A 144,179-nucleotide genomic window follows, 5' to 3' on the forward strand; every position below is an offset into this window, starting at 1 on the left:
TTGTAATAGGTGTATCGCAAAGTGGCTTGTAATAGGTATATTGCAAGTTAGTGAGGGATTAAGAGTTTAATTCCTAGATTGTAATAGGTTGTAATCTAAAAATTGCTCAGTAGTGAATTTGAAATCCTACCGGTGTAGGTCGTGATTTTTTTATCCCCTTGAGCAGGGATTTTTTCACGTAAAAATCTCTCGTGTCATTTACTTACTGGTTCATTAGCTATTTCTGTGGGAACTGGTATAGGACCAGGTCTCTATACAGTTTGGTGGACGCATACATTCTATCATTTGGTATCAGAGCGGGTTCTTTCTTAAAGGTTAACACCTAGAAAGGATCCTCATCATGGCTGCTCCACCAAACTTCGAGGAAGGACAATCAACCTATAGACCCCCGAATTCAACGGCCAATATTATGGCTTGTGGAAAACTAGAATGCACGAATTTATAATGGCAGAAGATTCCGAGTTGTGGGATGTTATTTGTGATGGTCCATATGTCCCAACAAAGAAGGTCGAAGACCCTGCTGTAACAATGCCAAAAAATAGGAAAGAATACAACGACGCAGACAGGAAAGCAGTGGAGAAAAACTTTCGCGCCAAGAAGATTTTGGTATGTGGCATAGGACCTGATGAATATAACAGGATCTCAGCCTGTCAATCCGCCAAGGAGATATGGGAAGCTTTACAAACAGCACATGAAGGAACCACTCAAGTAAAGCAGTCAAAGATTGACATGCTCACAACTGAGTATGAGCCTTTTAGAATGAAGGATGATGAATCTATTCAAGATATGCACACACGATTCACGTCTATCATAAATGAGTTACACTCACTTTGTGAAATCATCCCAAGGAACAAGCTTGTGAGGAAAATTCTTAGCGTTCTGCCCAGCTCCTGGGAGAGCAAAGTGAATGCCATTACTAAAGCCAAGGATCTGCAAACACTGACTATGGATGAGCTGGTTGGAAATCTGAAGACCTATGAGATGAAGAGAAAGAAGGACAGTGAAAGAAGATAACCAAAGAAGGAGAAGAACCTGGTACTCAAAGATGAAAACAATGATTCGAGTGAGGAGGATAGCGATATGGCATACCTTACCAGAAGATTTTAGAAAATGGTTTGATGGAATGGAGGCATACCAAAGAGAGGCAGTTCCAGCAAACCAAAGAATTATGACATTTGTCATAAGTGTGGAAAGCGAGGGCACTTTATCAAGGATTGTCCTCTTCTGAAGCAAGAACATTTCAAGCACAACTTTGATAAAGCAGCCAAGAGGAACCCGGTTCCTGACAAACGCTTCAAAAGAAAAAACGTAGCTGACAATATTGTAAAGCAAGCTCTTACAACATGGGGAGACTTCTCCAGTGAATCAGAAGAAGAAAATGATGGCAGTTGAAAATGAAGCAAATAAATATGACTCAATATTTGCTTTGATGGATCAGTCAGACGATGATGAAGATGATGACAATGATGAGGTAAACTTTAGGGATGTTCAGAGGAATCTGAAATCCTACTCTCCCAAGAAACTCATGTCATTAGCTAATGTCTTGATTGATGCATATCATAGCCTTGTGAGTGATAAGGATACCTTGACCATAGAATTAGGAGATGCTGAGCAGACTAGAGATGACTTGGTGGTTTGTGTAGTTGACCTGAAGGAAACTATAGAAAATTTACAAAATGAGAAGGAGGTTCTAACAGAAAAAATTGCTAGTGTAGAACATAAAAGGGATGATTTAATGGTAATTGTAGTTGACTTGAAAGAAACCATAGAGAACTTTAGTAGAGAAAAGAGTGCCTTAGTGGAGAAAGTTGTCATTACTGAGCAAGAAAGAGATGATCTCTTAGTGGTAATCGTAGACCTAGAGGAAACAATTGAGGGACTTAAAGCAGAATGTAGGCCTGAAAATTCTGAAAAGGGGAAGGAAGTAGCTAGTGAGGCACATATTAAACTTGAAAATGAGTTGAATAATGTGAAAACTAGTATGTGTGCTGAGCTTGAGAAAAATAGGCAGCTTCAAGCAGAATTGGAGAAAGTAAAAAATGATCTTGAGAAATCTCTTAAGTGGACCCGGTCCTCAAATGCTATTACTGCCATGTACTTTAATAATGGTGGAAACAGGCAGGGAATAGGGTTCCAAAGGGATAAAATTCCCTATAACCCTCATAGCAAGTACGTCACTGTACCTGCTTTGTACCCACTGTGGGAACAATGGGCATTTCAAGGAAAATTGCCAAGCCAGAGTCCAGTCTGTTTAGAAAAATAAAGTTTTTGCTGAAAAAGTAACTACTGGAAGAGGACCAGGTGCTACTCATAAAAATGTATGTTGCCTGCATGGACTAGAAAAGCTCTCATTCATCCTTTTTCTCATTACAAGGGACCCAAACTTGTTTGAGTTCCTAAATCTAACCCTTGATTTATTTGTGTAGGGAACAGTGAAAGGAAGCAGTCAATAATGGATTATGGACAGTGGATGCTCTAAGCATATGACTGAGATTACCATGGACTTCCTTTCACTAAAAACCCTGCAAGGAGGGAATGTATCCTTTGGAAATAGGAAAAGGGGTACATTCTTGGTGTTGGAAAAGTTGGAAAGTCTTTCTCACACTCAATTGAGAACGTGTTCTATGTAAATGGTCTGAAGTATAGTCTCTTGAGTGTTTTTCAAATCTGTGATAAAGGAAATAAGGTGGAGTTCTTGTCAGAGGTGTGCACAGTTACTAATTTGGTAACTGGTGAAGTGGTACTAGTAGCCAAAAGATACAAGAACATCTACGTTGCTGATTTCGAGTATCTACAAAGTGGTGATATGAGCTGCTTGAAAGCAGTTGATGATAATGCAGAGTTATGGCATAGAAGGCTGGGATATGCAAGCTTTTCTCTTCTGAACAATCTGATACAGAAGAACCTAGTTCGTGGATTTCCAAATTCAAAATTCAAGGAGCACAGAGTGTGTGATGCATGTGCTAGAGAAAAGCATGTGAAATACTCATTCAAGCCAAAGAAGGATGTCAGCACATCAAAGCCACTTGAACCCATTCATATGGATCTATGTGGCCCTATGAGAGTGCCAAGCAAAGGAGGAAAAAGATATATTTTTGTGATAGTAGATGACTACTCAAGATTCACTTGGACACTGTTTCTCAGAACCAAGGATGAGACCTTCGAAATGTTTGTAGCCTTTGTCAAGAAAATCCAAGTGAAGATGGAATCAAAAGTGGCTTGCATCAGATCCGATCATAGAACAGAATTTGACAATGCCAAGTTTGATGAATTTTGCAGTGAAAATGGCATCACCCACAACTTCTCAGCTCCAAGAACTCCACAGCAGAATGGAGTTGTATAAAGGAAGAACAGAACCCTTGAAGATATGGCTAGAACAATGCTTATTGATAGTGGGATAGCCAAAAACTTCTAGGCAGAAGCCATAAATACAGCCTGCTACTTGGTGAACAGGTGCATGATCAGATCCTTCCTGAACAAAACTCCCTATGAACTGCTCAATGGAAGGAAGCCCAAGCTGACTCACCTAAGAACGTTTGGGTGCAAATGCTATGTTCTCAACAATGGAAAGGATCAGCTTGGAAAATTTGACGCCAAAAGTGATGAAGGAATTTTTCTGGGGTTTTCCTCTCAAAGCAAAGCTTACAAGGTTTACAATAAAAGGACTCAGTGTGTGGAAGAAAGTGTTCATGTAATCTTCAACGAGACACTTCCATCTGGTGAGAAGAGCAACAAGGATGATCAAGACAATGAGCCACTACTGGTTCCAGGAGAGATCACTGACATGGCAAATGGAAAGACAGATATGATGAGTCAAATGAAGGAGACAAATGAAGACAATGCAACCTCTTCCTCTCAAACTCAAGAGGAACCAGGTACACACATCACAACCACTTAAGCTGAAGAAAGAGTAGCTGATGCAGTTCAAAGTACCCCACAGGAAGCAGAAAGAGGAATTCAAGGGAATCATTCAGGATACCTAGTTCCTTCACTAATGAGATTCAGGTTCCAAATTGAAAACACAAAAGCTCTCATCCTCTCGATAATATAGTAACCCCCCTTGATTCTGGAGTCCAAACTATATCAAAAGCCAGAAATTCACTTGCCTTCTCAGCCTTCTGCTCCCAAATAGAACCCAAAAATATTAAGGAAGTCTTGAAGGATGCAAACGAGATCACAGCTATGCAGGAGGAGCTGCATCAATTTGAAAGGAACAAAGTATGGCACCTGGTACCTAGACCCTCAGATAGAATCATCATAGGAACCAGGTGGGTATTCAGGAACAAGCTTGATAAGCATGGAAACACTACAAGGAACAAGGCAAGGCTGATTGTCCAAGGTTACAATCAGGAGGAAGGGATTGATTATGATAAGACTTTCGCTCCAGTTGCTCGTATGGAAGCCATCAGAATTCTTATTGCCTTTGCATCACATATGGAATTCACCTTGTTCCAAATGGATGTCAAAAGTGTATTTCTGAATGGTTTTCTAAAGGAAGAAGCCTATGTAAAGAAACCTCCAGGTTTTGAATGTCATAAACATCCTGAATATGTGTTCAAATTGGACAAGGCACTGTACGGTTTGAAACAGGTTCCTCGAGCTTGGTATGAAAGGTTGTCAAGGTTTCTCTTAAAAAATAGCTTTACAAGAGGAAAAATTGACAACACTCTGTTTCTGAAGAAATGAGGAAGGAACCTGCTCAATGTTCAGATATATGTTGATATTATCTTTGGGGCGACAGCTGACTCACTTTGTGAGGAATTTGCAAAACTTATGGGAAGTAAGTTTGAGATGAGCATGATGGGGGAGCTGAACTTTTTCTTGGGTCTTCAAGTAAAGCAGTCCACGAAGGGAACTTGTATTAGTCAGCAGAAATATATCAAGGAACTTTTGAAGAGGTTTGATATGAAAGCATAAAAGGTGATTGACACCCCCATTGCCACTGGCGCCAAGCTAGACATGGATGAATCTGGATCTCCTGTAAATCAAATAATGTATCGAGGCATTATTGGATCACTCCTCTACCTCACTGCCAGCAGGCCAGATATTGTATTCAGTGTGGGTTTATGTGCAAGGTTTCAATCAAATACCAAGGAATCTCATCTAAAAGCTGCTAAAAGGATTCTGAGATATCTTAAGGGAACACAGGACCTGGTTCTGTATTACCCTTCAGGTGACAACTTTACTCTTGTTGGTTATGCTAATGCTGACTATGCAGGTTACCTTGTGGACGGGAAGAGCACATCTGGAATAGATCATTTCCTAGGATCTTGTCTGATTTCATGGGGTACAAGGAAGCAAAATTCAGTAGCTCTCTCAACAGTTTAAGCAGAATATGTTGCTGCAGCGTCCTGCTGTGCTCAGCTCTTGTTGATCAAACAACAATTAGAGGATTTTGGGGTATACGCTGACTGTGTACCTCTGTTATATGACAACACCAGGGCACTCAACACAATAAACAACTCGGTCCAACACAAGAGAACCAAGCACATTGATGTGAGACATCATTTTCTCAGAGACAACGCAGAGAAGGGGCTTATTTGCATGAAGTTCTATAGTACAGAAGACCAAATTGCAGATATCTTCACCAAAGCTCTAAGCAGGGAACATTTTGAGAGAAATAGGATGGCACTGGGGTTAATCAAGCCAAATTGAGAACCTGATTCCCTTCCTTATGGCTATGAAAATTACGTTCATGTAAATCTAGCTAAAGTGTTTTCTGGCCAAGCTTAACTCACTTCTATATCGTTACAGGTAAACACGCATGATGATTATAGAAGCTAAAGGAACAATGTATGAGCAGCAAAAGAGAGTTGAAAATCTTTTTAAAAAGACCGTTCAAGAACCTAATTCTTGTACCACAGGTTAGTAGTCTTGTGTTTTTCTCATTCGTATCTCAAAAGAAACAAAATTAACTGCCACGTCATCCACCTTTTCAGACCTTGTATATCACGTCTTTTTTTTCAAATCTTTTCACTTCCCTCTACAACAGTGCATCTTCCCACAAACCTACCGTCGTTTCAGAACCCGTTTCTCTCTTCCCTCATAATTATCCTTTCCTTCCTTAAAACCCCTTCATTCCTAACCTTGAGCGATCATCCCTCTCTCTCTCTCTCTCCATCCTTCCAGAATCTTCAACCTAACTATCTACCATGGCTGAAGAGCAAGATACCCTACCCACCTTAGAAGGTAACATCTTTGACTCATCTGCCACATTCGAAACACCACAAAAAATCCCCTCTTCAACCATTACTGACACCGATATATCCAAACCTGATTCCCTTTCACCTCTTATCTCTCTCACCACACCATCTGACCCTATTCTTTCATTAACTGTTGAGGACTCAGAAGCCTCAAAAGTCGACACTGTTTCTTCTCTGTTGCCTGATATTCTCAAAAACCAGAACAAGGATGAAAAAGTGGGTGAAACTCAACAAGAAAAAGGGGGTTTTGAGGAAGATATTGATCAGTACATAAGTTCTCCAGTCTTGGACACTGTTGCTCCCATGGAGTCTCAGGAAAAAGAGGCCGCTGAAAACATATTGGCTATTGCTGCTGAGGGACTGGTGGATGAAGGACCTTCTACCATGTCTGAGTCTCAGGGGGAAGGGACTCCGCTCTTAGGAGAAAAAGGAACAATGGTGCTCTTTGAACCACCTGCACCTGAAGAAGCTATTGGGAACCCTGCTGATGAACCTAATCCCATCCCTGAGGAAACAGGTCAGGAATTATCTTCCCAGGTCAGCTTTGACCCTGCTCCTTCTCCTCACTTTGACGCTGAGCTGTTGGAGTCTATCCCTCATGTTGTGAGACCTAGTGATAAGAATGCTTAGGATGATGTGGTTCTCAGTGCTCGCTTCAAGATTAGAAAGCCCGTGGTCACTCATGAGCCCCCTTCTAAGCGACCTACCATAAGGTTGCAACAGAAGGAGGCTTTTAAGTCTGCCCTAAAGAAAAGCAGAAGGAGTAGCAAGAAGAAGAAGAAGAGGCTGATGAAAGAAGGGAAAATTGTGTGTGACAAAAATATTCCAGTAGTAGAGGTGGATGAGGATGCTCAAGAGGAACCAAGTTCCCTGGTTAAGAGATCTCAGAAAAAAAAAATAATCTGTTGAGAGTGCTTCAAAGAAAGTTGTTGAAAAACCAAGTAAAAAGTCTGTGAAAGGAAGTGTCAAGTCTAAGCAAGTTGGGGAGGAAGAATCTGTGTCTAATGATGATATTCTGGTAAAATCAAGTGATAAGGGCAAGTCCATTGGCAGGTCTGGCAAAAGGAAGTTGGAAGCTGTTGGGGAATCAAGTTCTGTAAAAAAGGTGAAAAGTGTAAGTGTACTAGGGCAAGAAAGGTTGAGACATCAAAAGGTACTGTGGGGTCGCACTTTTGACCCAGAGATTTCTAAAATAGAGGGTATGAAACAAATTCTTGAGATGGTGAAATTTCAGCAGTGGGGGCATCTGTTCAAAGAGGATGTGGCCAAAGTATATGAGGATGAGGTCAAAAGCTTCTATGCCGACCTCTTCACTATTGAAGATGACCACATCTATGTTTTAGTGAATGGAGTGGATATGGTATTGGACGCTACTGTATTGGGGGACATTCTCAAGGTTCCATCTGAAGGGTTGTCATCTGTGAGAGGTGCATGTGGCTCTAATTTTAGGCGCGTCATTGTGAAAGAAAAAGCTATTCAGCATGGGGAACGGGTACACGAGAAGGCTCTGCTTCCTGTGTACCAACTGTTGTTCGAGTTGGTTAACAAGGTTCTGCTCCCTCGTGCTGAAAGAAGGTCCATTACTTCCAGGTCTGATTTATACTTAATGGAAGCACTAGATGAGTTCTGTTCTATCAACTTGCCTGCCATTATGATTGAACATATACAAAAAGTGGCAGCTTTCAAATATGGGAACCATGGACTTCCGTATGGCTTTCTTCTCACGCGTGTCTTCAAGTTCTTTGATGTACCCTTAGGAAATCCCAAGATGGGGACCAGGAAACAAACCTTCTTAAAAACTACACTGGATGAATGTGAATGTATTGAAAAGGTTGGAGGAATGGGAAGCACTTCGACGATCTCACAGCTAATCAACGCCCAGAATAGTGCCACAAAGGAGATCAGGAAGCTGAAGGCAAGGAACGTCATTATTTAGACTCAGCTTAGTCAGGCTATAGCAGCACCAGGACCCTCCAGTTCATCAAGTGAAGAAGTTGCTCGTCTGTCTAAAAAAAAGTTGAGCTCAGGCAACAGGTGGAGAACCTGAGAGAGAAACTGCTCGCAGAGCAAATGTCCGCAAATGCTCGGATTGCCTTATTCTCAACACTCTTGTTGCCTCCTACAAGCCTTCCTTCTCTAGTTCCCCCTAAGAACTGATCCCTTGGAGCTTCCTGACAGCAGTACGAAGTCAACTCTACAACTGGAAAGTGACTGCCTACACTGTACATGCTACAGTGCAGAAACAGTGCAGCAGTCACTTCCTATTGGGAAGGGCTTTTTACCAACCAAGTGTTTACATCATCCAAGTGATGTCATTCAAAGGATATTAACAAGAAGCATTATAACAAAACATCACTTGAACACTTATTGAATTGATTCAAGCACTCCAGATCTGATAATCAAGTATTGAAGTCATAAGTGCATCAAGAACAAAGTACAACACTACTACGGACCAGTTCCTACAACAAGTCTTTTATATGTTCTTAGTTGAGTTGTAACTTTGTATTTGTTCTTTATTGTAATTCCTACTTTGCTTATTTAGAAGCTTTAATTAGGAACCTTGGAAAACCATAAACCCTTAGTGTTTGTGTCATGACTAGAGTTAGTCATGAGTTGAAGTCTTTGTAATAGGTGTAATGCAAATTATTGAGGGATTAAGAGTTTAATTCCTAGGTTGTAATCTAAAGATTGCTCAGTAGTGAAGTTAAAATCCTACCAGTGTAGGTCGTGGTTTTATTTTTATCCCCTTGAGCAGGGATTTTTCCACGTAAAAATCTCTCGTGTCATTTACTTACCGGTTCATTAGCTATTTCTGTGGGAACTGGTATAGGACCAGGTCTCTATACAGTTTGGTGGACTCATACATTCTATCAAGACCCAACCTCTACCCGACCAAGAATGATAGGAGAAATGACCAGGGTCCGAGCAATCGAAGTTTGGTGAATAGAAACGGTTTTGACAGATCAACCAGGGGCATAGATACCCCGAGACTATCAGAATATAACTTCAATGTGGATACAACGAGTATAGTGTCAGCCATCGGTCGCATCAAGGAGACCAAATGGCTAAGGCCGCTCCAGTCCGATCCCGCACAGAGGGATCGCAACTTGATATGTAAATATCACGGTACTCATGGTCACAGAACTGAGGATTGCAGACAATTAAAGGAAGAAGTGGCTCATCTATTCAACAATAGGCATATTCGGGAATTTCTAAGTGAGTGGGCCAAAAACCATTTCAAAAACAGGGATGCCAACAAACAAATCGAGCAGGAAGAACCTCAACATATGATTAACATGATCATTGGAGGAGTGGATATTCCACACAGGCTAATGATAAAATACACCAAAGTTTCTATCGCAAGAGAAAAACGAACTCGAGACTACGTTCCGGAGGGATCCATCTCATTCAGCGACGAGGACGCCGAGGGCGTTATTCAACCTTACAACGATGTACTGGTACTTATTAATAAATCCCGAGTTGAGCGTGTGTTAATTAATCCAAGTAGCTCGGCCAACATCATCCAATGGAGAGTCGTGGAACAACTGGGCTGTTCGATTAAATCATACCAGCAGTTCGAGTATTGAACGGGTTCCATATGGCGTGCGAGACAATGAAGGGTGAAATCACTCTACCGGTCAACACAGTCGGAACCGCCCAGGAGACAAATTTCTATGTAATTGAGAGGGATATGAGATACAACGCCTTGTTTGGGAGACCATGGGTACACAACATGAGGGCATCGCCTTCGACCTTGCATCAAGCGTTGAAGTTTCCAACCCCAAGTGGAATCAAAACGGTCTATGTGGAACAACCGGACGCAAATGAGATGTTCGTTGTCGAGGAAGTGAGCCTAGTGCCCGCAATCATGACATCAAAAAGTGAGGGACTAGTCGAAGAGAAAGGCACTGAATAGCAATCACTGGGCCCGACCCCGACCGAGCCGAAAAAATAGAAGGAATGCCCAACGGACGAGGAAGATGACTTCGGGGTCCCGAGATCCTTTATAGCACCTGATGATATTGATGCCTCCAAGTCCACAATCGAGGAACTGGAACAATTCATATTGATCGAGCTCCTGACGGATAGAAAGGTATACCTGGGCACGGAATTAACCCCTGAGCTGAGGAAAAAACTCATTGATTTCCTTAAAGCTAATGCCGATTGTTTTTCCTGGTCCCACTTAGATATGACAAGAATCCCGCCAGAGATAACAACTCACAAATTGAGCTTGGATTCAAAATTCCACCAGGTCAAACGAAAAAGGAGGCCACAGTCCGAAATCAAGCACACATTCATCAAAGACGAGGTATCTAAGCTCTTAAAAATAGGTTCCATTCGGGAGGTTAAAAGACTTAGATTGGCTAGCTACGTAGTCGTCGTACCTAGAAAAGGAAATAAGCTTAGAATGTGTGTAGATTATAAGGACTTGAATAAGGCATGGCCGAAGGATTTGTTTCCTTTGCCTAACATCGGCCGAATGATGGATGCAACGGCTGGGAACGAGATGCTGAGCTTTCTCGATGCCTATTCCGGGTACAACCAAATACGGATGGACTCGGGCGACCAAGAGAAGACTTCTTTCATAACTAAGTTCGGCACTTATTGTTATAACATGATTCCATTTGGGTTAAAAAATGCAGGTGCCACATATCAACGCCTAGTTAAACGAATGTTCGAGGAACAGATAGGGAAATCAACAGAGATTTATATTGACGATATGTTATTTAAGTCCCTGCGAGCAGAGGACCATTTGAAACATTTGCAGGAAACCTTCGACATACTATGGGAATACAACATGAAGTTGAACCCGGAGAAGTGTGTCTTCGGAGTCGGCTCAGGCAAGTTCCTCGATTTTATGGTATCTAACCAAGGAATAGAGATCAAACCGGATAAAATAAAGGCCATAGAAGATATCACCGAGGTTGACAACATCAAGGCGGTACAGAGGCTAACCAGGATAATAGCCGTATTGGGCCGATTTATTTCTAGGTCATCGGATAAGAGCCACCAATTTTTCTCACTACTAAAGAAAAATAACGGTTTCTATTGGATCCCGTAATTCCAAAAGGCTTTTGAAGAACTCAAACGATACTTATCAAGTACTCTTTTGCTGCGCACCCCGAAGGAGAACGAGCGGTTGTACCTTTACTTGGCAGTCTCCGAGGTAGCGGTAAGTGGTGTCCTAGTCAGGGAAGAAGAATATACGCAGCTTCCTATTTATTATGTTAGTAGAAACCTAGGTGCTGCCGAAACGAGGTACCCAAACCTAGAGAAATTAGCATTTGCCTTGTTAAGCGCATCTAGGAAACTAAAACCATATTTTCAATGTCACCTTATATGTGTCATGACCTCGTATCCGCTAAGGAATGTTATGCATAAACCCGAGCTTTCAGGTCGGTTAGCAAAATGGGCCATAGAGGTTAGCGTGTATGATATTGAGTATAAACTTCCAACAACTATAAAGTCTCAGATTTTGGCAGACTTCGTGGCCGATTTCACACCGGCCTTGATCCCCGAGGTCGAGAAAGAATTATTATTTGCCTCGGGGACTAGCTCGGGGGTATGGACCCTAATCATGGACGTTGCATCCAACGCGAAAGGGTCCGGGTTGGGAATCGTACTAAAAGCACCCACGGGTAATGTAATAAGGAAATCTATTAGAACTGTAAAATTGACTCACAATGAAGCCGATTATGAGGCTATGATTGCAGGTCTAGAACTGGCTAAGAGCCTGGGGGCTGAGGTGATCGAAGCCAAGTATGATTCCCTCCTCGTTGTTAACCAAGTTAACGGAACATTTGAAGTAAAAGAAGACCGGATGCGGAGATACTTGGATAAATTACAAGTGTCGTTACATCAGTTCAAGGAATGGACACTACAACATGTGTCCCGAGATCAGAATAACGAGGTCGATGTACTGTGTACAGGTAAAATCGGGGATAAAGTTACCCCCAATTTTCCGATGAAGAAACGAGGGACAGCGTGATTCGACGTTGGCTCGGGTAAGGCCGAGGGTGCCCACAAATCGGAGCCCGGGGGACGAATGATACGTTGAAAATCGGGCATTGCCAAACATGGGAAGAATCAAGCTCGAGAGAAACAAAGAATCAAGGTTAAAGGGAAGACGGTTAAAGAGGACGAACGAGGAGTCGAAATATCCGCCATCAATCGGATATTACGGCGCGAATCACGCCCGATATTAACTGCGGATCGTGTTTTACTGGGAAAAAAAGGAAGAAAAGGATTTTTACCTTATTTAGAGTTGTACTAGGGTTTAAACTCCCCTACTATATAAATGGGAGAACCTTTTCAATTTTTTACCACTGTTAGCACGCATATCAAAGCAGTAAAGTTTACTTTTATTTTTTAGCAATTATTCAAGTGTTCTTCAGCTATTATCTCATTCAACTTAAACCGAGGCCCCTCCCGAGGGCTCGATTGGAACCAGTTTCTACATTCGAACCTAACGCCAGGCTTAGTTATTTAATCACATTTGGTTTGATCGTTTTGCTTTCTTTTAATTCGATTATTTGCTATTTTTTGATCATTCGTGTTAAATTAAATCATGTATTCTTTAAACCGCGTACAAATTTAATTGTTACTCGGAAAACAATGTCACGTGCCAAGCACCCTGTACTCAAGCCTCTTTTATGTTACTATTTTAGCAAATACAGGTATAGGGGTGGAGAACGTGCAAGGTAGGACGTCAACTTCCTCTCAGTCATCTGATGAGCTTTACCTCTTGTTCGATAAAAGTCAATTATATTTGTCCTGCTTTGTTCATCTTATTCAAAGAGGCTCCCATAAACATAGTGGGTCATTTTATTTTGGCACGGCATTTACATGATGTAATCGCAGGAAATGGAATATGTATAAACTGTGTTATCTTATAAAGAGGCCAAGGACATTTAAATTCTACTAATCTTGCAATCAAAGCTTGTCAGATTCTGTTGGGAGAATTACAAATCCAATAATTCCTGCGTGAGTCATCTGCTAGCTAGGGTATAAATGTATCTTTTTCACCATTTTCAGATTATCAATGAATCAATTAGCCTAATCACTAGAATAGCGTAGGTTTCTCTTAGCTTAATTTCGTGTTGTTTTTCCTTTTTTGGTTTCCAATGTGAAATGAGGTCTGCAACATTTTGACATAAAAAACTAGACGTACCGACTTTGGAAATTTGCCATACGTAGAGGAAGATAAAGATATCTGGGAGCAGCGACATTAGCACACTAACAGACAGTCTCTGTAGGTCCCGCACAAGTCGGTACTCCTGTAATTATCAATCTGATATTTGTACAAGCATAAAGGCGGTACAGAGGCTGACGGGGATAATAGCCGCATTGGGCCGATTTATTTTTAGGTCATCAGATAAGAGCCACCAATTTTTCTCGCTACTAAAGAAAAAGAACGGCTTCTACTAGACCCCGTAATTCCAAAAGGCTTTTGAAGAACTCAAACGATACTTATCAAGTCCTCCTTTGCTGCACACCCCGAAGGCGAACGAGCGACTGTACCTTTACTTGGCAGTCTCCGAGGTAGCGGTAAGTGGTGTCCTGGTCCGGAAAGAAGAAGGTACGCAACTTCCTATCTATTATGTTAGTAGAAACCTAGGTGCTGCCGAAACGAGGCACCCAAACCTAGAGAAATTGGCATTTGCCTTGTTAAGCGCATCTAGGAAACTAAAATCATACTTTCAATGTCACCTTATATGTGTCGTGACCTTGTATCCGCTAAGAAATGTTATGCATAAACCCGAGCTTTCAGGTTAGCTAGCAAAATAGGCCATAGAGGTTAGCGTGTACGATATTGAGTACAAACCTCCAACAACTATAAAGTCTCAGATTTTGGCAGACTTCGTGACCGATTTCACACCGGCCTTGATCCCCGAGGTCGAGAAAGAATTATTATTTGCCTCGGGGACTAGCTCGGGAGTATGGACCCTATTCATGGACGGTGCGTCCAACGCGAAAGGGTCCGGGTTGGGAATTGTACTAAAAGCACCCACGGGTAATGTAATAAGGAAATCTATTAGAACTGTAAAATTGACTCACAATGAAGCCGAATATGAGGCTATGATTGCAGGTCTAAAACTGGCTAAGAGCCTGGGGGCTGAGGTGATCGAAGCCAAGTGCGATTCCCTCCTCGTTGTTAACCAAGTTAATGGAACATTTGAAGTAAAAGAAGACCGGATGCGGAGAAACTTGGATAAATTACAAGTGACGTTACATCAGTTCAAGGAATGGACACTACAACATGTGTCCCGAGATCAGAATTAAGAGGTCGATGCACTGTGTACGGGTAAAATCGGGGATAAAGCTACCCCTAATTTTCCGATGAAGAAAAGAGGAACAGCGTGATTCGACGTTGGCTCGGGTAAGGCCGAGGGTGCGCACAGATCGGATCCCGGGGGACGAATGATATGTCGGAAATCTGGCATTGCCAAACATGGGAAGAATCAAGCTCGAGCGAAACAAAGAATCGAGGTTAAAGGGAAGACGGTTAAAGAGGACAAACGAGGAGTCGAAATATCCGCCATCAACCGATATTACGGCGCAGATCATGCCTGATTTTAACTGTGGATCATGTTTTACTGGGAAAAAAGGAAGAAAATGATTTTTACCTTATTTAGACTTGTACTGAGGTTTAAACTCCCCTACTATATAAATGGGAGAACCTTTTTATTTTTTCACCATTGTTGGCGCGCATATCAAAACAATAAAGTTTACTTTTGTCTTTTAGCAATTGTTCAAGTGTTCTTCAACTATTATCTCATTCAACTGAAACCGAGCGCCCTCCCGAGAGCTCGATTGGAACCAGTTTCTAGCATTCGAACCTAACGCCACGCTTAGTTATTTTATCACATTTGGTTTGATCGTTTTGCTTTCTTTCAATTCGATTATTTGTTGTTTCTTTGATCATTCGTGTTAAATTAAATTATGTATCATTTAAACCCCGTATAAATTTAGTTGTTACTCATTTTAAGGGTAAACAATGCCACGTACCAAGCACACTGTACTCAAGCTTCTTTTATGTTACTATTTTAGCAAATACAGGTATAGGGGTGGCGAACGTGCAAGGTAGGACGTCAACTTCCTCTCAGTCATCTGATGAGCTTTACCTCTTGTTCGATAAAAGTCAATTATATTTGTCCTGCTTTGTTCATCTTAGGCTCCCATAAACATAGTGGGTCATTTTAATTTGGCACGGCATTTACATGATGTAATCGCAGGAAATGGAATATGTATAAACTGTGTTATCTTATAAAGAGGCCAAGGACATTTAAATTCTACTAATCTTGCAATCAAAGCTTGTCAGATTCTGTTGGGAGAATTATAAATCCAATAATTCCTGCGTGAGTCATCAGCTAGCTAGAGTATAAATGTATCTTTTTCACGATATTCAGATTATCAATGAATCAGTTAGCCTAATCACTAGAATAGCGTAGGTTTCTCTTAGCTTAATTTCGTGTTGCTTTTCCTTTTTTGGTTTCCAATGTGAAATGAGGTCTGCAACATTTTGACATAAAAAACTAGACGTACCGACTTTGGAAATTTGCTATACGCAGACGAAGATAAAGATATCTGGGAGCAGAGACATTAGCACACTAACAGACAGTCTCTGTAACAGACAGTCTCTGTAGGTCCCGCACAAGTCGGTATTCCTGTAATTATCAATCTGATATTTGTACAAGCATAAAGAACACTGCCCAACATACATATATGTATATATTTATGTATATCAAAATGAAGTGGACTTTAGTAGCATCGACCATCTGTTGGTAGCTTCAAGGTATTACATCTAATACAACGGGTCTGAACCTGGAATTTCTGGTGGAAACCGAATATTTCCAGGACAATGGCACCTAAATCTTAGTACTTGGCTTCAAGTTTAATTTGCTGGGCTCTGGCAGCTTGCAGTTCCTAACTTCAATCATGCATAGCAGTTACAGCAGAGAAGAAAAAAAAATACTTCATTGATGTATAGAGACTGATCGTACTGATCTCTCAGAACCATGTATCTCGATCACGGGATGCATGCCAAGAAAATTACTCCATTTAGATTTTCTTCCACTGTTAAACCCGTCAGAACAAAACCTGCTAAATCTCACGCCAAAGCTTGAATCATAACCCCTCTCAGTTTCACGGAGCAAAAAGAACTATGTTTGAACTTCAGCCAAACCAATCACTCAACTCTTCTGAAGTCCCTATTCTCTGCACATAAAAAGATGTCACATAAGCAAAGCTAGTACCAACGATGCCATGCTTTCTTACAATGGCTAAATGTATGGAAAGAGATCCAGGCATGAAAACAATATCCATATCAGGTTCTTCACAGCATGAAGACAACTTCTGAAAGGCCAAAATCACCAAAGAGAATTTAAATTTCTATTTACTATATACTAGTCTAACCTGACAGCATCCAGCAAGTGCTACCCTTTATGCAACTGATATACTTGAAACGATATAACATTTATAGCTTAGATCTAAACAGGTATATTAGCTTATTTACATTCAAATGGACAAAAAAAGAATAATTCATATTTCTGGGGATTAGCAAATGAAAGGACATTGATCATGAAGAATACAGGCACCTTTTATTTCCATCTGAGAGGACAGCAGACACCTGCGACATTTTCAAAAATGGTTCTGAATCACTCTCCCATCGTATAGGTTTATTATACAACTTTTGCCTCTCCATTGACTACTGCATTTCCACTTTTGCTGGAGATGTTGCCGCCACTTTTCTTCATTTGGGGCTTGTCTGGTCCATCCTTTTCTGGACTTACTAATCTCTTGGCTGCTTCTTTCCCTGGGCTTGATAACTTCATAGTAACTGTTTTGTCCTTGAGAGATTCCGCACTTTTTGATGCTGAACCATCATTTGATACGGTCACAGCTTTCTTAGGTTTACCCTTATCTGAAGCTTTTGGTGAAACTACATTGTCATTTGAAAGGCTAGCATTGCGTGGCTTTGTACTTTGCTTCTCTGGCTCTGGATCAGGGAGTAATGCACGCCGGCTCAAACGAAGTTGCCCCTTGTCATTGATCTGTAATGAGACAAGATCTCAAAATGTCAACTGCTTCTGATTTCCATTTTTTATTATAAGTAATCAATTGTTAAAGGTTTCATATGCACTCGCTAAAAGATGCTAAATACATGTGCTCTTACTTGCATTCTGGAAAGAAATACTAGCAAGAAACAACCTCACAACAAACTAATTTGAATATTAAGGTTGGCTGATTTAGTAAAACCACAACTTCAACCAGAAGAGAGATCGTTTAGTAGGCCAAATTCAAATTTCTAAAACTCAATCATAACTTAGAAGAATACAAATCTAAAGCCAGGAACAGAGGAAGAGATACAAATTCTCCTCCCCAGACACTTTCACTTTATCTTTTTCTGTCGAGCATTTAGAAACATCTATGAAAAACACATAAAACCTGAAACTACTGACTGCTTGCACCTTTAACAGATTAAATCCATTAATACCAAGTTAACAGGCTAAACAACTAATTCGAAAAATTCAGACTTCACAACAGTTTAAATTTTCACCACTATCTGCAAGAAAATAAAAGCATGACTTTGCAACATAAGAAGCCATAACATTTGATTGAACTTATTTAGGGAACTGTCAGTCTCAAAGTTAGTAACCGACCAACACCCCAGCAGATCGTAGTAATAGGGTCCATAAGAAACAAGTTCCATATCCATCTGTGTGGATTAATAATCATAATGCAAGGACATGTACTCTTCTGAATACTATAACAGAAATGACAAATGACACTGGAGCTAGTAAGTATTGAGCAAAGCTGAGAATCACAATGCAGTAGAGCCCCCCCCCCCCCCCCCAAGTTTTCAACAAAGTAGATAGATATATAGATAGATAGAGAGAATGGGGGACAAGCCACTAGGTCCTACAGAATATGGGGAGCAGACAACCACCCAAAGTTTCCATTCTTATGGTCTACCAAACTAGATACCTATGCTTTTGCGAACATCCTTGCACAGAAGCTTACCTTTCCTTATGCGAAGTACCAAAACTTGGTAAACAATAGATAATTCAGTCATTGGAGTAGTATATCAGTATCCAAAATAACTTAATGAATTAGCCTTGACTCCAGAAGAAGAATCCATAGATCTCGCTTTATCCAAGGGAAAATGTAAGAAAATGAGAAAAGTTCACTACAATTTCAAGACATAATGCACCAGTGAAGAAAAAATTAGCTCAGGCATCTGCATCTATATAAAGGTTTTTTATATCAAAGCTTTAGTAGACCGTGCCAGAATGTATACATAGATTCAGATGGGATCTTGTCCTTCTCAATCAAGGAGAACAAAGAAAATATGGTGAAGCTTGTGAGCGGAGGAGATGAGAAAAGAAAGGATTTCATCTCCTTGAGCTTTCCCGATTCTAAAGGTCTACAATTTAAATGAGAACTGTAGGCAGGGCGAAGAGAAAACTTCATCAATTTCTGGGCAACCAATTGCCAGGAAAAAAAATATAAGTATTAAATGAGGACATCTCCGAAACCCTAAGGGATAGAAAGATACATTTGGAAAATCGTGAAGCAAGTCACGTAACATATGAGGACAAGATGTCTTCCATCAGTTATATTTAAGCAAGAAGTTGGAAGTGCAAGCCATCAAATTTATTTTGTATCTTGAAGTGCCAAATGACTAAAAACCTTAGTTTTACGTGAAGGAAGCCAAGGAAACAACAAATGTCATTCATAAAGATTTGATACCATTACGTAATAATGGAAAACTTAACAGTCTTCGAAGACTCCTGAGCATTTCTGCAGCCCTCAAGTTTGCTATGTTAATCAACAGTCATAAGTATGACACAACATTCTTCAAAGACCATAAACGATTTGTAACACTACATTCTTATGAGCACAGTGCAACCATACGAGAATAAGTTTGAGCATGACTCCTACATGTTTAATTTAACCTATCTTAAACGGACAATTCAAATCATCATTGCAGGGGCTACCAACTAAAAGATGGAAAAGGACCAGCACAAGAAAGAAGCGAAGAAACCATCGAAGCTTTCTAAATCCAAAGTTTTACAACTGAAGAGGTTAATTAATATTTGACTCGGCATGGAGTTACAAAATATGAATGACTTTTGAAGCTTGTGGCCTTAAACATACCATAATATTTGTGTGGCTATAAGCCATTTGAAACTTGTGGTCTTAGACATTCTATAACATTTGTGTGGCTATAAAAGCTTCTCGTTAAGGGTAAAATGTGTAAAATGTAAAGTTTAAAGTTAAATTGTTTACAAATATAGAATGTGTCATTCTTTTTGGAACAGATTAATAAGGAAAATGTGTCACATAAGCTGAAACGGCGGGAATATATTTACCTTACCAGGTATCTCAAGGCTGAATACAGTGCTGTATTACCAAATATAAGGTACAGTAAAGATATTAAGGTAATACTTGCTTTGCAAGATTACATATGATTTGAAGAATCCACATCAAAAATCATTCTCCCACCCAAGACAGGTAAGAGACGCATTAGTTAGTGCAAAGCAAAAGTGACAAAAAAGCAGCATCACATAGACAGTTGTCAAAGGAAAACCATAATTAGCAGTGTTCTAGATGTAAAGGAAAGAGAGCTCAACCTCAATGAGCTTGACATCCAGGTGGTCTCCTACTTTGAAAGCCTGTAATTAGGAAACAGGTTATACTATTTTATCATGACCATTCGAATTGTTAAATGCAATAACATATAAGTGACTTGTGAGCTTACATCTTCAGCCTTGGCTAGCCAATTTGCACTCAGCTCACTGATATGGCATAATCCCTGAATTTAACATAATTGCAATAATTAGAAGAGCACCCTGATGCTGAAATTTTTGGACAGGAGAAACAATCATCTTTACAAATAAGCATGATAAATAACAGTGTCAAACGAATGAGTCAGCATGACAATTACTTCTAGTAGATGAAACATAAGAAAGAATAGCATCTTATTGTTTACATGTTTGAGTAGACAAAACATTATACCTCTCGTCCAGGCGCAATCTCCACAAAAACTCCATAAGGTGCAATAGATTTAATCTCACAATTCCTGATTAGGCAAAAACGGGAAATACAAAAGCGCAATTAATCAAAACCAGAAACAATTCAGCAGTTTTAAAGATTTGATAAATTAGAAATTTAGGCATCAATGGCACAAGAAATATGTGAAGTACGAGAATGATGCCCAGGAGTTGCACATGTTGAGTAACTGTAATGCAGATCTCAAAGCTACAAAAAAGATCTCTGGATAGTATAATGATAAAGTTCTCTTTAATAAGTAGGATTGAGAGGAGACCTATATATGTCACCAACAACTGGAACCATCGTTAGACTACTTATGATGGCTTTTGACTTTTCCAGGCTTGACAAGTCCTTTGCAGTTATTTTTACCTGCAATAACCTCATTAAGATTTTGAAAGTTATAATATTCAAATTGACATGCTAATCAAAAACTAGAAACTTAGTTTTTCTCCCTAACTGACCACGCCATCATCTTGTGTGTCAATAGCTTCAACACCAGTTTCTTCAATAATACTCTTCACCTTCTTCCCCCCAGAGCCAATGATGAGGTTTATTTTTTCTGGTTTAACCTATGAAATCATTGACAAACATGATTGAAATCTGTTCATTTAATCACCACTACAGATGAAGCGAGCATCAGATGGACAACAGACCTTCATAACATGGATTAGCGGAGCATGCTTAGAGAGCTTTCTTGAAGGGGGTGGCGAGCATTTTGACATCTCAGCTGAAGAGCACAAATTAAAAGAGCCAAAACAAGTTCATCAGGAGAAGAATGCAATTCGAGAAGTTGTATAGAAAGTCATCAACAGAAGAAAATTCTGAAAGAAAAAACTTTGAGATTCATTATTCTGATAAATGTCAAAATGCACAACATGCTAATACAACAGACATCAATATGTATGCTAAATGTTATACTTCCTCTGCCACAGTTGATAAAATCCACTTTTGAAGCATCTCTTGAAATTTACAGTGTAACAGCTTTCAAACTTTCATGAAATCTCACCTAACAATTCAAATTTCTATACCAAGACTTATATTTTCCAGATGAAGCAACTATTCAACTGCTCCAATATTTTATGTGCTATTACCATTATTATATATTATATACGTAGAATGTCGTTAACAAACGTACTGAACTAAAGCGCCGACATAGAAGGGGATGAAGGGAGTAATGCAGAATATGTAGAAACTTCAAGAGGGAAAGAAACTAAAGGAGAAACTATATATTGAAAAGAATTTTAGCTGTTGCAACTCTCTTTCATGGGGAGAATGTTGTCGCATACCGGAAGTGTTATCTACAAGCACTATCCTAACACGTCAGGAAAAGCCTAGAAGCTGAAATAAGTATCTTCTGAGACTAGGATTTTTCAAAACGAAAATCGCAAGCGACAAGGTTCTTTGAGCTTGAAGCAAAAAGCGAGAAGTGAAGCCCACGCTTCTTTGAAGTGAAACGCATAATTACAGATAATTAAAAATACAAAATATATATAAAGTTAGTACTAATAATCAAATTAAAATGCAAAACATATATAAAACGCTAGGATCTGGAAACCAAACCTGGAGTCTAATGGTTTTAGGTTGAGCAGAACTAAGACAGAATACCAGGAGTGTAAGTACAGTGGACGTAACTCATGAAGCGGACGTGAAAGTAAGGCTTGGGACACAAGTCATCCCCAAGAGAGGAAGTTTCAAGTATCTTGGGACAATAATCCAAGGTAATGGAGAGATTGACGATGATGTCATCCATCGTATTGGGGTGGGGTGGATGAAATGGAGGCTCGCATCCGGTGTCTTGTGTGATAAGAATGTGCCACCACGACTTAAAGGTAAGTTCTATAGAGTGGTTGTTAGGCCGACTATGCTGTATGGGACGGAGTGTTGGCCAGTCAAGAGCTCGAATGTCCAGAAGTTGAAAGTAGCGGAAATGAGGATGCTGAAATGGATGTGTGGGCCTACTAGAAGAGATAAGATTAAGAATGAAGACATTCATGACAAGGTAGGAATAGCCTCCGTGGTGGACAAGATGCGCGAACTAAGGCTGAGATGGTTCGGGCATATTAAGAGGAGAGGCCCATTTGTCCCAGTGAGAAGGTGTGAGAGGTTGGCCATGGTGGGTCTGAGGAGAGGTAGAGGAAGACCAAAAAAGTATTGGAGAGAGATGATAAGGCAAGACATGACACATCTGCAGCTTACCGAGGACATGGCACTTGATAGGAATGTGTGGAGGTCGAGAACTAGGGTAAAACACTAGCAGGTAGTCACGCGTTTATCCTTATCCTACCTGTAGCATCAATAGTATTCTCCTACTTTCTTATACTTGGATCCTTATTATTACCGGTTGTTTCTTTTGCTTCAGTATTCTTAGTATCTTGTTGCTTTTTGTAGTGCTTCGTGTTACTGCTTCCTTTTCATGGTTTCTCCACTTCTGTATTTCTTTTCAATAATGTTGTGACTATGCTTTTTCTGAGCGGAGTGTCTATCGGAAACAATCTTTCTGCCTACACAAGGTAGGGATAAGGCTGCAAAACAGACTACCCTCCCCAAACCCTACTTGTGGGATCACATTTATTGTTGCTTTGTTGTTGTTGTTGTTGTACTAATAATCAAATTGTAACAAAAATAACTAATTTCAACATCTTTTTACTATAATGTCGATATTAATCCAACCTCTAAAAGTTGAGATCAAAGAACCAACCGCTTTTCGTTTGGATCATTTATGTGAGTCATTATTTGAAGTGCACACTTCACCGAAGCGCATAGCTTCAACTGTGATGCAATAACCCCTTGCTTCGCATCGCTGCACTGAAGTGCATTGCTTCAACTGTGAAGCGATAACGCCTGCTTCGCATTGCTTCATCCTTTGGCTTTTAATAACAGTGATTTAAACTAATCAGATTACTAGTGTCAAACAACGGAGAGTTGCCTGATTCTGCTGCACAACATCATCTTTCAGATTAGGGATAGAAGTAGCCTGAACAGGGGTATAGTAGCTAGAGGAAGCTTTAGGACTTTGTATATGTAATATATCACTAATATGCTGATTATGGTGTTCTAGGGGACTAGTTATAGTGGAAATGCGGGTGCCCCTCCTGCAATGTAATGAAGTCTTTTCTCTTCAATAGAATGTAAAAGACAACATGTATATTCTTTTTAAATAAGTTATTATTTTTTTGGAGTAATTAAAAGGTAACAAACATATAAATCTAAAAAAAGAGCAAAGTTGCCTTTGAAGGATATTTTTCATTTTTTAGTTCATTGAGTTTAAACTGTTTTTTACATCCAAGAATTTCAACAGTATGGTTTTATTATTTATGAAAAATAGGAAGTTTTAGGGACCTTGATTATTGCCTAAGCTTCTTAGTGAACACATTAAGGAGCAGTATTGGGAGACTTCAGTGCTTCTGGGAAGGAATTTAAGGAATGTAGCCATACTTTACGTCCAAAAATTTCAACAGCACAAGGATCTTATTATTTATGATAAATAGGCCGTTTTCGGGTGACCTTGATTATCACCTTAGCTTCTTAACAAGCCCATCAGTAGCAGTATTAGGGGACTCCAGCGCTTCTGAGAAGGAATTTCGGGAACGTAGCCATAACTTACTTAATGGCACTAGACATGACAAATTTAGGATATATTTTAAGATTTTCCTTAATGGGTTCAATAATAGCTGCTAGCTATGAGCTATCTGTTGCAGAGTAGACTGAGCTTATTCCTAACAATTCATGCTTGATGATTTGGCTAACACACTGACTTCATTTCCCCGTTTAGTAGCTCTTCATATGTACCTCAAATAGTGTGCTGCACCACAATCACATGACGTGAAACAAACTGGTTGCTTGTCGAAACTATTTTTTAGGAGTGTGATACTACATGCAGTTTATCATTACCAAGAATGTGCTTTCGTCCATCTTTTGCTTGTAAGAGAGCTTGTTTCATGATTGGCAACGTAATTCCTCCTACCTGGCACGAAATAAGCAAAAAGTGTCATAAGCAAGTTTCGAACTGTAATTATGGCCAATATTTTGGCTAATGGAGTCTATCTCACATAAGCATAAGCATCTTTGCAAAGTGTAGACTTTGTTGGCAATATTCTTTGGGACCCAAAAATATTGCATTGTGTGTTGGACATCATTTGCACAAGTTGTATCTCTTCTTTTACACCTAAGAGGCCAAGACTTTTTTGCCTATAAAAGGGAAGGCTATTAGTTCATTTTAGACACACCAACAAGACTTGAGTCTTCATTTCTTGTTTCTTCTTTTCTTCCTTTATTAAGAGTATTTTGTATGAGAGTTAGTGTTGGGAAGCACTTGTGTGAACCCTTTCTTTGGAGTGATCTCGTGAGGTTATTCTCTTAGGGTATTTGGGATTAATTAGAGTGTTTACTCTAATTTTGTACTCTTATTGTTATAGTAAATTGCTCTCCGCTTGTGGACGTAGGTCACTTTGACCGAACCACGTTAAATTTGTGTCTTCTTTATCTACTTTAATTGTCGTTATTATCAACTTCCATTGTCTTTGTTATTGCCATTATACCGTTGTTTGACTATATTCCGCACCACCCGGGTTCCCGATCCTAACAAATTGGTATCAGAGCCGGATCTAACCGGGTTAGTTTCAATAGCCAAAATGACTCTAACAAAGACCTACGTTGAGAAATTTGACCGATGTGCAAACTTCGGAATGTGGCAATTAAAGATGGAAGCTATCCTAATTCAGGATGGCTTAGACTTGGCGTTGCAAGGAAAGGAGAAGAAACCGGATAAAATGACGGACGAGGAGTTTGCCATCATAGACAAAAAGGCAAAAGCAGGTATCATTTTAAATCTCTCAAATGAGGTTTTATGTGAAGTTTCTGTAGAAACCACAGCTAAAGGCATGTGGGAAAAATTGAAAACCTTATATATGAAGAGGACGGTAGAAAATAGACTTTACCTGAAGTAGAAGCTTTATACAATTCGTATGGGTGAAGGTACCTCTATTCTCTCTCATCTTGACACCTTTGATTCCATTCTTATGGATTTGAGTAATATAGATGCTGAAATTAAAGATGAGGATCAAGTCGTGTTACTGCTTTGTTCTCTATCCCATCTTTTAAGCATATAAGAGATACTATGCTTTATGCAAAGGATAATATCTCTTATAAGGATATTAAATCTATCTTAAAATCAAAAGAACAGATAGATAGTGATATTACTGGGGAAGCTAGTGGAACTCAAGCGGAAGTTGGCTTGTTTGTTAGGTGCAAATCCGACTCCATATCCAGATACAATAATTTAGAGTGTCGCTATTGTCATTAGAAAGGTCACAATATCTCCGAATGCTATAAGTTGAAAAATAAAGAAAAGCATAAGGAAAGGAAAAATGAGCACAAAAATACTGACACTGCCGAAACAAGTGTAGCTGCTGATGAAACTGAAGGAACTATTTTTTTAGCAACTAATAATAGTTTCAAATCTAACAATGAGTGGATTTTAGATTCGGGTTGTTCTTATCATATGTGTCACAATCGGTATTTATTTACCACATATGAATCTATTGGAGGTGGAGTTGTCTTGATGGGCAACAATGTTGCCTGCAAATTTTGTGGAAAAGGTACAGTTCGAATCAAAATGCACGATGGTGTGGTGAGAACTCTCACTGATGTTAGACATGTTCCTGACTTGAAGAAAAATCTCATCTCTTTGGGCACTCTAGAATCTCTTGGGTGCAAGTACACAGGTGAAGGTAGAGTTCTGAAAGTTTCTCATGGTGCTCTTGTGATCATGAAAGCACACAGATATGGTTCGTTGTATACTTTATTGGGATCCACTGTTATAGGCCTTACTACAATTTCGGTATCAGACAACTTGTCTGATTTTGATGGTATTAAATTTTGACATATGCCCATTGGAGCTTTTGCGGAGAAGGTGGAGAAAATTTACTATATCAGCCAAAATTAGGCCAAGGCAGAGATTTGTAATTATGGCCAATATTTTGGCTAATGGAGTCCATCTCACATAAGCATAAGCATCTTTGCAAAGTGTAGACTTTGTTGGCAATATTCTTTGGGACCCAAAAATATTACATTGTGTGTTGGACATCATTTGCACAAGTTGTATCTCTTTTTTTACACCTAAAAGGCCAAGACTTTTTTGCCTATAAAAGGGAAGGCTATTAGTTCATTTTAGACACACCAACAAGACTTGAGTCTTCATTTCTTGTTTCTTCTTTTCTTCCTTTATTAAGAGTATTTTGTATGAGAGTTAGTGTTGGGAAGCACTTGTGTGAACCCTTTCTTTGGAGTGATCTTGTGAGGTTATTCTCTTAGGGTATTTGGGATTAATTAGAGTGTTTACTCTAATTTTGTACTCTTATTGTTATAGTAAATTGCTCCTCTCCGCTTGTGGACGTAGGTCACTTTGACCGAACCACGTTAAATTTGTGTCTTCTTTATCTACTTTAATTGTCGTTGTTATCAACTTCCATTGTCTTTGTTATTGCCATTATACCGTTGTTTGGCTATATTCCGCACCACCCGGGTTCCCGATCCTAACAAGATCAAACAAAAAAAACCAAAATCATTTCTGCCGTTTGAACTAGTTTAACTACTTGCTGCTGATAAACATCCAATATGTTGTGTATACCTTTATGTCCATCTGAAATGCGGTAATACCAACATCACTTCCAGCAACCTGTGCAATCAAAATCATACACTTTAAGAGGCTTGCCTTCCAAATAACCCTCAAAAGCCACCATACACTACATATTGAATAATGAACTAGAACTCTTTGTATGTACATACACTCTTTATAAGCAAAGTAGTACTGGAATACAGAGTGGTTACAAAGGATTCATATAGTTGATCACAACTTTGTTTGGTATCAAACCACAAACATCTTAAATGTTTTGCACTTTTCATTGGCGTGTTTTTCTGTTAACTCGATCATCCAAAGTGTCTAAATTACAATCAGTACTAGCCCCTAGCACTCACTATCTGTGCAGATAGTATTTGAGACATTGAATTTCACCAGTATTCACCTGGGCATGAGGAATATATAATTTTAGAGAAACTCCTGTTGATACATAAGATCTCCCTACGCAGCTCCTTCATCAGGCAAAGGAACGTTCAGTTCTTACCAGCAACTGAGCTTTGGAATATCTTAAGAGATTGGAAACAAAATGATGCAACCAATAAACAACTCAAGGAAATGCAGGTTAAAGAAAGAAATAACTCTGCCACCTTGCTCAATTTAAGTGTGCTACATAGGAACTTTTTGTTATCAACTGTGTTCAAAACCAGAAAACCAAAGAAGCAACAAAATGTTAGTGCAATAAACAGAAACATAAAATAATTCCGAGCCCACAAGTTGTTTGCTTGTCCTTAAGGAATTTAATCCCCTCACAGTTGCCCAAGGTGTCAGATTAATTCCTCCCAGGATAGAACGGAATAACTATTATGTGATACCGGCACTACAATCCCAGAATTTCGACGAACTCAAATGGCGGAGTAAATCACACTTGATGCTTACTTTTTGCTTTGAAAAATAATGCAGAAATACAGAAGAGAGAAGGGAGAGTTTGCAGATTTCGGTGTCTGAAAAATGAGGCTAATCCTCTGCATTTATATCCAACGAAGTTGAGTTCCAACAATTGCAAAGATGCCTATTCGTTTGAGGAGTCTATTCGGCAGAAATTATTTAAATTTTTGTTAAATGGACTGTTTGGTCACGAATTTGACCGTTGGAAAAAATAATGCCGCAAAATTTTCAAGTTAAATTTTCACGAAAAAATATCGGGAAAATTAAATAACGGAAAAGGAAAATAAATTTGGTCCAAAAAATTTATCAATCAATCATATAATTGACTAAATCCAAATGCGAATCCGAAGCCGAGCGACGACGACACGAAGCTTGCTCTCTTCTCAACTCTTTAAGAGCTAGAAGTAAGTGCTTCTGTATAGAAGCACAAGAATTGTCCTCGTCCTATCCAATGAGGAACAAAGTTCCTTTGTAAAAGGAACCAATTCACAATTTCATTTTCCGTTCACACCTTTTTATTTAATTAAATAAAACCCAACAATCCCCCACATGAATGGGGGATGGCTATCTGAAAAAAATATCCATGCATGAAAGAATTGTGTGATTTACAAGCAAGGATTAATCGCATCTGAATAAGTAGGTTTCCCTTTGAACTTTCCGTAGTGAACTTATGTCGGATATACTCGGTCAATCAGTAGATTCGATATCTTTGAACCATCAAACTTTGGTGTATACCTAGGCAGCCATAAGTCACACAATCAACCATTTAACCGTCTTTGGTTCTCATTGTTGTATCGTTTCATCCATGAACACAGCTTGGTTCATAAGTGCGTACAGAACTGACCTCACAGAATTCTCCTTGAGGCGGCTTATACTTCACAGTTAAATAGGTGATTCCTAAACATGTTATCCCATAGATTACACTATTTGATATACCCCGTATGAAACTTAGAAACCATTAAAAAGTCTTATTGCTTTATCCTTGGTATGGAATATTATCTTCATCACGAGAATGGACTAAAGTTTTATTTGGCAATGTTGAACCGTTATTAATGACTTTGTTTGATCTCCTTGAACCTAGATCTTGGAATCTCCGGTCTTCTAGGTAGAGTTACCGCCACAATGACTTGTCTTCGGCTATAGTCTCATTCCCTTTGATGACTTCTCAATCGCCTCTAGTTAGGACTGTTATAAGCGGATCCGACATATTATCTTTTGACTTTATATAGTCAATTGTGATAATTCCACCGGAAAGTAATTGTCTAAGGGTATTATGTCTTCGTCGTATGTGACGAGATTTTCCGTTATACATAACGCCCCCAGCCTTTCCTATTGCCGCTTGACTATCGCAATGTATGCATATAGGTGCCAACAATTTGGGTCGAAATGGAATATCTTCCAAGAAATTACGGAGCTATTCAGCTTCTTCACTGGCCTTGTCTAAAGTTATGAACTCAGACTCCATTATAGAGCGGTGATACATGTCTGTTTGGACGACTTCCAAGATACTGCTCCTCCACCTATGGTAAAAACGTATCCACTTGTGAATTTTGTTCAGTTGATCTGGTGATCCAATTTGCATCACTATACCCCTCAATAACTGCCAAATAATTATTACAGTGCAATGCATAGTCTTGAGTATATTTCAAATACCCAAAAACTCGTTTCATCCCTATCCAAGGAGCTTGGTCGGGATTATTTGTGTATCGACTAAGCTTACTTATCGCACAAGCTATATCAGGTCATGTACAATTCATGATGTACATCAAACTTTCCAAAGCTCGAGCATATTCCAATTGATGCTTTGACCTTTATTCTTTACAAGAGTATGGTTTAAATCAATTGGCGTTCTTGCAACTTTAAAGTCCAAATATTTGAATTTTTCAAGTACCATTTTAATATAATGAGATTGAGACAGCGCTAGACCTTGAGTAGTTTTATGGATCTTAATTCCCAAAATTAAATCGACAACTCCTAAGTCTTACATAGTAAGCATGCGCTTAGTTTAGCAATGTCGTTATTCATTATCAACATATCATCCACGTATAAACAAACAATGACTATTTGATTCGGAGTGTTCTTAATGTAAACACATTTGTCGCACTCATTGATCTTGAAACCATTTGACAACATTGTTTGGTCAAATTTCACATGTCATTGTTTGAGTGCTTGTTTTAGTCAGTAGAGTGACTTTACAAGTCAGCATACCTTCTTTTCTTTTCCAAGAACTACAAACCCTTCAGGTTGTTTCATGTAAATTTCTTTCTCTAAATCCCCATTTAAGAAGGTTGTTTTAACATCTATACGATGGATTTGAAAACCGTACACAGCGGCCAATGCCATTGTGAATTACACGGGAAATATTATATTAACAATGAGCCCTATATATAATACATGTCCTACTCCTACTACATATGGTACTAGGATTATTTACATATAACTATTTAGCTAACACTCTCCCTCAAGCCGGTGCATACAAATCATATGTACCTAGCTTGTTACATATATAACTAATAGGAGGACCAATAAGGGACTTGGTAAAAATATCTGCAAGCTGATCATTCGACTTCACAAACTTTGTAGTAATTTTTTCTCTGACGAAGTGACAGTCAATCTCAATATTTTTAGTTCTCTCATGGAACACCAGATTCAATGCAATATGAAGGGCAGCTTGATTATCACACACTAGTTCCACTTGGCTGATCTCACCAAATTTCAACTCCTTGAGCAACTGTTTGATCCAAACTAGCTCACATGTTGCCATAGTCATTGCTCGATATTCTGCTTCTGCGCTGGACCGAGCAACGACATTCTGTTTCTTGTTCTTCCAAGACACCAAGTTACCTCATACTAAAACACAATACCCAAACGTAGAAAGTCTATCAGAAGGTGATCCTGCCCAATCAGCATCTGAGTATCCAACGATCTGCTCATGGCCTCGATCCTCAAACAATAACCCATTGCCTGGAGCCGATTTTATATATCGAAGAATGCGGACAACTGCATCCCAATGACTATCACATCTGACATTTCCTTTACTGTGAGTATTGTAAAGTCAGTTTATGGATTCTCCTTGTGATAGTCATTGGGATGCAGTTGTCCGCATTCTTCGGTATATAAAATCGGCTCCAGGCAATGGGTTATTGTTTGAGGATCGAGGCCATGAGCAGATCGTTGGATACTCAGATGCTGATTGAGCAGGATCACCTTCTGATAGACTTTCTACGTCTGGGTATTGTGTTTTAGTATGAGGTAACTTGGTGTCTTGGAAGAACAAGAAACAGAATGTCGTTGCTCGGTCTAGCGCAGAAGCAGAATATCGAGCAATGGCTATGGCAACAAGTGAGCTAGTTTGGATCAAACAGTTGCTCAAGGAGTTGAAATTTGGTGAGATCAGCCAAGTGGAACTAGTGTGTGATAATCAAGCTGCCCTTCATATTGCATTGAATCTGGTGTTCCATGAGAGAACTAAAAATATTGAGATTGACTGTCACTTCGTCAGAGAAAAAACTACTACAAAGTTTGTGAAGTCAAATGATCAGCTCGCAGATATTTTCACCAAGTCCCTCATTGGTCCTCCTATTAGTTATATATGTAACCAGCTAGAGGGGGAGTGTTAGAATAGCTATGTGAATATATATGTAATTAGTCTTAGTCCCGTATCTAATAGGAGTAGGTTAAATATTATGTGTACTTATAAATAGGGTTCATTGAATTACAATTAACATCAATAAAAGATTTTTCTCCCGTGCATTCTCACAACTTCTTTTAAGCAGCCTTGTCCTCTTCAATCTTTAGACGAAAAATAAGGCCTTCATGTGTCATCTCCTTGCCCTTATGTTTCAAGTAATTCTTAAAGTCCTTACACAGAAGAGGCAACTTTTCAATAAATGTTGCAACTCAAAACGCTTCATTTATGACCATACCTTCAATCATAAATTTATAATTAGTAGCATAATCAATATCTTTAATACAATTATTGATTCTAATTATACCATCAGCAAGGAGGTCATGAACGATGACTTGCAATTCTTGGACTTGAGTTATAACATACTTGTTGTCAACCATTTTAAAGTCCAAGAATTTCGCGGCAACAAACTTTTTAAGTGCAGCATCTTCAATCTTGTACTTCTTTTCAAGAGCGTTCCAGAACTCTTTCAAAGTTTTCATGACACTATAAACATTGTACCGGCCATCTTCCAAACAACTCAAGATATAATTTTTGCACAAGTCAAAATGCTTCCATGCCTCCGTGACCACAAATCTCTCATTGTCAGGAGTTCCTTCTACCAAGACCGAAATGTCCTCACTAACAAAGCGCTGCAAATTGAGCGTGGCCAGATAGAAGAACATTTTTTGTTGTCAGCGCTTAAAGCCCACGACGGAAAACATTTCGAGCTTTTCTGCCGGTTCCATCGCCGGTGCGGCGATGTGCGGCTTGACGATGCAGTAGCTATTGCAGCAGTAGTCATCGCAACAAAACCATTTTGTTGTTATGAGAATAGCCTTTCACTCTGTATTTCTTTTACCATCACTATATCCTCATATGTTAAGTAGGAACAACACTATATCTACCCATATGTCGATTCAAATCTATCCCAATAAAGTTTTGATGGTAATTTGGAATCTCTTGGATCAAGGTATTCATATCTTTGGAAGTAGTGTGCGTAAGTGTATTTGCAATTTTTTTTTTTTAAAAACCCTAGGCTGCCGTTGGACCTCGCTTAAGCGAGCTTTTCAGCGCTTTTTTCATCGCCTCGCTTCTCGCTTTTTAGGGTAAAGCGTGCGCTTATTTACCAGAGCCGCGCTTTAGGGCAGAAAGGCGCAGGTCCCTCGCCTCGCCTTGCTTCTACGCTTTAAGAGAGCGCGCTGTAGATGTTTTTGCCATGTGGATGTATGATGCGGGGCTCCCTTTTAAATGTGTAAATTACACTGATAGTTTTGGTGAATTCATTGAGGCTGTAGGCCAATATGGCCTAGGAATGAAGCCCCTTACCTATCACGAAGTAAGAGTTCCTTGTCTAAAAAAGGAGGTGGAGAAGACAAACAAGATTGTCGAGGAGCATAAGGTGCAATGGAGAACTTATGGTTGTTCCATTATGATGGATAAATGAACAGCAAAAAATGAAAAAATAGTCATTTTGTGAAGCCTAATTGATGAAGCCCCCGATGAAGAAGAAGAAGAAGATGACCAATATAATAACTCGAACATGATGATACTTCAAGAGTTTGGAGATCTTGTTAAAGAATAGGATGTTGCTCCTTTTGTGATTTTGTTTTGCATCTGCTTAATATGTTATGACTTTTGAGGATTATTGACTATCTAGTTTTAGTATCTATTATTTACTTCTTGATTTAAGAATTGAAACATTTGCTTAATATGTTATTTTTATTGAGTTCTTGGTCATTTATCTATGCCTATTTAATTTTTTTTATTTATGTGTTAAATTGCGCTTCACATGAAAAAAGCGCGCGCTTCGCTTCGCACTTCTCGCTTCGGTGAAGCGAGGCCTCCTCGCTTTTTTCCGCTTCGCGCTCTCCAAAACACTGCTTAGAGATTCCCTTAATTTTTTATTTATCTTTAGCTAACACATATCTAATTGCAGCCAAATAGACTTCATTCTTACCGGAAGAAGTATAGGACCATATGGAAAGACCAGACGGTTATGCTAGGAGAAGCTCTGATCACGCAACATGGCCGGGTGAAACTGAATGCGAAGCGAAAGAGTGGAACAAGAAAGGAGAACAGTTGCATGCAACCAAGAATTTGGTGGTGAGCACCAGACAACACAAACCAAATAGTATTTAAGGACAAGCTTTTGAAGGAGGACTACTGTGACTTGGAAGCAGATGTAGTGCAATGAAATGGCAACTTGCATTACGAAAGCAGGAAGTTTTAGGTGTGTCCAAAGACCTAGGACCTCAACCACGAGACTTAGGTGGTGGAATGAGAAGGTGCAAATAGCTACAAAAGTAAAAAGGAGTGTTTAATGAAGTTAACAAAAGTCGAAAACTGAGATGTCTTTGAAGAACACAAAAGAGTTAAGAGGGGCGCTACCAAGACTATTAGTAAAGCCCCGGTTGCTAGAGTGTTCCTAGATTGGTTGAAGCAATGAGTTGTAGTCACTTTATACGGTCTCCGACAATCCTTATCTCATGAGTTAGGTTTTGGGGTTGAGTTAAATCCAAGATATTTTTATAACATGAGCCAGACACATAGCTATTATTGTGTTACCCGATGGTTGGCACCCATGTTATATTATTGATCATCCATATGTACAGCCCTAGGCGTGCAGAGAGGTGTTAGAATCCCACATTAGTTAAGTCTATTGACTGCATAAGATAAAAGTTTTCCTCAGTTTGCTTTACGTGGTTACTTTTTCAATGTTTATCTTTTCCCAGATATCCAAAGATCCTCTAACTAACCAAACAGCCTTTACAGTAAAGGCAGAGTTGCAGGCACATGAAACCCGCTCCAATACTTCATCTGATTTGCTCACTGTACTAGTTTAGCTATAATCATTGAACTGCAAAAGTTCTAAAATCATTTTATTCAATCACAAATCATAAATTACAAGGACCTTCAAACACGGATGAATTGGCATAAATATGTAAAGATACCTTTTTTCAAGAAACACGTGATAGGAAGATGATAGAAACAATTTAAAAAGTAGTACCTTGAAATCCATATCTCCTGATGCATCTTCAGAACCCAATATGTCTGAAAGGATGAGTGGAGTTCCATCTCCACCAAATTCCTTCGTGTCCAGAACCATACCCATTGCAATACCAGCGATAGAACACTTAACAGGAACACCAGCATCTTGCAATGCTAAGCACCCACCACATACAGATGCCATACTGCCACATAGAGAAGATAGATGTCACAGAAAGGAAAATGGCGACCAACTCTGGAAAGACTAGAAAGGGACTATCCCCTCAAACTTTTTTCAGGTTATTGAAATAAAACCCTTTGAACATAGTTAAGATGGGCAAAAACAAAAGCTACAGATACATACATGACACATTCTAAACATATTTTAAGCGCTCTACCTCGATGAGCCATTGCTTTCAGTGATGGTACTCTCAACACGAACAGTGTAAGGGAAGTCATCTTCAGGAGGCAGTATTGGTCCAAGAGCTCTCTCTGCAAGCATTCCATGACCAATTTCTCTTCTTGATGGTGCCCCTACACGCCCAGCTTCACCAACGCATGAGGGTGGAAACGAATACTGCATAAGCAAGCCAGCAGGTAAAGAAAATATCAAGTATTTCCTTGAGATACCAAGTGGAAAATCAAGAATTCACAAATAAATCTGTGAAGTAACACAAAGCCAACAGAGGTTTGGAGATAAACATACTTCATTCAGGGGAAATCAGAAAACAAACAAACATTATCAGCTTAATGATCTCCAGTGATTTCTAGAGATTAGAAGAAACCAAAAGAAGGAAAAGAAAAACAAGAGACATCTAGAATAAACACATCAATAGTTACTTAGGCCTCATTTGTTTGCACTTAATGGAGGTCTGAATCTTAATTATTCAGATCTCAGACATTAAGTGTGTTTGTTTTTAAGTCTGTATCTCATTCAGATCTTAATCAATGATTAATATCTATAACAAAGACTTAATTTCATTAAGATGCTATCATCCACATTCATTACTAATTGCCGTCACCGCCTACCATTATTTTTTTTTGACAATGTAACATGTATATTTATATTAAACAATCTTCAGCTTTGTGCTGGAAGCCAAAAGAAAGAGTTTACAAAAGCCTACAAAGCTCCCTATTACAATCCTTGCGCTTCTTACAAGGAATCTAGGACTTGTAGAATTGACTCTAAGTCGTCACTATATTCTGCTTTACACCAAAAACAAAAACGAAGAATACAATTCATCTTAATTTTCTGAATAGAGCTAATTGTATCCTCAAAGCATCTTGAGTTACTCTCCTTCCATATTGTCCACCAAATAGTTGCAGGGACAATCTGTCTTTGTTTGAAGCAGTGCACTTCCCCCCTACATTCCAGCTTGACAAGAGTTTAGATGTTCTTCCTGGCATTGGCCATCTAATACCCCTGAGGTTGATGAATAAATCCCACAACTGACTAGTCACTCTACAATGTAGAAACACATGGTTGATTGTCTCTACCTCTTGGCCACATAAGTAACACCTCGAGCAGAATGGTATTCCCCTTCTTCTCAAGTTGTCATGTGTTAAAACAGCTTCTCTAACTACCAGCCAAGAAAAATATGCCACTTTGTATGGTGTTTTGACCCTCCAGATGTGTTTCCAAGGCTATAGATTGACTTGTCCACCATCTTGGTTTAGATACTTGTAGGTTGAACTGACTTTGTACATCCCACTGCTGTTTTGGCTCCAGGTAAGTGTATCTTCTCCCTCCTGCAGTCCGTTACATAGCTCCAGAGTGTTAAAGAAGTCTGTTATTCTGGGCAGCTCCCAATCATGTAAAGGTCTTCTGAAAGTGAGATTCCATGCCCGTGCCCCCAAAGTTCATATACTGTAGCTCTATGTTGTTGATTCAGGGCATAAATGTCTGGAAAAAGATTCATAAGACAATCAATTCCTAACCAGTTATCTTCTCAAAAAAGAGTTTTCCTACCATTCCTTACTTTGAATTGAAGTTTGTCAGCAAAATTTGGCCACAGGTTCCTTATAGTTCTCCACAAGCTGGTACCATAAGCATTGTTTACCTGCTTAGTCATCTAGAATCCTTCCTTTCCATATTTAGCCTTTATAACCTTGTTCCACAAAGCTTGTTCCTCCCTGGTAAACCTCCAAAGCCACTTCATCAAAAGACTTTTATTCTGCATTCTCAAGTTCCAGACCCCAGACCTCCCATCTTTTTGCTGAGGGTCAAAGTTTTCCATTTGACTAGATGAAAGCCCTTCTTCTCTTTGTTTCCATGCCAGAGGAAGTTTCTTCTCAAGGTGTCCAGTCTTTTCTCTACATTGGTAGGTATAGGAAATAGGGACAACATATATGTAGGGAGAGCATCTAGCACAGAGTTAATGAGGACCAATCTACCACCCAATGAAATGTAGTTTGATTTCCATCTTGCTAGCTGTTTCTCACATTTTTCTAGGACTCCATTCCAGATGTCCTTGGATTTGCTCTTAGCTCCCAAAGGCATCCCCAAATAAGTGGTTGGGATAGAACCAATTTCACCTCCCAGAATCCCTGCCAGCAGCTGAATATTAGATACCTCATTAACTGGAAAAATCTGACTTTTCCTCCGGTTGATATGAAGCCCAAAGATGGCTTCGAAAATTATAAGAATCACTCTTAAATACTTTACTTGGATCTCATCAGCATCACAGAAAATGGGGGTATCATCTGCATATTGAAGATGAGTAACCTCCAACCTGTCAGTTTGGTTCCTTGCCACATTGAAGCCCTTAATTCATCCATTACCCCGTGTTGTTCTTAACATATTGTTTAACCCTTCCATGGCAAGTATGAATAAGAAAGGGGATAAGGGATCGCCCTGTCTCAAGCCCTTTCCAAAGGAAAAAAACCTTCGGGAGCTCCATTGATCAGCTACCACTGCCACCATATTCAACCACCACCATCCTCAACCATAGCCGCCACCATTACCACCACCCCACCACCATCATCTTAAACCACAACCACACAGTTACCCACCTCAACTACCACAACCCCATTACCATCAACAACCATAGCCGGCACCGCACACCATTATAAACTACTACCATCCCCTTCCTCCATCACAACCACAACCACCACCCACCATTATTGACTATCACCACCCACCACCATAACCGCCATCGCTACCAATCACCACTAGTTGCTACCCAGAACCACCATCATCATCCAAAACCACCACAACCACCGCCTCTAGTCGGCATTCACAAGCACCTCTGTTAGCCGTCACCACCACCAACTACCATGTTTTAAAAAATATATATGTTATTGATAGAATATTAGATTAATTAGTATTTTATTTGAATTTTATGCTTATTAATTTTTAAATAAAGACAAATTTTATATATTCAGATGTTAAAAAAACAGTCTTAATCATTTAGTATTCATATCTTAATACAACAACAACGACGACGACGACGACGACCCAGTAAAATCCCACTAGTGGGGTCTGGGGAGGGTAGTGTGTACGCAGATCTTACCCCTACCCCGAGAAGTAGAGGGGTTGTTTCCGAAAGACCCTCGGCTCAAGAACACGAAAAGAAAAGAAAAGAAAAGAGACAATATCAGTACCGCCAACAGATACCATAAGAAAATATTCAGATCTTAATACACATCTTAAAATTCACATGTGTATTCAGATTCATATGTCTTAATCTTAATACGCATCTTGATATTCAGATATGGTATTCAGCATCAGATGTCTTACTCTTTAAAAACAAAATGAGGCCTTACTAACTTAGGATGTAATAAGCAATTCCCCAGTACACTGGACATTAAATTCAAGCACTACAGCAAAGCACTTGATCTTATTTCATTCTTTTGGGATGAACGTATTATCTTACAGTGACATGTTGAAGAATACAAGGGAGAAGGTAGCCCATTCCATCAGTTACATGCAGAGCAAACCAGTACAAAGGACTTTCCTTATCTGTTTAGCTGTCTATTGTAGTTAAATGTAGGAATCAATTCCCGACATAGTTTAAGAAGGTGAAGGTATAGGTTTCAATTATAACACCAAATAAGAGACGACAAACCATTAATCGGAAAAGTAAAGTCAACTTCTAGGCACCAATTTCAGTAGGGGAAAGGGAAACTGCCTGACATTGTATACCAAAAACAACAAGCCCGATTCACATAATTCTCTTCAATAAAAGGAATGAAGCAAGTTAAAATAATTAGTTTCAGAAAGAGATGAAAATTTGAAGATGAATATTTCTTATGCACTTTATATTACCGTGGCTAAACAAAAAACATGTCATATTTCAAACCATATTATAGTTTCCATGCATGGCAGAGCCAAAGAATTTTTCACTTTCCTAACAGAAGACGATCATCACTACTATTATGTCCACGTTTCCGAAAGAATATGAGTGCTAAAAATGATCCACCTTAAACATATTAAGCATCTTCTCCAGTCCCATGAAGAAAAAGATCCTATGCATGTCCATTCGGTTAAAAGAAGAGAAGAACATTATGTTTTAGAAGCTGCTCTTGAAGTTGAATATGCAAAGGAGAAAACAAAAATGGCACAAGACGAGCCATCTCTTCGTCCTAAAACTAATAGACTAGCTCCTTTGGGTGTAGGCAACATTTTCGATAAAGCAGGAGAAAACAAAAAAATGACAAAATATGACGATTGCTTCTTGGTCATGGAAGTTAATTTGGAGAACAAGGCTGCCTGCTAAAGTCATATGCTTTAGTTGGACAGCTCTATATGATGCATGTTTGACCCAGGATAATCTCAGAAAAAAGGAGCATTCAATTGGCTAATAGATGCTATATGTGCAAGTCCAATGCAGAAAGTGTCAGCCACCTACTCTTACATTGTACAGTAGCTTCAGAGTTATGGAATATGTTAATATCTAATTTTGGTGTAAGTTGGGCCATGCCACACAATATCAAGGAAGCATATATGAGCTGGAGCTCATACAAATTAATAAAGCCATCAAGAATATCTGGCTAATGGTGCCTGGAAGTATCTTTTGGTGCATCTGGATAAAAAGAAATCAGAGGTGTTTTGATGGAATCTCAACTTCGAGTCATTCCCGGCAGGAAAGATGTTTAATGTAATCTTTTTTCCTGGCTCAAGCTAACCCCTGTATCTAGCATTGACCATTTTTTGGATTTTGTCAGCTCCTTTGTAATAGCCTAGTATTTTGTCTCTACAACCGACACAATCAGTTTTCTATAATCTTAACTATGTATTCATATCCTTGTAACTTTTGCTACTTGATGCCAGTAATGGAACTACTACATAAAAATAAAAATAAAGCATTTTGTTGAAAAAGCTTGTCTAAAAGAATCTGAGCATTGATTCAAAAACTTTAAGGTAATGGGTGGAGTTGTTATGGACCATTACAAGTTTCTTAGGAAACCCTCATAGATCTGACACATGACACATATTCTCTAACACCTTTCGACATGCATAACCCAATTTTAGGGGTATATCTGGAATGAAGATTCTTTTTTTCTTCTTTGCTTGTTTTCTGGCCTTTTTTTTACTGCTAAAGTTTTTGTTTTAGAAATTGAAGTGCCATTACAAGCTAAAGAGTTGACATACTGAGAAAGTAGGCTCAACAGGCTAAAGAGTGGGCATGGAGTAGAGATAAGTTGGTCCAACAGGCTAAAGAGCTAGTTTGGAGCAGAATCAGTAGCTCAATGGTTTGAAATAAAAGAGAGAGGCCCAAATCGGCTCGATTGACCAATTGAGCAAGACAAACCTAGATCTATAAGATAGGTAGAGAAAAAACTGTTTTGAGAACCAGTTACCAAAGTTCTGCTCTGAAAATTTGAGAATCTAAACCCAAAATTTTAAGTAGTCTAGCTCCACTATAAACTCCTTTGAACACCCTTGCAGAATGGATGTGGGAAAGGTGTATTCTCTAACCATGGGAAATGCTCTTGTGATAGAATCCGTAGAAAATGAGGTTTTCAAAGCGGGTAAGTTATGGCAGCATAGGAAACTGTCTAATGACTTGGACATACTTATCACAGGTACTCATACCTGAAGATAAAATCTCTTGTATTCATCATCATCCACAAGGTTGTCTATCTTCTGTGCCATTTGCTTATCACCGAGTGTTACCACCGCCAATGACTGCAAAACCAAAAATCCAAGAAGCAATCAAGTACACAACAGAACTGCTATTGAATAGAATATATTTCTATCAAGCGTAAGCTACAATTAACAAATCAGAATTCAAACCAGCTTGATACTACATCTTCACACTTTCAGAAACAAGATCCACAAGGGAAAGGAAAAAATGGTTCCCCCTCTGCAAAATCTGGGATCTCAACTCTTTATATTTCTGATTTTAGTTTGAATTCCTCAACCATACTATTTAGCTAAAATTAAGTAGAACAAGTAGAGGAAAAAGTAAATCCGACAAAAAACAAATTAAAAACTTTAAAGCTTAAAAGAACATCAGTCATAAAAAAATCAGGTCAATGAACTTTCTTTCATCATATGAGCAAATTCTGAAGAAACTTTCAGAGGAAAGACAAATCTGATGCTTGCAAATAGGCTAATTCAGTTGTGCATTTTACAGAATATAGAGGGAACAAACCTGTGTTTCGCCTCGAGTGAAGAGAGCACTCCCATGTGCCCTGGGAAGCAGTCCACAGCGTGCGTCAATTACCCGTATCTCCTGAGGGGTCCTGCCATCACTTCTCTTACCTCTCTGAATACAGGGGAAAAAAATGAGAAGCATAACTATAAACTAACTTAACACCAAGTAGATATTCAGATGGAAAAAACTAATACTCAGGTGCAAAGACCAGGTCCTATAAATCCTAGACACATCCCTAGCTCCTGAAATTTTTTTTACAGCTTTGCTCCATCCCTCTGGTTAGAAACAATGACAAAGCATAACATCAACTAATTCAATGTAATATGCAAAATGCGTTTGATGAAAAACACTCAACTCCGAACATGGTATCGGAGTTCATAGAAAGGTGTTTGCTCCTGATTTCTTTCCTGTTTTTCCTTTTTACCCGCGGGGGGAGGGGGGGGGGGGTTGTGGAAATGCGGGTAGTAATCCCATCCTAGGCCTGTCAATGGGGCAGATGACAACACTAACCGCCACTCCCAACCCATTTAATAGGTTATGGCCTAAATATGCTGCTTAATAAGTGCCCATGTTCTGACCCGTCTAGGGGCTAACCCTACTATATTTATATAACTGTTTTATTTATAAATATAGTTCAGTAATACCTCATAATTAACAGAACATCATGGGACCAACACTATGCTCATATTCAATACTTAATAGTTTTATTGTTTAACAATTCAATACGTAATACTTCTATCATGTATTTGGTGGAAAATTTGGAAAGAAACGAACTCTAGATGTTTTGATGAAAATAGCAGTTCAAATCAGAAAATCAAGATGATTTGACAGATTCTGCAAAGCAATGATCTCCTTTGGCTACTAACAAAGCAATGCTGATCATACCCTCTTCATAAGACATCAAAAGGGTAAACTACTCTTCTCATAGTTTATGTTGATGACATAGTAATGACAGGAGACGACATAAAGAAGATGACCCGATTGAAGAAGCTATTGGCACAGGAATTTGAGATCAAGAACCTAGAAAAATTGCAATACTTCCTGGGAATTGAGGTTGCTAGATCAAAAAGAGGAATCTTTATTTTTCAAAAAAGTATATTCTGGATCTCTTGAAAGAAACTGGTATGACAGGTTGCAAACCAACAAAATCATCCATTGAAAGAGATCACAAATTACATACAGGAGTTGGAAAGCCAGTTGATAAGGAGAGTTAATAGAGGTAGGAAGACTTATTTATCTCTCTCATACCAGACTAGACATAGCCTATCCAGTCAACTTGGTGAGTTAGTTTATGCATGATCCCCGTGATCCTCATATGCAAGTTCTCTTTCACATTTTGCGGTATCTGAAATTTGCTCCGGAGAAAGGTCTGCTTTTCTCCAAACATGGTCACCTTCGGGTAGAAGCCTATAGAGACGCGGATTGGGCTGAATCTTTAAATGATAGAAGATCTACATCCGGTTATTATACACATGTAGGAGGGAACTTGGTTAATTGGAGAATACGAAGCAATGAGTAGTTGCTAGATCAAGTATAGAAGCAGAATATAGTGTTATGGCACCAGGGTATCTATGAACTTCTTTGGTTACTAAAGTTACTAGAGAAATTGAAACTGTCTAAAAAGGGAAAACTTTTCTTATTCTGTGACAACAAGGCTGTCATCAGTATAGCACATAATCCAATCCATCATCAAAGAAAAAGTTACGAGTGGTATCTTGAGTTTGTTTCATGTGTCATCAGAAAGCAGCTAGTTGATGTGTTTACCAAAAGTCTCAACAAACACTTCTTATACACTAGTTTGCAAGTTGGGCATGTGCGACATCTTTGCACCAACTTGAGGGGAAGTATTTACTGGCTTGATTATTCTGAAAGATTTGATTTTATTCTGATTGATTGTAATTGATTGTAAATTGATTGTTATTTATTTCCTTCCTAAAATAGTCATAGGACCTTTTGTATAAGTACCTTTGCTTAGGGATGTAGAAACATACTAATATATGAAAGAAGCCTTTCTTCTTCGCAAATCTGCAATACTACAAGTTACAAATATTGCATTGAATGATATAAAGGATAATATTTCACAATTTCTCAACTATGATGTTGTTCGACTCAAAAGGCAAAAATACAACTACCATTTTGTAAGGAGCACAAGTGTATTCTTAGTCCTCATCATAATGTATCTTACAGCTTATATCACCTGTCCAGGTCCATTCTAGATAGAAAATAGAGCAACAAAGAAATTATCCCGCCCCAAGATTAGTAACATGAAAATTGAATCAAATAATGCCATACAGAGCAGTATAAAGTCTATCTATAGAAGATCTTGTATAACATTGTCTCAAAGAATTCTTACCTCCACAATTCGTTTCCGCAAAAGTTTGGAAGTAACTTCCTTGAATACCAGCTTCACATCTACCTCAGAGAACAGCTGAAACAGAAGCAGAAAGCATGATTTTAAGATTAACAGCAAAAGTTAATACCAAATTACACTGTCCCACATTTACGAAGAAAGTATGCAGTTCCACTACCCCTCAGGTCTCAGTGCCAATGGAGACACATCAGAATTTATAACTTTCTAGGATTAGGCCATCAACTGAGGAATAATGATCAGAATGTCACTCTGAAAAGACTTGTATTCATCAAAAGGAGGAAAGTTTGTGCCAGCTAAATACATATCATCTAAACTCCTTACTTTTTGTTCTTATTTATCATCACAGTATCCATTACAACAAAAATCAATCCATCAAAACAAAAAAAATCATTTGGAAAAGTAGGAAGAGGAGAGAAAATCACTAGCAGATTGGAAAGTTGTAGCTTCACCTATCAAGGATGAACATTGGGATGAATTTCTCGGATAGGAACATTTTGGACACAATTACTCATCACGATATATCTTGTATAAAATGCAAGACCTAAACTGATACTTAGAGGCAAAATTACTTTTAGAATTTTTCTCTCCTTTTTCCCCCTTTTTTGGGAAAATTTGAGGAATGATATTAGTTGAGATCTTAATAATAAAAACTGAACATCCCAATAGAATTGAAATTAGAAATGGGCTTTAACTGTAGTGATTCTATTTCTTACTATATACATATGATTGCTATTAAAGTCTCGAATTTCCAAATTTCTTAGAATTAACTTGGCACAAGTAAAAGCTGAAACAAAGAGAGGACTTTTTAGTTTGCTTAAAAAGAAGAAAAAAAAAGAAAAAAATACTATGAACCCCAAAACATATAAGAAGCTTAACCATATAAATAATGTTATTCACTACTTTTCCTTTTCTTTGTTTTTCTCTTTACTGTGCCTCCATGAATTAATATTACTATCTTCATTTTAAATAGTACATAGACTGATTAGTACATCCTCTATCTCATTTTATGTGATAGTGTTTGACTTGGCACGAGTTTAAGAAAGAAAAAAAGTTCGGTCTAAAACAAGCCATAGACATTTTTGTGGCTATAAATCATCTCATCAAGGGTAAAATGGAAAGTTTAAAGTTAATTATTTCTAAATATAGATAGATGTCATCCTTTTTGAGATAGACTAAAAAAGAAAGAGGCGCCACATAAAATGGGAGAGAGGGAGTAATATTTATCAAAATGCAATTCCATACCAATGTCCAATACCAAGATCCTTGGTCAAGAACTTCATTTTTCAGCACCAAGTCGTATTATATTTTGTTTAAGATTAAAAAAAAACAAATCCCGATTATATGAAATTATTAATCATAACAAAGGTAATTTTTACATACTTTTCTGGGTGGGGATAACGAAGGTATAATATTCCACAATAAGACAATAACACCAATATAAAGAGAACAATATAAATATACTTTTTAAGAAAAAGCATGATGCCAAATTTTCAAATATGAGTAATACCCCAAACTCATTAGGCTTCCACGAAATCTTTTTTCATGGATGCTTTTAACTCCTAGCCTTCCTCTTTAAAGTGATATAGAATGAGCTACTGAGGAAACACGGAGGCCTTCATACAATGATAAATTTGTCTCTTACCAATTATTATGCAAATACATTCACAATAATCGTTAAGAGATCTCTCATGTACCCAGGCATTCCGGGGGGGGGGGGGGGGGGGATTTCCAAAACCTCATTTTAAAACTAGGGGGACTCCAAAGAGAACAAAATATTCATGACACCTTTTTGTGTGCCAAACATTTAAGAGAGAATCCGTAAGAGTTTGTCACTTCTCAACATTTAAGATAGAAATTAAAGAGATAGCTAAACTAAGAGTATTACTACTTATAATAAGAGGGAATAGCAGAGAGCTCTCCGTCAACACGCCTGCTTATGACGAGGACATTCTGGTCATTTGATGTGCTATTTGTTTTAAATTGTCTATTATGTCCTTATTTGTTGTTAACTATTCAGATCAGAAGTAGACTCAGTTGGTCATTTTCTACCTAGGCCGTGGCAATCACCGTTACCGAGTTTGAAGAACAATTTTCTCTCTCCTCAATTTTTGACGCATAGTTCTTCGCCGCTCAAGCTTCTTCTACCAAAGTAAATCCTTTTGATTTGCTTTGTTTCCTCTATGTTTTTCTTTGGGTTTTGCTACTTTCTTCTCTTTGATTTTCGCAAAAATTTAAATTTTGACTTCTACTGAGATTATCAAAAAAGATTAATCGAAGGTTACATCTGTTACTGGATTTCTTTGAAAAACTGAGCGATTTGGTCATCTCCTTGCAACACTGGTAACGCCATCATCCGTCAGCTGCACTTTTGCTCTGTCAAGGTATTTACATGGGTTTAAAAAGTTTTTCCCCAGCTATGTTGTGTCTGTTACTTTGATATTAGCTCAGGCTTACAAAATGGTAAGATATTACAGCACAATCGAAAAAATATGCTGCGCCGAGAGAATATTAGGCAAGAATAATAGTTTAAGAAATTATACTTTCATTATTTTGGCATTCAGATTGCGATTAAGTGTGATTCTGTACTTCTTTCAATGCTTTAGAGATGCCAATACAAAATTGTAATGAAGCAACATTATTTAAAAGTGTCAAAGGCATGTCCTAGATCATTCAGAAAGTGTTCTTAGTTGAAAAAGGTAATGTTCATTGTGTTAGCTTTAGAGATACTAATTATAAATTTACACACAATATTAATTTGCACATGCCAATACTCTTTGGATTTGTTACTTCTCGAAACTGAGAACCTGACAAAGTTTCGTCTTGGAATATGATTGAAGTTTGGGTTAAAGCTGGCTGCATGTGTCTAAGGATGTATTAATCCATGTAGTATAGAACTTTGTATCTTGGTAGCCCTCTGCAGGTTTCCTTCTTGAATGCCTTTCCACATCCTATAATGGAGACAAGAACATAAACTTAAATTTTTCTTACTTGACGAACGATAGCAACTGAGAGTAGAGTGGACCAATTGGACATGTCTGCTTACCCGCTTCAATGTCATCTTGTAATTTGTTTAATTGCAGCTATACATACTTATGGTTATAGGAACCTAATATGAATAAATCTTGTAGTTCTTATTTAGCTAAGTTTATTGTTTTTTTCATATATTCCAGAACCAGTTGGTCATGAAATAAGCACTCTATTTAATGGTTCATTTTTATCTTGACTAAAACTTATTCTTCTTGTTATTGGTTTGGGTTTAGTAGGTGCCAATAACGTATAATCCTTTGCATGGTATAAAACTCAAGCTCATTGGTTTCAAAAGTTCTTTTTACGTATTTTGTTGTGATTCTATAAGCTGGGTTTCTATGAAACACAGAGCATAAAGATCAAAACTGTCTGTTCATCTTCACGACTTTGATGATGTTCTTCACTGCTCCGTTTTGCTCTTTCAAGGTAAGCGCATAGTTAAAAAAGTTAGTTTGTTGATCTATCGTGTTGGATCTTTTACTACGGCTCTATTGTTTGAAGGTTTATAAGTTTGACTTCACTGAACTTCAATAAACTGATAATCAGACTGTAGTCTTTAATGTATAACCTGTAAATTATAGAGCTTTGATTTTTTTTCATTATTTGTCCCAAAGTGAAGATTTGGATAATCTGAGTTGTTTAGTTAGCCCTTCTGGTTGGGTATAAACAAGAGTGTCTATGAATTGATCAAATTAAAATAAACACTCAGGACCAAACTACTATTTCTAATTACTATCTTAAAGGTATGAAAGGTTGAGTACTTTAATATATGTCAGTTAGTAGCCATGTTGTTGAAACGGTAGAACTTTGCTCATATTTAACTTATGTCTCCTTCTTGTTCATTGATATATTTCATGTCTCACTTCTGCACTTTTATCATTGGAAGAGATAATGTTTTCTATTTTACACAATCAACACCTTTGAAAACAATTAATAGTTTTCATTTACTCTATCAGGACCTGCTATTCATCCATTGGTCGAGCAAGATTCTCAAAGCTTGCAGCAATTACTTCCTGAAATTACTGGTTGGGTTTACTGTCCGGATAATGACCGTGTATGTATTCAGTTACATGTTTAACCTGCATCTTTAGAGTTGCTTAGTTATGTATACATAATTATTATCTTTATATGTTGCTGAAGCTGGACTGACTCGATAAATTTCTTGAGCACATGTGGCCTTATCTGGACAACATACTCTCCATTTCTTAACAATGTTTTAAATTTCCTTCTCATAGTATCTTAGGTAACTAGCTTGTGTAAACTATTTTGTATAAATAGGTTATTTGCAGGACTGCAAAAAGTATCGTGGCAGCTATTATTGCAGAGCGAAATTTTGAAACATCGAATTTGGGTTCCTTACCTACTTTCCAAGCTTAGTGGTTCTTAGTGGCCATAACTAAAGTTAGTTGGTGTTTTTATTTTCAGATACTGTTGCGGTGGCATAAGATACAGAAGATGTTATTTCTTACCCGCATTCTTTCCATTTGTATTGTAAAAAAACATTAGACGACAATTGTTAAATGGCCTTGATGTTTTCATTTGGCAAGTAAATTTTCTGCGTAAGACATATCAGTTATGTAGGATACTTTATAGTTGCTCCATTTGTTAGCTGAAGTTCACACTCATATAAAACCGTCAAGGAGTTCACACTCAAACTAGTTGTTGCTGTTGTTTTGACACATAAGAAGAGTTTTTGATAAGTCACTTGATTAGTGCAAGTTATGGACGAATTTGACTGCATTGAAAAAGTTCAGTTAGTAAAGCTTATTCCTTTGACACAAAGATACAAACTCGCCAACTAAAAGGTCTTGTACAAATAAGAAGGAATGGTGAAAGGTGAAACAAAGGAGTTAAAAGTATAATTTTCCAGTAAACTAAGAGTCCTCTGATTGTAACTTGATTTAGGAAAAAAAAAAGTGTCTTTGAATATGTTGACTAACGTACTTATGGATAGTCTTCTCATATTGATAGAGTTTTCCTGTTAGTATGTGTTCTCTATACGACGAGTTCTTTGCGAGATACAATTACATACTTTTTCTGAGAAGAAATGGCTTACATCTGCAAATATTAATAGAGGTGGCATGTACTTAATCTTGGGCAGCCTTCTTGAGATATAGTTTTACCAAGTTCACTAAAGTTATCAAATGTAAATTGGTATGCTCCTTCGCTCATTATCAATACTTGTATTTACATAAGTTATGCTATTCATCTACTAATATTTTAATAAAGTTTCACTTGATTCTGCTTCAGCAATACTGTTATCAACCCATTTTTGAAATAAAAATGATCATAAATATTTTCATGGATACTCCTTTTAACTCCGTGCGGATCAACTAGGCTCGCACTTTCTGGACACAGGGTCTTTCCTTTCTGATGATTTAGTTCACAACACGCTCAGCTCGATCTACTTTTTGACGAACTTATATGATATTGAAAACTGAAATTTAAAAGTCAAAGGATAAAACACTTTGTGCGATTTGCTTTTGGGTCCTTGCAGATATTGTCACTGTACATTTGTTTATAATAGTAGTATTTTTTATATTTCTATTTGGTACTTACAAAAAATCATGACAAAGAATTTGAAAAATTAGTGAGACCTCTCACAAGAGAAAGTCGAAATGTTACGGTGAGAATCAGAAGTAACAGAATGTATAAGGAAACAATATAGGTTGGGAGAAATTCAAAAATAGCCAGATTTACAAGTGATAATTGAAAAATAGCCACAATTTCAAAAGTAATCGAAATTTACCCACTTTTCATGTAAAGATAAATCTGAACGAAAACACTGTTCAAAATCCGAAAAATATTCCAGCATAATATACTGGAGTTTCAGTATAATATACAGGAACTCCAGCATAATATACTGGAGTTCCAGTATAATATACCGGTCCAGCATAATATGCTGGAAGTTCATACACAGGTGCTCCAATCTCCAGTATATTATGCTGCAACTTTCCGCGTGTTGGAGTTCCAGCATAATATGCTGGAAGTTCATACACAGGTGCACCAATCTCCAGTATATTATGCTGGACCGGTCCGTGTTGCAGCAAAATAATGGCTATTTTTCAATGACTTTGCAAACGCTGACTATTTTTCAATTATCAGCCCGAAAACTGGCTAGCCCGTGCTATTTTTACATATAGGTTGTTTAAGTTGGGCCCGGGCTTTCTACTAGTCTTGTCAAAAGAGTGAATCTGTAAAAAGTTTGTCACTTCTCAACATTTTAACTTATATGATATCTTATATACTGTTAAAATGGTCTGTCCAAATATTTATTACTAACTTAATAAAAAAAAAGGGTCGAAAGAAGTAGATTCCACCATCTAACTGACAGTTGAGTAGAATTACCAAAGTTCATTAATAGGGCAAACATCCTATAAGGATTCATGCCTCCATGAAGCAAAATGAAGGCAAATCCAAAGGAAGTTCAAATTTAGATGTGGTTCCTTTATTTGTAGCCAGGAAATTCAATTGTTTTACACCTTTAAGTCATAATCCGATCAATATCGTCTATTTCTCTTTCCAGATTTACAATTTTCTGGAATATTTGGAATTAGGGGTACTACTTAAATCCTCCTGATTTATAGTATGTCCGCCATAAATCCAATAGAGTTAACTTAATGTTCCTTTATTGACTCTATTGTGAAGGAAGCTGGTGGTTTTTTTAGGCGCGAGTGGAGATGAGACTTAGACTAATGAGCTGCTCAGGGCATAAAGAAAACAGTATTTTCGTTTTTGTTTCTTCCTTCCCAAAAGCCAAAATAATAATTTTTCACACAACCACAAAATTCCATCCAGGCTGCAGCTCCTTTCCGCCTTTTCTTTTTTGTCCTACAAGCCACTATTAAACCTTTGCCTACGTTGATAAATTGTTCTTGTCCTCCTTACACTGAAAACCATGAAGCATCAAAAAAAGAGCAGCTCCAAACCCCCAACTCAGTCATGTGTGATTATGTTACTTTATTAGAAGAAACATAAGAGACTCGGAACACTTTCCGGTTATGATGGGGTTGCACCAGGGATCAGCTCTTAGTCCATTCCTATTTTCCTTGGCGATGGACGCTTTGACGAGACACATTCAAGGTGAGGCAGTGTTATCAAAGGCGAAAAGCGCAAAAAAGCTCTAAGGTCCGTTGGGGCTTTAAGCGCAAAGCGTATATAAAGCGTGGGCTTTAATGAAGAAAGGTGCAACGGGAGAAAAAGTAAAAATATGCATGTAGTCCAAGACTAATCATTATAAGCATGAATAACAAATATATGGACAAAGAAATTGAAAATAAAAATCACGATAAAGTGAAATATCAATTGTTTAAGGTCGCCTTTTCATGATTACACTCATTGGCAAGGAAAAGTGTGCCTTAGAGCTTTGATGCGACACTAAAGCGCACACAAAGTGAGGAGAAGCGCTAAACGTGTTTTGAGCCTCACTTCAGGGCTTAAGCGCGCTTTAAGCGCGCCTTTGACAACACTGAGGTAAGGTGCCATGGTGTAGGTTATTTGCGGATGACATAGTTTTAATTGACGAGACACGGGGTGGTGTTAACGAGAGGCTGGAAGTTTGGAGGCACACCCTAGAGTCTAAGGGTTTTAAGTTGAGCAGGACCAAGACAGAATACGTGGAGTGCAAGTTCAGCAACGGTACCCAGGAAGGGGATATGGAGGTGAGGCTTGATACGCAAGTCGTCCCCAAGAGAGCTAATTTCAAGTATCTTGAATCTATAATACAAGGTAACGGGGAGATTGATAAAGATGTCACGCATCGTATTGGAGCAGGATGGATGAAGTGGAGGTTCGCTTCCTGTGTCTTGTGTGATAAGAATGTGCCGCTGAGACTTAAAGGCAAGTTCTACAAGGTTGTAGTTAGACCGACTTTGTTGTATGGAGCAGAGTGTTGGCCGGTCAAGAACTCTCATACCCAGAAGCTAAAAGTAGCTGAGATGAGGATGTTGAGGTGGATGTGTGGGCAAACCCAGTTGGATAAGATTAGGAATGAAGTTATTCAGGAAAAGGTGAGAGTGGCCCCTGTAGAGGATAAGATGCGGGAGGCGAGGCTGAGATGGTTCGGGCATGTTAAGAAGAGAAGTATAGAAGCCCCAGTTAGAAGGTGCGAGCGATTAGCCTCGGTGGGCAGCAGGAGGGGTAGAGGTAGGCCTAAGAAGTCTTGGGGAGAAGTTATTAGGCGGAATATGGCGCGGTTGGAGCTGACTGGGGACATGGCCCTAGACAGGAGGGTGTGGAGGCCAAAGATTAGGGTAGAAGGTTCGTAGGTAGTCGAGCGTTTCTCTTTGTCTTACTCAATTCGCTAGCATTAGTGTTAGTATGATATCTTTTATTCATAGATGGCTATTACTACCTAGAGTTTGACTGCATTCTTGGATTCGATCTTACCTGTTCTTTTTCAGTCGTTCTCGTCTATTGGAAACAGCCTCTCTGCCCTTCCAGGGGTAGGGGTAGGGGTAAGGCTGCGTACACCTTACCCTCCCCAGACCCCACTTGTGGGAAACTACTGGGTTTGTTGTTGTTGTTGTATTGAAGGAAACATAGAGCGCTTCAATTTAAACTTCAGTATCAGTGTTAAAACTGTTATGGAGGTCTATGAGCTATCAAGTCACCCAATGTATATGTGACGGTACATCTTTGCATATGCATAAAACTACTTTAGAGCAGTGATACACATCCATCCAATCAAAAGTTGTGGTGGCTGATATGACTGGATGGAGTGACTCATCAACAAAAAAAGTGTTTTTGAAAAGGATGAAGGTCAGAAATTAATAAAGATTAAGTCGAGACAATACCAATGGGACAGTCTTCCTTGCAACTGGCTTTATGTGAACATCACCCTCATCAACTTCACCATCAACAACCACTTCTTCATCCTCGTCCTCCTCTAGCAAATCTGGTAATGTTTCAGTAGACCCAAAAGCTTCCATTGTACTGATATAACCCTTCTCAGACAATATGCTTATAACATTTTCTTCCAATGATGATAATGCCTTTCTTCTTGGAATCTTGTTTTTAATTTGTAGCACTTCCACCAACTCATTGCCAGAAATTTCCTGGAAATGAATTTAGCACACATATATAACTGTAATCACAATGACTTGAGTGTTCAAATAACCGAATAACAAATCGTTTATAAATAAATAAACTAGTGGAAATATATTAGCAAGCGTAGCTAATCTGAAGAATGGAAAGAGCAAGTCAGACATACTGCGAGAACTACATCCAAATAGATTAGTGAACAAATATTTTGCCAATGCAGATATTCACGTTTATCAAAACTGAGACATGACATTAGATGAAATGGAATTGTGAGCGTAATGGATTAAATCTCCTATGCAAAAAATGCATAAAGCAGTGTTGTGAAGAGTGTGAAGCGAGGAAAAGCGACGAGCCCCTTTTCGCTTAAAGCGAGAAACGAGAAACAAAACGCTCGCTTTTTTGAAGTGAAGCGGAATTTTAAAAAAAATATTAAAATAAATACTGCATAGACAACACATGTAACTGTAAGCAAATGTTCAATACTTCAACGTAAAAACTAAAGAGTAGCATCAATTAAAGCACAAAATGAGCATCCTATTCTTCTACAAGATTGTCAAATTCTTGTATTCCACTATCATTATTATATTGCTCTCATCTTCTTCAACTTCTTCTTCATCAACTACGAAAAAGAGCAGTATAACTGAAACGAAGAAATGGGCAGCATTTCAGCATTTTTATCACTGAAACAGTGCAAGAAAATGAAGAAGAAGAAGAGAAGAATGAGAAAGAAGAACTGAAGGGGAAATTTCGCCAGCATTTCGCTGCTATTTGGACACTGAAACAGTGAAAGAAAAAGAAAAAGGAGCAAGAAAAAATCACATACCTGGGACCAAACTTGATGATCTTGGCTCGATGGCCTTTTAAAAAAAGACAGCCTCTTTAATTAAATACGTTGACAGCCTAATTATAAAGAGAAGCGCTCGCTTCGCATCGCTTCATCGCTTCTCTAGGAGAAGCGAACGCTTTTGTAAATCTGCTACGCTTCAGTTAAGAGAAGCGCCAGATGCCTCGCCTCGCTTCGCTTCTCGCTTTAAGCGAGGAAGCGCTCGCTTTTTACAACACTGGCATAAAGTGACTCACTTTTTACAAATTAAATTAGGAGAACAAAAAAGATGAACTTATAAAAAAGCTCACAACCGGGCATTTGTCAAGCTTAAGATTGACTAGTTTATTAAAAGAATCGAGTCGAGCTTTAGAAAAATTAATGTGAACGCGAACTAGTGCTTCCAGTATGGCTCCAATGATATTCAAGCTTAAAGTACAATAACCAAGCCGAGTGCGAACACTGGGAACTTGGCCCGGCTCTGCAATATGCCCCTACATCATCTCCACTATCACCGGAGGCACTTCTCTTGAAATAAGGAACGTCCTTAGAAAAGCTCACAGTAAGCCTCTTTCTCTAACAGTTGTGTGGATAATTTCCTTTTCTTTGGAGACCTTTCAAAAAGCAAATGATCCGTCCATGGAGAGTGGAACCTGGATTTTCACATCAAGGCAGAGAGAGCATTTGGACAAGAGTTTACTTGGTGTGTGTTTTCAAATTTTCTGTGTGAATAATTATGGTACTTTTATAAACAAGAGACATCAAGGTTATGGACCTCCGACCACCGCTTTTTTTATCGAGGCATCACATTGATGTTTTGTAGGATAACTCACTGATTGCTATCTAAAGGTGGGTAGAGAAACTATCAAGTATCAACAAGCTACTCATACTGTATACTGACAATTTTGCAATTCTTATGAAAAGCTGTCAGACTTGTTGTACACAGTAAGATCTCTGAAGAAGACAAATAAGGAATAGTCGTCATAATCCATGAATCCTGTTCCATTTTGTTGGACAGTGTAGTGAAGCTGCCAGAATGTTAGTATGAAGTTAGTCTCTCATTGGGTTAAATATAAGACTAGTTTAGTACGAAGTTAGTCAGACACTGGTTAGATATTAAACAGGGATAGCATCTCACATCTTTAAGTAGGTGTCTCGTATTCCATTATCATCAAGTAATCAATATCTCTTTGCTTCTCTTATCTCACACAGTATGAAAGCACGCAACTGTCCTCAGTTTGAGTTCGATTGCCATCCATCACCAACAAATATTTTCACGTGCTTAGCCAGCGAAAAAAATCAGGCCCACTCGTGAGAAGACCTGTAGACCTAATAAATAAATAAATGATTCTAATAGTTTAAACTTTTAGGTGAGAAAATCACACAATTCAGCATGATATCAGAGCTTGTATGATCTTAGTAGAGGTAGAGAATTAAGTAGCTTTGGCATGCTGGAGGGCATGCCTTATGTCGTTTGCCCGTGTAATATTTTTCTTTATTTTCTCTGCTCTTTTGGCGAAAGATGCCCCTCTTGTCTTTCAGGCGATTGGCACCTTCCTTTCTTCAGTGACATCGCACTTCACCCAATGCCTCTCTTCAACGACCTTTTGGACAGTATCGTGTCTCTTTGCGATCCATTCCAATGGATCAGCACCTTTTTCACATCACTGTTCCAGTCACACCACGCCTATTTTTGGTGACTGTTCGGGCAGCGACACGGCTCTTTCCCACCATTTTCCAATAGCAAACTTTTCTGACAAGATTCTGATGACCAGGGTTTATTCAGCCAAATTTTCAACCTTAAGCAGGTTTCCTCACTTTGGGTTTGACAGGGCACGTTAGAATGCAAAGAATTAATGTCAGAATAGTGGTAAGTTTTGGTTTGAAATAAGTCCTCATCGGTTAGAATAGTGTTAAGTCTTAGTATGAAGTAAGTCATCATGCCAGTATGAAGTAAGTCCCTCATTGTATCTCATGCCTTCAAATAGGAGTGCCTTGTATTCCATTATCATCATACGACTAATATATTTATTCCTTCTCCTATTTTCTGGCAGAAGAATTGACAAAGATAATGGAGAAGACACGTTAGGCACTCTCTCGAGTGTGCTTAATGCAGAGGACCCCAACCCATCAGTTTGGACAAGAATGTTGATGAGATGCATAACTGTCCTATTTATATACTTTAGATGTTGTAGGACAGAAATAAACAACACTTAGTAGGTGGTATGTTTCATTATTAAAGAGATCATACATACTTCGACTAGCTTATACAGCTCTTTAGGAGGTAATTTGATTGCATCAAGCATTTTTGGCTTTCCACATTTTTGCACTAAAGCTTCCACCTCCTTGCAGATACCCCGCACAGCATCCTGATAAGACAAAGTTGAAAAGAAAATGGCTTACTTGCTGCAACTTCTTCAGTTACATTTTGTTAACTGGTATTTATCATATAAATGTAAAAAAATCACTGTTTACTGCTAAATCATCTATACTAGAAGCAAAGCAAAATTTCAACTGTAAGAGAGAGAAGTAAAAGGATAATTTACAAATGAACTGATGAAAATGGGTCCATGGCATGATTTGCAGAACATCACTTGAAAAACAGATTAGCCTTCCTCTCTCGTTGTAGACCAGTGATATTACTGCATAGCATCTTAAAGGGCTGATAACAGGCAATTCGGAGACTAAAAGCAAAAGATGTTACTGAAGGATTTAGTGTAGGCTAGGCAATGACTAGTCACTATGAGGCATGAAAAGGCTTGGGATGATTGAGTTTCAGAAAGCCGTTTCCAAGTGAATATTTCAGCCAAGGTTAAGTCCCACCCACTACACCTCCTGAATTACAAAGTTTGGCAATGATAACATATCTGTATCACTGGGAATATGCTGGCCAGAAAAGAAATGTGGCCTTGGAAAGCCTAAAATGGAGTTAAAAACCATGTTGCTCAAGTAATATGGGTAGTTTGTGAGTTTTTAGAGTTGTCCTAACAGTTGTCCATTATTTGGATTGTTTCTTTATTTCAAGCAGCAGGGATGGTCACCTGAAAATCTTGCATTCAAGTTTGTTCATTACTGCATCAAGATAATGTCAAAATAAATGTAATCTTGAAATTACTCACAAATCGACAAAGAGCTCCTAAGATTACCAATTTAGATATGGTTTTGTTTCAACTTTTCCCTATATAGGCACTAATCTTTATACTTGGGACCAAGCTGAATTTATAAAACGTATGTTCAAGTGATCCCTAGGCCCCCTTATTTCCTCTCCTTCCATTCTTGTTCCCTAGTTAGTTCTCTTAATCTCTGATCATTCCTTGCTGTTTCTACATTTTCCCACATTCTGTCAAGCCAGTGAACAGCCATAAAACACCCATCATTTCAGTAAATGAGTAAAAATAGATAGAAGTCTATTTTATTCTCTGTTCAAACTGTTTAATTTTCTCCCATACAAGCAAGAAACAACTACAATTTATTCTCTGTTTACTTAGTAGTTGCACTAAGTGTTAAAACATCCTGAATCAATAAATCTTGTACATATGGCATCACAGACAATGGGTCTTGTAACATGTAGAACTGGCAGGATGAATAATACTTCTCAAATACTGCCAAAATAATAAGTGTTTTCAAGCAGATTTAGCAGCAGCAATTCTGGAATCTGAAGAGTATAGTGTGTACGCAGACCTTACCCTCATCCTGAGGGCAAAAAGGTTATTTCCGATAGAGCATCGGCTAAAGATTTTTCAGATTTCAAGCAGATTTAGCAGCAGCAATTCTGGAATCTGAGGAGGATAGTGTGTACGCAGACCTTACCTTCATCCTGGGAGGGCAAAGAGGTTATTTCCGATAGAGCATCGGCTAAAGATTTTTCAGATTACAAGGATGATTATAACTACAATAACATACTAAAAGATCATAGGCCCGAATCATAGCCATGCTTCCATTAGTCCAAACAGGGATGATTGAAAATGATTTCAGGAGCAAAAAAGGAAAAGAGGACCCTCACAGTAATGTGAAATTACAGCATGCTGTAAGGCGTGACAAATAATTAAGGGCATAGACACGAATAAACATTTTATTCCAAGCAACTACTACTTGAGCGCCTCTTACTAGAAACTGAGTAGATTAAAAATAACTTTGATTGGACCAAACTAGGATAACAATAAATTGGACTTAGAAGAGTAACATAAATTTAAGATAAAAACCTGCCCAACTTCTACAGCTTCAAGCAACTTGTCCTCCGGAAGAAAATCACAATACCCCTGTAACAACAAGATTAATTAGTACTGAATTTGATGACACTAACTACTATGGGCAAGTGGCATCTATATCATAAAAAGAAAAACAACTGATCATAGTGTTAGTAGAATATTTCATGCACACAGCAACTGCCTGACAATTTCATAGTATGCTATTTGTTAACCATTCAAATATTTTTGGATTTTATGCATTACATTTTGAAAGTGCATTTATGACCTACGGAAAGCAGGTTGCTCATCTCCTGTACCACTGTCTAGGCTCGCATCATACTGAACACTTAGATAGAATGGATCGTAACTGGTACCACTCTACGCTCCTTGGGTAGAAGAATATTCAATTTTTATGCTCTCTCATTTATCATGAAGCTTTTACTAGATAGAAAATCTACCTCAATCATCAATATTGCATTGTTTGTGCCTGCTAGTAACAAATCCAACTTCGAGTTTTCCATTTCCTGAATGGTTGGATTCACAATGAACTTATCACCAATAAGACCAATTCGAACTCCTGCTATAACTTCTGAACTTGGTACTTCTGACAAAGCCCTGTTGCACAACTTGAAAGAAATTGCCTCAAATTACCATCAGTAAACCAGCCTTTACTAGCGTAGGAATGGAAGAGCATCAAGGGAATTTTCTTACATAGCAATTCCAGCAGCCGTAACTGCCAAGGCATCTGGTGGATGCAAACCGTCATAACTTAATACCTTCAAAGTTACAATGATAGTGCAACTTAAAAGGCCACATCAAGACATTCGAGCAGATACACTATCAAAGGAACATCAACAAATATTAAGAGGATGGTTGCAAGAAAGCATATGAGCTTACCCAAGAAAGTACTTGGGTTTCATGGTAGAATCCCTTAAGCATGGTTGGACGTAAAGGCCTATCAATCAATCTACAAATGAGAACCTGCAAGAAGCAAGACATTTCAATACAGACAACAGTATTGAGACCTCGTATAACATAAAATATTAGCTGTGGTTTAGCAATGGCATCCAAGAAAAAAGCATTCAGTTCCTATGGATAGAAATGTCGTCTTTCAGGTTATCACAATCTTAGAAAGATTGACAGGATTACCAACTCCAAAGGCTCTTGCACACACATTAATATTCTCTTCAGCAAGGATATAGTACATACCCTCCACCATCTCTCCTCCTTTTTCACAAAATGACAAAGTTTTCTCAAAATCCATCCTATAGCAGTCAGCATTGCAACTGAAATCAGATGTGTTGTAAATCACGGTCTAGTTTGTAAGACATGATATATGATTTTGTCACGGACCTTTCAGATACTCTGACCTTCTCAGTAAGATCCAATACTTTATAGATATAAGGGTATCTTTTACTAATAAATTGGAAGAGGCCAGAGGAGAAACCAGTCAAAAGACATCTAAAAATTTTTGCAGCCCAACTTTTAAATATTATATTGTTATTGGTAAGAATATTGTGATATTATTAGAAAATATGTTATATATCAATTGGAATCAGTAGGAATTAATACTTAATAAATAAAAAAAAGCATCACTAGAAATTAATTTGGGAGATTATTGTTTGTATAATTATGTGACCTTGATATTCTTTCCTACTTAAGAATAGGTTACATCACTGATGTTGGGCATATTTATGTATGGTTTGATAGTAATTTACTTGCATTGTTACAGCTCTTTGGTTATATTTCCTGTCGAATATGCCCAACTTAGCTTAATTATTGGTTTCACACTGATTTTGGGTGTTAATGAGTTGCATAAGTACAATGGAGATGAATTTGGAGAAAACCCCATTGTTGTCGGGAAGCACCTGAAGTAGCCTAGTAGCTCACATCGTCAACATATAGCCGAGCTGGCTAACGAGAGAAGCACCCGAATCCTGACTGCAGAGAGTGCAGGCTTACAAGGCTGTATCTCTATCCTTCTGATTTCCAACAAGATTTTGAGTGCTTTCAGTACGTCAACTTTCTAGCGACTTTTTTTTATAGCTCCTAATGGTTAACATACTCTAACCAGCTTATTATGCCTCTTTACTAAAGACATCTCTCAAGCTCATCTAATGTCACTCGTAGTTGATGTTTTCGGTTCCAAAATGGGGACCTAGTAATTCGAGTCTTATGATTACCACAGAACCTTGATAGGTAGCACAAACTAATTATCATAGTTTTCTTCTGTTCAGTTATGGTATAAACGACAAGGTGTTTGTTTTTGAGAAACCCATATTGGTGGATGGATGCGTTCTTAACCTCGGACTTTTTCTTCCCGCCTTTCCCCCAACTAAAATCACTCTAAGCACTCGGTATCGTCTTGAGAAATTATCACCCCATGAGCTAGCTTTTGAGTTGACTTAGGCAGCTAAGGTCCATTTTTTAACATGGTACCAGAGTGAGGCTCATCCTTGTTATTGTTTTTTCTCTATGTTGGGCCCCCATATTATATTGTCCATGCTCCAGTTGGCAAGCCTGGGCGTAAGGGGGTGTTTAGGATCCCACATTGGTAGAGGATGGGTTGTTTGTCTCCTTATATGTTCCTGAGCAATCCTCACATCATGAACTAGCTTTCAGGTTGAGTTAGATCCAAGGTTATGTGAAGCACCCCACAGTAGTAGATGAATGATTGTGGTCTCTTTATATGGTATTGAACAATGATGGAGCAATTTAATGAGTTGATGCCCATCTCCACAGACAAGTGGAGTAATGATAGAAGATGTTTTTAGTCCTTACACTTGTTGAGCTTCAATTGGATTTTGACTCCATGCATGACTAAGTCTTGGCTAAATTTATTATACCAACAGTGGATGACTTGTTCCCTCGCTTACCATGACTTGTTGCACCTCCTGCTACACCACCTTATCACATGGTGATCTCATCGTCAACAAGAGACTCGTTTGTCGTAGCATCTCAGGCTATTGATTGGGTGGTTGTTTTGGAAAATCCCGACCAAAGTAGTACTTATTGCCATCTGATGTGTCACTCTTTCTTTTTCCTTGACAGCGGCTGTCTTTATATACCATCCTTTGCTGTTCAAATTCTATCACTTGAGTATTCATACGCCTGGTGTACTACCATTTCCTGCAAATCTCTCCTACACCTTCTAAAGCATATCTCATCACCTGGCATATGCACATCAGAATATTTTGACTAATATGGATGATTGTCATGAAGTTTTTCTGCCTCCAATCCATCTCTATCAATTTGATGGCCCATCTTTGTTTACATCGAAAGTTTTCTTTCTGACTATGAATAAAATTTCCCACCCATAGTCAAAAGGGAATCAGTGAAATGCAGCTAAGTTTTTTATTCAATTACCTTTCTCATCGCCGCATACTAAGCTTAAATTACTCAGTGATTATTTCAAGACCCAACTAAGTTGAAAGAAAAGGTTTTGAACTGTAATGTAACTGAGATGTGATCGATAGGGAACTACTACTATGCCTAAATTCCAAGCAAGTTAGGAATGGCTATATGAGTCCTCACTGATCATGTTGCTCCATTTCAGCTCATCTCAGACCGATATGCCAATCAAAGCTTAGAATCATCCGAAATTCATAAGACACAAGGTAACTACAACAGAAAGTTGTGCAACAAGCAATATAGCTTTGCGCAAAAGAAAACTAAGAGAACTAACCCATCCCACAGAACATATACCTTGGTCTTGAAAATGCCTAGAATAACACTCACTCTATCTGGCACAACTGACCATTTCAGAACAATCTGGACCGTCATAGTGTAGTTAAGCCTATTGCTTTATCTCAAAATGCTATAGAGTATCAAGAACCAAGATTCTTAACACACAAAATGTCTGACAGACCATCATGATATCATAGCACAAGGACGAGATAAAAGAAAATGAATTGTAGCTTACTTGGTTATAAATAACTAGTCAATCCACATGTATAATCATTTGGAAGGACCAAATGCAGCAGAAACAAGAGAAATGTCTGAAGACAAAGAATGAACATCTACACAGGATACTCACATCTGTCCATTTCAGAACAGGCTAAGATAAAAGAAAATGAATTGTAGCTTACTTGGTTATAAATAACTAGTCAATCCACATGTATAATCATTTGGAAGGACCAAATGCAGCAGAAACAAGAGAAATGTCTGTAAGACAAAGAATGAACATCTACACAGGATACTCACATCTGTCCATTTCAGAACAGGCTAAAAGTGGAAATTTAGATGACCTAAAGTACCAGATTCACAGGAGACCCTTTTAAACTGTAACCAGTTTATTTGCTAAACCCAAATCCCTGAGAGAAGAAGCATGTGATTTACTCTATTAAAAGATTTGCGAAGTAAACCTAAGAATCTCACAAGACTTGCCATTTAGCAACCTCAAAAAACTTACTATCCTTATTTGTTGACTACGTAAGCGTGTGATTGGAAAGACAGGGGACGTTTGCAGGATGGCCTGTTTATCAGACGAACTAGAATTAAAGTATCAAATGTCTTCATTCTAAGTTGCATGACGCAGCTGTGGTTGTTTCAATGGAAGTGACCATTTATAAAGGCTAATCTAAGTTTAATGAGGTCCCACAGTTATCGAGGTTGGGACCTCATTATAGGTTTTTATAAAGGAGCTGACAGCTGCAAATTATGTAAATTTGGCAGTCTCCCAGTATCCAAAAATATGAGATTTGATGTTCCCTTGCATTTGCCTTTTGTTGCAATTTTAACAAGTGATATTATCACATTTTCTAAAGGAGCCCTCAAACATAAGATCAACTTGTTCTAAACGACATTCAATCATTGGTATTCATGCAAAACAATGATAAAATTTCTGCATTCGAAAAGATGTTCTCATAAATATCCAAAAATCTGAAACATATGAGAGTTTGGACCTGGAGGACAAGAAACTGTGTATATTTCTTTGATCCCTGAAAGTGAATTCAGCATCAAAGCCAACTTAATTATATGTAATTAAGGTAATCATTACTCAGTTAAACTTACACAATATCTATTTTGGTAACCAAAAGGTATGCAATATCTATTAAATTGAATATCAGAAACCAGGTGCTAGTCTTTGCATATTCCAGACTTATTTTAGCCCATAATCATATTATTCACAAACAACATCTCATGTACTTTGACGAGAAAAGTAACTCTCTCTTGGTGGAAATTAACACTAATAAAGCATTTTTGCCATAACAAAACAGCCAACTACCAGAGAGCATCTATTCGAGATTCTTCATTTCCTTTTACATACATGGCATGGTTGGATAATTTTGTATAGATCATTGGTGTGAGAAGCCACGGGAGAAAATATGTTATTGATATTGGATGATAAATACAATACAAGAGGTCCCTATTTATAGCTATACACTACAAGGAGATATTACTCCTCTTCCAATGTGGGACAAGACTACACTATATTAAACTAACACTCCCCCTCAAGCCGGTGCATACACATCATATGTACCGAGCTTGTTACACATGTAACTAATACGAGAACCAGTAAGAGACTTAGTGAAAATATTTGCTAGTTGATCATTCGACTTTACAAACTTTGTAACAATATCTCCTGAAAGTATTTTTTCTCTGACAAAGTGACAGTCGATCTCAATGTGTTTAGTCCTCTCATGGAACACCAGATTTGACGCAATATGAAGAGCAGCTTGACTATCACACACTAGCTCCATCTTGCTGAATTCTCTGAACTTTAACTCATTGAGCAACTGCTTGACCCAAACTAACTCACACGTCGCCATAGCCATGGCCCGATATTCGGCTTCGGCGCTAGATCGAGCAACTACATTTTGTTTCTTGCTCTTCCACGAGACCAAATTACCTCCTACTAGAACACAATATCCAGACGTAGAACGTCTATCAAAAGGTGATCCTGCCCAAGCATCTGTGTACCCAACAATCTGATCGTGGCCTCGATCCTCGAATAGTAATCATTTGCCTTGAGCTGACTTTATATGCCGAAGAATGCGAACTGCATCCCAGTGACTATCACAGGGAGAATCCATAAACTGACTTACAACACTCACCGGAAAAGAAATGTCAGGTCTAGTCACTGTGAGGTAATTCAATTTGCCAACCAACCTCCTATATCTCGTTGGGTCTCTAAGAGGCTCCCCTGTCCAGGCAGAAGCTTAGCATTCGGATCCATAGGAGAGTCAATAGGTCTGCAACCCATCATTCCAGTCTCCTCAAGAATGTCTAAGGCATACTTCCGTTGTGAAATAACAATACCTGAGCTAGACTGAACGACCTCAATACCTAGAAAATGCTTCAATCTTCCCAGATCCTTAGTCTGGAAGTGCTGAAAGAGATGTTGCTTCAGATTAGTAATACCATCCTGATCATTACCAGTAATAACAATATCATCAACATAAACCATTAGATAAATACACAGATTAGGAGCAGAATGCCGATAAAACACAGAGTGATCAGCCTCACTACGAGTCATGCCGAACTCCTGAATAATTGTGCTGAACTTACCAAACCAAGCTCGAGGGGACTGTTTCAAACCATATAGTGACTTGCGCAATCTGCACACACAACCATTAAACTCCCCCTGAGCAATAAAACCAGATGGTTGCTCCACATAAACTTCTTCCTCAAGATCACCGTGGAGAAAAGTATTCTTAATGTCTAACTGATAAAGAGGCCAATGACGTACAGCAGTCATGGACAAAAAGAGACGAACAGATGCTACTTTAGCTACGGGAGAGAAAGTATCACTATAATCAAGCCCAAAAATCTGAGTATATCCTTTTGCAACAAGACGAGCCTTAAGCCGATCAACCTGGCCATCTGGGCCGACTTTGACTGCATAAACCCAACGACAACCAACAGTAGACTTACCTGCAGGAAGAGGAACAAGCTCCCAAGTGTCACTCGCATGTAAAGCAGACATCTCGTCAATCATAGCATGTCGCCATCCTGGATGAGATAGTGCCTCACCTGTAGACTTAGGGATAGAAACAGTGGACAAAGAAGATATAAAGGCATAATGAGGTGACGACAGACGATGATAACTTAAACCGACATAGTGAGGATTAGGATTAAGTGTGGATCGTACACCTTTGCGGAGTGCAATTGGTTGACTAAGAGGAGACAAGTCTGCAGTAGGTGCAGAATCTGATGCGGGGCGTGAATTACCTGGGCCTGATGCTGGATGTGGACGACGATGATAAGTCAAGAGTGGTGAAGCTGCAGAAGGTTGAACTGGATTATGTGGAGGAACCGGAGCTACAACCGGAGATGTAGGTGGTACAACCGGAGCTATAGGTGGTGGAGCTACAACTGGAGCTATAGGTGGTGGAGCTACAACTGGAGCTGTAGGTGGTGGAGCTGGAGTGACTAAATCTCCAAAAGATGAAACTGGTAGTACCTCAGAAATATCTAAGTGATGACCTGAACCTGTGAAGTATGATTGGGTTTTAAAGAATGTAACATCAGCGGACATAAGGTAACGCTGGAGGTCAGGAGAGTAGCATCGATACCCCTTTTGTGTTCTCGAGAAACCCAGAAATACGCACTTAAGAGCACGAAGAGCTAACTTATCTGTTCCTGGAGTAAAGTTATGGACAAAACAAGTGCTTCCAAAGATACGGGGTGGAAGAGAGAACAAAGATAAGTGGGGAAACATGACAGAGAATGGAACTTGGTTCTGGATAGCTAAAGATGGCATACGATTAATAAGATAGCAAGATGTAAGAACTGCATCCCCCAAAAACGCAACGGAGCATGAGATTGTATGCGTAGGGTACGAGCAGTTTCAATAAGATGTCTATTCTTTCTTTCAGCTACCCCATTTTGTTGAGATGTGTACGGACAAGACGTTTGATGAATAATCCCATGAAATTTCATAAATTGCTGAAATGGGGAAGACAAATACTCTCGGGCATTATCACTACGAAATGTGTGAATAGAAACCCCAAATTGATTTTGAATTTCAGCGTGGAAGGTCTGGAAAATAGTAAACAGCGCAGATCGATTTTTTATCAAAAATATCCAAGTGCACCTGGAATAATCATCAATGAAACTGATAAAGTAGCGGAATCCCAAGGTAAAACTGACCCGACTAGGACCCCAAACATCTGAATGGATTAAATTAAAAGGTGACTCTGCTCGATTATCAAGACGTCGAGGGAAATGGGAGCGGGTATGCTTACCGAGCTGACATGAATCACACTCTAGAGCTGACAAGTGAGATAAACCAGATACCATTTTCTGAAGTTTTGACAAACTGGGATGTCCCAACCGTTTGTGTAATAAATCTGGTGAATCAGTAACAGGATAAGTTGTAGAAGGAAGACAAGATGTAAGTCCATGTGATTTAGCAAGGATAAGGTAAAAAAGTCTGTTTGATTCACGCCTGGTACCAATGATCTGCCCCGTATTGCGTTCCTGTATAAAAACATGGTCATCAAGAAATAAAACAACGCATTTAAGTGATTTGGCTAAGCGACTAACAGCTATGAGATTAAAAGGACTATTGGGAACATAAAGGACCGAATCTAAAGGTAAGGAAGGAAGTGGGCTTGCTTGACCTATTGCAGTTGCCATGGTTTGAGACCCATTGGCCATTGTGACTTTTGGAAGAGATTGAGAATACGAAATAGTAGTGAAAAGAGATTTGTTACCAGAAATATGATCTGATGCACCTGAATCAATGACCCAAGACTCCGAGGATGAAGATTGGGAGAAACAAGTCACGCTATTACCTGTTTGAACAACAGAAGTTATCTCAGAAGATGTCTGCTTACATGCTTTATACTGAAGAAACTCAATATACTCTGCTAAAGAAACCATCCGACTATTCAAAGCATCGGTTCCCATGTTGCTACAATTTGTAGTAGTAGGGTTAACTTTAAATAGTGAAAATAAGTAACTCCTGTGAGAAAACTGAAGAAATAGCTTGAAAAACACTATTTACATCAGGAAAACAGAATACTGTTTTGTGCCGGAAACACTGTAGCTCGCCGGAAAATTTCAAAGTTGCCGGAATTTGTCGTAACCAGGATGGATAGACACGGAATTCCTTTGCGAGCAAGCTGTCTAGAAGAAATGTTTTCAAAAAATGGCCGGAAAGGTCACTGTTCACGCCGGAAAAATATAAAAGTGGTCGGAATTTGATTTGAATTAGACGGGTAGGCTCGGAATTTTGAGGAGAGCACACTGTCCTGAAGAAGCTTCGCGAAAAAATGGCCGGAAAGTGGCCAGAACCCTCGCCGGAAAAGTTGTTGCCGGCGCGTGGAGGAGCGTGGCGGCTTTTCTGCCGGATAAAATTTCAGGGGTTGGTCGTCGGAGGGTGATCTACCTCGTGGTGGTGTTGGTTTTAGCACAACACCGACAGAAAGTGACTTTCACTTAGACAAGCCTTAGGTCAACGGAAAAATTGCACGATGACTAAGTTCTTTCTTCCCGGTTAACGCTGGAATGACGCACAGCTATCTTTTCTCACTAATGCTCTGATACCATGTGAGAAGGCACGGGAGAAAATATGTTATTGATATTGGATGATAAATACAATACAAGAGATCCCTATTTATAGCTATACACTACAAGGAGATATTACTCCTCTTCCAATGTGGGACAAGACTACACTATACATATCTGTAAACTAACAATTGGTAACACAACTTCCTAGAGATTCATAACCACCTGTTTCAAAAACGTATATGCAACTGTGAATTCAAGTGCAATTACTCTAGAAGTTAATCCCAAGCAGCAGTATATGTGCAAAAGCACATCTTTTATCAATTAAAAATTGTACTTCTATCTGGAATCTAGGCAGAAGCTTACGAGCAAATACAAAATTTCAAGACCAGAATCACATAGTACCTCATGATCTTTTGTCCTCCCTTCTCGTTTAAAAAATCCCCCACTGGAAAATGCAAAATTAGTAAGAACAAGTACATGGTATAGACTAAAAAGGAAAAGGCAAAGGAGTGGTGCTAAGCGGAAGTGAATGAATAGAAGCAAGTTTTACTAGACCCACCTCGTCCGACCAGCTGCTGAAAAACGTTCTTGATAATGAACAGAAAGAGGGAAAAAATCAGAAGGCTCGCTTGGGACATCAGCTAAACAAACAGTTGTATAGATAATCTACAAAACAAAAACAAAAAAACATCTCAATATAAGCATACTGATCCAGGATATTGCCAAGGATAGATCTTACAAGCAACATTTCCACCATCTAAGTTAAATACTAAAAGGACAACCTTTTTTTTTTTGATAGGTAATACTGAAAGGACAACTTGATGCTGATTGAAACAAAATTACCACCCATTAAATAAGCTGTTAAGGGATGAAACATGATCACGTCAATGTTTGAATGGATCCTCAACAGGTGGAGAACTATAAAAACTTCCATTCTTCAAGTGAAGCATATAAGAAGTTAAGAAACTCTATGGCCCATCAACATAGTTCATGGTGCAATTGCATAAAAGCAGAGAAAGAACGGGTGAACAATGTGCAGAGAAAACCGAGAGTTAAATCAATCAACTACACCTCATTTGGATGCAAGTTGGGTTCCTCTGTAGCTATTATGCTTTATACGGCTGTCTCATTCCACCACTACTTTGCTACTCCCTCCATTCCAATTTATGTGGCCCTCTTTCCTTTTTAGTTAGTCCCAAAAAGAATGTCACCTTTCCTTATTTAGAAATAATTTATCTTTAGGATTTATACTTTACCCTTAATGAATTGATTTACAGCCACACAAATATCTATGGTTTCTTTTAGACAACAAGTTTCAAAAGTCTTCTTTTCTTTCTTATACTCCGTGCCGAGTCAACCATTGCCTCATAAAGTGGGACGGAGGGAGTAATAGACAATTTGACTTAAGATTAGGGGTTCTCTAAATATCACACTTATCCCTACACCGACAAGTCTCTAATCATAGTAAAAAGACTTGGCAAATGCCGGACCTAATCTTAGTGTAAAAACAACAAGTAAGCTTAATTCCATTGTTATCACATCTATGGATCTTTAACTTACGTTGTTTTCTATTGTTACCTGAACTCATAATAATTTTGAGAATTGTAAGTCTTTTGAGACAATTATCTTCCATAGGATTTTTACATATACCTCATCCCAATTAGCATATTTGATCATCATAATGTCACAACTAGAAGAGTGCACGTGGAGATCTACGTAATACAAGGCCAAACTATATAAAGAAACCCTCTCTCATTTATCCTTTAAGTGTGTTACTTGCACCCTTTTGTCAAATATAATCCTTCTAATCTTGTCCAATCTTACATAAAGGTACACCCATCCATCTTGTGGATACAAGAACTCAAAGGCCCACTTTTGCTCCTATATAACTTTTGTTTCTCTCACTACCATTTTATAAAAATTATCTTTCACCTTGTTAGTTATCTTTCTATCACATAGTACACATGTCGCACTCCTCCTCTTCAACCATTATGTTCTAGTTCTCTCAGTTACATTTTCATCTACTTTATCATGACTGCGTCTAGATATCTTAGTTGTCCGCATATAGGCACCACAATCTCGTCTAATTTCAATTTACCTACATTCTTCTCAATAGATCCAGTTGTTGGTTGACTCCATTATTCGTTTCAACAATTAGCACAATATCATCTGTAATAGTATCAATTTGTAGAGCCCCATATGTGTAATACCTAGGGAGGGTAAACAAGTATGGGTTAAAGATAAATCCATGGTGTACAGCCACGATTATGAAAAACTCCTATATATTTCCTTCCTACTGTTCTCACACTTATGACCACTCCATTAGCAAAACTTTAGCCCTAAAATTGCTATGAATAAATAGTCATCCAAACACAAAATTATATTTTATAAGTCTTAAATAAGTATTTCAGAATACCTATCAAAACAGCACCTAAATAGCTCACCATTTTCATGGAAAATCAGTCAAATGAACACCAGAAAGAGGTCTATAGCCTTCCACCAAATAGACAAGAAAATAGTGTTATCCCATATAATGGTATTTTGAAATAAACTGAAATTGTACCACTGCAGTCTAACCAAATATACTAGCGCAACAACCCAAATCCCATACGTATTACCACAAAGACCCAATCATTTGATAGTTAAAGCTTCTCGGAATCATGATGCATGCACTATAGAATTGGTAAAACCAAACGTCCTTCATGTAGGTCCTGTTTAGTGTTTACTTTCTCGTCTAAAGTTTTGACACCATGCTTACTAGTTCCTCCGACAAGAGTGGGTTGCTCTAGTGGTAAGCACCCTCCACTTCCAACCAAGAGGTTTTGAGTTCGAGTCACTCCAAGAGTAAGGTGGGGAGTTCTTGGAAGGAGGGAGCCGAGGGTCTATCGGAAACAGCCTCTCTACCCCAAGGTAGGGGTAAGGTCTGCGTACACACTACCCTCCCCAGACCCACTAGTGGGATTATACTGGGTTGTTGTTGTTGTTGTTGTTGTTGCTGCTTACTAGTTCCTCCATTAGACATGAACACAATAACAGGAAGCTTTGTATATAATACTTTTTTAGCAAAGATTTCATATAATATTTATAACAAGTAAGAAAAAAAATTATATAAGATTTATTACAAAAATAATGTTCTTTTCTTTATTAGACATACTAAAAGGAAAAGATTTTGTCTTAATCAGCACAAATTGTCATTACTATTAAAGTCCCATCTATGCTCAGAGGCAGACCAAGAATTTGAAGATGGCGTCTATAACCGGACTTGTTATTAGACACTGGTGCAAATGGAAGTGTGCATTCGGTTGGTTTGATCGCTTTTCATTAATTAGACTAGTGTATTTAGTTCTTGGTTCAATAATAAAAAACTTGATGACATAAGCGTGAATCCACCAACACCATCAAGGATATTGTATTCCTAAATCTGTTCCAAATAATTAAAAGAAAACTAGTGTTCTTTCTGGCAAGAAGAATATTAAATTAGATAAGTATCATATTTAGTTCATGACAAGTTCAATGGAGCACGTACTCAATTCTCAGCTAGAAGCATATGAAACTACGGATCATAGACCAGTCGCCGAAGTGGAGAAAAAGTTAGAAGCTTGATATTTAACAGACATGATATTTCACCGTAACCTTTAGTACGTATATAATTGAAACGAATTAAGAATAACTTTTACCATCACCAAGAGTTGAAGGGCCAAATGTTACTTAGAAAGAGTTCCTACATTTTCAAAACCTTGATACATATGCTCATAAGTTATTGAATCTTGAAATAGTCAAAGCAACAAGGGTCTTCCAAAATATTGAAAGCAAGACCACAGCTATTTTTATCTTCAAATAAATGTTTTAAAAGTATGACGACATATTTTCCTTTTCTTTCTAAAAGAAAAACCCATTTTTTGTTTTAAAAGTTATCATCAAAAAGCAAACTGATAAGTAGTTTTGATTTCACCGTTGATGATTTTAGAAAGACAAAAAATGGGTTTTTCTTTTAGAAAGAAAAGGAAAATATGTCGTCATCTGAGAAGGGACTTATGTAATTAATTAAGTTGTATATTCAAATTAAGTTTTAACCTTAGACAAGAAAGTAAACAAAGAATTGGATTTTCAAATCAAGGGCAGATTCACCTCTTCCGATACTTTTAAATCAATAATTTGGGATCAAAGGCTCTTGGTAATGGATTTAGAGATCATGAGGAAGAGGAAAAAGAGGGCGGTATATGGTCAACCTACGATCAAGTGGGGAACTTTCATTACGGACAAAGCTCAAGAGCTGGGGGAGAAGTTGTTGGCTATGGGGACTTTGAGGAGTAGTGGGGACACGAGCGGTATGTGGACCACGACAGCGAATTACATTAGGAAAGCTGCTAGAAGGATATTAGGGGTCTCGAAGGGTTTACCCTAGTGGTCACAAAGGGGACTGATAGTGGAATGGAAAGGTCCAAGGAAAAGTGGAAGCTAAAAAAGTGGCGTATCTGAAGCCAGTGGAGAGCATAGACGAGGAGGAGAAAAGGACTAATAGGGAGTGGTATAAGAAGTCTAAGAAGGAGGCGAAGTTAGCGGTAACGGTAGCTAAGCCTGCAGCACTCAGACGTCTGTATGAAGAACTTGGGGACAAGAGGTTGTTCAGGCTAGCCAAGGTAAGAGAAAGGAAGGCATGTGATCTGGACCAAGTGAAGTGCATCAAAGACGAGAATGACAGAGTTTTGATGGAAGAGGCACATATTAGACGTAGATGGCAAACATACTTCCATAAACTTTTGAACGAAGAGGGGACAGGAACATTATATTTGGCGATTTGGAACACTCCGAGAGACGTTGTGATTTTGGGTATTGTAGGCGTATTAAAGTTGCGGATGTCGAGGGAATTATTCGTAAGATAAACAAGGGTAGAGCAACCAAGCCAGATGAAATTCCGGTGGAATTTTGGAAGAACGCAGGGAATGGAGGTGGGGTATGATGATCCCATTGTACAAGAACAAGGGGGATATCCAAAATTGCAATAACCATAGGGGGCATCAAACTATTAAGCCATATTATGAAAGTTTGGGAGGGTGGTGGAAGTGAACGTGAGGAGGAGTGTGTCTATTTCCGAGTTCTGATTCATGCCGTGGCGTTCTAACTACGGAAGCCATTCACCCTGTTAGGAGAATGGTGGAGCAGTATAGGGAGAGAAAGAGGAACTTGCATATGGTGTCCGTTGACCTAGAAAAAAGCATACGGCAAAGTCCCAATGGAGGTCCTGTGGAAATGTTTGGAGGCTAGAGGTGTGCTTGTGGCTTACATTAGAGTGATTAAGGACATGTATGATGGAGCTAAGACAGGGTGAGGACAGTGGGAGGGTCGTGATGGGGTTGCATCAGGGATCAGCCCTTAGTCCATTTTTACTTGCCTTGGCAATGGATGCATTGTCGCGTCACATTCAAGTAGAGGTGTCATGGTGCATGTTATTTGCGGATGATGTTGTACTGATTGACGAGACGCGAGGCGGTGTTAACACAAGGTTAGAGGCTTGGAGACAGACCGTGGAGTCTAAAGGTTTCAAGTTGAGCAAGACCAAAACAGAATACTTGGAGTGCAAGTTCAGTGACGTGACTCGTGAAGCGGATGTGGACGTGAGGCTTGATATACAGGTTATCCCCAAGAGAGGAAGTTTCAAGTCTCTTGGGCCGGTAATCCAAGGAAATGGAAAGATCGACAAAGATGTTGCACATCGTATTGGAGTGAGATGGATGAAATGGAGGCTCGCATCCAGTGTTTTATGTGATAAGAATGTGCCACCAAACTTAAGAATAAGTTCTACAGAGAGATGGTTAGACCAACTATATTGTATGGGGCAGAGTGTTGGCCAGTCAAGAATTCTCATGTATAGAAGATGAAGGTGGCAGAAATAAGGATGTTGAGATGGATGTGCGGGCATACCAGGATAGATAAGATTAGGAATGAAGATACTCGGGACAAGGTAGGTGTGACCTCAGTGAAGGACAAGATGTAGGAAGCGAGGCTTAGATGGTTCAGGCATGTGAAGAGGAGAGACATTGATGCCCCAGTAAGGAGATGTAAGAGATTGGCCTTGGTGGGTGTGAGAAAAGGTAGAGGTCGGCCAAAGAAGTATTAGGGAAAGGTGATTAGGCAGGATATGGCGCTGCTTCATCTTACCAAGGGCATGACCCTTGATAGGAGGGTGTCGAAGTCGAGAATTAGGGTAGGAGGTTAATCGGTAGCCATGAGTTTTCCTTGTCCATGCCAGTAGTATTAGTGTTAGTCTTGTATTTTCTTATTTTTAGATTTCTATTACTACTTGTGTCTTTCGCTTCGGCTTTCTTGCTATTTTGCTATTATTACTCCCTGTTGCTACTGCTTCTTTTTTCATCTCACCTTGAGCCGAGGGTCTATCGAAAAGAGTCACTCTGCCTGCTCAGGGTAGGAGTAAGGTCTGCGTACACATTACCTTACCCAAACCCCACTTGTGGGATTACACTGGTTTGTTGTTCTTGTTGTTGGGATCAAAGTTAACCTATGTCTCTTAGTTGGATTTGCACTAAACAAGATAAGTCTATTACATTACCAACTCGAGTATGGCTCTTGTTTTGATGAATCTGACTTGACTACATATCTCTTGCTACTGGCTTCTTCTAAGGGTCCTAATCTAAACTGCAAAATCAAATTGACTAGAGCAACGATCCGAGGCATGGTTTACCCTGCAGCATATATCTGTTAATCAAGTCCGCTAATCTTCAAGTCGTAAACTTAGCTGATTCAGAGGTTTATGATAGCAGTCAATTTTCGCGATTCCACAATACATACGTCCTCAAGGTCATAGACTAAAGCAAAACCTTTAGTTTTTCCTTCCAAACATGACTCTCAGTTAAGTTGAGCGTTGGTCTGGTTCTAAGCCCGTTTACCCTCCAAAAACACCACACACTTGAACCAAAATAATCCTCTTTCATTTAGAATATGACCAAGACAAAATAAGGTTGAAAACGGTAAATATTGAAAGAAATATAAGTTATTATTGGCTGGGAAGAACAAGAAGAGAAGAATTGAAAGGAAGGTAAAAATGGAAAGTGAAAGAGGAGAATCAAAATAAATACATGACAGCAAGCTCTGTTAGTTGGAAGGAAAAACTAACCACTGACTCTAGCCTATACCCTTGAGAAGATTTGCATATAGGGTCACCACTGCGCTTTAGTCTAAAACCTTTAGAAGGTTTGCGTAAATTTTCAATGGCCAAGGGATATTTGTGCCATTAGCACAAAATAGTGCCATAAAATGAAACTCGCCCTATATTGTAATGTTCAAAATCCATAGAATTCGATTGAATATTCTTTTCCTAATATGTTTCTAATACTCGGAAGAAATGTAGCTTAAACAGTTCTAGGTTACGTACAAACAATTGCATGTATAATGTATTAAGAAAAGCCTGGCGCCTTTCCATCTCTGCTTCTTTTTTACTTATTTTCAATATCTTGTGTCTTCATCCAAAATTCATCTAACAATACATGTCAGGAAAATGGATAGTGAAGATTCATATAACCGAGCCAACTAGCTTGTGATTGAGACATAGTTGTTTTTGTTGTTTATAATGAAGTAAGATGTGTTTACAAAGTGCCTTTCATTAAGTTTCATGGTATTGCAGTGACAGAGAATTTTGAGGTGTTCTGCTCATTTGGGTAAATTTAAGAGAGAGAAATACAAGAATCTTCTCCAATTACATTTTGAGAGGTGGATCTGCAAAAAAGTTGTCTACTTACCAAAAACACAAATGTGTTCACAAAAAAATTACACCATCAATTGGATAGGAAGCTGGATGCAACAATCCTCCATCAGACACAAGGTTGTGAATAGAAGAAAACAACTTACAGTTTCTCCATCTGTAACTGTAACTGCCCCACTAGCCTGCCTCCCTATAAGACCTGTCTCAACCGTTATCTGTAAATATGCAATAAACTGATTCAGAAGATAGATAGCTCAGGAAGCTTATTGTATTAGTTTCAAGTTGGATGGATCAAGAAAATAGATAACTCAATAGATTAATTTGGAAAATGGATGAATTAAGATTTAAGAACATAGACAGCATAATAGCTCAAGTTAACTATAGAAATTATTGTATATGTTTCCCCATTCCAGCATTTCGTTAACTTAGATTGTGGAAACTAAAATGGAAAAATGATATCTGTCACTTGTCATTTTCCTTCACAACTATCCGAAATCTTACTCCTGCCACTTGCTTCAACCAACACTTGGACATTGTTTTGAGTATTTAATATTCAAAAGATATCACCAAAATAGTATCATGAAACCATATCCTCCATCTTATACAATTATCACATGTCACTTATTTTTATACTCAACCAAACACTAGAAAATCATCAAAAATTAATTTCTCTAGGTGAAGCACTTTTCACGAAAAATAATTTTCCTGCATGCCAAACACGTCATGCAATAGTATATTTATCCTACTCTAGTAAGATTAAACCCCTCCTTACAATATTTAGTAATGCTAGGTTCAATAGAGACTATCCATTTATTTTAACACTTGGTCAATTGCCCACCAAGTCAACCTACAAATGGAACAGAAGAAACATTACTTATTATTGTCATATTTAGCTACAGGAGAACCAAACTAGGAAGTAAAATTTAACTATCTTCCTCCAGAGCCAAACGAATTTGGACGGAGGAATATTACATAGACTTCGTTAAAAAAAACAAGTAAAATAATGCACATGGAAAACAGTAGTGACGCATTTAGAGAAGACGAGCATTACATGTCTATCCCCAACGGGTATTCGAACAGAGAATGGGGAGGCTTGAACTCCAGCACTACCCACAGCCAAAACCGACAAGTCCTGAGGCTCCGCTGAAGCTCTTACGGAGAATTGAGTTTTAAAAATTCGGCTAATGCTTCTTCTTCTTATTCTCTTCCTCTTGTCTCCCAATGAGGAAGCAAGGAACTGATAGCTTCTGCTGTGAAGCTGTAGAGGGCAAGCGTAGGGCCTGCACAGTTCGTTACGAACTGTTGGTACATATTGCAGAGGTCGTCCATGGAAGCTAGGGTTGGCAAGCATTTCTACTTCAGCACAAACTTTGAGTGCTAGAGAGACAGAGATGAGAGAAACTTTATCCGTTTTCTGTTTTTGTTAGAAAAGCGGCGGGTAAGGGTTTTATTTTTGGGAATTTTGCACAAATTACAGCACACAACATATTACAATTTACACCTACAGTCACATTTTTCGTTTACAAACCACATAGCCAACATTATTTTTATTTTATTTTTTGAAGTTGTATGTATACAGTATTATATAGTACTTATATACATATATAACCAATCTTCTACCTTGTATAAATGTATATATAGTAATATACAATGTATGTAAACCTAATATAAAAGTGTATAACAATGTATAAAAGTATATACACGTCGCTAGCCATACTTACGAACGCTTTTTACGATTTTCAGTTACAATACTTGTTCAAAACCAATCCAAATCTCCACCAAATAGTTTTAAATTTAGTAGACAACCTCCTTTAACTATTTCAACAAATTAAACAACACCGACTCTAAAGTTCTCATAAAAATGAGATTTGAAATTTAAACTCACTTCTTTATGTTTGTTCAACAATGGTAGGTTACTTTCCTAATCTAATTTTCACCATATAAATCTTACAAAACCTGTAACTTAATCACGATTTGAGCTTCAAATACAATAATAAATCGAATTTACGAACTATCAACCAATAGAAACCATAAACACCCAAAAAAATTTATCTTTCCACATTCAAGCTTCTCCAAAATTCATCAATTGTGGGTTTCAAAATAGGGCAACTTTTATTACTAGACAAGATTTAAGAAATGATTATAAATTTATAGCAGCAAATCCATAATTATATGGATAGCAGATTCTATAGCAAAAAACGGATCCACGCACATTAATATTAATTAATTACCCATTAATCATCACCATTTTCCATTCATTTTGCACATTTTTAGGGATACTATACTACTAAACATAAGCAAATGCTATTCAAATTTGTTCAGTCCCCCTTTCACATGTGAATAGCTCCATTTTTTCTTTCAGTTTTTTTTTTTCCTTCCAAAAATATGCCTCTTGCTTAGTGTTACAATTTTTTTTTTATAATAATCTTATACTATCACAAGCAAAAGCGATATTCTGATGGTTATACACTATATGATTATGGTATGTGTATTTAAGTGTGAACCAAGATAAATATAAATTAAAAATACCAAATCCTATAATTCACAAAAAAAAATACATGGTATATATATATATGAGCTATAATTATGATTTATACATCAAACGAGATCTAAAAAATATTATTAATTATACTAGAAATATATATAGTATATAATATATTCATTATATATTTATGAAATAATTTCTGGTATATAGCATATCTAATTAGAATATTTAATTATATAAATAATACAACAATGATATAATCTATATATGTTTGCGCATATTTATTTTAGCTAGAGCATGTTATGGTATATTTATGGAATATATAAAAATACATAACATATTATTCATAATATATTTATAAAATAATGAATGAGCCATTATGGTCAAGTTGAAAAACGTATATGGAAGAGGAGAAGTGAGAGAGTGAATGAAGTCGTCTGTATGAAGGGGAAGAGAAAACGAGATTAGGTTTTGAGGGGGATAAAGGAGAATAAGTTAATGATCCATCCCTTAATTAGTGATTCTTTAATTAATGAATCTTTTAAAATACGTAGGCAATAAAAGGTATGAGATTTTAAAATATACCACAATTGTAAATGATTTTGCTATTTTTGGAATAAAGTAAAATTAATACCATTTATATTAATAACTCTTTAAAAAATATTTATCATGTAAAAACCTCTTCAAAATAACTGTAACTTTTTGAAATGCTCAAGATGTTTTAAAGTATTTTTGTGATTCTTTTGATCGTTTAAAGGGAAGCTCAAGTTGGTGTAGACGTGACCTTATATTATCCAACAATAATGGCAAGTAAAATTAAAGTGTACCATGGAACTGAAAGCGATAGACAAATAGAGGGATAAATAGTAGAGCATGCCTACCACACTTTCACACTGTTTAAGGGGCACGGGATCGCGACCCTTTGTCCCGGCCATTGTAGCACGTGTGTTGCCCAAGGCCCCGTCTCAGTGTAGGAAGCATACCCACTACCGATATTTGATGGACTGGCAGGTCAGCCATGTAATTTATCCCTCAAGCTAAACAAAATGTACCTGCTCCTTTAGTTTAGGGCAAGGCGGTAACAGAACTACGGCAACTCCGGAACGCACTCGATCAATTACCATGCCGTGTCATAAGACAACACCTTGAACTGTACTATTAGAGCTGTGCTATAAAGATTGATTTAAAGTAACCCAATCAGATGTCGGTTGAATTATACCTACCCGGTAAAACCCGCCGGAATTAGAAGAAATTTTGAGGTTTTTATTTACTTGAAAGGGTAATCTAGAAATAAAAGAATCATTTTTATTTTCATAATTAATCGATTTATATGCTAAAAGATCATATCTATAACATTTTTTAAAATTATCTTTTTGGTTTGCTAATGATGTCCGTGGAATTGGGTGCACATCAATTCCACTTTGAAGCTATACTATCAACTAAATTTCCAGTAGACCAGAAATCAAAATGAGGTAATATAATTTTTCATCTGAATCAATAAGTATTGTTTTACCCACTCCAGCTCCCCCGAATAGTCCGATTTTTCCTCCACGACGATAATGGGCTAAAAGATCTACTACTTTAATTCTTGTTTCAAAAATAGATAATTTTGTATCCAACTGTATAAAGGCGGGTGCAGATCTATGAATAGGAGACGTTGTACTAGTATCTACATGCCCTAAATTATCAACAAGCTCTCAGAGCAGATAAGCAGGTAAAGAGTACATGTGTTGAGCTACCAAAAAAGTAATAACCCCTAAAGAAGCTAGAGCAAGGCATAATTGAAAATGAAGCGAATTATTGATTGTGTCTATGTCCACGCCCCAATCGTCCCCCCTCAGAGAGAGTAGAAGCACTTTCCTTCACGCTGAGTGTGAACTTCTACTATGCTCGGTTCCACAATCAATCCCAGATCCATCTATTTGAGGAAGGTCCAGGAAGACAACCCACCACTAGAACTTGCTTAGAGTGATAGCAAAAAAAAATACGATGATATTAAAGAGTAAGGGGGAAAAGAGCTAAAAAAAGATCCTTTTCCTAAAATTCATCTCACGACGTTCTAAACCCAATTCACATACCACTTGAATCAACGAACAACCAAACCCTTGGGACAGATCCGGATCCTAGTGCTTTCGAGATAGTTCGATCGATAGCATTGTCAGTCAACTAAGTAGGGCCTTCTTTGTTCGAAAAAATGCACAGTGCAAAGGGATGCTAGTTGGCTCGGCGAAGTTGCTCTATGTGTTAAGTATATAGCTTTTCCTTCTGAGCCAGGATCGCACTTCACACTAACCGAATCTCGCATAGAATCCATAAATAAATAAAGCATCTCTATCCGCCCTTAAGTGGTATTACCAGCCATTCTGGATCATTCGATTGGCAGGTCCAATCGATTTATAGCCTCTCGAGCACAACCCATATTCATGCAAGCTTCAGGCTTGGAAAAGCTTCCTTTTTGAATTCCAGAAGTTACAAAGCCTATGCAGAATAAGCTGTAGAAGAGCACAAAAAAAATTTCGATACAAGATAAGGTCGTTCATTTAAGGGGCAGCATCTATTGAGAGTGAATTTTAGGTGTTTAGATATTTCAAGCATAAGCAATAGTTGAACCAGCATAATGAAAAAGTAGCAAAAGGGTAGGCCCAGAGTCGGATTCGGCCAAATAAACAGAATGGCAAGCTTCATTACCATTCGAAAAATCCTAGAATTATCGTCCTCGCTTTGCTTACCACCTTCGTCTTACTTACTGCTTGCAGGCTCGAAAATCTCTCTTTCGCCTCTCCTCCCTGGCTCAGCTCCCTGTCCCCCTTTTCACAAAAAATGGAGAGATGAGTTTTGTTAATAGAGTATATCACAGCTAACAAAGCGAAGTCATTAATTCAACCATTCGAATGCCCCCATACCTGAATGAAGGAAAGTAATAGTGAGGGTGAGGTACTTTCCCTAGCATACTGAAAGAAAATCCAGAACGACACAAAGCACGTGCATCCGAATACTCTGAGGTTTGAATAGTCATCTCTTTGAAAGAGAGTAAAACGCCCAAAGATAACAAGCGAAAGACCCCCTAACATAATTAGAATGGAGACTGACCGCTGAGCCCACTTTGGCTTGGCAGGGCGGGCCCTTGTGGTTAAAATAAGTCTCCTTTCTTTATGTTATTTGGCCCCATTCCTTTTTCATAATCATAAAGGATGGAAATGCTTAGCTTACTAAACCAACAATTTACTTGTGCTGGTGGCGGAGAGGTCGGCGCTTGTGTTCTGGCTCTGGGGGGTAGGTCTTCCCTTTCTCAATTATGACGTACTCGGTTAGGTTGCCATCTAGGTATCGGTCGGGGGTGACTTCCAAATTATGGTCTCATTCTTCCCTTCCCTTAATTCACGATCCTTGTAGCTGTTGAATGTCAAAGAGGGGTACCTCAACCACAAACCAAGTTTTACACCCAAATACCCTAACTCAATCACTTTCACTCTTCCTCAAAGGTTCATACACAAATAAAGTGTCAACTTAGTAACCAGTATGCAGACAGTAAATACAGGAGGCTATTTATAAGCTTTTCAGAGGCTCAAGCACATAGCAATTTAACAACTTGAATCAAACAGATACAGAGGATATTTCACTATTATTAGAGTACATGACATGATCATTGCAGAATCAATCACAATATAGACCTTAGGACCCCCTTATAAGAACACTGAGCACAAAGATGAATCACTGTAGATAGATTTATAGGGTTCCAATAACATCAAAGACCTTAAGGTTGATCTTAGCATGCATTAGAACACATGTATGATCATTACTAAGATACAGTTATAAACTAAGAGGACTAGTGGCATATTATCAGTAGGTAAGTGTTGTCTTTAACTAATTCATATTCGGAGGTGCCTGATTAAATGATCTAAGTATTAGTATGTGACAAAGAAAGACATATGCATTAGTTTCATTAATTCTACTGAGGGTTCAACATTTTAGGATTCTTAACTAGATTCATAGTACTTCCACAGTCATTTTATTAATCTTCAGAACAATCCAAGGCAAACATATACATGGCTGAGACCTTACTTCACTAAACACCTGTACTAACAGCCTTGTTCAGGCTTCCCAAAGATAACAACAACCAGTAGATATATCAATATAAGTAGAAAGGTCAGTTTTAGTCTAGTTCAAACTTAATAGCATGATATCTAGTTGTAGTCTATCAAGTTTCCAAACAACTCTAGATTTATAATTAAGTGTTTTATAGACAAGAATATCAACCAGATATGAGACAGTAGGTAGGGATGTTCATTCTTAGTGGGTGAGAACATGGCAAACATGTCTTAGTGAGTTTACTTAAAATGTGAGTGATCTTACTAACTAGGTTACACGAGTAAACTTCCCATTTCTAGATCTTATGTTCAACATTATTCACTCAAGTTGCTAAGTTATTAAGGCAAACAAGATTCAATCTGTCAAGAAAAGTTTCCAGCAAAGAACATAGTAATTTAAACATGAAACTTTCTCAACTAAAGAGCATGTAAAGGTTCATGGGCATTACTGGACTAACAGAAGTATGATGAATATAAGCACATGCATAAAGGTCATTAGGAGTCAATCAACCAACATACAATAAGGTTCTAGATGGCCACTACTACAGAGTTCATCATCATAAAACAAAAGAGACATGACAGTTTTGGACACAACAAGTGAGCAGGTTGTGTGATAGCTATATTGATAGGTCCTTCACATGAGTTCAAACTACAATGATAGACTTGCATGAATCCTTATATGTATATAACAAGCATGGTTCTAACAACAAACTATTCAGTTAAGATCATCAAAGCAAACAGATCAAATGTAAGGCATGATCTTTGATGAGAATCATTTTTATTGAACCAAAACAATGTGGTATAACATCACAAGTGTGAGGATCAGTATAACACAGTGCATCAGATGTGAAATCTTAACAGGACATTAGGAGAAGTTTAAGAGTATAGCTCAATTAAGTCAACTAAATATAGTAGTGTAGCTATCATTTAACCGGTAGAGATAGAGCATACGTAGAATTAACTTAAGGCTTAGTTCAACTAATCATAAAAGGTTCAACAGGATTTGTTCAGAAGAGTATCAACATCATGAAAATATTTTATCTAGCTAAGTTATGGGAAATGAAACATAGATCAGATAACAACACAATTTATCAGGAATTATCAACTCAACAGAAAAAATGGCATACAACAAACAGAATATAACAAATATAGTCATGTACAACTGATATATATCATAGGCGAAAGGTGATTAACAAGAAAAATATCACAAAATTGCATAATTAAAAGATAGAGACAGGGTCAGTATACACTGACCTTCTACAGAGCAGCAAACCAAATAAGAGTCGATTGTTAGTCATTTAGGAGTCCAAACCAAAAACGATCCACTCACAGAGATTGAACTCGAGCAGAAATGAAAAGAGGAAAAGAGAAATTAGTGAGAAACTACTGGAACATAATACTTATTAGAAAAACTTGAACTTTTTAATTCTTTAAATATATTTGCCGGTGATGTTAAATGTATTGATGTCTGTTAGGTAGAGACATTGAATGTCCTATTTATAGTGGCATTCAAGCCACTTAGGATTTCGATTGAGTTCGAACAGATAGTGAAGAGTGAAGATATGGTAGATGACGATAGTAAGCAAGTTAAATTAGAGAACTACATAGGGGAAAATCAATGGAGAATTTACCTGAGCTCGAGGAGGTCAACCGTTGAAACCTTTGGACCAGCGGTCAAAACCTAATATCCAGAGGTCACTGCGTTTGACCTCTGGACATCAAATAATGATGATGAAGTTGAAGATTATGGCCATGCATGCTTCGATTCGACGGAACAGAGGAAGGACATATGAAATCTTAGGTTTCACCTATAAGTTTAGGGCTTCTGGGTTGGAGATTCAAATTAGGGTAACGAAGGGGGAAAGTTCAGGTGGGATTCGCGGTTAAGCAAGGATAGAAAAGATTATTTGAGGTCGGATTTGTGACCTTGCACAAATTTATGCATTGTTTTAAGAATAATATGGCTGACGAGGATGAAAGAAAAGAGAGAGAATTGGGAAATGAGGGCGGCCATAGGGGGAAAGTGATTACGGTTTAGGGGGTCGTATATCGGTTATAAATGGGAGACGGGATATGGGCTGTTGGATCATTTGATCAACGGCCCCGATAATTCAAGGCATAAGGATTTAATGAAACATTTTTATTATAAAAAGAGACGGTCGTTGGATCCCTATAATCCAATGGCGGAGATGAGGTTTCAGCAAAATTAAATAAAGGAGGAAAATGGAGATTAAACATGGAGCGTTGATGAGTTAAATCAACGGTCCAGATCTATTTGTGTTTTCTCCGTGAGTGAGGAAGACGGGTGACGTGGTACCTTTTGATTGGGCTTGTATTTTAGGCTTAATCAACTGAAACAAAATTTAATTCATAGCCACATCGAGTTTAGTTAATTAATTATAATTTTAGCCTTTTGATCTTTTAACCCATTTAAAGATTAACTTAATTAAACTTAATTAATTCTAATTAAATATAATAAAATATAATCATCAAATATATTATAAATTACCATGACTAATTATTTAAACACTTCATTTATTAAATTCTGAAACTAATTTCGGATTAATTAAAATAATAAAGCGATATAGTTAAAAATCAAAGGTTAATTTATTAATTTAATTGTAAAACTCGATTATTAAAATAGAAAGGTCATTTTAATAATTCCAAAATAGTATGAGTAATATAATACATAAATATTTAATACAAATTATTAATTCAATAATTGTTAATTATTATTTCCTATTATATTTTAATAAAAATATTATTATTTCCTATTATATTTTAATAAAAATAGGTATTATTGGTTAAAAATATTTTACCACATTTACTGCAAATTGTTAAGCATAAATAATTTAATTTTAAAAGGGAGGGTAAATATTGGTCGTCAATAGCTGTCCCTCTTTGACCGGAGACGATGAAAGAGTTTGCGGGCAAAGAAATTGATTCAAGACCAATTTTGTCCCTACTCTAGGCATGTATTGCATGAATGGTATATGGATTTGGAAAAGATAGTTGTGAGATTAGAGGCCGAATTCTAGTTTTGAATCGCCTACATAGCTCGAGATTAACGAAGACCAGACCTCATGTAGTTATGGAATGACAATTTGGAGAGGGGGTGCTTGCATGAGTTGCCCCAGTATCGTGTTATAACTATACTATAAGACGGGAAGATCTTAGAACCAAGAGTGACTCCACAGATCGTAGCTTGATTATGAGACTTGAAGGACTTGACGATTTTGGAGTTCTACTGATCATACTAAGTTGGAGTTTGGATCCTTGGCTCGCTTATGAGTTTCTCATAGCGGTGTAACTTGGTTTGTTGCTTAGAAGAAGTTCCACGTCGCAGTGTTTGAACCTGCAAAAGAAGATACACACATACCCATATATCAAAATATAAATGGTAATATATGATGTAAATAATGCAGGAATGATGATTCATGGCTGCCGGCAAACCGTTATTTGTGATCTCAGGGCGACGGGATGTTTAAATCTGAAGTCTCCCAGCTCTAGATCATTATTTGGGATGCCGAGGATAGGCCTTTGAATTTGATGTGATTGTTAGTCAGGCTGTGTACCATTCCGCAGCTGTTGGACCATTTAAATCTCCACGCGATGAGAGTACCTTCACGCGATGGGAGCAGTTGAATTTAAATGTAAAATCTCCTCACGATGGGAGTATCTCCACGCGATGGGAGTAGATGACTTTGAGTGTAAAATTGCATGTAAGCTGCATAAATAAAACGTCAAAATATTCAAGATAAAGCAGAGAAATAAATGAGCATGCCCAAGAGATACTCTCGACTGCAGAACTAATTTGTGGTCGTCGATTGGCGGAAAATATGGTGGATTTGGACGGTCCATCCTTCGATTGGTGGGGTCGACGATGAAGTTTGCAACTATCTACTTGGAATCTCTAATATGGCATAGTGACAGTGTGATCTGTGCGAAATGCCCTAGGTGGCGAAGCGAACAATTTGCTATATATAGGGCTCCAATTGGCGAAGCGAATAGTTTGCTATATACTGGGCTTCGATTGGCGAAGCCGGAGGTGCGATATGTACAAGGCGCTCCGATTGGTTGAGCAAACATATTGATATATGCAAGGTACTTCGAATGCATCTAAGACTTGGTTCCGAAATACCTGCAAAGAATATGAAGTTAGTCCTTAACTATATGAGAAAATGAATTGACTATTAAGGGAGAGATATGTGTTCATAAGATGGTAGTGGGTCTGTCATTGTTCCTAGTGCGCTCTGGTATCCTGTCAATCTTGCGCTCAAAGAAAATTATTTATAGGGGGTGTTGATTTGTGTTGATCATAGACTTGGACTTGCCCCAGATCTGGTGGGTTATGCCACGAAGTTCGGTAGGAGGAAAGGTAGAATTTTTTGAAAACATTTTGAAAATCGTTTATCTTTAATGGCGAATGCCATTGTTTCGGATTATGACATGTTTAGAAATTCCTTCCGACGCGAGTATCATTTCTGGATGATTTTGTCCCGTTGATGACAATTTTTGGAGATGCCCCTGATGACATAGCTTCTTGCCATCGCGATCACGTCCTGATCTAAACAAATGTATTATAAATGATTTCCTAAGGTTATGACCAAACCTTTTTAGGTTGCCTACGTATTTGAACAGAATTAGGTCTGAACGTAGTTCGAGGATGATAAAATGATAAATGAATTATGATGGAATGACCGAGCCTGACTCAGGCAGCCTACGTATCCAAATAGAATCGAGTTAAAATGTAGTTCGATTACACTAGATGCAAAATGGTAAGAAAATGAAATGAAGTGGCCGAGTCTGACTCAGACTGCCTATGTATCCAAATGGAATTAGGCCAAAATGTAGTTCAATTACAATAGATGACTGAGTCCAATATGGATTCCCTACGTATTCCCGCCAAAGGAAATCAAGTTGTGGCATAGTTATAAATACATACAAAATGACATTTGGATTTTCTATTACAAAAGGGGGAGGGAGACCGAACCCTATGTGGGTTGCCTACGTATCCCACTGCGAGAAGTCAGGTGAGGCGTAGTTCTGTTACAATAAAACTAATTATATTATCTTTAGATGTAATATCTCTTGACTGCATCTTGATGGGCTTCGTGCTGACTTTGCCATCCATTCCTGTTAGGGTCAATTCTCCTCCTGACAATACTCGATAAACCACATAAAGACCTGTCCAGTTTGGCACGAATTTTCTTTTGTCCTCTTCTTGATGAGGGAATATCTTTTTCAAAACCAGCTGCCCCGGTGTGAACTGCCGAGATTTCACCTTTCTGTTGAATGCGTTGGTTATCCTATTTTGATACAGCTAACAATGACACAATGCGTCCATTCTCGTTTCATCGATGATCATGAGTTGTTTTTGCCTGAAACGTATCCATTCTGCATCATCTAACTTGGCTTCCTGGATGACTCTCAAAGATGGTATCTCAACCTCTGCAGGTATCACAGCTTCTGTGCCATATACCAACATGTATGGTGTTGCCCAAGTAGATGTCCTCATGGTAGTGTGGTAACCAAGTAGGGCAAATGATAGCTTCTCGTGGTCTGTAGGATATGGAATTATAGTGGACGATTCTGAACTTTTCGCAAATTTCCCTCATGAGGTCGCTGTTGAGATTGGCTGCATTGTTAGTCATAATTGACTCCAGGATCCTGATTCTGCAGACTATGTTGTTACGGACGAAATATGCCACCACCTTCTTTGTGACAGCCTTGTATGAGAGGCTTCATCCCATTTGGTGAAATAGTCAATGGCTACCAGAATGAAACAATATCTGTTTGATGCGGCAGGTTCTATAGGTCCAATCACATCCATGCCCCAAGCGGCAAACGACCAAGGAGAACCCATTACGTTCAACTCATTAGGTGGAACCAGGATGAAATCCCTGTGAATCTGGCACTGATGACACTTTTGCACGTAGCGATACTATCACTTTTCGTGGTCATCCAAAAGTATCCGATCTTAAAATCTTTTTGTCTAAAGTGAAACCGTTCATGTGAGGCCCGCACGTTCCTACATATATCTCTTCAAGTAATCTCGTTGCTTCAACAACATCTACACGGCTTAACAGACCTAAGTCTGGGGTCCTCCTATGCTGGACTTCCCTATTAAAAAAAGTGATTCGCTAGTCTTCTTAGTGCTCGCTTCTGACCATTGGTGGTATTCTCTGGGTATCCTCTTACTTTGAGGAACCTTTTGATGTCGTAGTACCAAGGCTTACCATATAGGTCTTCATCTACATGAAAACAGTATGCATGCTGATCTCGAACCTCTATCTAGATGGAGTCGATGTAATTCTTGTCTGGATGCTAGATCATAGATGACAAAGTTGGACGAGCGTCGGTGAACTCATTTTGGATTCTAGGAACATGCTTAAACTCGATCTTTGTGAACTTCTTACACAACTCTTTTACGCAATGCAAGTATGGAAGGATCTTGACATTTTTGGTGGTGCATTCACCCTGAACTTGGTGTACCAGGCTGCTTTGGACCACTATATATGAGGAAGATGGTAAGGCGAGCCGACAAGGCTGCTTTGGACCACTATATATCCAAAATAGAAGCCGACAAGGCCACACACTATCCAACTATACACGACTGTCTACAGACCTCTAATAGAGTGTACAACTTTATAAAGGACGGGATTGGCCCCCGTCATACCCATATATGTATACAAAAATATCGTACCAAAACCCAAAAGTAGCTCCGGATCAAATGGAGCACACCAACTCTCACTGTGCAAGGATCCTAAGAAGGGGGACCGTCATCCTGTCTACCTGCACCTACAGGCATGAAACGCAGGCCCCTAGGCAATATGGGCATCAGTACGAATAATGTACCAAGTATGTAAGGCATGAAAATCAGTATATAAAAGACATAAAAGAAACACGGAGTAATTGACTCAACCTGTATGTCTGAATAGCTCTGTGAATTATGAAACATTTATAATGTCATGCATATGCGTATAAATGTCATATCATGCATAGTTATATGCGTACTCAATATTATCAAGACTATGAGGGAATCCCATCATATCATCTCGGCCTTCGTGGGAGAAATTATCAACATATACCAACTAATCAGGTGGTGGTGCATATATAACACCATAACCTTTTCCCATACCCTATATGCATATAATATACGTGTATATAACGCCATCTGGTCATGGGTCAATGTACATATTTGAATGCAATGCATAATAAAGTAAGTCAATAAGATCTCTCGGAATGTTATAAGATCAATATGCCTTCGGATAAACTTTATCAACTTACGTATTTTTCTGAGACCCATGAACAAATGATATAATAATAGGACACGTGGGGAATCAAGAACATAGGCACCCCTAGTACTTCTATGAATAGAGGCATTTATGAAAGTTGTGTGTTTGCTCATTTCGTTTGTATCATATGCACCCCTTAATATACCTTTGTTGCTTGACTAGCGATATATCACGAGTTCCAGTACACTCTACGAATGATAATCTATATTGTATAAATGGATTGGATCACAATCGAATCAATAAACCAAGAATTGGATTCACTACGATATTTTATCGAACACTAGGGTGCATAAGCTTCATATCATCCTACAATGGCAATTCAACACTACTAGCTCTTCTCCTCTACTCACAACACAACCACCATCACAAACAACTATACTTCATAATTTTCATCCATAGGATACCTTAATAAATCACTCAAAACCGTTCAACAACTACAACACTTCATCAACAAACAAACTATGATCCAAATGACCTCAAATACATGGAGAAGAGTATGATATCACCTTGAACGGAAAGGATAACAACACATATACATATTTATAACTATATTTCCATCCCTTCAACACAATCAAATCCTCCTCAAATACACTACAAGAACCTTTATTTCTACATTAATAAGAATTTAAAGTAAATTTCTCCAAGTTGAAGATGAACTTATCTAGAAGGATTGTTGAATTCTTACCCTTAATTATTTGAAGAAAAGGGATAGGATGAGTTGGATATAATCCTTCCCAACACCTTTACAAACAAAACCTCCAAACCAAGTGGAAAATTACAAAATAATTGCCTTAAAGAGAGCTGTCTGTATGTGCAATTGTAAAGAGCTTCTAATTGATTGAGATGGTGCTTAAAGGAATTGTATACTTATAGCATCTCCTAAAATGACTTCCTTCCCTTTTAAGACTTGATATATATCAATTTGTAATGGCAAAAGTGCCTTGGACGGTGGAAGAGGCAATGTTTGTCTCTACTTGGCAACATATCTTTTACAAGGAATACATATATACACATAAGCACCTCAACATTTCTCTACTAATTATAGGACCTACATTATGCTAATCATATGTATTATGCATATTTATATTCTAGCATATGTTATTTTAACATCATAACTAATCCTCATTTTACTATAGGGTATAACATCGACGTAATACTGCGGGGGATAACATCTGCGTAATACTGCGGGGTGTAACATCGACGTAATACAACGGGGTTTAATATCGACGTAATATTGCGGGGTGCAACATCGATGTAATACCGCAGGGTGTATCATATACCCTGCGGGCATGTCAACAACGAGATGTATACACAAGTCCTCATAATCTAGGCTCTCGCTCCCTCGAGCAACCTAGAGATTCTTCATCTGTTTTCTCAACACTTGCAGCTGTTCTGACACTGATTCCTCTTCCTTATATTTTGCTTCTTTTTTCATCTCAGCATATTGGTCGATCTCATAGGGCACTATGACCGTGACGGGTGCGATAAAGGTAGGCTCAGAGGTGGCATATACTGGTGGAATATAAAACTCATGTGTGGTGGTGTGTGCCGCGGGTATGTGCTGAATCTGGTTGTTGGCAAAAGTGACATTATCACGAGGAGGGCTGTGAACAATATTGGTGGTGGCTGATGGATTTATTCGTATTTGGACATAATTACATAGGGTGTGTGTATAGGGGGATTTGGTGGATTTGCGGGGGTTACTGGTTGTATAACTTGGGTTGTGGGATTTGTAGTGATAGCGGTTGGTGTACTGGTTGTTTGACGGGTTATTGAAGGAATATGATCAGGGATTGAATCCAAGGAATATAAGCAGGGTGGTTGCGAAAGCGTCGTCATGGCCAAGTGTGCCAGCTCCTGGATTTGCTGTACTTTTTCTCTCATTGACTCCATTTCCTGCGCCATTATGGCAACGTGTTTATCATTTCGGGTATCGTCCTTTTGCCCCGATTGCCTTGGCTTATAGGCTATTACTCAATCATTTTCGGCCGGGTCGTTGGTTGAAGACATCTTTCCCTTAGATCTCAGATTGTAAGGTGGCTCATCTAGTTTTACGTATCAACACAAACCAACCTCTATTTTTTAGGATAAAATAAAGCAATAAGGAGAGAAAATAAGGGAAAGTAGAATTTAGTTTCAAAGATTATACAAATATGAGCACATAGAGCAATTATTTCACATATTCAGATAAGCGCGTCTCCTAAGATACGAAGGACCTCTCTTTGCCAGAGGTAGGCCTATGTCGCGAATATTTGACGAACAATCAGATTTTGACACATTTCTCCGGAGCAAACTTTTGTTTTCATTGATAGGCTATTGATTATAATAAGATGGGAACGATGGTTACAACATTTTTTTCAAAGTTCACAAAAGATTACATGGGATCATAGGCTCGCTCTTAGGGAAATGAAAAGGGGGTACAAGATAAAGGGAAATCAACCAGCCACTTAATAATCATCCCCGAGATTTCTTTTTTAGGGTCCTCTTCAACTTCCTCCTCATCGTTGTTGTACTCTGGTTCCTCCTCGGGATCCTCCTACGACTCTGTTTCTAACTTAATCTGTATGTACTTAATCACCTGGTTGTCGTTTTCTAGCGGCGACAACATGTGGTCGACCGACCTGGCAACCACCTGTTGATGCATGGCAATGGTGACGAGATAGTGGGGCAAAATCTCGTGATATATCTACAGAGCTGATGCTGAATCCTCTAGTCCGGTCAATCCTTCGTTGCTAGGTCTGGCCAACTCGTCCTCCTCGTTGATCCACACAAAGTATTCAGGCAAGCACCAAGGATTTTGCCCCATTGGCATCATGATCAAGTCCTTCCATTCATTTTGGAGCCTCCTCACCCTCGGGATTGGAATTTTTCCGTCGTATAAAGCTTTCCTTGACTAGAGGGGCACGTCTTGAATCAGGCCAAATTGCCTTAGAACCCTTAGAGGTGCGTACGACTGAATTCCTTCCAGTCCCACTAACTCGATGAAGTACTTTCCCAAGCTTCTCAAAATTTCCCCGCTACTTAACCATGGAAGTTTCCAGTTCCCAAATTCCCCACTCAGATAGGTTAACATGTCTCACCACTCCTCTTGCCCATGCGGCGTAACCCAATATTTCATCCTTTCATTATGGGTTTTGATCATGTTATTGATGCCCACAAAATAGTCAATAATTTCCTACCTCTGAAAGAAATATTTTGTGGCACATATCTGGAGTAGTAAGTTATAGCCTTTGAAAAAATCATATCCTCTAGAGCATGGTGACAGTGCCCAAAATATCTCTGCTAATATCATGGGAACACATGAGACTTGCAGATTCCCTCGAAATGTTGCCAAGACCAGGGGCAGCAAGTTAATGTTGATTTGTCCCTTTCTTTAGGGGAAAAATAATAATCCCAACAATGCTAGAAAAAAGGTTAGGGGGTGGAGACTCTCCCATACTGTATGATCGCATTGGAATTCGTCAAGATGCCACTCATAACTTTCCTAGTGTCCGAATCTGTCGACAGCTGGTCCAAACTCACTCATCCAACTTTGATGTTTCTCAAATTTCTGTTGCTTGTCAGACCCAATGCACGAAGGAACATATGGCAGGCATGACAACTGGCAGTATTGGTTTCCGCCCGGCAAATGGTAACTTCGTGAAGTAAGTGATTTCTTCAAGTGTTGGTGCCAATTCACAATCGACAAACTTGAAGACCACCTTAGCTGGGTCCCAAAACTCTATCAGCAGCCAGTAAGAAATTTTTCGGCTCGAATCTTCATCGAGGAGGTTAGTGATCCCAGGTGTGTTCCGATATTATTCCCATGCTCCCGACAAATGTTTCTCCACTACTGCTTCAGCTTGTGTGGTGCACCCATGACCATGTTAATATCGGGGACGTTGCAGTTGATTTCCATCTAAAGAGGTGAAAAGGTTTGGTAAGGGTTTTGCTCCGGATATTTAGCGTCTTTTCTGGATTGGTTCGTCGTTCCACGAAAGGCACGTCGTTGGGTGCATGACCCATTGACATTGGGGTGATTTTCCTAATCGTGGGTCAATACCAAGGACCGATTCACCTAAGGTTTGTGTAGTATAACCTATGTTTTCTAGAGTAGAGTGTTTCCTATTTTTAGAGTTGGACTGAATAATTGCGAGATGTTATGTCAGTTATCCTGACTAAGTCATTCTCTGAAACTAGAGAATTTTGAAAGAGGGTTCAGAGGGGTGTAAAAGACAACCCTCACGTGTCATTTGTGTGTAATGTTGTACGGCCAAGACTTGATAGGAAAATGTGATGACAATGTATAAAGCAATAGCAGATAATTGTGACAGCAGTAACAATATTAAAAGTAGGCAAATAAGTACATGTTTGACATGTTATAGAAATGTAAACAAGTAAGACAAGTAAACACATATTGCAAAATTAAGCATAATTAAAGCAGAATATAAACAAACATCCCCAATTTCAGGTCTAGCTTAAGTTTTCTAAGGTGAGAACCTAAGTGTAAAATCCCCAGCAGAGCTGCCAAGTTGTTGCACCCTATTTTGCACAGGTCAAAACAAAATACAACTAGTGATTCTTCTGATATTGATAAAAGAGAGTCGCCGCCTAATATTTAAGGTATATTAGGGTACCAATGTGTTTGTAAGATTGTTATCCTAATGGTCCGCTAACCGGTGAGATTCAGGTAAAGGTTCTAGTTATTCTAAGGGGAAGGTATTAGGAATCCCTTAAAATCTACCTAAGGTAGCTCCTTAAACTTAGACTAGGTTTGGGGAAAGAAATGTCTATATTCTAGTTATTTAGTGGCTAAAGTTTCTAAGTAACATCTATAAAAAACGTCTAATTCTTGTTTGAAAGCTCATTGTTTTGGAAAAGGTTGTGTATTTCTTCTGAAAAAGAATGATATTTATTTGTGAGATTTTATAACTTAATGAATAAGATATTACTAAAATATACCTTAATTGAAAACGATTATACCTTATTTGTTGAAAGGCCTTATGTTTCAAGCTCATTTGTAAGAACGGTTGTGCGTGGTTGCTTTTATTATTTTTTGAAAGTAATGCTTGTGTTTTATGTGACCCGTTTGATAATTTTCCAAAGAGAATTGGTTTTCGTTTTTGAATCTGCCAAGAAGCTTGAAATTACTGAAGTTGTTAATGGAAAACACAGGTAAGCTATTTATTTATTGAAAGATTAGTTTAAACTATTAAGGCTCAAATGTATTAGAGTAACGAAAAGTAAGCAATCTTATAATCCCATTTGACCTTTTTACCTACAACCAAAACATCAAACAATATCCAATAGTAACGTTAGAGTCAAAACATATTAGAATAACTAACGACAAGATTTAACGTCTGAAGAAAAAATGAGAGGGAAGAAAGGGGCTGGACTCTTGATATTGGACCAGTGGTTAGTTAGACCCAACAGATTTCACACAAGCACCAGACTCCAACGAGCGGAAACGTAGTCCAGGTTGAAGCTTGGGCTTGAGTTTAAGGAACTTCACAAGCCTAGTTCAAACATGCACATGAAAAAATAAAGAAGATAATTAGTGAAAATCAATATCAAGTATAACAAAATAAAATCATAACAAAGTAATAATAAAGCTAGAGAGTACAGTGAATCTAATCTCATTTGTATTAATCCTATGAAGATTAATAAAAGTGAGTGACCAAAGGCTTAGAGTACAACTCTATTCATGGATAAAATTCCCTTTTAGACCCCTAGCACTTCAGAGTTCCCAAGGGTCTCATGGACCCCGAGCAGTGCTTGTGTCAGGGAGGGGAACCTCAACCACAAACCAAGTTTCATTCCCAAATACCCTTAGTCAATCACTTTCACTCTTCCTCAAAGGTTTATACACAAATAAAGTGTCATCTTAGTAACCAATATGCAGACAGTAAATACAAGAGGCTCCTGATAAGCTTTTGAGAGACTCAAGCACATAGCAATTTAACGACTTGACTCAAACAGTTACAGAGGACATTTCAATATTATTGGAGTACATGACATGATCATTTCACAACCAATCACAATATTTACCTTAGGACCCCCTTATAAGAACATTAAGCACAAAGATGAATCGTTATATGTAGATTAATAGGGTTCCAATAACATCAAAGAACTTAAGGTTGATCCTAGCATGCATCAGAACACCCAGGGGGATCATTACTATGATACACTTATAAACTAAGAGGGCTAGTGGCATATTATCAATAGATAAGTGTTGTTCTTTAACCAATTCATGTTCAGAGGCGCCTGATTAAATGATCTAAGCATTAGTAGGCGACAAAGAGAGACATATGCATTAGTTTCATTAATTCTACTAAGGGTTCAACATTTTAGGATTCTTAACTAGATTCATATTACTTCCACAGTCATTTTAGTAATCTTTAGAACAGTCCAAGGTAAGCATATATATGGTTGAGACCTTACTTCACTAAATACTTGTACTAACACCCCTTGTTCAGGCTTTCCAATGATAACAATAACGAGCAGAGATATCAATATAAGTAGAAAGGTCAGTTTTCGTCTAGTTCAAACCTAATAGAATGATATCTAGTTATAGTCTATCAGGTTTCCAAACAACTCCAAATTTATAAGTAAGTGTCTTATAGACAAGGATATCAACCCAATATGAGACAGTGGGTAGGGATGTTCATTCTTAGTGGGTGAGACAGGGTAAACAAATCTTAGCGGGTTTACTTAAAAATGTGAGTGATCTTTCTAACCAAGTTACACCAGTAAACTTCCCATTTCTAGATATTATGTTCAACATTATTCACTCAAGTTGCTAAGTTATCAAGGCAAACATGATTCAATCTATCAAGAGAAGTTTTCAGCAAAGAACATAGTAATTTAAACATGAAACTTTCTCAACTAAAGAGCATGTAAAGGTTCATGGGCATTACTGGACTAACAGAAGTATGATGAACAAAAGAACAAGCATAGAGGTAAATAAGTGTCACTCAACCAACATATAGTAAGGTTTCAGATGGCCATTACTACAGAGTTCATGGTCATAAAGCAAAAGAGACATGACAGATCTGGACACAACAAGTGAGTAGGTTGTGTTATCGCTATGCTAATAGGTCCTTCACATGAGTTCAAACTACAATGATAGACTTGCATAAATCCTTACATGTATATAACAAGCATAGTTTCAACAGCAAACTATTCAATTAAGATCATCAAAGCAAACAAGTCAAATGCAAGACATGAACTGTGATAAGAATCATTTTATTGAACCAAAAAAATATGGTATAACATCACAAATGTGAGGATCAGTACAACACAATGCAGCAGATGTGAAATTTTAACAAGACATTAGGAGAAGTTTAAGAGTATAGCTCGATTAAGTTAACTAAATATAGTAGTATAGCTATCATTTAACCGACAGAGATAGAGCACACATAACATTAACTTAAGGCTTAGTTCAACTAATAAAAGGTTTAACAAGATTTGTTTTGAAGAGTATCAACATCATGAAAACATTTTATCTAGCTAAGTTTTGGGAAATGAAACTTAGATTAGATAGCAACACAATTTATCAAGAAGTTATCAACTCAACAGTGAAGAAGGCATTCAACAAATAGAATGTAACAAATATAGTCATGTACAACTGATATATAGCATAGGCTAAAGGTGATTAACAGGAAAAATATCACAAAATTGCATAATTAAAAGATAGACAGGGTCAGTATACACGAACCTTCTATAGAGCAGCAAACCAAATAAGAGTTGATTGTTTGCCGTTTAGGAGTTCAAACCAAAAACGATCCACTCACAAAGATCGAACTCGAGCAGAAATAAAAAGTGGAAAAGATAAATTAAGTGGAAACTACTGGAACTTAATTCTTAGTCGAAAAACTTGAACCTTTTAATTCTTTCAATGTATTTGCCGGTGATGTTAAGTGTGTATTGGTGTATGTTAGGTAGAGACATTGAATGTCTTATTTGTAGTGGCATTTAAGCCACTTAGGATTTCGATTGAGTTTGAACAGATAGTGGAGAGTGACGATAGGGTGGATTATGATAGTAAGCAGGTAAAATCAGAGACCTAGAGAGGGGAAAAGTAGTGTAGAATTTACCTGAGTCGAGGAGGTCGACCGTTGAAGCCTTTGGACCAGTGGTCAAATCCTAATGTCCAGAGGTCACTGCGTTTGACCTTTGGACATTGAATAATGATGATGAAGCTGAAGATGATGGCTATGCATGCTTCGATTCGACGAAACAGAGGAGGGACATATGAAATCTTAGGTTTCACCTTTAGGTCTAGGGCTTTTGGGTTGGAGATTCAAATTAGGGTAACAAAAAGGGAAAGTTCAGGTGGGATTTGCTGTTAAGCAGGGACAGAAAAGATGATTTGAAGTTTGATTTTTGACCTTGCACAAATTTGTGCAAGGTTTTAGGACTGATGGGGCTAATGAGGATGTGAGAAAAGAGAGAGAGAATTGGGAAATGGGGGCGCCCGTTGGGGGAAAGTGATTAGGGTTTAGGTGGTCATCTCTGGGTTACAAATGGTTGACGGGATCTAGGCTGTTGGATCATTTGATAAACGGCCGTGATAATTCAAGGCATAAGGATTTAATGAAACATTTTTATTACAAAAAGAGACGGCCATTGGGTCCCTATAATCCAACGGAGGAGATGAGGTCTGAGCAAAATTAAAGAAAGTAGGAAATTGGAGATTAAACGGAGGAGATGAGTTCAACTATGCGGATCTATTTGTGTTTTCTCTGTGAGTGAGGAAGATGGGTGACGTGACACCTTTTGATTGGCTTAGAGTGGAAGGCATGAATCACCAGCTTGGATAGAGAGGGTTGGTTCCGAACCGGGTCAGGCTATATTAGGCTTGTGTTTTGGGCTAAATCAGCTGAAATGAAATTTAATTCATAGCCACATTGAGTTCAGTTAATTAATTGCAATTGTAGCCTTTTCAGATTTTAAGCCCTTTAAAGATTAACTTAATTAAACTTAGTTAATTCTAATTAAATGTGATACAATATAATCATCAAAAATATTTTAAATTACTGTGACTAATTATTTAAACACTTCATTTATTAAATTATGAAACTAATTTTGGATTAATTAAAATAATAAAACAATATAATTAAAAATCAAAGGTTAATTTATTAAATTAATTGTAAAATATAAAGGTTATTTTAATAATTCAAAAATAGTAGGAGTAATATAATTCATAAATATTTAATACCAAATTGTTAATTCAACATTGTTAATTATTATTTCCTATTATATTTTAATAATAATAGGTATTAATGGTTAGAAAATATTTTACCACATTTACTGCAAACTGTTAAGCATAAATGATTTAATTTTAAAAGGAAGGGTCAAAATTGGTCGTCAACAGTCACTATTTCATCGAGGTTAGTCTAAATACTTATTGAGTAAACGTTGTCTTTGTACTCATATTGTAATTTTGCATATTTTTGTGCAAATTCTAATGTTGGCCCTAGTGGTACTTATGAGAGAGCCTAGGGGATTATTTGGAGACTTTCTAATAAGTTGTTGCTCTTGGATTTGCAGCTTATGCAATCCACTTCTACCTTATTTACTATTTTCTTGTTCCAAACTGTAATTTTGTACTTGAGACTATGTTATACTCTATTTAGTAGCTCATGACTTCGTACTACCGGGTATTGGGAGATTGTTGTAGTATTCTTCACTTTTGGTTGATGTTGTGAGACTTATTATGCTTTATCTGTATCGCGACAGTAGTTTATACTGTATTTGACTTATTTTGGTTGATCTTGGATGTTAGCTTACCTAAAGGGTTGGGGTTAGGTTCCATCACAACTATTGGTGGGACTCTGGGTTATGACAAAGTTGGTATTAGAGCTCTAAGTTCATGGGTTCTACGGGTCCTGAGCATTTTAATAGAATCTGGATCGGTATGGAGACGTCTATACTTATCTTTGAGAGGCAATGTGACGTTTAGGAAACTTTTACTTCCTTTATTTCTCTATCATGCTACTTTGTTTTATCTTGAAGTTTGAACCTTTACTCTTCCATTCTCTCACAAATGGTGAAGACACGTGCGTCAGCAACAGTCAAGTAGGAGCCAGTACCCCAGGCCGAATTCGGGAGAGGCAGGTGTCAGAGCAGGGCTAGAGCTCAGGCTAGAGCATGTACGGTAGAACTCGTGAGGGGTGGAGTACACATAGCTACTCATGCTCGTTCTAGAGTAGTTTATGAGGAGCCTCTAGTGGAACAACCTGATCTGGAACCTAGTTTTGATTCTGAGTTACTTCAAGGCTTTGGCATAAGAAGGGATGATTCATGCGGTTCCAGGTATTTTTCAGGCTGGAGGGGGTTCCAGCTATTCCACTAGTTGGGGTAGTTCAGTCGATTGCTGCAGTTAGGCCTGAGGTTAGGGCTACTATGTCTTTTATGAGAAGAAAAGGATGGATCGGTTCTAGAAGTTAGAGCCTCCATGTTTTGCTAGTGACCTCACAGCTGATGCTCGAGATCTCTTGGATACGTACTTAGAGATTTGCACAATTTGGGTCTTATGGAATCCAATGGAGTTGATTTCACTATTTTTCGGTATGAGAGCTAGCAAAGAGATGGTGGCAGACTTATGAGTAAATCATGACAACATGGTCACTTCCTCTCACTTAGACTCGATTTTTGACTCTCTTTCTAAGAAGTTCATTCCACTCACTAGGAGAGACGAGTTGCATAACCAGTATGAGCACTTGCAATAGGATGATATAACAATTGTTGAGTATGAGATAAGGTTGATAGTGTTGTCTCACTATGCATATTTCCTGATTCCTTCCGAGAATAAGAAGGTACGGAGGTTTGTCGAGGGTCTCAATTATAGTATCAGGAATGGGATGGCACAAGAGGTTGAGACTAAGACCACCTTCCACTAGGCTGTGGAGATTGATAGGATTAGATTGTATCTGTTGGCTAGAGAGAGAGAGAGAGAGAGGCCAAGAGGCCTCGTGGTACTAGTGAATTTAGTGGTGCCTACTATAGAGTAAAGGGCCATTATCTTAAAGGCCATTTTAGTTAGCACTCCATACTTCTTGCGCTGCTCCAGTTAGCCATGGGTTTTAGAGTGCTCGTTCATGACAATCGTTATATGGCACACCTCCAACACATGGTTCTTATAGTGCATCTCTAGGACATGGTTGTTTCAACAATTATTCTGGGCGTTAGGTCAGAATCAGTCCTAGCTGCAAGCTAGTAGAGAAGTTGTTTTGAGTGTGGAAATTTGAGGCACATGAGAAGGGATTGTCCCAGGCTTCAAAGTGGTATATCTTAGTAAGGTACACCCCACATGCTATGCTTCCAGCCCCAGTTTCTACAACATACATGCCCAGCCAGCTTGAGATAGAGTTTATGCAGTTAAAGGTCTTCCTAGTGGTTGAGGCTAGACAGGTGAAGGTGAGGCTCATTGCTGTTCTTTTCCTAGCAGGCCAGAGTTGGTTGATTCTGATGCAGTCATTACAATTGTTATTTCAGCCTATCATAGGGATCTTTCAATATTGTTTTATCTGGGTTCTACTTATTTGTATGTGTCATCTCACTTTGTATCATTTTTTGGTATGTCCCGTGATTCTTTGTATATGTATGTTTATGTGTCCATACATTTTGGAGATTCTATAGCGGTTAATCGAGTATATCGGTCTTGTATAGTTACTATTAATGGATATGATATAATGGTTAATAGTTTGTTGTTGTACATGATGGATTCGAGGTGATTCTTGGCATGGATTGGTTATCTCTGTATCATGTTATCTTGGATTATCACGCCAAGACTGTAACTTTAGCTATGTCTGGGTTGCCTAGATTAGAGTGGAGAGAGTCACTTGGTCATTCTACAGGCAGGGTAATTTCAGTTTTGAAAGCTTCATGTATGGTTGAGAAGGGGTGCCTAGTGTATTTTGCTTTTATTCGGGATTCTCATGCGGAATTTCCTCCTATGATTCAGTATCGATTATGAGAGAGTTCCTAGAAGTTTTATTGATTTTGGTATTGACTTAGGTCTGGGACACAACCCATATCTATTCCACCATAATGCATGGCTCTAGCCGAGTTGAAGGAGTAGTTGTAAGATTTTCTTTAGAAAGGGGTTCACTAGACCGGGTGTTTCTCCTTGGGGTGCACTAGTGTTGTTTATGAAGAAGAAGGATAGTACTATGAGGATGTGCATTGATTATAGGTAGTTGAACAATGTTACTATCAAGAACAAGTATCTATTACCTCGTATTAATAATTTGTTTTACCAGCCTCAAGGTGCTAAGGTGTTCTCTAAGATTGGCTTGAGATCATGCTATCATCAAGTGGAGATTAGGGCAATAGATATCCCTATATAGCTTTTAGGAATCACTATGGTCATTATGAGTTCTTGGTAATGTTATTTGGTTTGACTAATGGTCCAGTGGCATTCATGGATTTGATGAACCGGGTGTTCAAGTCGTATTCAAACTCTTCTATGATAGTGTTCATTGATGAAATCTTAGTTTACTCTCGTAGTAAGAAGGAACATGAGCATCACTTGAGGATTGTGCTTCTGACCTTGAATGAGAATAAGCTTTATACTAAGTTTTTAAGTGCGAGTTTTGGTTGGACTCAATTGCTTTCCTGGGTCATGTAGTGTCTGGTGATTGTATTAAGGTTAATCCCAAGAAGATTGAGGCGGTTCAGAGTTGGCCTAATCCTACTATAGCTATGAAGATCAGGAGGTTTTTCGGTATGGTAGGGTACTATTATCGTTTTACAGATGGGAGTTCATCTATTACATCTATATTGATTTAGTTGATTCCCAAAGGTGTTCACATTAGATGGTCTAATGAGTGTGAGGAGATCTATCAGAAGTTCAAGACTCCTTTGACTACAACCCTAGTGTTGGTGTTGCCCACAGGCTTAGAGACATACACGAAGTTTTGTCATGCTTCACATATTGATCTTGGTACGGTATTGATGCAGGATGGTTGGGTTATTGCTTACGCATCACTACAGTTGATGCCCTATCACTACAAAAAAAAATGGATTTAGCTACGAAGTTCGTCATGAATCCATCGCTAAAATGCTCGTCTTTAACACAATTTTCTAATAATTTATCGCTAATTCATCCCTAAATAAGATTAGCAGTGGATTTTGAAGTTTAGCTACATAATATTTTCATTGCTAATTCCAATGTTTTAGTAGCGTATTAGAATTATCCAGTTCATAATTTGAGTAGGCAGCTATAGAGCATGCGCTCAAGATTTGGAGGCATTACTTGTACAATGTGTCATGTGAGGTTTAGACTGATCATTGGAGTCTTCACCAGTTGTTCAAGCAGAATGATCTAAATTTGAGGCAACAAAGGTGGCTTGAGTTGTTTTAGGATTATGATATCACTATCTTGTATTATTCAGATAAGGTGGACGTGGTAATGGATGCCTTAGTAGAAAGCGGAGAGTATGGGTAGTTTGGCAGTTATTCCACCTGAGGAGAGGCCTTTGGATATGGATGTTCAGGCCTTAGACAATAGACTTGTGAGGTTGGATATTCCTGAGCCTAGTAGAGTTCTTGCTTATATTGTTGTGCAGTCGTCCTTGTTTGAATGTTTTAAGGCTCACCAATATGATGATCCCCATTTGTTGGTGCTTAAGAACACAGTTCATCGAGGTGGTGATAAGAAAAGTATTATTGGAAAAGATGATGTTATACAAATTGAGGGTCGACTTTGTGTTCCTAATGTTGATGGTTTGAGTAAGTTGATACTTCAAGAGGCTCACTGTTCATGGTATTCTATTCATCCAGGTGCTACGAAAATTTCTCATGATTTGAAGCAGCACTACTGGTGGCAAAGGATGAAGAAGGACATTGTTGGTCATGTATTCGTGATGTTTGAATTGGCAATAAGTTAAGTATGAACACCAAAAGGTGGTTTGATCCAGACGAAGGTTATACAAGAGTGGAAGTGGTAGCGTATCACTATGGACTTTGTGATAGGCTTATCTCGTACCTTGAGGAAGTTTGATGCTATTTGGGCTAATGTGGATAGGTTGACCAAGTCCGTGTACTTTATACCGGTATTGACTACTTATACTTCAGAGAAGTTAGCCCATATTTACACCCGGTAGGTGGTTTGTTTGCATGGAGTGCCTATTTCTATCATTTAAGACCGTGGCAGTCAGTTCACATCTCACTTTTGAAGTGTTGTTCAATGGGAGTTGGGTACACAGGTGGAGCTTATCACAACTTTTCACCCACATACAAATGGTTAGTCCGAGAGGACTATTCAGATTTTTGAGGACATGTTGTGAGCTTATGTGATTGAATTTTGAGGGCATTGAGATTAGTCATTACCTTTGGTAGAGTTTTCTTACAACAACAGTTATTAGTCAAGCATTCAGATAGCTCGCTATGAGGCTTTGAATGGTAGACGATGTAGTTCTCCTGTTGGATGGTTTGAGCCTTGTAACGACCCAACCGATCATTTTGTGTTCTAGCACCTCATATTCCTATTTGAGACTTTCTCTAGGTGCATTTAGTGGTTTATGACTTGCGTGCATGGTTGGAACAAATTCGCAAAGATTCAGAAGTAAATTGGAACACTTAGTTCCTAATTGGAAGGTTTAAGTTGCAAGAATTGGCCAAGGTTTGACTTTTGTGTAAATGGACTCAGAATCAGGTATGGATGGTTCCGGTAGGTTTGTATGATGATTTTTGACTTGTATGTATGTTCGAATTGAGTTTTGGATGTGCTTGAGCCCTGAAACACACCTGAGGCCTCCAGGACCCCGGCCAATCACATCAACCAATCCCAGAACATAACACGTACCTGCTCGAGGCCTCAAATCATACCAAACAACATCAAAACTATAAATCGCACCACAATTCAAGCCTAGTGAACTTTCAACTTCCAAAACTCATGTCGAATCATATCAAATCAACTCAGAATGACCTCAAATTTTGCAGACAAATCCCAAATGACACGACAGACTTATTACAACTCACCACAATACGAAACTGATATCAACAAAGTCAACTCCCGGTCAAACCTATGAACCTTCCAAACCTTCAACTTTCCAACTTTCACTAAAAAATACCAACCTACAGACCTCCAAATTCACATCCAAACATACGCCTAAATCTAAAATCACCATACAAAGCTATTGGAATTATCAAAATACCATTCTAGAGTGTTCTACACAAAAGTCAAACTCCGGTTAACTCTTACAACTAAAACTTCCAAACTTGGGACTAAATATCCCAATTTACTCCAAAACCTCCCCGAAACCAAACCAACCACCTGAAAAGTCATGTAATCATAATTACACTTATGTAAAGCATCAAATAAGTGAAATGGGGCTAAAGTACTTAAAATGACTGGCCAAGTCATTACATTCTCCTTCTCTTAAACAAATGTTCGCCCTCAAACGAGTCTAGAATCATCCCTAGAGTCTCAAAAAGGTAAGGATATCTTCTCCGCATCTCTTGCTCGGTCTCCCAAGTAGCCTCATAGACCAGCTGACCTTTCCAATGAACCTTCAATGATGCTATATTCTTTGACCTCAACTTTCGAGCCTGCCAATCCAAAATGACCACCGGCTCCGCGGAATAAGTCAAATCCTCGTCCAACTGCACCGTGCTGAAGTCCAAAACATGTGACGGATCCCCATAATACTTCCAAAGCATAGAAATATGAAACATTGGGTAAACCCCCGATAGCCTAGGTGGCATGGCAAGTCTGTTTGCCACCTCTCCCACTCTCTTAATGTTACACTCCCTGTTTTCGTACGCAAAAGTACTTCGTAAGTCAATTGATGTAAGCTCGGAAATGAGATCCTATTTGAAAGTATATAAACATCCCATATTTCCATTCAACATACAAATGATTAGGTTGAGGACAAATGCACTTAAATGTGAGAAAAGATATTTTGGACAAATAAAAATGAGTTGTTTGCTTACCCGATGTGCCTGCTTCACCAGCTTACTTTCTGTCCTACTTGCTTGAGCTACTCGACACATGTCTAAATTATTTAACGAGGATTAGACATATGTTTCAAAATGGAAAAAACCCAACATGTATCACCTACTTGATTAAATAGGTGACAAGTAGGTACATCACCTACTTAGAGTTTGTGGACCAAATTAAAAAGGGAAAGGAAAATGGTAGAGATGGGCAGACCAACCCATCTGCCCAAGCCCATTAGTAGGGCCATATATACATAGATATATCATTTAGAAAATAATTTAGAATCCCTCTCACTCTATTGCTACCTTGGTGCACAAAATATCATCCCAAGACACGTTATCCTAGGGTTCAAGACCAAATCCACAAGTTGGTAAGGTGATTTCTCTATTTTAAGATCAAGATCACCTAGTTATCACTCTACTTTGTTGTTTGGGGGTAAAGAGATTGTTTGAGCTTGAAGTAAAGCTTAGTTGGACAAGTATTATTGCTTCCAAGGTAAGGTTTAACTTCTCCTATATGTATTTAAGACCATCTATGTATATCTAATTGATTTGATTAAGGGAACTTGTGAAATAGGTTGAACTTAATGTTGAAGTATTGTAGTTGCTGGACTATTTTGGAGTTGAATTCTTAATGTTTTATGCCTGAAAATCAGTAGAAATAACTTAAGAATACTATTGCTATTGTGGTTGATGTGTTTGGAAGAAGAGAAGGCTTGGAAAAGTGCAAGTTAGAACTTGGTTGTTGGCTGAGATGGTGTGGACTGCTTTGGGGATGTATTGTAATAAATATAAAGTTATATATATATATATATATATATATATATATATATATATATGTTTCTTTACATTCTGGACATGTTGGTCTTTTTGTTTGATTTGAGGAAAGTGAAAAGAATAAGGGGAGGTGTTGTCCAAAATTTCGTAAACGAGCTAGTCGCTTATTTGTGTTGAGTTCTAGCTTCCGTAAAATTAACAATGGTCCCTTATTGTTTGTTGTAGATTGAAGTGCTAACGGGCTGAAGCAATGTCGTATGGTTAAGTAAACTAAAAAGGTATGTTAAGGCTATCTCTTGTTTCCTTTCTGCATGATCCATATGATACAAACGAATCGAGCAAACGCACAACCTTCACAAATGACACGATTCTTAGAAGTACTAGGGGTGCCTATGTTCTTGATTCCCCATGTGTTCTACTATTCTGTCGTCTGTTCATGGGTCTCAGAAAATATGTAAGTTGATAAAGTTTATTTCGTGATATTAACCGAATGCATATTGATCTTATGACATTCTGAGAGATCTTATTGACTTCCTTCCTTTTGCATTGCATTCATTTATACATGTACATTGACCCATGACCAGATGGCATTATATACGTGTATATTATATGTATATGGGGTATGAGAAAAGGTTACAACATTATATATGCATCACCACCTGATCAGCTGGTATACGTTGATAATTTCGCCCACTGAGGCCGAGATGATATGATGGGATGCCCTTAGAGGCTTGATGATGTTATGTACGCATATACCTATGCATGGTATGACATTTATACGCATATGCATGACATTATAAATGTTTCTTGATTCACACAATTGTTCAAACATATATGATAAGTCTTTTACTCCATGTTTCTTTCATGTTTTTTACATACTGATTTTCATGCCTTACATACTCGGTACTTCATTCGTACTGACGTTCCTTCTGCCTGGGGATGCTGCATTTCATGCCTGCAGGACTGATAAACAGGTTGGCAGTTCTCCTAGTAGGTTATCAGCTCAGCAGAAGGTGTTGGTGCACTCCACTTGCTCCGGAGTTGCTTATTTGGTCAGAATGCTTTGGACTTGTTTTTGTACCCCCAACCCATTTAATACACAAATCAACACATTTGGAAGATATCTTTTGCTAATTTTTGGTCACTTGACTAAGAGAAACAAGCTTGGGAGCTAGGGTTTGACACACACACACACACACTTAGGACTTGAAGATTTGAAGCTTTTGGTTGAGAATTTCTTACCCATTTATACTCATTTATTCATTTCCTTGATTTGTATTGAATATCTAAGTGTGTGGTATTTTTTCCAATACTTGAATTTTGTTTATGGAAATATTCATATTTAAAGTGTGGATTAAATATCTTGTTGTGCTTATGTATTGAATGATTTTTATTAATATTGAAGTGAGTTATTATTTCTTTAATTATTCTTTTTATTTAATATTTTCAAAAGGATTAGCTAACCCTAGGACTCACCCATTAACTTCTAATTAATCTTGTAAAAGGTAATGTGGGGTTGGAAAAGATTAAATAACAAGAACTTGAGGCTTTAACCCTCATTTTATAGATTCTACCTAGGGATAGGGTTGAACTACTAGTAACCATAATCGGGTGCACTTAATCTCTTAATTGTTTTAGGGATAATTCACTTAGGAAGTCTTTTTAGTCTTCGGAAGAAGCTAATAAAGAATCAATATCCGAGGCTAACTAACATAAACTCGCTCATATTATAAAATCGTAAAATGTATTGGATCGTTACTTGAGTGTAATTCCTCGTGTATCTATGCTTGTAGACATTGATCATTTTATTTGCTTTCTAGGTTAGTTTATATTTTTGTATTTAGACACAAATATATTTTCAAAACCCTTCTAAGTGTTTAGCTTAGCATAATAAGCGATAATTCTCTTACATTGCCTAATTGCCTACATATTGTTCTCTGTGGAATTCGACCCCGACTCATAGTTGGGTATATTATATTGCATGCGACCGTGCTCATTTACTTTTTGGTAGCGAATTTGGACGTCATAAAAATTGACGCCGTTTCCAGGGAACAATTTGCTGTATTTAGGTTGTTTGAGAAATAAGCGTACGTTCTTTGGTCCAAACTTGTGAATATTTGTGTAATTATTTTTCTTTTCTTTGTTTATTTTTCTTCTTTGTTTCTTGTATATTTTCTTAGTTTTTGAAAAATGGCATCATGTAATGAAAATTGGCCAGATGGTAGTTATTCATACTTTGATGACCCTTGTCCTTTTTACGGAGGACCACACTCGTGGCAAAATTATTTAAATTCTCCCAGGGGTGGATTGTGCATGAAATCTCAAACCCATGAGTGGAGTATATATTATAAGTGTGGTGGTCAAAATGGCCATTGGACTAATTATGCTTATTTATCCTTTCCTTCCACGAACCCCCGCTATGATGATTCTACTTTTTGTGATGATAATTATAGGGATATGGAAGTGGAAGAAATTGAGCATGGTCAAAATGGAGAGTTCAAGCTCATGATGGAATGCATAATTGAAGGAGGAAACAAAGAGCAAAACGACTTGGAGGAGCTTTTGGAAAATAGTCTCCAAAATGAGTTGGCACTTGTAAAGTTGAACTCACAAATTGGAGAAATGCTTGAAGCTTTAGAGGTCCAAAAATCCTCGAAGTGGATGATAGCCAAGAACCTTCCTTAGAGGTTGAAGCCAAAAATCCTTCTTTGGCACTTGATCAAAAGCAAGAAGAACTCTGAAATGCTCAAAATGAGAGGATGGTGCTCATGTTAGAGGTTATTCTTGAAAATGAGGAGAAGCACAACTTGGCACTCGAGGACTTGAAACAAGTACTAACTCAAAATGATAAGAATATCCGCACCTTGAAAGATCAAATGAAAATATTGGTTGAGGCTTATTATGTCCACCAACTTGAGAGTGTGTACAGAGTTCAAGAAAAGTCCAACTTCGAGGAAGAAAGTGAGCTTTATTATGAGAAATCAAGAATTGAATATCCTCCAACTGACTCCATGATTGTTGGTGATGCCAAAAAAAATATGAAATTAGATTCAACCGGTATAGTTGATAAGATGGTTGAAATTGACTATAGTTCGGGGGATAAAGAGGATGTCAAAATACAGAAATAATTGTAATTTGAAGGCTTGATGTCACATTCCAAGCAATTTTCAACTTTGGAATTTCATGGTAATATGGGAATTGAGCCATGTGAATCCATATGGAATTTGAAAACTATACATTTTACAATTTGAAAGTTCAAGAACGCCAAATGACATTACTCAAAAGAAAGCCAATAAATGCAAAATGAAAAAATTAATGTTTGGCATGATCATCTACTTACCACCCCTCGTCGCTCGTGGTAATAATCTTGATTCCTAGTTAGGTGCCTAGTTCATATCCTACGAGTAGAGAGAAAAGTGGAAAATTTGACTCACGTCATGCCACGACGTTAAATGCGGCGCTTGGTGAGAGGCAACCCATCATTTTCAAAATTCTTAGTCGTTTTTGAATTTTTCATTTTTAGAATAGCTTAGTATATTGTTTTTGACCAATCAGCCAAGTTTTAGAATTTTTGGAATTGATTTGAGCAGGTCTGAGTGCCCGAACAACCAAAAACCAGTAGCTACTGAAAATTGCAGAAGCAGTGCTTCGCGTTCGCGATAACACATTGCGTTCGCAAAGAGAAAATAGTTTCTAATGCCTGGCATTCACGATAAACATCTTGCGTTCGCGACTATTAAGTAAACTACTACTCTCGCGATCGCAACCTATGAGGTAAGTATAAGGCGTTTAAAACACTGGAAACTGACGTTTAATCCCCCTCTTTGCTAAAGAACCTCTTCTTCCTACTCCTTAACCCCCAAAATCAAATTCCCCATAATCTTCAATTCAAGTGCAATCTTCCCTCTCATTCTAAAAGGTATGTGATTCATAGCTCTCTTCATCCTTAAACTCATTTATTGCTCTTTTTTGTGCTAAAAGGGTGGAAGAAAAAGCCATGGCTCTTCAAGCTTAGGGCTAGAATTTTTTAAGTTTGTGATGTAATTAATGTGTGTGAAATTTGTGCTTGCTTGCTGGGTGAGATTGGTTGAGTGATTGAGCGTGTTTTCAATGAACATTCTGGGCAAGATTGAATTGCTAAGGCTTTGAAATGGCTAAGAAAAGTTGTTGCCTTCTTTGTGTTTGAAAAATGCCTGAAAGAAAAAATATTATTGGGCGATGCCCATACGCGAACACGAAGAGCAAACCTATGAGAAATTTTTTTTGCTCTTCGTGAACGTGATGAGCAGGCCGCGGATGCGAAGAGAAATCCCTAGCAGTCCCAAAAATGGCAAAAAACCAGTAGCTTTTCACAGCTCTTCCCGGGATCCTTTTTGCCCATTTCTTTGGCTTAAATACTTTCTAATACATTGTTTTAAGTGTCTATATGAGCTTTTAACATTGTTGATATATTATTTTAGGTATTTTGGGCATAAAATGGATCCGGTACACAATGAAATTGAGCAAGAACATGTCCCCCAAGCTGAACAAGAGGAACCCTTTGATCATGACAAGTTTTTATCTGCTGAATGTGAACGGAAATATGACGAACTCTTGTCAAAAACTATCGTCAAGGAAAGAGGCATAAACACGGAGAAGGTTGAAGCTAAAATGTCGGGCTTCTACAAAAGATTGGTAGAAAGTAGGTGGATTTGTTTTGCCCCTCAACCAAATGATTCCAAATATATTGTGGTGTTGGAAGTTTATGCAAATGCCTTGAGGACCGACTTCCAATAAGCCTTAGTTACTACTCTGCGGGGTGTGCAATCAACTTCAACCCTAAGATAATCAACGAAATTTATGGCCTTCTCGATGTTGATAATGAGGTTTACAGAGACAGATCAAAAGCAGGAGAAAACCAATATTTGGTGGACAAATTGCTTGATGGGGTGACCCCGAAGTGGTTGACATTGCACAAAGGTGTTGATTCTCATGACTTCACTGCTGAGGAAAAAACTTAGATCTCCATTATTTGTGCGAGGATCTTGCCTTCTAAAAATGACACTGATGTGACACCAGATATGGCACTGATAATTGTTGCTATCATGGATGGACTACTCGTGAACATGGGGAAACACATTGTTAGAGAAATCGAGGAAGCAACCCATGGGAGGTCTAAGAGCCTATTCTTCCCATCATTGATTACTCGGCGATTCTATGATTCCAGGGTGTTAAAATGCCCAAATGATGATGAGAGAGGTCCGGGAGAGCTGATGATCCACCCATTGCTGAAAAAGGGACCCATTAACAAGCAGAAAAAGAGGAGTATTGATGTTGCATTCTATTTATTTGGGCAGTTCTCTGAGGCCACCATTGATCCCTCCGGATCCTCTGCATCTGCACTAGGGTCATATGACCCCATGAGACCACTCTAGTCCGGCCTTCATACCATGCGTCACCTTGCCGGTCAGATACATAGAGTAGATGCACACATTAAGCAGCTTATAGCTGGCCTTCCTACTGGCCCATTTGGGGCTCGCACATCTACTGGCACTGCTGCCCCACCATCCATGGATGACGTGGTCAAAGAGCAAAAAGCAATAACAGGCAAGATGGTGGCCATGAACAAGAGGCTGGAAAATATGAGCCGCCGGCAATGGAAGATTGAAAAATGATAGAGAAAGTTCAGGTAGCACGAAAAGAAAAAGAGCAAACTCCTGAACAAGATGATGGATAAGCTGAGGTAGTTCGGTAGTTCGAAATGACTCTGATGATGAGGAGGAAGAGGAGCTCAAATTTTCTTCCATCTCTGGCTTCGACTGAGGCCGATTCAGGGAGCCCCTCTAATTATTATGCTTTTGTTTTGATATTGTGCAGTGAGGACACTGCAATGATTTTATTTGGGGGGTGGCACACATTATTTATATATTTATGCTTGACTTATGCCCTTGTCGGTCTTGTGTTATTATTATGGATGATCATGTGCCCTTGTCGGGCTTATACGTAGTTGTGGATTAGTTGCTTTTGTTATTTTATTTTATTTAGTATTCTTTTTAGTTTATATTACTTTTATTTCGTTAGTAGTAATATATTTTGCAATAAATCTCCTCGGGTTTTCTTTATGTTATGGTTCTTTCCCGAGGAATAGTTTTTTGTTGAACCGGGTGACTTTTTCCTATGATTGATGGCGTGATGACTTTCTTAACGGAATTACTCTTGTAGTTTAGATGTAGTTTTAGTTAATTTAGGAGCATAAGTGGTTTGAGTTGTGAATGTTTTCCCCATGACCAATTTGTGGGTTGCTTGATACCATCATGATTTAAACCTTGGCATATGAATTCTTGATTTTTGAAGAAGAAAAGAGATTGAAGTAATGATTCTTGTTATGACTTTTAAATTCAATATTTGGCTCTTAAGTTCATTAAGTAGTCTCTTTAGGCTATGAGTGATTTTTTGAGTTCATTTGTTTCAATTGTATTTTGGATACATATTCACTCGAATTCGCATGTGCCATGTGTGGTGAGGTTTGTTGTGAGTTCTTTTGCATGATATGTAGTCTAGAACTTGCCTGGAATGTGCTTCAAGGCGAAATCCTAGACTAACTTGGTTTGAAAAATGATGTAAGGCCTTTCTTGGACCGTTCTTTTGCCTTAAATTTTCTACCCTTACATATTTTTCCTAGTCAACCTCTTTTGAGCCTTTAACCTTTTCTTTGGCAACCATATTACATGTTTTAACCATTTGTTCTTTATTGATCTATCTTTTGGCATCCCACCTCCCTAAGTGCTTTGAAAGTTTGAACATAGGCTAAAATCCTAAGTTTGGGAGTGACGGTTGAAAAAGTTGTGATGTGGAAGTTGCTTGTAAGGTGAAAGCTTAAAAAGACAAAAATAATATATATATATATATATATATATATATATATATATATATATATAAAGGAAGGAAAAATAAGGAATTGAGAATAAATGGAAGACAATGTGATGAAATGAATAATGAAGAAAGGGTGGAAAAGTTTTTGAAGGAAGTGTATTTTGATTGTTGAAAATTTGTAGTGCTTAGGAAGGTTTAGAGTCACTCTAACCAAAATTTTGCCCTACCTTAACCAAAGGCCTACAATACAACCCTTTAAGTCCTAATTGATTTTGAACCGAGTGTGTCTATATTAGTGGAGAAAAACATGAAGGGCAAGTCCATGGTACTACTTGTGTGCATTTGAACATTTTTGTGAGAGAGAGTTAATTCTTTCCATTTAATATCCCATTTATGTTTTGAATTGCAATTTATGAGTGTGAGATTCTCTCTTGCTTGTGAGGGAACATAGAGATTTGAGTTGTTAATTTGTTCCATTTTTCAATTGAAAAGAATGAACAAAAGAAAAGTTGTTTTGTGACGAAGAGGCAAACTTTGAAGCTTTAGTATCATGACTTGATTGCTACTTTGATTAACTTGGTGTTTGAGCACTTGAAATGAAATGATATTTTTAAGAAGTTGTTGGTAATTCATATGCCTTGGATTAATTGTTGGTACGAATTAAAGTCATGTGTTTGTGCTTAAAGTGGACTTTTTGACTTGGTATGATATTGAAGCACTATTGAGTTGATTACATGGAAGGAGATTTTGTGCTTTGAACGCTTGAGGACAAGCAATGATTAAGTTTGAGGGTTTGATAAGTTGGTATTTTACCAACTTATCTCGTCTTTAATCTAAGATTTTTGCGAGGTTTGATTGATAAAATATTGTGTTTAATGTCATTTACTTCTATTTTTCATGTTTTTATGTGATTTAGAAATGATTGAAAAGAAACAAAGTGAAAACAAGCCAAAAAGGAGCTAAAATGAACACAATAATTCCGCCCAATGAATTTCCCTTCACGAACGCGAAAGGAAAAACGCAAAAGCGAAGGTTCAAAAATCAAAACCTTTGAACGCGAAGGCTAAACGCGAACACAAAGCTGTAGGAAACAAACCTTCGCGAATGTGAAGAAGAAATTGGCGGAAAAACTAGGTAGTTCTGTAATTTCACATTTTTTACCCCCAAACCATTTGGTACACGAATCAGCTCATTTGGAAGATATCTTTGGCTAATTTTTGGTCTCTTGACTAAGATAAACAAGCTTGGGAGCTAGGGTTTGACACACACACTTGGGACTTGAAGATTTGAGGCTTTTGGTTGAGAATTTCTTACCCATTTATACTCGTTTCTTCATTTCCTTGCTTTGTATTGATTATCTAAGTGTGTAGTATTTTTTCCAACACTTGAATCTTGTTTATGGGAATATTCATATTTAAAGTGTGGATTAAATATCTTTTTGTGCTTATGTATTGAATAATTTTTATTAATATTGATGTGAGTAATTGTTTCTTTAATTATTCTTGTTCTTTAATGTTTCCAAAGGGATTAGCTAACCATGAGACTCACCCATTAACTTTGAATTAATCTTGTAAAGGTAATTTGAGGTTCGAAAAGATTAATTAACAAGAACTTGAGGCGTTAACCCGTATTTTATAGATTCAATCTAGGGATACGATTGAACTACTTGTAGCCATAATCGGGTGCACTTAATCTCTTAATTGTTTTAGGGATAATTAAATTAGGAAGTCTTGTTAGTCTTCAGAAGAAGCTAATAACGAATCAATATTCGAGGCTAAATAATATAAACTCGCTCATATTTGTAAAATCCTAAAATACATTGGATCGCTACTTGAGTGTAATTCCCCGTGTATCCATTGATCATTTTATTTGCATTCTAGGTTAGTTTACATTTTCGGATTTAGACACAAATATTTTCTCAAAACTCTTTAAAGTGGATGGCTTAGCATAATAAGCGATAATTCTCTTACATTGCCTAATCACCTACATATTGTTCTCTGTGGGATACGACCCCAACTCATAGTTGGGTATATTATATTACATGTGACCGTGTTCATTTACTTTCTAGTAGTGGATTTAAATATCATCAACGAGTCTAGAAGGACGACCTCTGCTGTAATGGGACTGGCCTCCCGATGAGGCACTATTAAACCCACCTAAATCGCGGGGCCTCTTGGCCTCCCGCTCCCCATGCTCAAGCATGCGAACCTGCTCCAAGCGTCTAGAAATGAACCTAGCATCTGTTGCAACCTCTCGAGCCATACTATAATGCAAACCATAGTTGAGGCCATCAATGAACCTCATGATATTATCCCTCTCAGTGGGAGCCAACATTAACATAGCATGTCGTGCCAAATCTGCAAATCTCATCTCATACTGGGTCACAATCATACCCTCCTGGTGTAGATGCTCAAACTTCTTATGCAACTCCTCTATGCGAGTCTGTGGAACAAGCTTCTCTAAGAAGAGAACTGAGAACTCTTGCCATGTAAGTGGCGCTGCATCAGTTGACCTGCTTAACTCATAAGCTTGCTACTATCTGTAGGCTGCTATTGTTAGCTGAAAAGTAGCAAATGCAACCCCGCTGGTGTCCAAAATACTCGTTGTGTGAAGAATCTACCAACACCGATCCAGAAAATCCTGAGCATCCTCTGACTCCCCTCTACTAAACTCTGGCGGCTTAAGCCTCTCAAACCGCTCCAACCTCTTTTGCTCCTCATCACTCATAAGTGGACCAACCTTGGCTCGAGCAGCAACAACCGTTTGAACTGGTAACACCCCCGGTGTCTGATGATCCTAAGCTAGCTGCTCAAGAATACGGACGGCAGGTTGTCTAGCCACCTCTTCCAGCTTATGAGGTAGCTGGTGCAACTGGAATCGAAAGCGCTTAAGCCATGCTCATGTACATAGTCAAAATCTTTGCCAAGGCTTCCTGAAGGCCAGGAATAACAATGGGCACTACTGGTGTTTGAGCTGGTCCCAACGGCTCAGCAGTAGCTGAAATCTTCTCCTCAGCTGGAGCAACTGGTGGCTCGACAAGTGCTGCTCTAGATGTAGTGCGAGCCCCACCTCGGCCTCTACCGCGGCCTCGGCCTCTTGCGTTCCTAATTACTGGTGCCCATCCACTTGATCCTGCTACACGTGTCCTCACCATCTGTGAGAGAATAGAAGAGTCAAGGTTTAAACTTCGGAAATAACAAATCTGCATGACAAGAATGTAAGAAAGTGAAGTTTTTCCTAACAGTTCGGTAGCCTTTAGAAGATAAGTACAGACGTCTCCGTACCGATCCGCAAGACTCTACTAAACTTGTTCATGACCCGTAATACCTATGAACCTAGGGCTCTGATACAGACTTATCATGATCCCAAAATCCTAATCAGTCGCGATGGCGCCTAACACATATGCTAGGCAAGCCGAACATAACAATAATGAAACATAATAGCAGAAATGACAGAAATAACATAAGTCTAAATCCTTAATATAGCATAATAGTACCAATACATGATAAATCCCCATGACTAGTAAATATAGAGTCATGAACTCTAATACGGAAACATAAGTCTGACATGGCCAAATACAATACTGTCTGAAATAAAGACAACAGTACATAAGAAAAGAGATGCCAAGACTGCGATCGATAATGCAGTTCTACCTTGTCTCTTGATGATTATCTCAACAAGTAACACTGTTACTGATGACTGGGTCCGACACTTGGATCTGCACAAGAGTGTAACATGATTACAACTGACCATATGTACTAAGCAAGTGTCATAACTAACCTCTGCTAATGATACATTCTATGACATGTACAATTCATAAATTTAACAAGTACAAACAGTTATATGATCAAATCACGAAATCACAGATAAAACACCCTTGGTGCCCACAATTACTCAAGTACTCTGCCTAGTCGATAATCCGACATATAAAGATGATATGCAAGTAAATCAGGTAAATAATCATGGAAATTGCAAGTTAAGATGAAATGCAATAACCAAATAACATTGGCTAGATTTTCCTCAAAATTTCCAATACAGTACCAAACCACTGATCAACTTTCCTCAATCCGCATGTACACTATCAAGAAAGAAACATAATAGGGTGACCCTAGAGGGATGGATCCATATCCGCACACAGCACAGACAAATTTAATGTGTTATTAGCCCGGCGTGGTCATAAGCTCAATATCACAATCCGCCTGGCATAGGCATAGGCTATATCACAATCCGCCTGGTGTGGTCGCAGGCATAACAACACAATTCGCTCGGCGTGGTCACAGGCATAACAATACAATCTGTCTGGCATGGTCACTGGCATAACAAAACAATCCGCCCAATGTGGTCACGGGCATAACAACACAATCCGTCCAGCGTGGCCACATGCATAACAACACAATCCACCCGGCGTGATCACATGCATCCAGTCTAAATCATATCTCACATAAGCAAATATACAAGAACACATGTATATGATCAATGAATATCGGATTCCATGCTCCTAGACTGGTATAAGTGACATTCTAAAGTGTATGCTTGTGCAAAGTGTGTTGTAATAGCTCAAGTCGGAAATTTCATCACGAAAATAGAAAATATCAAGTTCAATCGGGAGATTAGCCTCTATGTAATCTCAAAACATGGATCAAATAGCTCCCAACAAGATACAACTATAAGAAACATCACAGCTTAAAGCTTAACAATTAATTCAAGGCATGCCATAGCCTAAGCATACCCCAAGCATGGATAAATACCCTGACGCTCCCACATGGGCTCAATCCCCACACATATGTGTACCTTTAGAATGTAGCTATCACAAATAACTCAGGCAACTAGTGCCTCAACCAAGTTTAGGCAAGACGCTTACCTCAACCAAGCCAAGTCACTCCTCTAACAAGCCCTTCCCGCGTGAATCAACCTCCGGACGACCCGAATATAGCCAAACAAACTTTATATAATCAATAAAAGTCATAGGAATTGATTCCAAATGATAAAGCTAAGATCTGTAACCAAAATCAAAAAGTCAACCCAAAAAGTCAATCACAGGCTCGCACCTCGGAACCCGACAAAATTGACAAATTCCAAACACTCATTCTAATACAAGTCCAACCTTACAAAATTCACCTAATTCCAACCACAAATCGAGCCTCAAATCATCAAATATCACTCTCCAATGACTTAGTAAAAAAAAACCCAAATCCCACCTTGAACCCATCCACGCCTCTTGAGAGCTCTGGCGACAGGCGATTTGCGATGACACACTGTCGAAGCTCGAGCAACTCTCCCATGGCGTCTCCGGCTACTGGCCAGACTTCTTTTGAGGATGGTCAGTCATCCCTACCATCCCCTCAGCCTCAAAAAACCTACACAAACCCTAATCCACCAATAAACTATGCACAATTATTAACACCTAGTTCATTAAATACGCCCATGCAAAACCTACTCGTTGTTCCCATCAAAACTATTAAATATCTCCATGGTGAACCTGTGATTAGATGGAAGAAGGCATAAGTGAGGAAATCTGTCGTTCAACAAAAGTTAACATTGGTAGTTCTTGGAAAATTTTCCTATGGCAACCAGTGATTAATGATCTACATAAGGCAATTCTAATCCAGTGTGAATTGAAAGGAGCATGCTCAGTAGGACTCATTGAGGATGATCATGTGTTGATCAGACTTTCATTGCTATAAGATTATGTACACTTGCTGTCAAAACCTGCTTTCTATTTGAAGGTTGAAAGTGAGATGTGGCAGATGCGATGCACGAAGTGGAATCCTTGGTGGACTCCTGATGAAGAAACACCTGTTGCAATAGCGTGGATAAGCTTTCCTAAGCTGCCTCCAAATTTTTTTGGTAAGGAGTTTGTGTTTTCTTTGGCAAAGGCAGTAGGTAATCCACTTCATGTAGATTTGGCGACTCAAAATAGCACAAGACCTAGTTGTGCTAAGGTTAAAGTGGAGGTGAATTTACTTGCAAAATTCACTCAAAGAATTAAGATTGTAGAATAGGAAGATGAAATTGGGTCGTAGGAGTCTAAGTGGATTAAAATTAAATACGATTATTTGCCTAAGTATTGTAAGACCTATAAAAAACAAGGGCATAATGAAGTTGAATGTTGGCTGATTCACCATGAATTGCACAAGAAATATGATGAGTAGATTGAGGATCAAAATAATAGGAAGGAGATAGTTGGTACTGCGGCTGCCTCAACTAAAGTGCTTATAAGTGGTAAAGTTTTGGGTAAACCTATTGCAAATCGTGCTAAACAAGAGTGGATGCAAGCAAGAAAGAACAAATATCAAAGAGACAATAGAGGTTATATTATTGACAATGCAAAGGATAAGGAAGCTCATAATGTGAAAGGAAAGAACGAAGTTGAGGCAGTAGCTACAAAAAATAAATTTGATACATTCGAGGTTGAAGAAATTGAGCAGCCAACTTTGAGGATTAATAATGGAAAAGGAGATGATAAGTACGGAAAAAGAGAAGAATAAATTGCCCAATGAATCCAAGAATGCACAGGAGAAAGAGCAGTTGAAGCATGCTAAAGATTTCAACTCTAATCCTAAGAACACTGGGATTAGTGTAGCGGCTAAATAAGGAATTTCTAATCCTGCTGGAGAAGGGATTCCAAAGGCAACAGCTATATCAACTCCCAATCCTAATGATGTTGGGAAAGGAGATGATATAAGAAGGGAAAGGACAGTTGACTGGGTTGCTAGAAGGTTTGGGGAAACTCGTGAAGACATTAATGTAACTATAAACTATTCATGCCAAGAAATTCCATAGCAAACCATTGATGATAATTCGAGGAGAATTGGAGATACTGAAGTTACAAGTGATAGAAGAAGATCATGGGGGGAGGATGTAGAGGAGCAGGAGACTAACAATGATGATAATGGGAATGCCAACAACATAGCCCTAGCTGGCAGCCAAAGAGCAAAGGAACAAGATGGTATTGAAGAACAGTCTACAGTAAACCCTAATGCGCAGGAAATTAGGGTTGAGGATCTACAAGCACCAATGATGCAGCATGCAATAGGGACTTTTGGTGAGGGTAATGGCTCACCTAAGGAACCTATAATTGAAGAGAATGCTGGTAGAGAAGCTGCAAGGAATGCGCTAGGCAATGGAATAGTAAACCCTAGGTTACCTGGGCTTGTTTCTTCAGAAGGTGATGATCATGTGATGGGTGGAGAAGGGGTTGGACCTATTAACAACACTCCTACAAAGGTCTTAGATGATACAGTGGGGTCAGGGGATCAAACAGCTGCAGCTAAGGCACATAAATGGAACAGTGTTTTCTGCACATGGAGCTACAGTGAACCCTAGTCTAGGGTCTGTGTATGAACTTCAATTCAAGGCCATTCAGGAGTCTATTAGCGACAAGGATCAGAATAAACAAATATTAGAGGCAACAACTAAGGGTCAGATCGGACAAAAGTTGATTCCATAAGGCAACAGGAGACATGGAGTCACTTTCTATGGCATGTACTTCAGGAACTGGGCAGCCTTTACAAATCCAACCTAATGTACCATTGAAGAATCCAATCCATGTATTATATGACATTGTCATACATAATGTCTCGCCACTGGACATGCAGAATGTCATGTTGGATCATATGTAATTGGAGGAAGAAGGAGATGATGAATCCACTACAGGCAACTTTAAGGCAATTGCCAAGGAAGCTAACTTATCACCTAGAGATCAAGGGAGAAAAGGCAAGAAGCAACAGAATAAAGAAGCTCTACAACCTATAAGAATTTTACCCAAGAGGGCAGCCTCACAAACTAGATGATGATCAAGGCATTGATATGGAACATAAGGTCTGTAAATACATAACAGGCCTTTCAGAGGGTGGTCAACATGCAAAGGGAACATGGTTTCTTTGCCATTTCTCTTATGGAACCCTTTCACAATTCAAGGCATATTTAGAGGTATAGGAGAAGGCTCAACATAGAATCTGCTTTATCAAATATCAATGGGAAGATTTGGTTGTTTATAGATGCTCCAATAGTGTGGGAATTGGTAATGGAAACTAAACAACAAATCACAATAAAAATGTATTATCAGGACATTGGCCAGTACATCATGTGTACATTTGTTTATGCCAAGTGTTCTGCCTTAGAGAGTGGAATTATGGGATAACACATACTACTTGGCAAGTGATATAGAGATGCCATGGCTGGTAGGTGGTGATTTTAATGTAGTTATGTATGAAGATGAGAAGATTGGTAGACTACCAGTATACCTTCCTGAGTATGATGAGTTTTCTTTTTGTGTCAACTCAAGTGGACTGTTTGATCTAGGGTATAAGGGCAGTCCTTTCACTTGGTAGAATGGGAGGCCAAATGCTGAATGCATCTTCAAAAGGTTGGACAGGATCTTAGTGAATATTCCATTTCAAAGTGTGTTTCCTACTATTGAAGTGGAACATTTAATTGGAACAGGATCTCATCATGCTTTTCTCTTTCTGAGTTGTGGTGAACAAGCATCTCAATTTGTCAATCCATTCAAGTTCTTGAATTTCTAGACAAAGCATGAAATATTTAAGTAGGTGGTGAGGCAAAAGTGGGTGGCAGATTTCATAGTGGATCTTTTCCTTATGTTTAAACAGAAATTGAAGAGGGTGAAGATTACTTTATCCACATGGAGCAAGGTGACATATGGTGACATTTTCAAGCAGCTTGCAATCAGAGAAGATATATTTAGAGTGAAAGAAATGTTGTTTGAGGAAGAACCAACCATTGAAAATAGAATTCTTCTTCAAAAAGCTCAAGCAGAACTGAAGAAATATTTGAGTATTGAAGAGCAATATTGGAAGCAAAAAGCAGGCATGACATGGTTTGTTGAGGGAGATAGGAATACCAAGTTCTTTCATAATCATGTCAATGGTAAAAGGCAGAAGCTGCAACTGAAGAGAATTCAGAACAGTGATGGTGCTTGGATTGAAACACAAGATCTCGTGGCTGAGGCCGCAGTACATTTCTTTCAGAAGCAATTCACAAAAAAGGAAGATCCTACATCCTTTGAACTTCTCAACAATGTCCCTACTATGGTATCTAATGAGCAGAATGTTGAGCTTTGCATAATGCCAACTAGAGAAGAGGTTAAAGGGGTAGTGTTTGCTTTAAGTGGTGACAGTGCTAGTAGTCATGATGGCTTCATATGCATGTTCTTTCAGGAATCCTGGGACATTATAGGGGATGACATCTACAACGTGATGCAGGTTTGCTATGAGGGAGGATCCTTGCCAAAATCTATTATACACACAAATCTTGTACTGCTTCCTAAAAAGCCTAGGGTACAGACCTTCTCTGATCTTAGGCCAATAAGCTTGAGTAATTTTGTCAACAAGGTGTTCTCTAGGGTGGTGCATGACAGATTGCAGAAGATTCTGCCATCTTTGATCTCCCATAATCAATCAGGCTTTGTCAAGGGAAGAAGTATCTTTGAAAACATCTTGCTAACACATGAGATTGTCACTGATATAAGACTGAGAGGTAAATCTGCTAATGTGGTGATCAAGCTGGACATAGCAAAGGCATATGATAGGGTATCTTGGAAGTATTTGATGCATGTGTTAAGGAGGATGGGCTTTGCTGAATGTTGATTCAACATGGTATGGAATCTAATAGCTAATAACTGGTATTCAATTTTGATAAATAGGCAAGCATTAGGCTTTTTACATTCCACAAGGGGAGTCAAGCAAGGAGATCCATTGTCACCAACCTTATTCATTCTATCAATAGATCATTGAATAAATTGTTTGATGATAAGAATTTTAAGGGATTTAGCATGTCTAAGTGGACTGATCCTCTTAACCACTTAGCATATGCTGGTGACACTATAATCTTTTCTTCTGCTGATCCATACTCTTTAGAGAAGATTATAGAAGTCCTGTCCAAGTATGAGCACACTTCTGGCCAAATGATTAACAAGGCAAAAAGTTCTTTTATTATGCATTCTAATATGGTTGGAACATTGTGTAATTCTGTGGGGGCTATCACTGGATTGTCAAGGGGTGAGTTTCCATTCACTTATCTTGGTTGCCCAATATTTTATACAAGAAGAAGGAAGGATTACTACAATGATCTGATAAAGAAGGTGAAGGCAAAGCTACATTCTTGGAAGGGGAAGCTATTGTCCTATGGGGGGAAAGCTACTTTGATCTCTAGTGTCCTATAAAGCATGCCTACACACATCCTATTTGTACTTGATCCACCTGATAATGTGCTTGAACATCTACATAAAATCTTTGCTAGGGTTTTTCTAGAGTAACAAGGAAAAAGGCAGAAGTAGACACTGGACAAAATGGCAAAATGTATGCCTACCTCAGGAGGAAGGGGGAGTGGGATTTAGATCACTGGTTGATGTGTCTAAAGCATTGTTTGCTAAGTTGTGGTGGAAGTTTAGAACTTCCAAGTCACTATGGTCAAACTTTATGTGGAATAAATATTGCAAGAAAGAATTACCTGCAGCGGTTCAATTTAGGGAAGGATCACATGTATGGAGGAAGATGTTGGAAGCAAGGGAAGAAGTAGAACATGAAATTTTATGGGAAATGAATAGGGGGTCAACTAATGTGTGGCATGAGAACTGGACTGGATTAGGAGTCTTGTATAATGTGGTACCTCCTGAGTTTCCAATCAATGAAGAATTGCAAGAAGTGGCTGACTAAGGGATGATGAGGGCTTGGAATGATCAACTTCTGGAGCAGTCTTTTCTTATGGACATTGCTGACCATATTAGACAGGAAGTGCAATTTGATAATAGTGATGACTACTGGGATATTCCTAGATGGATGCCTACTCCTTCAGAAAAGTTTTCTGTTAGTAGTTCTTGGAAAATTCTAAGGCATAGGGCACCTACTAATCCTGAATATAACAAGTTATGGACTAAAGGCTTACCCTGTAAAATCTCCATCTTCCTATAGAGATTGTGGAAAGGGGAGATTGCTACTGATGACTTGTGGAGGAGAAGTGGATACATGGTGGTGTCTAAGTGCTGGTACTGCTCACAACCACAAGAAGACTCATTTCAGCATTTGTTCTTAACTAGTGAAACAACAACTAGGGTGTGGAAGACCTTCCTTCAGGTAGCATAATTGGTAGTAAATTTGGTGCAGGTTCATCAAATAATAATAGCATGGTGGAATGCACAATGTTGTCCTAAACTCAAGCCATTATTTCAGGCAGCTCCAGCAGTGATTACATGGGAACTTTGGAAGAGAAGAAATACAATGAAAAATGGAGGTGCAGTGTCTTGCAATAGGGTGATCCATGAGGTAAACAAGACTCTATATTATCTAGCAAGAGTGAGGTATCCATGGTTGTCAAGCATTCCTCTTCTATGGCCAGAAATGATCAGCTTCTTTGAGGGTTACAAGCCATATGTTGTGACCAAGAGAGTGACATGGCAGCTTCCATTTGCAGGGTGGTTCAAATACAACACTGGTGGTGCATCTAGAGGCAATCCTGGACCAAGCTCATATGGCTTTTATGTACGAGATCATGTTGGTGATTTGGTGTTTTCTAAGGCAAGGGAGATAGGGGAGACAACTAATATAGTGGCAGAGGCAAAGGCACTCCTGGAGGGGTTGCCATACTGTGCTGAAAGGCAACTACATCCACTGATTATGGAGACTGATTCATTGGTAATAAGAAAAATAATTGATGGGGAATGGGAAACTCCATGGTGTATAGGGTTGGAGGAAGATTAAGGAGATAAAAAGCAACTACAATATGCTCTTTCAGCATGTACTAAGGGAAAATAACATTGTTGCTGATTTTTTGGCTAACTTAGTGTTTTCTTTTGCAGGTACACTCACATTTCAGTAGTTTCATGAATTGCCAGTTGAAGGAAAAACTTTGATCAACATGGACAAATCACAAGTACCTAACCTTAGGGTTAGGGTTGCCAAGACAAAAGAACCTGATTGATGATCACAACTGATAATGCATTGCCTGATCTTGCCTCATTCTTTTGTGTTGTGTTTTTCTGGGTGTTGTTAGATGGCTTCCCAGTGGTATTAGAATATTATCATGCTCAACATAGGGGTGGTTTGGCAGCACTCAGAACTGGTAAGGCAAGCAGGCATCACATAGCAGCTAGCATAAGCATACAAGGTGTTACACTACTGCTTACTAAGGTTTGGTACAACTCTTTATATGATGATACTACTACACATTGGTTGCCTTCTGTTATTGAGATTAGATAGTGCATACCTACACTGGACAGTGCCATGAATTTAGATAAGCCACTAGACCAAGTGATGCTTCTACTCTCTCTATCATATTGTGTATTGTGTTATCATTTTTCAGTGGTATTAGTGTGCTTTCACACTCAGCCTGGAGATAAGAAGGCAGTATACAACCTCTCATTGATAAGCAAGCAGTTAGTATTACATAAAGTTGTATGTACAGCTACTGAAGTTTACCTTATTTGGAGATGGAGATCAAAATTGAAGAGTTCAAGCTGGATCAACACATTTGCTTGGGAGTTCTCGATAGCTTCAATACAGTGGTGTACTTGTTTGGAATCCACATTAGCCTTGTCCATTGGAATCTAATCCTATGGAATGCCTACCCTGGCGCCTGGTGATAGCATTAGAGGTGCTACTTGATTTTTCCCTTATCCTTTTGATACACTTGCACTACTTGGATATGGAAGCATACATCCTGCTACTTTGTAATAGCTAGCTCATTACTTTTAGCTTTCTCACTCATACTTTTAGCTAGTAGTATTTTGCATCTTTTATATTGGTTTGGACATCTTGTAAGATTTGGACTTATATTTTGGGATTTATATATATATTAGCCACTAGGCAGCCTTCCTAATAGTATATTTGCTAAAAACAATCCTCATAAATTAGGTGTAATAGTTAAAGGGTAATCAATATCTAACACCAAAAGTGAATAAAGATTACTTACCCCTTCAATTATGATGAAAGGTACTCCAAATATCACCTAGACCGAGCTCCACAATCCCAAAAATGAGAAAAACACTAAACCCTCGATGTTATATAATCTGCCAACAAAATCGCATCTGCGATCCAAAACTCCACTTCTGCGAGACCGCTTTTGCGGTCAAAACCACGCACCTGTGAACTCCACTTAAATTTTGACCTACCGCTTTTGCAGTCGAACTCCCGCTCCTATGCATTTGCAGATCCCTTCCGCATCTGCGATCCCAGCTCTATCAGCCACATTCCGCTTCTGTAGACCTTTCCTCGCAGAAGCGCATCTGCTTCTGCAGAAATCTGCGCGCATCTGCGAAACTCCCTTGGCCAAGCCATTCTTGCACTTGCGCAACAGAAGACGCACATGCGGCTCCACATCTGCGGCTCCTCATCTGCGGACACGCCCTCCGCAGGTGCAAAAATAGGTGTACCTGCAATTCTTTCAGCAATTCCTCAAGTCCAAATATAAATCGAACTCAATCTGAATTACAGCCGGGGCCCCCGGGACCCCATCCAAACACACCAACAAGTCTTAAAAAACAATATGAACTTACTCGAAGCCTCAAATCACATCAAACAACACCAAAATCAAAAATCGAACCCCAATTCAAGCCTAATGAAACTAATGAACTTCCAACTTTTAAAACTCATGTCGAACCATACCAAATCAAATCCGAATATTCTCAAATTTTGCACATTAGTCCTAATGACACAACAGACCTATTCCAACTCCCGAAACTAAAATTCGAACCCGATATCTACTAAGTCAACTCTCAGTCAAGCCTCTTAACCTCCCAAACCTTCAACTTTCCAACTTTTACCAAAAAATATCAAATCAACCTACGGACCTCCAAATCAACTTTTGAAAATAAGCCTAAATCCAAAATCACCATATGAAGCTATTGGAACCATAAAAACACCATTCTGGGGTCGTCCACACAAAAGTCAAACTCGGGTCAACTCTTTCAACTTAAGCCTTGAACCTTGGGACTAAGTGTCCCAATTCACTCCAATATCTTCCCGAAATCAATCCAACCACCCCAGCAAGTCACATATACACAAATGAACATAGAAGAATCAATAAATAGAGGGACGGGGCTACAATACACAAAATGGCTGATCGGGTCGTTACACCCTTCATGGGCGAAACTCTGAGTAGAACCTTTCTCACCGACCATATATGCCACATCACGAGCCTTCCTTCTAGCATAACTCTTCTGCCTAGAATGCATTGTACGAAGTCACTCCTGAATCAACTTCACCTTCTCCAAATCATCACGGACCAAATCAGTGCCCAACAACCTAGCCTCCCTAGGCCCAAACCAACCAACTAGAGAATGCCATCGCCTCCCATATAAGGCCTCATAAGGATCTATCTGAATGCTCGACTGATAGCTGTTGTTGTAGGCAAACTTTGCTAATGGTAGAAACTGATCCTATGATCCTCCAAAATCAATGACACCGGGTCGTAACATGTCCTCCAAAAGCGTAATAATGTGCTCAGACTGCCCATCTGTCTGGGGATGAAATATCGTACTCAACTTGACTTGCGTGCCCAACTCACGCTGCACTACTCTCTAAAAGTGTGATGTAAATTGCTTGCCTCGATCTAAGATAATAGACACGGGCACACCATAAGGCAAACAATCTCCTGAATATAAATCCGAGCCAGCAGCTCTAAAGAGTAGGTAGTCATGACTGGAATGAAGTGTGCAGGCTTAGTCAGTCTGTCCACAATAACTCATATTGCATCAAATATCCTTAAGGTCCGTGGAAGGCCAACTACAAAATCCATAGTGATATTCTCCCACTTCCAATATCAAGCCTCTAAAGCAAACGACCGAGTCTCTGATGCTCGTACTTCACCTGCTGACAGTTCAAACACCGAGCAACATACTCAATAATATCCTTCTTCATCTTCCGCCACCAATAATGCTGCCTTAAATCATGGTACATCTTCGCGGCCCCGGATAAATGTAATATTGTGAGTTATGGGCCTCCTCAAGAATCAACTCCCGCAATCTATCCATATTTGGAATAGATATCCGACCATGTAGCCTCAATACCCCATCATCACCAATAGTAACCTCTTTGGCATCACCGTGTTGCACCCTTAGGACAAGCAAGTGGGGATCATCATAATGATGCGCCTTGATGCGCTCAAATAAGGACGACTGTGATACAACACAAGCAAGAACCCTGCTAGGCTCCGAAATACCCAACCTCACGAACCGATTGACCAAAGCCTGAACATTAAATGCTAATGGTCTCTCTCCAACTGGAATATATGTAAGACTCCCTATGCTCTCAGCATTCCTACTCAAAGTATCGGCCACCATATTGGCCTTCCCTAGGTGATAAAGAATGGTGATATCATAGTCATTTAGTATCTCTAACCACCTCCATTGCCTCAAGTTCATATCCTTTTCCTTGAATAAGTTCTAGAGACTCCTATGATCCGTGAACACCTCACAAGACACACCGTAAAAATAATACCTCCAAATCCTGAGCGCGTGAACAATGATTGCCAACTCCAAATTATGTATTGGGTAGTTCTTCTCATGGGGCTTCAACTGACGCGAAGCACAAGCAATAACTATACCCTCCTTTATCAACATACATCCAATTCCAATTCGCGAAGCATCACAATACATTGTATAAAACCCGATCCTGAAGGAAAAACCAGAACTGAAGTTGTAGTCAAGGTAGTCTTAAGCTTATGGAAACTCTGCTCACACTCATCAGACCACTTGAATGGGGCACCCTTCTATGTCAATCTAGTCAATGTGGCTGCTATAGATGAAACCCAACCAACCCAAGCAAGCTCCGATCTCAGTAGCAGTAGATGGTCTGGGCCAACTCTGAATTGCCTCAATCTTCTTCAGATCCACCTTAATCCCCTCACTTGACACCAAGGGGCCCAAGAATACCACCGAGTCTAACCAAAACTCGCACTTGGACAATTTAGCATATAGCTTCTACTCCCTCAAAGTCTAGAACATGATCCTTAAATGTTGCTCATAATCCTCCCGGTTGCGAGAATACACCAATATATCATCAATGAAAACTATGATGAAGGAATCAAGATAGGTCTGAAATACGTTGTTCATCAAGTGCATAAAATTTGTAGGGGCATTGGTCAGCCCCAAAAGGCATCACCAGAAACTCATAATGACCATAGCCGTTCCAGAAATCCGTCTTTGGAATATCTGAAGCCTGGATCTTCAAGTGATGGTACGCCAATCTCAAATCAAACTTCTAGAATACCCTAGCACCCTGAAGCTGATCAAACAAATCATCAATATGCAGTAGTGGGTACTTGCTCTTGATAGTAACCTTGTTCAACTGCCTGTAGTCAATGCATATCCTCATAGAACCATCTTTCTTCTTCACAAATAGTATCGATGCACCCCAAGGTGACACACTAGGCCTGATAAAACCCTTATCAAGAAACTCATATAATTGTTCCTTCAACTCTACTGGATCCATATGATATGGTGGAATAGTGATGGGCTGAGTGCCCGACACCAAATTTATATCAAAATAAATATCCCTGTTTGGTGGCATGCCCGACAGGTCTGCAGGAAACACATTTGGAAACTCCCTTACTATTGGAGCTGAATCAATAGTAGGAGTATCAGCACTAACATCTCTTACGAAAGCCAAATACGCCAAGAACCCCTTCTCAACCATCCGTTGAGCCTTCAAGTACGAAATCACTCTACTAGGATTCTGACCAAGAGAACCTCTCCACTCCAACTTAGGCAACCCCGGCATCGCCAATGTCACGATCTTAGCATGACAATAAAGAATAGCATGGTACGATGATAGCCCATCCATAACCAAAATCACCTCAAAATCAACCATATAGAGCAATAAAAGATCGACTCTAGTCGCAGAACCCCTAATAGTGACCACACATGACCGATGTACATATATGAATAGGCATATCCAAAGAATTATGAGGCATATCCAAATAACAAGCAAAATAGGATGACACATAAGCGTAAGTGGAATTAAATAGTAAAGACAGAAACACTTACTTGTTAAAAGTCTTATTAAAAAAGACAGACTTCAATCCAAAATAGAATTAGGAAGTTTCTGTCAAGACTTCGGTTTCAAAACTATTGCTGCTCCATCTAAAAAGAGCAAAACAACATAAGAAATCTTCTGAAAAAATAAAAAGATGCCATAAGCGTAAAGAAAAAAAGGAAGGAACTCCCAAGAAAAGAAGATTTAAAAGACGTTCTAAAAAGGAACATGGTGATAAGTGTTGGTCATGTGGTAAGACAGGGCATAGAGCTAATGAATGCCCAGTCACCAACAAGAAAAAGAAAAAGGTTAATACCTTAGAACTTGATGAAAACATTAAAGAAAAGCTATTTGCTATTCTTGAACAAAATGAAAACAGCACATCATCGTCGTCATCAGATGAAAGCTATTCTGACAGCGACAATGAAATGATAAACATGGCATATAGCTCAGACAGTAGCAATAGTTCTCAAGAAGACAACTGTAACTGCACTGGTGCAATATGTGTGTGCGGACAAAATTCTATTAAAGTCCTTACTAATGACTCTAAAGAAGTATTATTTGATATTATCAATCACATAGATGATGAAGATATTAAAATAAAATACTTAAAAGAATTAAAAAAATATCATTATTAATCAGAAAGGAAATTATCATAAAATAGAACCCTTTAATATGAAAGAGGTTATGAATAGATTTTCAGCCAAAGACGATAAACCAACTATTCAACATCTCCAAACAGAATTAAAATCTGTAAAAGATGAAATAAAAATGGTTAAGCTTAGACTTGACAAAATAGAAATGGAAAATCTTACTAATGAAGTATTACAAGCAGCCAATAAAAAAGAAACTATTGGAGAATACTTCACTGATGATGATAATTCAAAAATTGATAAAGAATCAACTAGCGGTACAGCTGTGGCAAAAATTACTAAAGTAAGAGCCCACAGTTATCATATTCCTATTACTTTAAAGGTAAAAGATATTACGATTAATAAATTAGCATTACTAGACTCAGGTGCAGATAGAAACTGCATAATGGAAGGAATAATACCAACCAAATACTTTGAAAAAATTACTACAAAATTATATTCCGCCACAGGAGAAAAATTAAAGATAGATTATAAACTATCAAAAGCCCACATTTGCAATGATGGAATCTGTTTTATAAATGATTTTGCGGTAACCAGGGATATAAATGAAGAAATTATCCTAGGTATACCTTTTATAACTCAGATTAAACCATTTCATGATAATTTAGAAGCTATTTGCACTACAATTTTAGGAAAGGAAATAAAATTCCCTTATCTTAATTCTATCTCCAAAGAGGAAAGTGACTTCCTCAAATCAAAGACTATATTTAAAATAAACCTGCTTTCAAATCAGGTAAATTATTTAAAAAATGATATAAAAGTTCACAAAATTGAACAAACTTTAAAAACCCCGGGAATGGAGGAAAGGATAAAAACTTTCCAAGAAAAACTCGAATTGGAAGTTTGTTCAGAATTACCTAATGCCTTCTGGGAAAGAAGAAGGCATGAAGTCGAACTTCCTTATATTAATGAATTTACTGAACAAGCCATACCCACGAAGGCTAGGCCTATTCAGATGAATCATGAACTCATGGAAGTTTGTAAAAATGAAATTAATGATCTCCTTAAAAAGAAGATTATCAGACCCTCTAAATCACCTTGGAGTTGTGCAGCTTTTTATGTTAATAAAAGTGCAGAAAAGGAAAGAGGAGCTCCCAGGTTAGTTATTAATTACAAACCATTAAACAAAGTTTTACAATGGATTAGGTACCCGATACCTAATAAAAGAGACTTATTAAAAAGAACTTATAAAGCAAATATTTATAGCAAATTTGATATGAAATCAGGATTTTGGCAAATTCAAATTAGCGAGAAAGATAAATATAAAACTGCCTTCAATGTCCCCTTTGGACAATATGAATGGAACGTAATGCCTTTCGGGTTAAAAATGCCCCATCAGAATTTCAAAACATTATGAATAACATATTCAATCCATACAGTAATATGTCAATTGTTTACATTGACGATGTTTTAATATTTTCTGAAGATATAGAATCTCATTTTAAACATTTAAATACATTCTTTAAAGTTGTAAAACATAATGGACTTGTAGTAAGTGCTAAGAAGATTAAGTTGTTTCAAACGACTATTAGATTTTTAGGACATGATCTTTACCAAGGCACTTACAAACCAATCTGTAGAGCCATTGAGTTCTCCTCAAAATTTCCTGATGAAATCTTAAACAAAACACAATTACAAAGGTTCTTAGGAAGCCTTAATTACGTAGCAGACTTCATTCCTGATATTAGAAAAATCTGTGAACCACTATACAAGCGTCACAGAAAGAATCCAGTTCCATGGAGTCAAGAACAAACTGACACTGTCAAAAGAGTCAAATCTATTGTTCAAAAACTTCCTTGTCTAGGCATTCCTAATCCTGAGGTATTCATGATAGTTGAAACCGACGCCTCTGATGAAGGGTACGGTGCTATTCTCAAACAAAGAGTCTCTTTGAACTCTTTAGAACAATTAGTCCGTTTCACTTCCGGAATTTGGAATTCGACTCAGAAAAACTATAGTACAGTCAAAAAAGAAATTTTGTCTATTAATGTATTACAAAGTTTCAAGATGACTTAATAAATAAAGAATTTTTATTAAGAGTCGATTGTAAGTCGGCTAAAGAAATTTTACAAAAGGATGTTAAAAACCTCATTTCAAAACAGATTTTTGCCAGATGGCAAGCACTATTATCTAGTTTTGATTTTCAAATTGAGTTCATTAAAGGTGAGGAAAATTCTTTACCCGACTTTCTAACCAGAGAATTCCTACAGGGAAAAAATGAGACCAAACCAGAAGGGTCCTTTCAGGGCCTCGCCAAAGAGAGAAAATAGATATTTTGCACTAGCAGATTACTATCCCCCCTTACCCGTGAGACCACCTCTAAATATAATGGTAACCCCTCCGAGAGTTCCCACTATAAATAAACCAGCTACAATGAAAGTCCTTGGTACTATTCCAAAAATAGAAGGACCATTTCAACAAGCTTCTTCGAAAGCTTCAACAAGCCAAACTGGTAAGACACTCACCAGTTCAGATTATGAAATGAAGACCCCAGAGTCATTCGCTCAAGCAGTCAAGCCAGAGACACCATCCAAAAAGGAAGGTAAAAAATCAGTTTCTCAAGAACAAGAAACATTTGAAATAATCTCCAAAGCACCGATCAAAGTGATAGCATTAGACAAAGGATACGAAAACTTTGACAAACAAGATTTGATCAGACCCTGTTATACAAACAGGAACTATGTTGAAACAAGTGACCCTCTCAAATCAAGAAGGTATTATGAATTTATTCTTACAGATACAGGATCAGTCAGTTTTGAGCATACCCTCAGAGATGACAAAGACCCTGACAGTATCAGGTATTCTAGATTTACCATTCATAAAATCATGAGCCCCTTTGAATGGGGAATGGATCATTTGCACACCCCGATTGTGCTCTCTGTACAATTTAGACCTCAAACATATAATTTCAAAGACTACATGGATGCATGGTATAACTTTATGTACCTACGCCCGGGTTCTCATACATGGTTCGTAAAATACAGCGAACAAGCAGCTAAGTCAGTCATACCAAGATGGTTCTATGACTGGTGGAAAGCATTCGGGGGAACAGAGCAATCAATGCCCCGAAGCTTCCATATTCATTATGAGAGATTCCAGAAAGAACAGGAAATCTCTACCCTACCAGACCACATCAAGATTTGCAAATATTACTTTGCAAAAAGGATTTCTTTTGTTATTAGTTGGACGTTTGAAATAGAACAAATCGAACGAATTCAATATTCAGTTAAGATACCAAAAATCAAAGGATGGGTTCCTGAATCAAGAGAAATCAAGAAACCCAAACCAGCCAGCAGGAGTGGATCTACCAGTTCACAAGCAGAATTAAAGAAGAGACTCCTAGAAGTCTTAGCAAACATTGAAACAGCATGTCCAGTAGAAGTACAGGCCATGTTAGACACAGTATCAGCATCTTCCTCAACAGAAAACCAAGACAACGGGGACATGGAGGACCCACACGGAATAGCTCAAGCCTACCGGGCCTACGCAGAAGAAGAATAGTAATGGAAGATAATAATTCTCCAGACAAAGACAAACGACTCTTCAAAAAGAAGGAGTCATCTGATAATGACTATCACAAAAGGACAAACACAGTACTTGCCTCTTCAGAAAAGCAGCAGACGACCCTTCAGTAAAGCAACAGACAGCAAACTAGGATCGTCCATTCAAACGGTTAAGATTAACTTAACAAAAATCTGAAGTCTATATAAAGACTCCGACCTTTATAATAGAGGGCATCCGAAAATCTCCCAAGTTTTTCCCTATCTTTTCTTTCCCTCACTGTAAAATGTTCTATTATGTTTGAATAAAGCTTTTAACAAGTAAGTGTTTCTGTCTTTACTATTTAATTCCACATCTATAATCCTTAAAGATAAAACTTAAGATCCTCTTAATGGTATAACAAGGCAAAAAGTTCTTTTATTATGCATTCTAATATGGTTGGAACATTGTGTAATTCTGTGGGGGCTATCACTGGATTGTCAAGGGGTGAGTTTCCATTCACTTATCTTGGTTGCCCAATATTTTATACAAGAAGAAGGAAGGATTACTACAATGATCTGATAAAGAAGGTGAAGGCAAAGCTACATTCTTGGAAGGGGAAGTTATTGTCATATGGGGGAAAAGCTACTTTGATCTCTAGTGTCCTATAAAGCATGCCTACACACATCCTATTTGTACTTGATCCACCTGATAATGTGCTTGAACATCTACATAAAATCTTTGCTAGGGTTTTTCTAGAGTAATAAGGAAAAAGGCAGAAGTAGACACTGGACAAAATGGCAAAATGTATGCCTACCTCAGGAGGAAAGGGGAGTGGGATTTAGATCACTGGTTGATGTCTCTAAAGCATTGTTTGCTAAGTTGTGGTGGAAGTTTAGAACTTCCAAGTCACTATGGTCAAACTTTATGTGGAATAAATATTGCACGAAAGAATTACCTGCAGCGGTTCAATTTAGGGAAGGATCACATGTATGGAGAAAGATGTTGGAAGCAAGGGAAGAAGTAGAACATGAAATTTTATGGGAAATGAATAGGGGGTCAACTAATGTGTGGCATGAGAACTGGACTGGATTAGGAGTCTTGTATAATGTGGTACCTCCTGAGTTTCCAATCAATGAAGAATTGCAAGAAGTGGCTGACTAAGGGATGATGAGGGCTTGGAATGATCAACTTCTGGAGCAGTCTTTTCTTATGGACATTGCTGACCATATTAGACAGGAAGTGCAATTTGATAATAGTGATGACTACTGGGATATTCCTAGATGGATGCCTACTCCTTCAGAAAAGTTTTCTGTTAGTAGTTCTTGGAAAATTCTAAGGCATAGGGCACCTACTAATCCTGAATATAACAAGTTATGGACTAAAGGCTTACCCTTTAAAATCTCCATCTTCCTATAGAGATTGTGGAAAGGGGAGATTGCTACTGATGACTTGTGGAGGAGAAGTGGATACATGGTGGTGTCTAAGTGCTGGTACTGCTCACAACCACAAGAAGACTCATTTCAGCATTTGTTCTTAACTAGTGAAACAACAACTAGGGTGTGGAAGACCTTCCTTCAGGTAGCATGATTGGTAGTAAATTTGGTGCAGGTTCATCAAATAATAATAGCATGGTGGAATGCACAATGTTGTCCTAAACTCAAGCCATTATTTCAGGCAGCTCCAGCAGTGATTACATGGGAACTTTGGAAGAGAAGAAATACAATGAAAAATGGAGGTGCAGTGTCTTGCAATAGGGTGATCCATGAGGTAAACAAGACTCTATATTATCTAGCAAGAGTGAGGTATCCATGGTTGGCAAGCATTCCTCTTCTATGGCCAGAAATGATCAGCTTCTTTGAGGGTTACAAGCCATATGTTGTGACCAAGAGAGTGACATGGCAGCTTCCATTTGCAGGGTGGTTCAAATACAACACTGGTGGTGCATCTAGAGGCAATCCTGGACCAAGCTCATATGGCTTTTATGTACGAGATCATGTTGGTGATTTGGTGTTTTCTAAGGCAAGGGAGATAGGGGAGACAACTAATATAGTGGCAGAGGCAAAGGCACTCCTGGAGGGGTTGCCATACTGTGCTGAAAGGCAACTACATCCACTGATTATGGAGACTGATTCATTGGTAATAAGAAAAATAATTGATGGGGAATGGGAAACTCCATGGTGTATAGGGTTGGAGGAAGATTAAGGAGATAAAAAGCAACTACAATATGCTCTTTCAGCATGTACTAAGGGAAAATAACATTGTTGCTGATTTTTTGGCTAACTTAGTGTTTTCTTTTGCAGGTACACTCACATTTTAGTAGTTTCATGAATTGCCAGTTGAAGGAAAAACTTTGATCAACATGGACAAATCACAAGTACCTAACCTTAGGGTTAGGGTTGCCAAGACAAAAGAACCTGATTGATGATCACAACTGATAATGCATTACCTGATCTTGCCTCATTCTTTTGTGTTGTGTTTTTCTGGGTGTTGTTAGATGGCTTCCCAGTGGTATTAGAATATTATCATGCTCAACATAGGGGTGGTTTGGCAGCACTCAGAACTGGTAAGGCAAGCAGGCATCACATAGCAGCTAGCATAAGCATACAAGGTGTTACACTACTGCTTACTAAGGTTTGGTACAACTCTTTATATGATGATACTACTACACATTGGTTGCCTTCTGTTATTGAGATTAGATAGTGCATACCTACACTGGACAGTGCCATGAATTTAGATAAGCCACTAGACCAAGTGATGCTTCTACTCTCTCTATCATATTGTGTATTGTGTTATCATTTTTCAGTGGTATTAGTGTGCTTTCACACTCAACCTGGAGATAAGAAGGCAGTATACAACCTCTCATTGATAAGCAAGCAGTTGGTATTACATAAAGTTGTATGTACAGCTACTGAAGTTTACCTTATTTGGAGATGGAGATCAAAATTGAAGAGTTCAAGCTGGATCAACACATTTGCTTGGGAGTTCTCGATAGCTTCAATACAGTGGTGTACTTGTTTGGAATCCACATTAGCCTTGTCCATTGGAATCTTATCCTATGGAATGCCTACCCTGGAGCCTGGTGATAGCATTAGAGGTGCTACTTGGTTTTTCCCTTATCCTTTTGATTCACTTGCACTACTTGGATATGGAAGCATACATCCTGCTACTTTGTAATAGCTAGCTCATTACTTTTAGCTTTCTCACTCATACTTTTAGCTAGTAGTATTTTGCATCTTTTATATTGGTTTGGACATCTTGTAAGATTTGGACTTATATTTTGGGATTTATATATATATTAGCCACTAGGCAGCCTTCCTAATAGTATATTTGCTAAAAACAATCCTCATAAATTAGGTGTAATAGTTAAAGGGTAATCAATATCTAACACCAAAAGTGAATAAAGATTACTTACCCCTTCAATTATGATGAAAGGTACTCCAAATATTACCCTAGACCGAGCTCCACAATCCCAAAAATGAGAAAAACACTAAACCCTCGATGTTATATAATCTGCCAACAAAATCGCATCTGCGATCCAAAACTCCACTTCTGCGAGACCGCTTTTGCGGTCAAAACCACGCACCTGTGAACTCCACTTAAATTTTGACCTACCGCTTCTGCAGTCGAACTCCCGCTCCTATGCATTTGCAGATCCCTTCCGCATCTGCGATCCCAGCTCTATCAGCCACATTCCGCTTCTGTAGACCTTTCCTCGCAGAAGCGCATCTGCTTCTGCAGAAATCTACGCGCATCTGCGAAACTCCCTTGGCCAAGCCATTCTTGCACTTGCGCAACAGAAGACGCACATGCGGCTCCACATCTGCGGCTCCTCATCTGCGGACACGCCTTCCGCAGGTGCAAAAATAGGTGTACCTGCAATTCTTTCAGCAATTCCTAAAGTCCAAATATAACCCGAACTCAATCTGAATTACAGCCGGGGCCCCCGGGACCCCATCCAAATACACCAACAAGTCTTAAAAAATAATATGAACTTACTCGAAGCCTCAAATCACATCAAACAACACCAAAATCACAAATCGAACCCCAATTCAAGCCTAATGAAACTAATGAACTTCCAACTTTTAAAACTCATGTCGAACCATACCAAATCAAATCCGAATATTCTCAAATTTTGCACATTAGTCCTAATGACACAACAGACCTATTCCAACTCCCGAAACTAAAATTCGAACCCGATATCTATAAAGTCAACTCTCAGTCAAGCCTCTTAACCTCCCAAACCTTCAACTTTCCAACTTTTACCAAAAAACATCAAATCAACCTACGGACCTCCAAATCAACTTTTGAAAATAAGCCTAAATCCAAAATCACCATATGAAGCTATTGGAACCATAAAAACACCATTCTGGGGTCGTCCACACAAAAGTCAAACTCGGGTCAACTCTTTCAACTTAAGCCTTGAACCTTGGGACTAAGTGTCCCAATTCACTCCAATATCTTCCCGAAATCAATCCAACCACCCCAGCAAGTCACATATACACAAATGAACATAGAAGAATCAATAAATAGAGGGACGGGGCTACAATACACAAAATGGCTGATCGGGTCATTACACCCTTCATGGGCGAAACTCTGAGTAGAACCTTTCTCACCGACCATATATGCCACATCACGAGCCTTCCTTCCAGCATAACTCTTCTGCCTAGAATGCATTATACGAAGTCACTCCTGAATCAACTTCACCTTCTCCAAATCATCACGGACCAAATCAGTGCCCAACAACCTAGCCTCCCTAGGCCCAAACCAACCAACTAGAGAATGCCATCGCCTCCCATATAAGGCCTCATAAGGATCTATCTGAATGCTCGACTGATAGCTGTTGTTGTAGGCAAACTTTGCTAATGGTAGAAACTGATCCTATGATCCTCCAAAATCAATGACACCGGGTCGTAACATGTCCTCCAAAAGCGTAATAATGTGCTCAGACTGCCCATCTGTCTGGGGATGAAATATCGTACTCAACTTGACTTGCGTGCCCAACTCACGCTGCACTACTCTCTAAAAGTGTGATGTAAATTGCTTGCCTCGATCTAAGATAATAGACACGGGCACACCATAAGGCAAACAATCTCCTGAATATAAATCCGAGCCAGCAGCTCTAAAGAGTAGGTAGTCATGACTGGAATGAAGTGTGCAGGCTTAGTCAGTCTGTCCACAATAACTCATATTGCATCAAATATCCTTAAGGTCCGTGGAAGGCCAACTACAAAATCCATAGTGATATTCTCCCACTTCCACTCTGAAATATCAAGCCTCTAAAGCAAACGACCGAGTCTCTGATGCTCGTACTTCACCTGCTGACAGTTCAAACACCGAGCAACATACTCAATAATATCCTTCTTCATCTTCCGCCACCAATAATGCTGCCTTAAATCATGGTACATCTTCGCGGCCCCGGATAAATGTAATATTGTGAGTTATGGGCCTCCTCAAGAATCAACTCCCGCAATCTATCCATATTTGGAATAGATATCCGACCATGTAGCCTCAATACCCCATCATCACCAATAGTAACCTCTTTGGCATCACCGTGTTGCACTGTGTCCCTTAGGACAAGCAAGTGGGGATCATCATAATGATGCGCCTTGATGCGCTCAAATAAGGACGACTGTGATACAACACAAGCAAGAACCCTGCTAGGCTCCGAAATACCCAACCTCACGAACCGATTGACCAAAGCCTGAACATTAAATGCTAATGGTCTCTCTCCAACTGGAATATATGTAAGACTCCCTATGCTCTCAGCATTCCTACTCAAAGTATCGGCCACCATATTGGCCTTCCCTAGGTGATAAAGAATGGTGATATCATAGTCATTTAGTATCTCTAACCACCTCCATTGCCTCAAGTTCATATCCTTTTCCTTGAATAAGTTCTAGAGACTCCTATGATCCGTGAACACCTCACAAGACACACCGTAAAAATAATACCTCCAAATCCTGAGCGCGTGAACAATGATTGCCAACTCCAAATTATGTATTGGGTAGTTCTTCTCATGGGGCTTCAACTGACGCGAAGCACAAGCAATAACTATACCCTCCTTTATCAACATACATCCAATTCCAATTCGCGAAGCATCACAATACATTGTATAAAAACCTGATCCTGAAGGAAAAACCAGAACTGAAGTTGTAGTCAAGGTAGTCTTAAGCTTATGGAAACTCTGCTCACACTCATCAGACCACTTGAATGGGGCACCCTTCTATGTCAATCTAGTCAATGTGGCTGCTATAGATGAAACCCAACCAACCCAAGCAAGCTCCGATCTCAGTAGCAGTAGATGGTCTGGGCCAACTCTGAATTGCCTCAATCTTCTTCAGATCCACCTTAATCCCCTCACTTGACACCAAGGGGCCCAAGAATACCACCGAGTCTAACCAAAACTCGCACTTGGACAATTTAGCATATAGCTTCTACTCCCTCAAAGTCTAGAACATGATCCTTAAATGTTGCTCATAATCCTCCCGGTTGCGAGAATACACCAATATATCATCAATGAAAACTATGATGAAGGAATCAAGATAGGTCTGAAATACGTTGTTCATCAAGTGCATAAAATTTGCAGGGGCATTGGTCAGCCCCAAAAGGCATCACCAGAAACTCATAATGACCATAGCCGTTCCAGAAATCCGTCTTTGGAATATCTGAAGCCTGGATCTTCAAGTGATGGTATGCCAATCTCAAATCAAACTTCTAGAATACCCTAGCACCCTGAAGCTGATCAAACAAATCATCAATATGCAGTAGTGGGTACTTGCTCTTGATAGTAACCTTGTTCAACTGCCTGTAGTCAATGCACATCCTCATAGAACCATCTTTCTTCTTCACAAATAGTATCGATGCACCCCAAGGTGACATACTAGGCCTGATAAAACCCTTATCAAGAAACTCATATAATTGTTCCTTCAACTCCTTCAACTCTACTGGATCCATATGATATGGTGGAATAGTGATGGGCTGAGTGCCCGACACCAAATTAATATCAAAATAAATATCCCTGTTTGGTGGCATGCCCGACAGGTCTGCAGGAAACACATTTGGAAACTCCCTTACTATTGGAGCTGAATCAATAGTAGGAGTATCAGCACTAACATCTCTTACGAAAGCCAAATACGCCAAGAACCCCTTCTCAACCATCCGTTGAGCCTTCAAGTACGAAATCACTCTACTAGGATTCTGACCAAGAGAACCTCTCCACTCCAACTTAGGCAACCCCGGCATCGCCAATGTCACGATCTTAGCATGACAATAAAGAATAGCATGGTACGATGATAGCCCATCCATAACCAAAATCACATCAAAATCAACCATATAGAGCAATAAAAGATCGACTCTAGTCGCAGAACCCCTAATAGTGACCACACATGACCGATGTACATATATGAATAGGCATATCCAAAGAATTATGAGGCATATCCAAATAACAAGCAAAATAGGATGACACATCGTGGAACCAAGGTCAAATAACATTGAAGCATCCCTATGGCATACTAAAATAATACCTGTGATCATGGCGTCGAAAGAAACTGCCTCTTGCCTGGCGGGAAATGTATAGCAACGGGCCTGACCACTGCCTGACTGACCTCCCCTTCTAAGGTGACCTGGAACTGACTGATCCCCACCCTGAGCGGGCTGTGTGAGTGGTGTATCTATTGGTGCTGAAATCATAGGTTGCATGCTCTGTTGTGGGACCCTACTCAGAAGCCTAGGGCAATCCCTCTTGATATGACTCAAGTCTCCACACTCGAAGCAACCTCCTATGAGGCTGCTACCCCTAATAACCCGAATAACTTCCTGTGGAACCCTGAGCAGATGGAGCACGGTAAGAGCTCTGTGTCGGTAGCGCACTAAATGATGATTGAACTAGGCGAGCACTATATGAACTGTGGCTAATTAATGAACCACGAGTAATCTGATGAGTTGCTTGAGCGATCTTAAAAGGACGACCTCTAATGTGATAATACTGGCCTCCAGACGAGGCACCACCAAAATCACCTGAACCACGGGGTCTCTTGGCCTCCCACTCATCTCGCTCAAGCCTGCGAACGTGCTCCAAGCGCCTAGCAATCTCAACCACCTGGTCAAACCTAGCATCTGTCTCGGCCTCTCGAGCCAAACTATAACATAGACCATAGTTGAGGCCATCCATGAACCTCATAATCTTCTCCCTCTTAGTGGGAACCAACCATACCGCATGACGTGCCAAATTTGTGAATTATCTCAGACTGGGTCATAGTTATATCCCCCTAGCGTAGCTGCTCAAACTCCCAACGCAACTGCTCTCTGCGAGTCTGTGGGACAAGCTTCTATAAGAAGAGAATTGAGAACTGATGCCATGTAAGTGGTGTTGTGCCAGCTGGCCTGCCTAACTCATAGGTCTGCCACCATCTGTAGGTTATCCCAGTCATCTGAAAAGTAATAAAGGCAACTTCACTAGTGTCCACAATACCCGTTATGCGAAGAATCCGATAACACTAATCTAGAAAACTCTGAGAATCCTCAGACTCTCCTCTACTGAACTCGGGAGGCTGAAGTCTCTTAAATCTCTCAAACCTCTTCTACTCCTTATCAGACATATATAGATCAACCTCGGCCCGAGAACTAATAATTGGCTGAACTAGTAACACCCCTAGTGTCTGATAACCCTGAGCTAGCTGCTCCGGTGTATGTTTCGCGGGGGTCTGGGCTCCTCCGCCAGCCTATGAGGTAGCTGGTGCAACTGATATCATATCCACCTAAGACAATCTTATGCACACGCTCAAGATCTGAGCTAAGGCCTCCTGAAGACCTGGTATAACAATAGGTACCGCCGGTGTCTAAGCTGGTCCCACTGGATTAGCAGTATCCGGAATCTGGTCCTCCACTCGGGTGCCTGGTAGCTCCATAGGTGCAGCTCTAATTGTAGTGCGAGCCCCACCTCGGCCCCAGCCTCTCGCACCCTGACTGGTGGTACTGGTGCTTGCCCCCCCGATCCGGCTGAACGTGTCCTCACCATCTGTGAGAAAATAGAAGAATAAAGATTCAAACTTCGGAATTAATAGATCTGCATGACAAGAATGCAAGAAAGTGATGTTTTTTCTAACAGTTCAATAGCCTCTCGAAGATAAGTACAGACATCTATGTACTGATCTGCAAGACTCTACTAAACCTGCTCATGATCTGCAGAATCTATGAACTTGGGGCTCTGATACTAACTTGTCATGACCCATAACCACCTACTAGTCATTATGGCGCCTAATGCACTTGCTAGGCAAACCGAACATAACAATGACGAATCATAATAACAGAAATGACAAATATTATACAAGTCTAAAGCCATAAATATAGCATAACAGCATCGATACATAATAAATCCCCATGACTAGTAAATACAGAGTCATGAGTTCTAAAATGGAAATACAAGTCTGAAATGCCAAATAAAAATATTGTTTGAATGATAGACAACAGTACAAAAGTGAAAAGAGACGCCAAGACTGCGGTCGAGGTACAACTCTACCTCGTCTCTCCACAGATAATTGTGGCTCGGGGGATCTACACAATTAAGTGTGGAGTGTAGTATAAGTACAACCGACCTCGTGTACTCAGCAAGTATCATAACTAACCTTGGAAAAGTAATAGAAGTAAGAATTATAAATGATACTCGCTAATCACCTGTACAGTTCATAAATACAAAACGTATAGAACAATAATATGATCAAGTCATGAATCACAAAAAGAACTACCTTGGTGCATAAAATATCATCCCAAGACACGTTATCCTAGGGTTCAAGACCAAATACACAAGTTGGTAAGGTGATTTCTCTCTTGGAAGATCAAGATCACCTAGTTATCTCTCTACTTTATTGTTTGGGGTAAAGAGCTTGTTTGAGCTTGAAGTAAAGCTTAGTTGGACAAGTATTCTTGCTGCCAAGGTAAGGTTTAACTTCTCTTATATGTATTTAAGATCATCTATTTATATCTAGTTGATTTGATAAAGGGAACTTGTGAAGTAGGTTAAACTTCATGTTGATGTGTTGTAGTTGCTGGACTATTTTGGAGTTGAATTCTTTATGTTTTATGGCTGGAAATCAGTAGAAATAGCTTAAGAATACTATTTCTATTGCGGTTGATGTGTTTGGAAGAAGAGAAGGCTTGGAAAAGTGCAAGTTAGAACTTGGTTATTGGGTGAGATGGTGTAGATTGTTTTGGGGATGTATTGTAATGAATATAAGATTATATATATATATATATATATATATATATATATATATATATATATATATATATATGTGTGTGTGTGTGTGTGTGTGTGTGTGTGTGTGTGTGTGTGTATGTGTGTTTGTTGACATTCTGGACATATTGGTCTTGTTGTTTGATTTGAGGAAAGTGAAAAGAATAAGGGGAGGTGTTGTCCAAAATTTCGTACACGAGCTAGTCGCTCATTTGTGTTAAGTTCTAGCTTCCGTAAGATTAACAATGATCCCTTATTATTTTTTGTAGATTGAAGTATTAATGGGCTGAACCGATATTGTATGGTTAAGTAAACTACAAAGGTATGTTAAGGCTATCCCTTCATTCCTTTTGGCATGATCCATATGATACAAATGAATCGAGCAAACGCACAACTTTCACAAATGACACGATTCTTAGAAGTATTAGGGGTGTCTATGTTCTTGATTGCACATGTGTCCTACTATTCTATCATCTGTTCATGGGTCTCAAAAAATATGTAAGTTGATAAAGTTTATTTCATGATATTAATTGAATGCATATTGATCTTAGGGCATTCTTAGAGATCTTATTGACTTACTTCCTTATGCATTGAATTCATTTATATATGTACATTGACCCACGAACAGATGGCATTATATACGCGTATATCATATGTATATGGGGTATGGGAAAAGGTTATAGTGTTATATACGCACCACCACCTGATCAGCTGGTATACGTAGATGATTT

General features: G+C 38.5%; 7 protein-coding genes and 1 long non-coding RNA gene across 9 annotated transcripts; 5 read left to right on the forward strand and 3 right to left on the reverse strand.

Moving 5' to 3' along the window:
• Positions 1 to 444: 444 nt before the first annotated feature.
• On the forward strand, positions 445 to 1,014 carry LOC138909846 (uncharacterized). The gene has a single exon (XM_070201064.1). The coding sequence runs from the start codon at positions 445 to 447 to the stop codon at positions 1,012 to 1,014; it is 570 nt and encodes a 189-aa protein (XP_070057165.1).
• A 367-nt stretch (positions 1,015 to 1,381) lies between these two features.
• Positions 1,382 to 3,343, forward strand: LOC138909853 (uncharacterized). The gene is made up of 2 exons (XM_070201071.1): positions 1,382 to 2,245; positions 2,555 to 3,343. Exons 1-2 carry the CDS (start codon positions 1,382 to 1,384, stop codon positions 3,341 to 3,343), a joined length of 1,653 nt encoding a protein of 550 aa, XP_070057172.1.
• Positions 3,344 to 6,152: 2,809 nt separating this feature from the next.
• LOC138909874 (uncharacterized) lies at positions 6,153 to 8,139 on the forward strand. Its single transcript, XM_070201093.1, has 3 exons — positions 6,153 to 6,740; positions 6,834 to 7,076; positions 7,126 to 8,139. The coding sequence occupies exons 1-3, from the start codon at positions 6,153 to 6,155 to the stop codon at positions 8,137 to 8,139; spliced, it is 1,845 nt and encodes a 614-aa protein (XP_070057194.1).
• A 7,708-nt stretch (positions 8,140 to 15,847) lies between these two features.
• Positions 15,848 to 76,138, reverse strand: LOC104089525 (probable polyribonucleotide nucleotidyltransferase 1, chloroplastic). 2 transcript variants are annotated; one of them, XM_070191607.1, is made up of 25 exons: positions 75,718 to 76,138; positions 74,813 to 74,881; positions 67,509 to 67,615; positions 67,352 to 67,394; positions 58,388 to 58,471; positions 58,202 to 58,266; positions 57,949 to 58,105; positions 57,506 to 57,562; positions 55,559 to 55,672; positions 52,234 to 52,494; positions 43,394 to 43,468; positions 41,038 to 41,151; positions 40,476 to 40,568; positions 34,837 to 35,015; positions 34,461 to 34,644; positions 26,890 to 26,937; positions 24,153 to 24,225; positions 20,915 to 20,988; positions 20,723 to 20,830; positions 20,536 to 20,630; positions 20,226 to 20,289; positions 19,969 to 20,022; positions 19,841 to 19,882; positions 16,802 to 17,257; positions 15,848 to 16,421 (listed from the first exon to the last, which is right to left on the reverse strand). In XM_070191607.1, the coding sequence occupies exons 1-24, from the start codon at positions 76,015 to 76,017 to the stop codon at positions 16,886 to 16,888; spliced, it is 2,832 nt and encodes a 943-aa protein (XP_070047708.1). In that variant the 5' UTR covers positions 76,018 to 76,138; the 3' UTR covers positions 15,848 to 16,421; positions 16,802 to 16,885. The 2 variants fall into 2 exon arrangements, with proteins under 2 accessions (XP_070047708.1, XP_070047712.1); XM_070191611.1 differs by lacking the exon at positions 26,890 to 26,937.
• On the forward strand, positions 45,203 to 47,607 carry LOC104107407 (uncharacterized). The gene is made up of 2 exons (XR_011412601.1): positions 45,203 to 45,792; positions 47,395 to 47,607. It is a non-coding gene; the product is annotated as an uncharacterized lncRNA (long non-coding RNA).
• A 10,130-nt stretch (positions 76,139 to 86,268) lies between the features above and the next one.
• Positions 86,269 to 86,757, reverse strand: LOC138909879 (uncharacterized). Its single transcript, XM_070201099.1, has 2 exons — positions 86,621 to 86,757; positions 86,269 to 86,527 (listed from the first exon to the last, which is right to left on the reverse strand). Exons 1-2 carry the CDS (start codon positions 86,755 to 86,757, stop codon positions 86,269 to 86,271), a joined length of 396 nt encoding a protein of 131 aa, XP_070057200.1.
• A 15,204-nt stretch (positions 86,758 to 101,961) lies between these two features.
• Positions 101,962 to 102,411, forward strand: LOC138909887 (uncharacterized). Its single transcript, XM_070201105.1, has one exon. It carries the CDS (start codon positions 101,962 to 101,964, stop codon positions 102,409 to 102,411), a length of 450 nt encoding a protein of 149 aa, XP_070057206.1.
• An 11,758-nt stretch (positions 102,412 to 114,169) lies between these two features.
• Positions 114,170 to 114,820, reverse strand: LOC117277677 (uncharacterized). Its single transcript, XM_033657062.1, has 2 exons — positions 114,714 to 114,820; positions 114,170 to 114,605 (listed from the first exon to the last, which is right to left on the reverse strand). The coding sequence occupies exons 1-2, from the start codon at positions 114,818 to 114,820 to the stop codon at positions 114,170 to 114,172; spliced, it is 543 nt and encodes a 180-aa protein (XP_033512953.1).
• Positions 114,821 to 144,179: the final 29,359 nt, after the last annotated feature.

The sequence above is a fragment of the Nicotiana tomentosiformis genome, chromosome 1, assembly GCF_000390325.3.
Source record: "Nicotiana tomentosiformis chromosome 1, ASM39032v3, whole genome shotgun sequence".
Lineage (NCBI taxonomy): Eukaryota > Viridiplantae > Streptophyta > Magnoliopsida > Solanales > Solanaceae > Nicotiana > Nicotiana tomentosiformis.

What these genes read in the sequence shown, in the direction of transcription:
- LOC117277677 (XM_033657062.1), bottom strand. Translation starts at nt 114,820, where the DNA reads ATGAGTGATGAGGAGCAAAAGAGGTTGGAGCGGTTTGAGAGGCTTAAG. An exon ending in GATTTTCTGGATCGGTGTTG is followed by an intron (nt 114,606 to 114,713) that starts GTAGATTCTTCA and finishes TGAGTTAAGCAG; the next exon opens with GTCAACTGATGCAGCGCCAC.
- LOC104089525 (XM_070191607.1), bottom strand. Translation starts at nt 76,017, where the DNA reads ATGCTTGCCAACCCTAGCTTCCATGGACGACCTCTGCAATATGTACCA. An exon ending in AGCTGTATAAGCTAGTCGAA is followed by an intron (nt 52,495 to 55,558) that starts GTATGTATGATC and finishes ATTCATTTCCAG; the next exon opens with GAAATTTCTGGCAATGAGTT. An exon ending in GGCTAGCCAAGGCTGAAGAT is followed by an intron (nt 19,883 to 19,968) that starts GTAAGCTCACAA and finishes TCCTAATTACAG; the next exon opens with GCTTTCAAAGTAGGAGACCA.
- LOC138909887 (XM_070201105.1), top strand. Translation starts at nt 101,962, where the DNA reads ATGGGTAGTTTGGCAGTTATTCCACCTGAGGAGAGGCCTTTGGATATG.
- LOC138909879 (XM_070201099.1), bottom strand. Translation starts at nt 86,757, where the DNA reads ATGAGGACATCTACTTGGGCAACACCATACATGTTGGTATATGGCACA. An exon ending in GCAGAATGGATACGTTTCAG is followed by an intron (nt 86,528 to 86,620) that starts GCAAAAACAACT and finishes CGCATTCAACAG; the next exon opens with AAAGGTGAAATCTCGGCAGT.
- LOC138909853 (XM_070201071.1), top strand. Translation starts at nt 1,382, where the DNA reads ATGGCAGTTGAAAATGAAGCAAATAAATATGACTCAATATTTGCTTTG. An exon ending in AATTGCCAAGCCAGAGTCCA is followed by an intron (nt 2,246 to 2,554) that starts GTCTGTTTAGAA and finishes CTTTGGAAATAG; the next exon opens with GAAAAGGGGTACATTCTTGG.
- LOC138909874 (XM_070201093.1), top strand. Translation starts at nt 6,153, where the DNA reads ATGGCTGAAGAGCAAGATACCCTACCCACCTTAGAAGGTAACATCTTT. An exon ending in GTCAGGAATTATCTTCCCAG is followed by an intron (nt 6,741 to 6,833) that starts GTCAGCTTTGAC and finishes AAGAATGCTTAG; the next exon opens with GATGATGTGGTTCTCAGTGC. An exon ending in AAGAGGAACCAAGTTCCCTG is followed by an intron (nt 7,077 to 7,125) that starts GTTAAGAGATCT and finishes AGTGCTTCAAAG; the next exon opens with AAAGTTGTTGAAAAACCAAG.
- LOC138909846 (XM_070201064.1), top strand. Translation starts at nt 445, where the DNA reads ATGGCAGAAGATTCCGAGTTGTGGGATGTTATTTGTGATGGTCCATAT.